This window comes from Solenopsis invicta, chromosome 5 (genome assembly GCF_016802725.1).
Source record: "Solenopsis invicta isolate M01_SB chromosome 5, UNIL_Sinv_3.0, whole genome shotgun sequence".
Classification (NCBI taxonomy): domain Eukaryota; kingdom Metazoa; phylum Arthropoda; class Insecta; order Hymenoptera; family Formicidae; genus Solenopsis; species Solenopsis invicta.
The window spans coordinates 9622903-9766618 of NC_052668.1; the positions used below are offsets into that span (position 1 = coordinate 9622903).

Sequence of the window (143716 nt, forward strand, 5' to 3'; positions counted from 1 at the left end):
TCAGACAAGGCAATGATAGCCTTGTGCCTCAGGCCCGTCGGCTGGAGAATCAGCAAGATCTGGATCTTCCTCGACTTGCGCGTCACGTGCTGATCTTGGCGCTGTTCCTAGGAACCCTGGACTTATCCCATCACATAATAAGTGACGCCTTATGCGCGTATTGCACGGTTACGCTAACCTAAAACTATGTCACGTTAACTGTCAGTCCCTCCTCCCCCACTTCAGCAAATTCTCCGATTATTTCCTCGAAGAGTCTTTCGATATCTTTACACAATTAAAAATTAAAACAGCGCGCGACCAAATACCGTAGTATTCCGTATACCGCTTGCATAACGCAGAGCAAAGAACACCGCATTTTTCCATAACATTACGTAGTATCAGTCTTTCTTTTTTTCTCTCAAATGTCAAGCAAGGAAGATGCACAATAAATCGCGCCCCATCACCTTCGGTCTGCTTTTCGATCTCCTCCACGCTACCTCGTGCGTGCGCGTCTTCGAGTTTGTGGCAGTCGAGCGCCAGTAGGCTGGCCGGTAGCCATTGCTGCTTCTTTCTCCTTACCGCGCCACTCGCAACTGATCCTAGTCTGGCGACAGATGGGCGGAGCCCGCGTGCGGTGGGCAGGGAAAATATACGCTTATTCGCCAAACTTTACTAATTTTTAAATCGTAAACTATTGCAAATAATGAAACTTGGTAAAGGACTTTCTTCTTAGTTTAACTTACTCTATCAAACCACGAGAGCAAAAAAACATTGCATGGCCGGATTTTGGGGGCGGTATCTCTGTTTGATTGGCGCGTAGTTGTCTTTCACGTGGATTTCGTGCTGCACACGATCGGTCGGTCTTCGTATGCTCTCGAAGAACGGCAGTTCCTCCGCGAAGAACGCCTGTAAGCGGGCAGCTTCGTCCGCGTCGCTGCTTGCGGCCTAGTCGGTAGTGGCAATGGTCGTGCCGGCGCATGACGCCGCGTATGCGATCTTCAGCAGTTTCTTCCAAATAAGCGGAGGCGGTAAGATCAATAAACGCGCGCGTGCCATGACGTCGACACCGAAAATCATGATGTCAAGTCCTGGCATAATTTAGAACCCGTGCTCAAACTCGTGCTCGGGCAAGCGTACCAACAGCACAAGGTATCCGTTAATAGGTTTGCTTGACTGTTGGCCAGGTATACGCGTCCCGTCGCCGGTTGTCATTTGTACCTTAGCCTCTGGAGACGGTCGGCGGTGGCGGGGTTGATAAACGATGCCTCTGGAGCCGGAGTCCAGTAGGATGGTCAATTTGGTGTCCCCGACGGCGAGGCGTATGTGCGGCCGCGGCGTAAATGTTATACGGAAGACCGCGGCGCGGCGGTCTTGTCCCCGGTCCCAGACGCGTTTCCCGGCGGCAGGTAGCAATCCCGCCTGAAGACGCCGTCCTTGCTGCATTGCGAGCAAAACTTTTTTTGGGTTGGCAGCAGTCGAAGCGAGTGTGCCCGCGCTGTTTGCAGCACCAGAAACACTCGCTTTTGTCGTACGCGGCGGCGGCGTTACTCGCAGACGGCTTAGGGCCAGGCTGACGTTCGCAGATCTGCGTCTGAATCGACTCGAACTCTTCGGCGTTGCGTAGAAGTTTGGCGGTGCAACGTACTTGCTCACGTCGGACGTACAGTTTGTACCGCGGATGCATATTCTCGTAGAGGAGGTCGAGCTGTTCCTCCTCTGCGTACCCCCCCCCCCGCGACGCATCATGATGAGCATATCGCTCGCGCATTTCCAATATGGCTTTTCGGCACCCTGTTTGCGCGACTGAATGTCTTGCCGTAGCTTAGCGGCGTATCGTCGCAACAGATAATAGGCGCGGAAGTTCTCCGCGAACGCGTGCCAGTCTCCCCATGCGGACCCATTGTTACGGTACCATAATAGCGCGTCGCCGCGTAACATCTTGGGCAGGCCGCGGAGTAGTTGAGGACCCGTGAAGCCATATGCGCTCTGGAGTTCCTCGACGTGCTAGAGAAAAACTATTGGGTCTCTCCTGTCAAAATGGCATCCCCACTTCCTTTGATTGATCGTCTTAGCGCGATTTTCTTCGGTTGGTTCGACGGTCAGGTCAACGCGTAATTCGGGTGGGTTTGGCATATCTAATTCGTGGCTGAACTCTGGATGCAGGACACAGTATTCGCTTACGCGGCGGCGAAGTTGCTTGACGGTACCGGTGGTATCGAGTTCAAGCTGCGTTAGCTGGCGGATCAATGCTTCGCGGCCTAAGCGATATAACCAGCTTCTCGGCATTCCTGGCGCGGTTTAATTTCTTCCAGACAAGATTGGTCCCTGTTCGGGCCCCATGTAACGACCACACTTTGCCCACGGACGGTGTTCGGACGGGAACAAAAGCGCGAAGGGTCGTTGAAGAAATTAGACTCAATTTTTATGCTTACAAGTTAATGGTGTTTATTAAATGCCAACAAATCTCGATAAATGAACATATATGCGGCAGTACAACAAGAAATCCGCCGGACAGTAATCGGTTCGGGTAGGCATAATTGTAACATGAGCAGTGTCGTGTTACAATTAATTCAGGCGCGCGGACGGACGTAAAAATGGATATTTATTTACAGTATATTTACAAAAGCACCTGTGTCGCGAGACGCGTGGAACGGCGTCAAGCTCGGTTCTTGGAATCTCGGCGGCCTTGTTATCGTGGCCGTGAAAATCGCGTTGTGTGACGTGGCGCGGCGCGTGGTGCAGTAGGGCGGGGCGCTTCGCGTACACAGATCCGTGTGTTTTGTGAAACTCGGTTTCGCGCGGGTCGTCGCGAGGCGATTAATACCGCTGTATGCAATCGCCGGGTAGCACTACCCTACGCCAAGTACATTTGGTGGAGGCACGGAGCACCGTACCTCCTTACGCGTGGTAGCACCGGACTCGAGATGCCCTTAGGATCGTCCTGTGTCAAGTGGCTGGGCCCAAGTTCTCTTGAGTCCGTTGCGGCGTGTAAAGATGTTGATTTGAAGCGGTGTCGGGAGAGAGGGACTCGATCTCGTTCTCGACCTAGGTCTCTTCTAGATCGGCCAGAAGCGGACAAAGTGGTTTTCGGCCGGCGATTGCCGCCTTTATATACTCAAGGATCGAAATGAGGGGATGTGCGGCGTGTTACGGCGGGACGGTCCGGAGGCAGCATCCCCGCCACTCGATTCCAAGTATCTTGGTTCGGGCCACGCGTGCATGGCGTGGCTGCGGACGGCGATGGAACGAGAGCGCGTGCGTGCGGAGATGCAAAGCGCGCGGATGCTCGCTCGCTCAATCCTGGTAAGTTTTACTAGGCACTATGCGCAAATATTTGCCGTCCGGCAGGTGTTCGGCCGGACGGCTCGGACGGTAGGCGGTCCGGGGGGAGGGGGGGGGGCGTCAAAAAGTGGTTCGTTACACTGTATTTTTATTTGTAAACTCTGTCTAAGGAAATAGTAAAGGTACCACACTTTTCTTAAGATAAAGTCTTTTTAACCTTTAGACGGCCGGAAAGTCTAAATATAGACGCTACGGAGGACTCCCTATTTTATACCTATAGGTTGTATCGAAGATATAATTACAATATTTCGGGAATTTTCTAAGGGAATTATAATAGGTCCAATGCCGGTTGTTTAAAGGTTAATGGAATCTATAAAATCAATATATCAATTAATTACACAATTACTCCAGTATTATTTAATTATAATATTTGCAATAATGCTGTACATATTCATAATCAAACATCATTTAACATTTAATAAAATATATAAAATTATGTTGCAATATAATAAATAATTGCAATAGAATACACTCGACAACAAAAAATAGAGAACACTTTTCAGGCACCAAAAATTAAGTTATTTTCAAATGGCTGTAGCCCGGCGAAAAATCATCCCAAATAAAAAAATGAAAAAAAATTTTTGAAGCTTGAAGTTTTAAGACTGAATCTTGTAACTCGGTAAAAAAAATTGTAGGAACTTTTAAAAAAAAGCATTTTGTAAAGAAAATGTTATACCTTATGGCACTTGCATTGCATTTGTCAAGAAAAAATTATTTATTGAGCTACAGGCTGTCAAAAATACATAATTTTAAGGAAAAAAACAGTGTACTTTTTTGGAGCATAGCACTGAGAATTAAAAAAAATTTCTGAATACCATCGACAGCATGTTAAAGCTGACACTTTGAGCTTCCAAATGCTTTTTTTATTTTTTGTCTACGATGATTTTTCACGGAGTACGGATATCATTTGTAAAAAATGCAGGTTTAGCTTCAAAGTTGCGTAACTCGGTCAAAAAAAATCGTAGAAAAATTAAAAAAAAGGATTCTGTAGGCAAAATGTTGTAGTTTATAAAACTTTGTTTTTATTGGTCGAAAAAAATTTTTTTGTCAAGCTACAAAATGTCAAAAATACGAAATTTTAAGAAACAAAACAAGATGTGTTTTCTTTACTGCATAAAACAAAGAAATTAAAAGAACTTTGAAAATCTGATTTAGCGTTAAAGTTAAAACTTCGAACTTCAAAATGCTTTTTTCATTTTTTATCTGCGATAATTTTTCATCGAGCTAGAGTTATTTAAAAATAGCCCAATGTGTTTGGAAAGTGTTCCCTATTTTTTGTTGATAAGTGTATGTAAAAATTCCTAAACATAGTACCTAGGTAGCAAGTTAATGTTATTTGTCATTTTGACGTTAAATTTCATCAAAGTCGTTAAAGTAATAAGAAATAGCATTAGTTTGTAACTTGCAAGTATTCAATATTTTTTTATTACCTACCTCTTAAATAATTTCACCATCTTTGTTGTAAAACAATTTCTTCGACACAATATTATGTTCCGCAAAATGTTTTTCACAAAAACGATATGAAGAATTGAAAATTATATTGCTCCTTTGCAACGCTTTCTGCCATTCTTTAACTCTATTATTAGGTACGCGAAAAAAGTATACTTTTCGGGATTACTCTTTTATCCCGATGTGCAACCGACAACAATATATTTTATTTTTTTTTGTTTTGGCTTATGCAAAATCAATTTTCTTTACTATTAATTTAATCCTCATGAACCTCATCAACCCATGGATTAAGGTTAGCCGGTTTGAGACCCACCGGCCAACTAGATAGTATTGCCGTCTACAACTATTCGGTCATTAATGGAACGTGCCATAGCATATAAAGATAAACATTAGTTATATATATGTGTAGTTGACAGAACGGTGCAAGAGGCAAAATGCAGGGAAGTTTTTTTTGACTGATTCTCTAGTTAGTTGTCTTTTATCTCTAAGAGTTTCTATTAATGTTGTGCGCGCATCATTGACAGAAAAGGATAGAAAAGGACAGTATTCCTCGCCTCTCACTCCGTTCTGTCAACCTCATTTTTAGATGTATCGGAATGGGTCTATCTTATATATCTATGGTGGTAGCACATGGGAAATATACAAGAGTTGGAGGGGGCTGACCGTGACTCCTATAGCTACAAAACATTTAAAATGGCGTTCTTTAAAGAAATGTAGACAAATCACTCTAAGGATAGTAAGTATTGAAAGTAACACGATAAAAATGTCAAAAATGCAAAAAATGAAAAATTATTTGCAATATTGTGTAGTTCCACAATACAAATTAAAAAATAGAAGTGTCTTATTATTTCATAAAGTACCAAATGCTAAAAAATTGTTAAAGTAATGGCCAGTAACATTGAAAATGCCAAAACTAATGCCTGACGTGACTGTTTGTAGTCAGCATTTTAATGATAAAAATTATTTTTATAAAGGTAATTATTATTTATTACTTAAGTAAGGAAATATAATAACAATAAAGATGATAATTATAAATCAATTTACTGTAAAAAAACAAATTGAAAAAAAGAGCAGTACCATCCTAGAATCTTCCTGAACGTTCGTTAAACTTACAAATGCAAAATCCAAACATAATTATTGGAAGAGCAAAGAGAGCTGCTAAAAAAACTAGCATTGTAACGATAGCCTCGTTACAAAGGTATAATTTTATCTCTGTCTCGCTCGCACGCTCAGTCGCGATAGTCCGTCTCTTTCACTCGCACGTCAAGTCACATAACACCGGTACAGTTCTCCGTCTCGCTCGCTCTTACGCTCGGTCGCGGGACGTCACGCGTAGCATCGCGCGAGCACGTAAGCGTGGGTGCGCGCCGAAAAGTGGGGAAGCCACGTGGGTCCGACTGAGTGGGCGGCCCAAGGATATAAAATACGGAGCAACACCAGATCGGGACAACCAGTCAGTTCCAAATAATCGGACACTCCGAGAGTACTCGGTTTTCTGACCACTCCTGACACCGGGCGTTCTCGGTTCTCCGCACTTCTGTGCCGGGCGTTCTCGGCTTCCTGACACAGGCCGTTCACGGCCTCCTGATACCGGGCGTTCTCGGTTATTTCGTACTTTTGTGACAGGTGTTCTCGGCTTCCTGAAACCAGCCGTCTTCGGCTTTTTATGCCGGGCATTCTCGGCTTCCTGATACCGGGCGTACTCGGTTACCCGTTCCTTTACCTGTTACCTGTCTTGTATCTTGAATCTTAACTTTTAATTTATTTTTCAGAGCGAAGTAATAATACAACCAGGCCAACGACGACGCTTTTCCCAAGAGTCCCAATTTTCTTGCCCAAATTTCCTTCCTCAGGAAATTTTCTCGGATATCCTCTGTCCCGAGCGTTCGGGTTCCTCGGATATCCCTGTCCGACCGAGCGCTTTCTTCACGTAGCGAGCATATCTTTACCCCTTCTTTAGGCGAGCGTTGTAGACATTAAGTCGCGTTAATGTTAAGGTCCGCGTTACTCTAATAATTCGCCATTTTCAAGCCTTAGTTTATAAGAACTGCGTTAGCTTTAAAATTTACGTTAAAAGTTACGTTATTTCTTTATTTGTATCCGAGCGTTATTTTGTAAGATCCGCGTTACTGTGATAATATTTGTGTTTAAACGTAATTACTTATCTAGAACTTAACAACACCGCGTTCGATATTATTTAGTTTTAAGTTCTCGCGAGTAAAAATACGTACCGTGGGACACGAGTTCTAAAGGTGTTGACTTCTGTCTTTTATAATAAATTTTATTTTATATGTAACACGGAGTGTAGAGAGACTATTAAAATAAATATTTTCTTTATTTTTTTATACAATTCGGAGTTCTTTCTTTTCTCGATTCGGGTACCGGCGAGCTAATCCGCGATCGCGAGAAAAGTCGTACCGTTACAGTATGAAAAAGACAATGTAAGTGTATTATTATTTCAATATTTTTTAAGAATTCTGAAGAAAATATACTACAGAATGCTAAATTAATTTCAAGCTGCAGACTTACACAAAGTACAAAAAATCTAAACATGATACTTTAACACCTAAAAAAACCAGAATTTTTCCAATGACGAAGCAGATGATCTAATACTTGATGAACAATCGCAAATTAATTCTCATGATCGTATTAATAATTATCAGCAGATAGATAATAAAGAAAATTCTATGGAAAATGGAGAACAGAATCCATGTACATATGACATCAAAAATATTCATTCAAAAAATACAATAATGTTAGAGTAAAATCAATAAGAATACATTATTATATAACAACTTAATCGAGAAGTTAAAAATTTCAGATAAGGATATTTAAATCAAAAAGAATAAATTTAGGAGCCAGAAATTTCTCAATATGATAAAAACTGAAAAAGAGTTAAATGCATTCACAGGTATAAAGTCATTTTCATTGTTAAAAAAAGTAAAACGGTGTATGCATTCGTTACAAGCTAAGTCTTTAAGAAAAAGACGATAGTTAAATACATTCTATTGACATTGACAAAATTAAAGCGCAATTTATCTTACATTTGTTTGGCTGCGTTTGAAATCTCTACAAAAATTAGCAAAACCGTTTTTTTTTACCTATTTTGCGTGAATTAAGTATTGTTTTATATTATCTTATACGGTGCCCGGATAAAAAAAAAGTATTAGATAAAAGACCTAAATGTTTCGAAAAATGTAAAAATACTAGAATTATTGATTGTTTTAAAACTTATTCATAAATCTAAACGTTTGAAGTGTCAATAACTACTTACTTTACTTATAAGGGTGTACATACAATAAGGGAGGGTCCCAGTTGCGTACAGACCCAATTGGATACCACCAATTATAGCCGCTGATGCCTAGAGTATTTTCGTTGGTTGGGTTAGATTAGATTACGTGATTGATGGTGTCTGATTGGGTCTGTGCGCATCTGGGACCTTCCCTACGGTAACGTATGATAGATGTAACTCCATCCGGACTAATATCCTTTATTAGTAAAACATATGATAGACCTGCCTCAAATAAACAAATACACTAGGCAACAAAATTATTGCAATACTCATTTATACCAAAATTTTGCACAACTTTAAATAATCACAACTTTGTTAAAAATTATCGTAATTGAAAAGTTTCTTTTTATTTTAAAGCTTAATGTCTCTACTTTAAAATGCATTTGGTCAATTTTAAATTTCTGCTTTTCTCCTTCCGTTATTTCTTTAAAAATAAGAACGTGTTTTGTTTTCAAACATTTACATAGTTTAACGCACTTCACGAGGTAGGATGAATTTTTTTCGCAAATATCACGACAGCCAACGTAAAATTTGAAGTTTTCTCTGCAAATTAAAAAAGATCAGGTTCGTACAATTTTTTTTGAGGAGTTAAGATGTATCAAAGTTATATATGTATTTTTGTCAGTTACCTCCAGCATTACCCGGATTTTGATTTGTCTCATTGATAATGAGGCGATCTTCTCTAGCTGACGTTATTCGCCTTGTTCTCTTCTTCGACGAAATCCATCTGTTCCTTGATAACGAACACAAATTCGAAAGATAGAGGATCGATGAACACTTATTCTCCTTGCAACATAATTGTGATTCAATCCTTTTAAAAGGTCAATGATTTGCGCACCTTGAATTTTGTTCAAACTAGACATTGTTACGACTTTATCGTTGGCTTCTTGAGTGATACAATAAAAAATAAGTTTATATAAAGTTTTGATGTTTACAGTTTTAGCATAATTCAAAGAAACGCTATAAAATGTAGCGATGTATATTGATTCCCATAAAAACTATAAACCAAAACTCTTTATAAGCGTAAACTTATTCTTTATTGTATCACTCAAGAAGCAAACGATAAAGTCGCCTAGTGTGGCAGCTTATACACGTCACAAAACGCGGGCGTCTGCCAAACACTAAGAGCGCCTACCGAACGACAGCCCGCCAGACACCACGAGCACCTGCCGGACGGCAGCCCGAGGGCCACTGCGCGCGAACGAGCCCACCCGCGAAGCACGCGGTCCAACACGCGCACCGCACATGATATAGATTCCGGAGCAAGAAAAGGTGGCTAAAACAATAAGATGTTACCCGTTCTTAAAATTTAACAAAACAATAATATAAGGCACTCAGTAACCTGGAAAAATCACTTTTCCAAGCGCTCACGAGGCGATATATATACTCATGTAAAAAACGCATTTTTGGACACCTCTTTCGCTGATAAGAAGGAAACGCCGATTTGAAGTTGCCGCTGCTACCAACGCTACTAACCTGAAGCTGCCGCTTTGGAGATTAATACCGCTGACGCTCTCGCCGCGTTCCTTCACGAGGCCACCCAAACGAAGGGGGGCGCCCGAGTACACAAAGGCACCCAGATCGAGATCCTAGAGGCCGATTCATTGAGAAGCGAGTAAGAGCCTAGAGGCACCTCCAGAGCTCAAGTGCAGTCCCAGGATTAGCAGACTCAGTGCGAGCTAGCACCAGTGATCAACGCAGCAACGCAAACAATGATTGACGGAAGCAAGAAGGATCATCCCACGCAGCAGAAAGCCACCTCCGAACGCAGGTCGCAACACGCCGTGTCTGCAGCCTCTCGACTCACCCGGCACAGCAGTCATGAGCGTAGGATCCGTTTGAGAGAACGCCGCCACTTGGATCAACACCGAAGGGATTTCTGCTATAACACTGCGCCAGGCAGCGCCCGCCGGAAATCTTGCCGCTCGTCGGGGCTAAAACCGGGGCCACCGCAAGAAGAGCGCAGAGTCATCTACGCGCTCCGCACCGTCACCAAAGCCGCAGAAAGGCGAACGGGCTAAGCCGCGTCCATACTGGCTGCAAGAGCGCTAAGATCAGCACACTCAAACGGCTCTTATCAGAGCCACCACAAAAACAAAACAAAAAAGAAAGCCCACTTGTATATACGTATACATAGTGTAAATTAACAGAGAATAAACACAAATTTTACTGCCGTTTTTTTATTCACAGACCGATCTCTCTCCTACTCCCGTGCGTTTCATAACGAGCAAATATTAGATGAAACCGGACATAGCGAGTCCGCGCCGCACATTAACCAGCTTATAACTAGTTTGAACAAAACTAAATGTGCGCAAATCATTGATCTTTTAAAAAGATTAAATGACAGTTATGTTGCAAGGAAAATAGGTGTTCATCAATCATTTATCTTTCGAATTTGTGCTCATTATCAAAAAACAGGCGGATTTCGTTGAAGAGGAGGACAAAGTCGAAGACGAATAACGTCAGCTAGAGAAGATTCCCTCATCATCAATGAGAGAAATTGAAATTCTGGCGGTAACTGACAAAAATGCATACATAACTTTGATTCATCCTAACTTTTCAAAAAAAATTGTACAAACCTGATTTTTTTTAATTTGCAAGGAAAACTTCAAATTTTACGATGGTTGTTGTAACATTTGTGAAAAAAATTCATCCTACCCTATGAAATGTGTCAAACTATGCAAATGTTTGGAAACAAAATTTCTTTTATTTCCAAACATTTGCATAGTTGTTTTTGTCTCCTGTCTTTTAAAGGAAAGCATCCATTTGGACACAGTACAATTGGACACAGTCAATCACAACGGCTGATGCCTAGTAATTTTCTTTTGTTCAAGCGCTGTGAGTGGTTTGTATCCAATTGTACTGTGTCCAAATGGATGCTTCCTACTTTTGAAGAAACAACGGAAGGAGGAAAGCAGAAATTCAAAATTGTCCAAGTGTACCTTAAAGTAAAGACTTTAAGCTTTAAAATAAAAAAAAACTTTTGAAGTACGATAATTTTTAACGAAATTATGATTATTTGAAAATGTGCAAAATTTTGGTATAAATAAGTGTTGCGATAATTTTGTTGCTTAGTTTATTTATGAAATCAAAATTGATAAAAAAATTATTTCCTAATGTCAATTATATTATGGCTGATCAAAGATTTAGAATGGATACATAGGGTCACTGCACCAGTCAATGAATAAAAAATTGGACCAATCAATGAACAAACATAAAATAACTTAATACAATTACATTTTTAAATAAAAAATTACATTTTAATAAAATCTTCATAAAAATTAGATTTCAACAATATTAATTAATTTTGCAGTTTATTATTTTTAAGTCTTATTATTTTAACAGTTTTTTTAAACAGTCATTTATTGGCGATTGTTCAGTGACTGGTGCAACGACCTTGTGTGCCAATTATAGAATAAGATCAATAATTTCTTCCTTTAAAAAAAAAAAAAAAAAAAAACAATTGCGTTTAGTTAAAACTTAAATGACAATACTCATAGCTAGATCTCGTGTTCATGTTGAGAGACAAATGCAAAAACTACGTACTTTTACTATAATAAAAGAATCATTGAGTGTAGATCTCGTACCCTACACAAATATAATAAAAATAATTTGCGCTTTAAGCAGTTTGAGTTCACCAATTTTATCTGAAGATAAATTTGTATAACAAAAAACAAAGTATTTATAAAAATTGATAACATATATTTATTTTATTTATTACATAATTATACATTTTTATAAATAATAAATATTTCTATATGTAATGAAAATATATACTCATACGAAAATGTATAAAACCTTGAATATTTTTTATGCTAAACTGAAATCAAACTGAAATGAACTGGAACAATTTTTTTAATTATTAGAATCTAAGTTACTAATTGTTGAGTATATCTTTTTCATTATTATTATCACGACTTTTGTGGCTAATATCAGATTGCAGTATTTCCATATTATATATGATAAAAATATGTATTTTCTAATATTTTATACATTTTTGGCCCAGGGCGCCCACCGCCTCCTCAGTAAAAAAAAGTCTCTTCTCTTAATCCGAGCGAGGGCATAGATCCCCCTAATTAGAGGCCCACTTGCTCAAGGCGAATCCCCCTGCGCGCAAGAGCGCACTTAGTTACTCTTGGACATCCCTGGCTTCATCGGGAGAATCACCTCTTGCAAGAATGTTATCCACATAAGAATGGCGACCGAGAGCTTCCGATCCCCTCGAAAACCGGGATGATTTGTCCTGAACCAGCTGCTGTAGTGTCCGCAAGGTCAAGAACGGCGCCGAAGCCGTCCCATAAGTGATGATGGTAAAACGGTAATCGCGAACTTCCTCAGACGGGTCCGCTCGCCATAAGATACGCTGGAGGTCAGCGTCATCTGGATGGATTTAGATCTGCCAAAACATCTTAACAATATCGGCTATGAATCCGATGCGGAAAAGTTGCCATCTCGTCAAGACGGTCCACAGACCCGACTGAAGACGTGGTCCTGGCAGGAGTGTGTTGTTTAACGAATAGCCCGACGTAGTGGAAAACAACCAGCTAAAAATGACTTGAATTTTATTAGAAGAGTCTCCCGCCTTGAATACCGCGTGGTGCGGCAAATAATACGACTCTCGTGCGGTGAGAGCTTCAGGACTTACTAAGTCCATGTGGCTAAACGCTAAATACTCGACCATAAAGTCGACGTAGCGTTTACGGAGCTCCGTTTTCGTGCCTAGTCTGCGCTCAAAATTCAAGAGCATGGTTATCTCAGCTTGACGTGAATCGTCGAGTTTGACTTCTCCTTCTCTTCTCCTTGGTAGACGGACAATGTAGCGTCCAATTAGATCCCTAGAATGCGTCTAGCAAAATTACTGCTCCGCCCAAATCTCGTTAGGAGTCGGAGGCGACTGAGAACTGACCTCCTCTAACTCCCACAGGCGCTGAACCACGCGAGACAGATCTTTGTTAGTTTGCGCAAAGTTAACCGAAATGCGATGTGAGGCCGTTGTCCTACGGTCTACCGGAGCCAGTCCGGACAGTACCTAACCAAACGCAGTGAGCTGCGCAAAGGAAGAGCCCGATGGTCCGTGACGCAGGACCAGTTTTATCATCAGATCATAGACATCCGAGCCGAGCACGGCATCGACCGGGGCCGGGATGTCGTAGGCTGGATCCGCCAGCTCCAGCCCGCTGAGATGCGGCCAAGATATCGTCCTCACGCGCTCCGGCGGCAATAAGCTTGTCAAGCTTCGAAGCACCAGAGCTTTGGTTGGGAGGCGTAAGCTTGGCTTATTAGGAAAGCTTACAATGAGCCTGTAGGAAGAAAAAACCACGCCCATTCAAGCCTTCTGGAGACCCAGAACCGTCACGTTTACTCGCTGTCACCTAGTGTGCAACTGTTGCGCGACCCACTCCGTTACGAAGATTGACTGTGCACCCGAGTCCAGGAGTGCTCCGACTTTGATTGCGTGCCCCGAGTCACAGAGCAAGGTGACCATAGCCGTCTTCAGAAGAACCGTGGGCGCAGTCGACGCCGCCAGGGCAGCCACGCTTGTAGTCGCAGTGCTACTGTCGTCACCGTGCCGATTTCACCTCCCTCCGACGACTCGAGGTTTGCAGCGTACTGAAAGGTAAAGCGATATGTGATACTTACCAGAACAAACCAGGCATTGACCCGCCGCCGCGTTTACTCGATGCCCCGTGCGTAGGCAGCTGAGGCACAAGTTAAGTTTTTTAGCCAACTCGCCTCGGTTAGCCACGGTCATGCCCTTGTATTTGGCGCAGTATGAGAGAAGGTGATTCTCTCTGCAAAGCGGAAACTTTCCGTTCGGCTTTGGCTTGAAAGTGGAAGCCACATTCGCAGAGACACGCGCAGGTTTGACAGTCCTGGAGCCCGACGCGAGCGCGGCTCGGGTAGGATAGACATCTGGGTTTGCTACCTCCAGAGCTCGGATGCAATTTTCCATCCAGTCTCTTAATTGCTGGAAGGAAGAAAAATTGCGCGAATTTCTCAGCGAGGTCTCCCACTGAAGACGTGTTTGGGAATCCATCTTGGTGACGAGCAAGTGCACGAACCAATCATCCCACTTGTCGACGGGACGCTTTAACGACGCGAAAGCTCGAATCGATTGCGTCACAACTCTGAGCAAACGTTTAAGCTCCGCCGGTGACGCCTTAGACAGACCTGGGCACGACAGCAAGTTACGCATGTGACTGAAAAGCAAGATGCGCCGATTGTCATACCGAGCGACCAGAGCGCTCCACGCTCCCTCATAGGCGGCATCGGTTACTGGAGCCTTTGCCACCACCGCCGCTGCCTCCCCAGAGAGACAGCTTCTCAGAAGTTGCAATTTCTGCGCCGCGGAAATGTCCGGCACATTATGCACGAGCAAGCTGAAGAGGTTGCAGAAATCCTCCTACGCGAGTTGATCACCCGAGAACTTTGGAAGGTCGAGTTTTGAAAGATGCAGTTGTTTTAGAAGTGGCTGCGTACCAGCTTCCGATTCATTGGTCTTCCGCTCCGGCGGTTGTTTCTTAGATAAGGCTGTCAAAAACTGAGCTTGCACGGAGAAGTAACTTTCTTTAGTGATGATGAAGACATTGTTCTTATTATACGCGTTTGCCTTAAAACCCTCGAGAACGATCAGCTCAAAGTGTCGCTCTTAAAACTGCTCCCAATAATTGTCAAGCCGCGTCAAGCGCGATTTAATTTCGTGCTGATCAATCTTTGCCTGGCCGAGTTTCTGCATATTCGTCCACATACGAGAGATATAGCCGGCCTGCGTAGTTTGCTGTTTAACAAGTGTCTCCAAAATAGCTATGCCGAACTCCGATTAAATACGCGGTTGCACTTAGCAACATGAATGCAAAGAAACGGAGCAGTATATCGCGCACTTTCGAGACGCCCAATATAGTTTCAAGGCGTCTCCGGGTACGGTTGCGGTGCAAGGCGACTCCGGGATATGCATTTCCAGCAGCAGCCTACAAGAGCGAGGGAAAGAGCGCGTGATCAGATGCGTGTAACCAACGGGAGCATCCTATAGACGGCGAGCAAGAGAAGTATAGCGAGCGCGTAAGAGGCGCGAGTATGCTATTAGCGGCAAGCACGAGAGAGCGAGAGAGAGAGAGAGAGAGAGAGAGAAAGTGAGAGAGTGAGAGAAAGAGACAGAACGCGTGATCAACGCAAGACGCGTGAGTGTGCCACTGTCGGCGAGCACGAGAGCGAGAAAAAGAGAGAGAAAAAGTGAGTGAGAGAGAGAGAGAGAGAGAGAGAGAGAAAGAGAGAGAGACAGAGCACGTGATCAACGCAAGTAAGGCGCGTTGATAATCATTGATCACTGGTACGACAAGATCGCACTTATCGTTTGATGTTCACTGCAGTAAGCCTCGAGCAGGCAATCTGTGTTGACTGCACTCACAAGTGTATTAAAAAAGTCACGCCGCAAAGCGCGATGTGACAAAGATCGCCACAACTCCGACGAGAGCGCCCACGCGGTTCGTACAATGAGCGCAAATCACTCGCAAACTCGCGTTGCTCCGTAATTTTAAAGATCGGAATGATCCGGCTCGAAGGACCAATGTTCGTATCGTAAGCTCGGTTGCCTTAATTTTAAGGAACTTAGAGCCTTTCCACGGTGTCAGCGGTCGGAGTAGGCAAAATAAAAACTCTCGGTTTAAAAGTCACTTTTTTCTTTAATGAGTATTCGATTCTCTTGCTACAGAAGCGGAAAAGCGTGCGCTCCCCAAGTCGGCAAGCCTCGCGTTTCCCTTACCCGCCGGCCGAATCCCTGCTCCAGCTGCTCGATCCACCGGGGCAACGGGAATTCGGCCGGCAGGTACAGCCATTTAGTCTAGATTTTAAAGTATAGGCAATATGAATGCAAACAAAGGGATTGATTACCGACTAGTTGAAAGAAATTTTAGAAACTTTCTTGAATGAAAACTCGTCTTCGAAATTTGAAAAAATCTGTAAAAGCCCTTGGAGGTAAAAGTAAATTAACAGGTAAACTTATTGATAAGTTATCTGTATATTATGGACTTGCTATAAGTCAAAATACAAATTCCATAGAAAAAATGAAGAATGTATCTGGGTGACGCTTTATTATAAGATGTCGACAAATAAAAATCGGCAGCACACTAAATGTCAGTTAGGTGAAAATTCTTAGTGTACATGGCAAAAAGCAAAGACAACTAATACCTTGGAAGATTACCAGCACAAGCTACCTCTTCCTCAAATAGTTTTTGATTCAATGAAGCCAATTTATGAAGAACTAAGCAATGATGAAGTGTTAAATCGGTGTATAGGCGGCTATACACAGAATAGTAACAAAAATTTCAACGCAACTGTTTCTGGTGTAATTATGAGGTGTGAAAGAGGCAGAAGGAGATACTCAATCGGGAACGATATTTTTATACAAACACTTCAGTTTATTAATTGTAAGCGGGAACGCAACGTGGATCGTACAACGTGTTCACACGCAGAGAGCGAGCGCGGGAAGTGAACGAACAAACGACGATCACTTAGACGCACGCATTAAACGCACGCGTTCATTGCTTTCCACTCGTTTTTGAAGCGCCAAAAACAATTTATCTCAACAGTTCCGAAATCTGTGTCCAGCGGCAAACATGTCCTCGACATGGCCAGTAATACTGCTGTGTGTGTCTACAACGATGGCTTAACAAATATTATAAGCAGTGCCGTTTTTAAGCATGGGCCCGATGGGCCTGGGCCCAGGGCCCCGTGTTAAAGAGGGCCCCACTGTTAAGCCAAAAGTAAAAGCAAAACAAAAAAATTTCTCAATAATATAATGAAATAAAAAGTAATTGCTAATATGAATTTTAAGTTTTCGCGCGGCGCGCCATGCTGCGCTGCATGTCTTTGCTTGAGAATCACACAAAGTTTTTATGCTTTGTTTATTTCAACCAATAAGATTGTCTTAGCTGAAATCTATTTCTCCGAAATAGCATTCTCATTGGTTAAAAGGATTTTAGAATTAAAGCGCCATTCACAATGTGACGTTTATTCGCATGGATGATCGCCAAAATCTAGTAATTTCCTATATCGCATTTACGCATTCATGTAAATGCAGCCTAATCGCTATGGACTTCGGAGTTTTTCCTGACTATGTTCTACTTAGCCATAACAATTAATAATTCCGAAGTTGGTTGAAAGGTATGGTGTAAGATGCAAATGTGCAAATGTACTGAATAGCTGAATAATCACAAAATATATGCATAATAACATAGCTTTTTCCAAACTAAGCCGAATAAAAAATGAAATTAGGAGTTCTATGACCCACGAAAAGTTAAATTATTTATTATTTATGAGTATCGAAAGTGATATATTAATGAAGTTGGACTTTGAGGAAGTAATTGAAGATTTTACTCGTCAAAAATCCAAAAAGAAGCCTCTAATAAATATTTGATGCAAAAGGCTGCCAAATATGTGTGCATTCTCTTTCAGTTTTAATGCAACGTTTATATTAGAAATAACAAAAATTAATAATTAATATACTTATTTTATTAAAATGTTAATTCTTGTTTTAAAAAATGTTTTAAAAAAGGGCCTTTTAATTTGTGTAGGCCCTAAGGCCCCTATTATATGAAAGACGGCCCTGATTATGAGGATTGTGGAAGTGTTGGACATCACAATTGGAATCAGTTTCTGCATGGAGGCCGACGAACGACGAATAGCAGCTGCGGAACGATCGCTGACTTTTGCTGCAAAAGAAGCTTGGTTGTCTCTGAAATTGTTCAAAAAGGAAGAAGAGGAGAAAAATTTAACTTTAGAAGGTCAACTGTATGTTCCAGGCATTGCAAACTGAAAGTAAATAAAAAATTCCTATATTTAAACACTAATTGAAACTTTAAACGCGTTTTTCTTGAAACCATGTTTTTCAAATAGGACGGAAAGATAACTCGGTCAAATTTTTACTGTTTTTTCTTCAAATTTTAACTGCAGCTTTAAAATAATATTTTACAGAAAAGTATATACGGAATTTTAATTTCACTGTAAACTTTTTTGTTATAAATAATTTTTTCGTCATTTTTTTGGCAAAAACTAAAATATTTTTTCATTTGTGTATCATTTTTGCAAAAAACGAGAAAAAGAGATTTCCGTATGTACTTCCACAGAAAAACATATCTAGATTTAAAATATCTTAAGATTTTTATTCTAGGTCAAAAATTATGGAAGAAATTTCGTGACGATATCAAAATAAAAAGCCTCTACGGATACGTATTGCCATTTTTTATAAAAAAAGATAATATCAATATTTCAACAATAAAAGATAAGCAATAAAGTGATTTATTTGAATTTTCTCTCTTGAATTTTATATGTCCATAAATTCTTGTAAAAGATAGGCTGTTTTCTTTGTGCGTTACAGTGGCCTAACCCCTTAATATGAGATACAAACTATAACTGCGACACTCGCGGTGCGAGTGCAGATTACATCTCATACAATAGAGTCTTTTTAATTTTGGCCGATGGGGCGATAAGAGCAAAATGCCAAAATTGTAGAATACCCTCACCACAGCACGAGTCCACCAATCACCGTGTACTTGAGCGAGCAAAAAAAAGGGTACGATATTAGTGTTTGTGAAAGTGCGTGTGAAGAAATGCAAAGTACGTGTAAAGAAATGCAAAGATTAGGACTGTATTAAGAATACCATAAATATCTCATATTACGAGTACATATTATAACGTCCTATTCGGGGCCGACGATCTGCGACTCTTATGGCAAACTGGCGAATAAGTTTGCTCGCTGCTAGCTCGACGTTACTTCGCTCTCCGCAAATGGTCGAGCAACTCTGCTGAGCTACTCGACGATATCGCCGTTGAAAACCACGGGCTTGCATGCGACAAGAAGCTGCAAGTTGACAAAAATCTAAAAATTCTTGGCATTACCTGGCGTCCCTCCTTTGACGTTTTCCAGTTTAATGTCACATTTTTGTCGTCCACTCCGAATACTAAGCGGTCAATTCTGTCGTGCGTTGCCAAACTCTTTGATCCTCTAGGCTAGAGTACTCCAGTCACAATTAAAGCAAAAATCTTTCTTTAACAATTGTGGCTTTTAAAGTTTAATTGGAACAAGGTTCTTCTTAACGAGTATCTCAAATGCTGGAGCAACATTCAGTCTTTGCTATCGGAACTTGACGGTCTGCAGCTCGACCGATGGATTCGGAAAGGGTCCGAGACGGTTCAAACCGAGCTGCACGGCTTCACTGACGCATCCACACATGCCTACGCGGCGTCCATATACATTCGTACTCTGTCTCGCTCTGGCGAAGTTGCCACGAGTCTTCTCATTGTAAAATCTAAGGTTGCTCCGATCAAGTCGCTGAGCATTCCAAGATTGGAATTAGCCGCCGCTATGTTGTCTCAGCTGCTCAGCTTTGTGAGAGACACTCTTCTCACTGCGAGTTTCTACTTCTGTTGGGCTGACTCCACGGTCGTTCTCGCGTTGGTGACCCTTCCAAATGGAAGACCTTTGTGTCTAATCGTGTGTCTAAAATACAATTGCGTCTCTTAACCGCTACGTGGAAGTACGTGCCGGCAACAATCCGGCAGATTGCGCGTCTCGCAGAATCACCGGACTACAACTCGCGACACATCCTCTGTGGTGGAACGGCCCTCACTAACTGCGGAGTCCTATATTTGAGTAGCCATATCCACCCGAGCTTGCTCAAACAAATGAGTTGATGGAGCAAAAGAAACCAGCCGTCGTGAATCTCGCATTGCCCTGCGAACCGTGGGATCTCGCGATACGATATTCTTTGAGGCCGTAGCTCACTCGCATCACCGGTTACATCATTCGATTTGCCATAAACGCGCGCCACGCACCAGCAAAATGCGCGTGACATGCACTCAATCGCCTTCTCAGCTCGCGAGATTCAAATTGCACGGGATTTTTGATCTTCTCACAAATACAAACGGACTTGTTTTCTTGGGAGAAACTAGTGCTTCTCAATCCACTCCCGCTTTCCAAAAAGAGCTCGCTTCTCTCGTTCGCTCCATTTATCGGCGACGATAAATTAATTCGCGTTGGCGGGCGGTTGTCGCAAGCGTCGATTCCGTATCAAACAAAACATCCAATTGTCCTAGCGGTTCATCTTCTCGTCAAATTGTTAATTCAACAGTTTCATTTAAAGTTATTGCACGCCGGAGCTCACCCTCGCAGCGTTGCGCTGTGAGTATTGGGTGCTACGAGGCCGAGATATCGTTTGATCAGTCATTAACAAATGCGTCGTGTACGCGCGCGAGCGAGCCGCCGTTCCTACTCAACAAATGGGAAATTTACCGCAAGTCCGAATATCTTCCGCCCCGCGCACATTCCTCCATTGTGGGATTGATTATGCCGGACCTCTATCAATAAGAGCGCTTTCAAGGGACACGCCGCGCATAAAGCGTATATCGCAATATTCGTCTGCATGACCACCCGCGCTATCCATTTGGAGATCGTAGACGGCTATTCGATGCCGACCTTTCTCGGGGCATTCTTGCAATTTTGCGCTCGACGCGGCCTTCCTAATTCCGTATATTCCGACAACGGCGATTATATTAACTCGACCCACAACGAGTCAAGTGGAAATGAGTCGAAACACGGGGATTCGAGTCCGGTCAACCGTGTTATTGCTCAACCTTCTTCTTCCCCCATGCAAGTAGAAATTAGCGCGCGTTACTCGATGTCACCCGCGTCCTTACGGTCTAACACGCGTCGTAACCGTGAAAACAACGAAAGCGGAATACAAGCGCCATACTGTTAAAATATGTCTCTTGCCTGTAGACATCGAGACGCTGGTCCGGGAACATTCCTCTGTCCAGACTTCCAATACCGCGTGAACAATCTATGTTCACTCTAACATATCGACCACCTCTCCATCCGTCTCATCTTTCCTTCTCTCTTAAACTCATTATTTTGAAACGATGGTTTCAAGGCGAGCTGTATGCTAGGGAACGTTCATGTCGTCTCATTATTTGAGTCAGCATTCATTACATATTCTAAGTTAAGTAAATACGTAAGTCAACTTCTCGAAGCTTCTCAGTCGGAGCACTCTATTTTTGTGTTCTCGCTATTGGTTTTTCTCTATAGATTTGCTCTCGATCACCGTGTTATCGCGTTCTCGAACACGGATTATTCGACTGCTCTCTGATCCTGGGTTTCCCTTCTTTGACGGGAAACTAGGATCACCGGCTGTTCGCGACAAATCGAACCAGAAACCTCCGAGAGTTTCGAGCAAAAAACTGAGTTATAGCAATTCTTATATCCGTTTAAGTTGTATTGCCGTAATAGCGCCGTATTCGGGCAATTTGAAATATGAGTGTTCTCGGGAAATATAAACGTTTTGTCTAAACGCATAATCTCCGTCAACCTTATTCGTCCGTTGCATCCGACGATAAACTATTTGCGCGTACAGTGATTTCCGCCGCGCCATCGGCGACGTTGATACGCGTAATTAAGGCGACCCGAGTAAAAGTGTAACGCCCAAGTTCGAAGTGAATATTGCTCCTTTGTGACGTTAATTAAATAAATTTTGTGACTGGTTAAACAGTGCATTTCATTGCAAAATTGACGCGCAGTGCTTCATTCCACATACTATCCTCTCTTCCGTTATCTCTCGCTCCCTCTCGCTTCCGCTTTCTTCTTCTCTTTCCCGCACTCACTTTATCGCGTCTTTACGGGCAAACTGTAGCTCGCCCGACGTTCAAATTTGCGCTATCGCCTCACACTCTCGCGGAGTAGTTCCAGCATTTTGTTCACACATAAAAAAAAGGAGAAGGACAGTGCATCGTGAACATAAAGTTGGACCTTATCATTTTAACAACTTTGATGAAATTCAACGTCAAAATGAGAAATAACATCAACATGCTATCTGAGTATTGAGTACCATGTCTAGGAATTTTTACATACACTCGTCGACAAAAAATAGGGAACCAAACACCAAAAATTAGCTATTTTCAAATGGCTATATCTTAGCAAAAAAGCATTACAGATAAAAAATGATAAAAGCATTTTGAAGCTTGAAGTTTTAACTTTAACGCTGAATCGACAGATTTTCAAAATTTTTTTAACTTCCTTGTTTTACGCACACCTTGTTTTGTTCCTTAAAATTTTGTATTTTTGACACTTTGCAAATCGACAAAAGAATGTTTTTCGAACAATTCAAGCAAAGCTTTGTAAACTACAATATTTTGCTTACAGAATGCTTTTTTTAAAATTTCTCTACGATTTTTTTTTACCGAGTTACGTAACTTTGAAGCTAAACCTGCACTTTTTACAAATAATATTCGTACTTTGTGAAAAATCATCGTAGACAAAAAATGAAAAAAGCATTTTAAAGCTCAAAGTTCCAGCTTTAACATGTAATTAATGGTTTTCAAAAATTTTCTCAATTTCTCAGTTTTGTGCCTCAAAAAAGATACACTGATTTGTCCTTAAAATTACGTATCTTTGAAAGCTTGTAGCTCAATAAAAAATTTCTTTTTTGACAAATGCAATGCAAGTGCCATAAAGTATGACAGTTTTTCTACAAAATGCTTTTCTTTAAATTTTCTTACGATTTTTTTGATCAAGTTATAAGACTTCGGAGAAACACATTTTTTACAGTACATTTTTCCGAAAACTGATCGTCGACTTAGCATTACCCAATGTGCACCGCGTAGAGGATGCCGGTAGGATTTTTGCACATCGTATGTGTGCGTGCGTGCGTGCGTGCGTGCGTGCGTGCGTGCGTGCGTGCGTGCGTGCGTGCGTGCGTGCGTGCGTGCGTGCGTGTGTGTGTGTGTGTGTGTGTGTGTGTGTGTGTGTGTGTGTGTGTGCTGTGTGCTGTGTGCGTGCGTATGCGTCGTGCGTGCGTGTGCGTGTCACAGCAGAGATAAGGATCCCGCAGTTTGTTACGCAGAAGTGACAAATGCGGTGTCCTTATCTCAGCTGTGACATGTACACACACGCACGCATGCACACACGCACGCACACGCACGCACACGCACGCACACGCACGCACACGCACGCATACACAAGCGCGCGCGCGCGCGCGCACACACATACACACACACACACACACACACACGATGTGCAAAAATCCAGCCGGCAACCTCTACGTGATGCACATTGGGTAATGTTAATATCGCGGTCAGTTTTCGGAAAAATGTACTGTAAAAAATGTATTTCTTTAAAGTCTTGTAACTCGGTCAAAAAAAATCGTAGAAAAATTTTAAGAAAAACATGTTCTAGAGAAAATGTCATACTTTATGGCACTTGCATTGCATTTATCGAGAATAAATTTTTTTATTGAGCTACAGGCTCTCAAAAATACGTAATTTTAAAGACAAAGCAGTGTATACTTTTTGGGGCACAGAACTGAGAAATTGAGAAAATTTTTGAAAACTATTAATGGCATGTTAAAGCTGGAACTTCAAGCTTTAAAATGCTTTTTTCATTTTTTATCTACGATAATTTTTCACGAAGTACAGATATCATTTGTAAAAAATGCAGATTTAGCTTCAAAGTTACGTAACTCGGTCAAAAGAAATCGTAGATTTAAAAAAAAAGCATTCTGGAACCAAAATGTTGTAGTTTACAAAGTTTCGCTTGAATTGTTAAAAAAAAATTCTTTCGTCGAGCTGCAAAGTGTCAAATATACGAAATTTTAGGGAATAAAATAAAGTATGCTTTTTTACTGCATAAAACAAGGAAATTAAAAGAACTTTAAAAATCTGTCTATTTAGCATTAAAATTGAAACTTCAAGCTTCAAAATGGTTTTTTCATTTTTTATCTGGTACGCTTTTTCGCCAAGCTACAGCCATTTGAAAATAGTCTAATTCTTAGTGTCTGAAAAGTGTACCCTATTTTTTGTTAACGAGTGTATAATAAACAATTAAGGTTTAAAGACTCATCTCGAAAAAACTTGGACTGCGCACATGACCTAATAATGAATTTTCTACTAATTTTCTATTAGATTTCACTCTAAGAATAATACATTCATAATAGAATCAATCACATACGCTTATTAGTTTAACAGAAACCTTGCTCTATCTCATATTAGGAGCCTATCCCATAATAGGCGACTTGACCTTATTAAATTCGAATTCAATTTATAAATCTCCCTGATAAAAGTTTTGGATAGGATTTTAATGCGAACTTTTCCGAACTTTTACGAACAGTTCCGAAATCTGTGTCCGTTCTAAACCGAATCAAAGAGTGATGCCAAAAAGACTTGTTTTTTGGTCCATTTCTTGGATCTCAAATTTCAAACTTTTTTTTATGCCAAATAATACTATATAATGGAACATTAATCCCAGAGAAATTTTAAAATGAGCATAAGCACGGTTTCGGAGATATAAAAGTTTGAATGTAACGGTTTCTCATAACACAAAGCGTTGTTTATAGACTTTTTTTTGTTGTTTGAATAAAAGTTACCATTTGCCATGTATTTCTGCGCACTGAACACGAATCTGTTAAACAAATTGCTCTATCACATCAGATTTTTTAGAAAAGTGTCAAAAATGATCATTTTTACCTCGATCACCATGGCGTTAAAAAAATTATTTCTATCTATCTAAAAATCTATCTAATATGTATACATGGTGCGTTCCATAAGTAATGCGACCAAATTCATAAAAAACTATTTATTGAATATATTTATATATATATATATATATACAGGGTGATCATTAATGGTTGTCCCCACGTTTTACCATAGGAGCACGCATTTCTAATATAATAATATGTTAGTAATACATATTCATCGGTAAATCAGGCTTCTATGGTAAAAAGTGGGTACAACCATTAACGAACACCCTGTATAACAAAGTGAAACATTGTTTCTTATGAATTTTTAATCCGGATTAAAATATGACTTTAGTTTTTGTTTAGCATGAAAACTCCCCGAGATAGATGGAGTTGAAATGACACGTGACACTGCGTTTCACAGATCGAGATACTTTTCTACTGATAGTCCCCTTACCTCTCACAGATTGGAGTGCTTTTTAAATGTGAGTCTTCTTGTCTCTCACAGATTGGGGTGCTTTTTTAATATGAATGATAAATTTTTAGATAGATAGAAATAGATTTTTTTAACGCCGTAATAAGGTAAAAATGATCATTTTTTACATTTTTTTAAGAAATCTAACGTGATAGAGCAATTTGCTTACCAAATTCGTGTTTAGCGCGCAAAAATACATAGAAAATGGTAACTTTTATTCAAACAAGAGAAAAGAAGTGTAAAAACAACGTCCTGTGTTATGAGAAACCATAATGATTTTCAACCCTTTATATCTCCGGAATTGCGCTTATACTCATCTTAAAATTTCTCTGGGATTAATGTTCCATTATATAGTATAACACTTGGCATAAAAAAAAGTTTGAAATTCGAGGTCCAAGAAATGAGCCAAATTTGGTGTTACTCTTTGTAATCCTTTTGGGTTACAAGGATTGAAAAAAATATCAGGCTAAGTTTTAGGTTCATTCGCATGGACTCCTAGATTAAAAAAGATTGAATAACTGTCTCAAATTCATTCCTTGCAAGGATTGCATCAATTTCAAATTCTATCTGAATGAATCCGAAACAGTCATTCAATCTTTTTTAATCTAGGAGTCCAATGCGAATGAACCTAAAACTTAGCCTGATAATTTTTTTAATCCTTTTCAATCCGTGACTCCAAACGTATCCAAGGCTCGTCTGGACAAGGTTTTCAATCCTCAATCTCGAATTTTAATCGAAATGAACAATCCGGTAAAAATCCGAAAAAATTTTTTAACTATATTTTTTTTCATCTTTTTTTTCTTTTTCTCTATCCGCCTAAATCTATTTTTGTCCGAAATCTGTATCCAAATCTTTCTAACACTTTTATCAGGGTTCTCAAGAGATATGATAGATCCAATCTCCGAGTATAAATTGTTTGTAACGATTAATTTACAATCTTTTTTGATATAACAGGATTAATAATTATGAAAATTTTATTAATCTTAATTTTGACAACATATTTCTTTTCAGAGTTATAGATTCAAACAAGATATTTAGTTTTTTGAATAAAATAAACTTTTTAAAGATATATGTACCATAGTTATGGCCTGCATGGGCATAAATAATATTAAAATTGGTAATTAAAAAACTCATCGTGGAAAATCGGAAGATTTCAGGAGCGATCCCTGGTTGAGGTATTATTTTTTGTAACAAATTCTTTACAGTTTTTAAGAGAATGTGTTCTTATTGACATCATTGCCATATTAGATACTTGTTAGCATCGTTTGTTATTATTGATTTTAGTAACATGATATTATTATTTTATGTTCAACGTAGAACTTTGTTTTAAAGTTGTACTGACAGAATATAATTTTTTTCAACACAGTATTTTTCTAATTGCTTTTACAGATTTAAATGTCCTTTTCTACAATTAATATATGTGCACTATATAATTATTCTTTGGCTCTTTTTTTGAATTATGTTATTTATTACGTATAGGATTTATTTTTACGTTGTACATTGATGTGCTTGTTCACGGAGTATGCAGAGATATTGCTTCCTGATATTTTCCTATCAGGATAATTTTAATATGATTTTTTGTTACACCTTTTTACAGGAGTATTGCTCCCATCTCGCTTTTCTGTCTATTTTAATCTTAATCACCGGAAACATGTATACGGATGAAAGTAGAAGGATTCGTGAGCGTGCGATCATGAAGTACTATCACGCGATGGTATGCTGGATACGCATAAATCCAGCCGAGCGTATAGAGTAGTTGATAATTACCGCGCGTATTTCTACGAAGGCGCAGAGAGAATAGAAAATCTTTAGACGATCATCAATAACACAGATGAAATGTTTCATTATTATTTTTCCATTCACTCTCCGATCAATAAATCGCAGGAATCCAGTTTGCGGTAAGGACTTCCTGTGCGTTATGCAGCTGCCGCCGATACGGCAATTGCAGTCGCAAAGAATTTCTCTGCATGGCCGCAGATCATTCTGGAGGAAAGAGAGAAGGGCGACGATCACGTGAGTAAGAGTGAAAGTTTGGCGAGGCATGTCCCGCAAATTATCAGTATGATTCGTCTCCTTCATGTAATAAAGAATAATCACTTTTCAATTAACTAAGATGCACCCAAGGAAAGAGACTACATATTTATTCGTTTTGCTAATCGACCGTGTTTGTCTCTATGAGATTCTGTAAAACAATTAAAACTTCACAAAAACATTTTCTGTATTCTGTTTTGCGTTAGTAACTATGTCTATTAATATTTCAATATTGGAAGGCACCTCGGTATTAGAATCACTATAATGGTCACGTGGGACATGAATTAGGATTGCTTAGATAATCCCACACTGCGCAACTTCATCCTTCTAATGACGTTTGACCGTAAGGTTAATAACTGAAGAACACGTAAATCTTTCCCTAAGATCGGTCTAACTGTACGTGAAACAGTAATCAAAAGGAGGGAAGAAGGGTTCACAACTGATGTTTTATTCATGAGTTTTAAAATCTTGAATTATAAGAGATCTTTATAAGAGAGAGAAAACATTGTTAATTTTAAATAATTTTGTGTTTGGCCCAATCGCCATTTGTTAATTTAACCTTCACTGCTCGCAAATCTGTAATTTGACCGTTTCAAGGATAGTTTTGCAAATGAAACATCTGCTCAAAACTAACAGTATACATAACCGTATTGAGATTATACAAGGCTAGCCGATAGTCGGTGGATGGCAGATGCTTTACGCCAGTAAACGTAATATTAGTCGACGTTGCCGCGGTTGATGGTGCATGGCGAAGTCTAACGGTGGAACCACCATACCGCGTAATAGAGATTCGCTTCTTCTCGACATCCTTAGAACTTGGTGCCATTTTGAGCACTGGTGCGCCAAGATATTCGATAATTGACAGAGTTCGGCAAAAAATGCACATTTCAACTAATTTTCAAATCGGCTCTGCCTACCGCTACTTATTCCTCTTACCTCACCGCCTCGCGAGCGTCCAATCGACATTCAGGATCGTACAACACTCGTATAATATATATTTCCAATAGATTTACACGTTACCTATGAAATATTATTAGGATGAGGTTCCGAAAAGGTGAACCCTCCGATTTGACTTCAAATTGGTATACTACTGTATTTTGGTGCGCTGATAACGAATATGATAATAAACATCACCGACAAAGTCATCTTTAAAGTAAAAAATTAAAAAAACTAGAAAAATATCGTTTTTTTAATATTATTTTGATAAATGATAATTTAAAAAAATGTTTCAAATAGAAGTTATAGCTGTTAAAATAATACATCATTTATGTATTATACATTTTTTTGCATAGAACTAATAGTTTTTGAAAAAAAAAACGAGATAATATGAAAAATACTCGCTTCACGTGGAACTTCAATACTCTAGTCGTTATAATAGAAAAACTGTTTTAAAATGAGCTTTCTTTCACGTTCACTACTGTTTTGCGTAAAAAGTAAACGCATAGATGGTGGAGAGGCTTTGCCTCTCTCCCACACTCCCTCCCCGACTTATCTAACCTAACCTAACCTAACTCAACTCAACCTTGCTTCGCGTGGAAACAATAATTTGTTACTTTTATTTTATTTTTTTACAAAATGTGTATAATTAATATACAGAATATATGTCAATTTTGCAGTATTTTTCTTTTTTATGCTTTTATTTTATTTTTTGATGATTACGCGTATACCATTGCAATTACGAACATTATGTGTAGAAGCTTTTTTGTAGACAATTTCAAGAGCTTTATTTTTTATTTGATACTTTTTTCTAGGAAATCAATATTTTCCGAGATATATGAAAAAGAATAAAAAAAACTTGATTTTCACCTTGATTTTTTACTTTGAAGATGACCTCGTCGGTGATTTTTATATATCAAATTCGTAATGAGCGCCCCAAAATACAGTAGTATATCAATTTGTAGTCAAATCGGAGGATTCACCTTTTCGGAACTACACCAAATATTACTGTTAACGCAGTTTTTTTTTTAATGGTATACACAGCAAGCCTAGTTTATTGATAACTTATACGATTGTTTACGTAATTCAACATAAGCAAAATGTTGTGTCCAATGGGGATGGGTTAGTATCTACACTGGTAGTTTTGCATTATATAATACTGTTTATTGTTCACTCTCAAATTGTACAGAAATAATTGTTTTCATATTTAAGACTGTTATTGCATATGAAATTTAATTATTATTGTGTGTGATTTTCGTCTCAGACGGCACTAACACTCACAATCAGTACGGCGTTTGACATTGCCTTGAGGCATATTACTGTGAGTTGACGCGGATGTGTTGGCTTCGAACTTGCCTAAGGGTGTGTTCACGCTGAATCGAGCTCATTATATTTTTGCGTATAGCGCAACTTTGCTTAGGAACAGCCGTCTATGAAAATGTATAGAATGACTGCCCTCAGTCACGACTTAAAAAATGACAATTATGTAAGGTTCAGACTCTGCTATGGTTTTTAGCGGACTGAAGGAGCAGGAAGGTTTTTCGCCTCATTTATAATTTTCGGCTTTCAAGTTTGTGTCCTGATTGGACTTGATTTCCAAGATCTTTGTCTCTATTGGACAATATGGATCTTTGGATTCCAAGCGCGGCAAATAAATGCCTGGCGATTGGGACCGACGACTGCCACGAGCTCAGGATTAGAGACGCCAATGTTTCTTTAGTGATAGCTGTTTATGATTTTGGTATTTGGATAATTGCGGCATCGACGCCGCAATTACGACATCGAAATGACGTATTTGAATAAGTCCTGTGTCAACAGAAAATGAGTGTCCGAAACCCTTGCATTGTTTAAGATTTTCCCTTTGTGTTGCACTTTAACCGTACCGTGCTGTCCAATTGCATTCTATTTTTTGTGGGAATGTATACGTCTGTGTGTCCGCATGTATATATGTGTATATGTATGTGTCGTGCACGACTTAACGTATGTGCGAACTATATGTATAACACAGAATGAGAAAAGCATTTAGTTTCATTTTGAGAATTTTTTATAAACGAGAATACGCAAAAACATCGCAAACAACATATTGCACGTCGAGGTGTCTAAGACGAGATCGGGAATTACTTAAGAATTTCTCGTCTTTTATAAACCTTTTGTAAAAACCTTTGTAAAAAAAGGTTTTTAACCGTTTTAAATAAAATATATATTTACTCGTGGGACACGTAGAAAAAATAAATAGAAACATTTTTATTAAATAATTAAATTTTAAGCTATTGCGTTTGTTTTTTTTTAGTTATCCAAGCTATTTCATTTTTATATATTACAATTGGCAGCAACAATACAGGTACGTTGTTATTTGAACATGGATTAGATTTACTGAAGATACCAGTTAAGAAAAAAAACGCCTTAATAATATCTTATAAGTGATATAGAAATTTATCATACATATCATACGATGAATATCGATCGGCACTTTGACGCTTGCGGGATGGTAAGATAGGGAGAATAGCGGAGCCGATCTGAAAATCAGTTGAAATGTTTATTCTCTGCCGAGTTCTGATTAGTTATTGAACAAAATAAAATCTCACATGCATGACATCTTCTGATGTAGCCACTTCTTCTGAATTGCAGATGTTTCGAGCAATTTTCAAATTAATTTTTTTTTTTTCAAAATCAGGAGAAATCATAATTTACCAAATTGGTAAACAATTTATCATTGTTAAATTACGATTTTTTAAATTAACATTTTAAATTGCTAAACATAATTTCATAATTTTACATATTAATTATTTTATAAGCCTTTAATTAGAATTCTCTCAAAAGCTACTTAAAATTAACTAAAAAATGTATTTTTTTTAAGTATTCAGTTAAAAAAAAAATCTTTTACTTACGTTTTGAATTTTTAAGCACTTCAGTAAAGAAAAAAATCGAAACAAAATTATTCCAAAGAATCTGCAGCAAGTGCGCTTGTAGTGAAAAATATATTTATTTGTGTAAAGTGTAAGTGTAAAATGTTTATTAGACTGCTGATGCATATAATTGAGATTTACAAAATGGCATAGCTAAATAACTTTTAACTGACAGTAATTATTAAGAGACCGATAACTTTCTCGATATTCATGGAAATTCCTGACGGTTTTTACGAGTCAGGTAATATTATTTCTTGCGATTTACGAACCGTGTACACCTTGACAAAACTTGTAATTCGATTTTCAAACAGAAGCAATGGAAGCGATTTCATTTCCGACGTTTGATCTGTATGTTTAAAGAATAGCTGTGTTCTTTCTCCATATCATGAAGGAACTATTCTTCGTTGATTCTTCGATCATGCGTAATTGCCCGATTAGATTGTTCCGCGTTGTTCGACGAGGACACGGTGCATGACTTTATTAGCGCTATATTCTGCCGCGCAAAGGCGAACAGTGCAATAAAAGCTTCTCTTTTCCCGATGAGAAAACGGGAAGAGAAAAAACAACCTGCGTGCCGCATGAAATCGACGAATTGATTATTAATGACTTTAGTGGCGCACGTGATTCTTTATAGGAAATGTCACGGTAAGCTTGTATACGGCCGCACTATCTCATACAACTCACAGCAAAGAAATCACTCTGTTGCCTGCAAAATTACGTATAACAAATTATGAAATTACTTTATTTACGTTTTCACACTAATGAAAGAATTCAGCAGGATTGTTTTGCTCATTAAATCGCTTATTACTGATATTTTTTCGTAATTTACAGTGATAATTTAATAATTTATAATTTCTCTCTATAATAGACAAAGATTTTTAATTATAAATCGAACGCGGTTTTTCTATCAGGAGAGAAATCGTATTTACCTAATTAAAACAAAAATTTAATGTTTTTATAGCAACAACAGCAAGATTAAACACGATAAAAATATTGATAATTTCATTTTCTGCATTGTAAAACATTTGTGACATTTGCATAAACAAGAAGTAGAAAAGAGAGAGGAAGGGACAAATAAAAGAAAAAAATTCTAGAAGAAATTATTTTCCGCTCATTTCCTTTCTTATCGTCCTTCCAACTTTTTTTCTGCAGCTCTGATTACGTATAAAGATACCGGACAGCATTAATTATATTCAATTCCTCGAGTCATGTAAGGGAAAGGGGGGGGGTCAAATGACGAAGTGGATAAGATGACGAATGGTTAATTTTTTCAATTTAATAACGAATCGGTGTTTAATTTATTAGAGACTTTAGATTATAATAAATAATCTGTGGTAATTTGATTGAAATGTCCATAAAAAGAGATAATATAATAAGAAAGGTGTTTTGGAAGTATTTATATGTAATTTTTTAGTGTTTATTATAATTGTAATAAATATTTTCATTTCCTCTATAAAATCACAATATAGTATAGCTCAAAACATATACAATAATGTATTCATATTTTTCAATTTTTGTATTGCAATATTTTGTATTTCATAAACAAATAAACACGGCGACTGTGGGTAAAATGATGAAAGTTGTGCACATTATAGGCAAGGTAAGGCATTTGTGCATTAGTTTTTTCGGTCTTAACAGCATTCTGACTATATGCAATTTTAATCGCAATATCTATGTATTGTAATGTATATCACAATTTTAATAATTTTATTTTTGTAGATTACATAAATATTCTTTGTTTTTTTTTTAACTACGTTTATATTATAATAATTTTTTTTTTTATTCACAAGAGTACATTTTTAACTTTATTTGACTATTTTTTACCTTATTTGGTATTAAAAGTTATTTTACTCGTATATATGAGCAAAATGACAAAATTGACATGTCACTAAAACTTGTTTATCATGAATAAAAATTAGAAGTTGTTAAATGAACTAGAATTTCTTTAATTAAAATTTTTTTATTGTTAAAAAAAATTTTAATTAAAAAAGTTCTAGGTTATTTAAAGGAAATATTTTTCAGAAACGCAAATGTGCAAGGAGAGAAGATAAATACGCGAACAATAATTTCTCCAGTAAAATTTCGACGATATAAAATTCGAAAATCACTTGTTAAGTCAGTCGGCCAGTGTCGACACAAATACTTTAAGAGACGGAGCCTTCTCGACCCGAAGAGAGAAGACGGGAGAGAGAAGAGTATACGTCCTCCACGATCGCGGCTTCCCTCACCGTGCTGGTGAATGTAGGTCCTCAGGTCGGCACCTATAATGTGTACCTCCTACCTCGTTGCTGCCTGCCTGCCTCATGCAGCCACTCTTCAGAAACTTCTCTCTCTCCTTTTAACCCCACCAATCTTTGGAGTTCATTGAGAGCAAGATAACAGGTGTCCCGCATACCGCATAATAAGCGCGGTTATAAGTACAAGTGTTCTAGTGTCACGTTTCTTTTCCCAATAGGACGTTAGTTGTGAACATGGAAATTTAATTTGAGAATGGATCATTATATCGATTTGCCTTCAATAAATCGTGACTCAGAAAAAAATGTTGAAATGTTTTGTATTATTTTGATAATATTAATATTCAAACTTTCTATTTCTGAATGCGACGAACAAAATGCAATTTTAATCGAATTCGCTAAACAAGAAAAAATTTATAACATGTCTTACTCTTGTTATATTTTTGTTTATTTAATCGCTGTCAAGAGGGGCACTATTGCTGTTAAACTGTTTGACTCATTCAATACTATCTTGTATGACTCGTCTGCCGATCTAAGGCAGTGTTTTCCATAACAGTGCGCTCTACATCTGCTCAATGTAGCTACAACAGTTAACGGGTTTACCAGATATACCGGGTATATTGATCGGTAGCACGAGCCATAGAAGGTGAGAAAGGCGAAGAAGTAAGATATACCGAGTTTATCTTGATCTGTCAGCTTTACTCCTTTTTTTTTCGTAATTTAAAAATCACATACGTTAGAAATTTTTTGTTTAATTGCCTTCAACTTCGTCACTCTTATGACATATTCTGTGCTTAGCACAGCGTAATGCAGGTTACAAAGATTACAGAACAGGTCCGCGAAAGTTAGCCAAGTATGATGATACAAGCCGGATCCGGGCTGGCTGAAGAGTCGGTCGCGAGGAAGTTCTTTGATGCCGAAGCGTGTGTCCCGAAGCGCCTCGCCGACCAAAAGCGTCACGAGACGACGATGAAGAAGAAGAAGAAGAAGAAGAAGGAGCGGGAAAAGGAGTCGTCAGGGTAGGGAGAGAACGGCGAAGAGGGGTTCTACCACGCTTCGCCTCTGGCCTCTCTCTCTCTTGATACACCTTTCTCCAGTTCCCCAATACCCGGCGGCGGGCCTTGGTTCCCCTTCAGTCCTCACCGGGACACAGACAAAGTTACGCACCCGGAGAAAGGTCAATCGGTCGGCCGCTCCGTAGCACGGAGTTCTCGTAATTCTTGTCCGGTGTAACGAGGTGTAATTTTTATTTTATCGCACGACGATACCGTTTCAAATTATCAGTCGATCGATCCCTTCATTTATTTCCTCGTCTATCTATTTCTATACTCATTACACGTTTTTCCGTAATACTATCGAAAGTCGCGAAAGTTGATAGCAAAGTGTTCATCGAAATCGTAGCTCCGAAATCGCTTTGATGCCCACGTAACGGACAAATCAGTACCGATACAATAGCGCGGGATTGGTTACGTGAGAGAGTGCGCATCTTTCTCGTGACTTTGGGCTAATTCAAAGTGCTTCGAAGAACTTCAAACAGATGGGCGACGATATGTGGAGGCTTTGGTTTACGAAATTACTTCTGTCAATAGCGCTTCTGCTGATAATTACGACCCAGACACGATCCGAGGGTGAGTTTGACATTAGAATTTTGGACGCTACTAGAGGATCACCGATACAAAAACTATATTATAAGTAGTAGAAAATAATAAAATAACAAGTGCGAGATGAAGCGAAGTAGACCGTTGATTAACACGTAGAGTGATCGACTGTTTTGCAAATTATAAACGCACAGTTCAAACGTGGATAATTATTGTACATGTAATGTCGCGTCGCGTATTTTAAAAAACTCGCTTAACTTTCATTTCTTCGGCCTTAATTTATTCGTTACAGTAGTTGACGCGTTTGACTAACGATCAAAACGGCCAGACGGGTAAATCTACTCTCGTCGTAACACGGAAACGGCGCATGCACGTGATAATTTCTTTTGTAACACCTGTTCTTCCGCGTTCACCTCGAGATAATGCGGCGTTTTCCATTAACAGGACATCTACCCGTACACACGACTTGTGTAACGCTAGGCTCGGCAGAAACGAGCCGACGCGTGACTAGTTCTTTTTTTCTCGCAATTAAAAATGTGAGCAATGTAATGAACGAAAAATTAAGAAGCGGAGATCTTTAGTGCCGGCTTTATGAATGAAACGCATGAAGTATAAAGTCTTTACATGTCAAAATGCTTATAGACAAAAGTTCACAAGAGTTATTACAGTCTTTCTATAATATTTTTTTAAATAAAATCTTCCTAAAAAACGTCTTTCGTTATGTAAAAATACAAAATTGAAAGATTCGAACGGTTTTCATACATCGGAAATACTATCAATGATCATTTTAATTAACTTAATATCACTGGTAATTGCGCAAATTTACGGAAACACATTGAAGGCATCACTTACGCTTTATGTGTTATAAACCGTGTAACGGTTTGCGCGCTTATGATGCTCAGTAGCGTGTACTTTATACAAGCATCCGCTCGCTCAATACCGCGATCTAGTATTGGTGATCCAGACAAACCTACGTTTCTCTGGTTGTGCCCCCGAAAAGCCGTTATTGCATGGCATTTCGCGAAGCCTGATTTTCCGGTTATCGTCTATCGGCGTATTTAAGTTCCGTCCTTTTTTTTTATTCTCATCATATAACGTTATTAAGCTGTTAATAAACAAATCTTCTCACTAACAACATGTTATCGTACATTTGTATAGCTAGAAATGTGAGATGCGAAATAATATATCAAACATATACTTACCTTCTTTATATTTACCTATGTTTCTATGAATTGCATACACTGCCTATCTCTAAATTGCAATAAAATTTAATTAAAAAAATACGAATAAGTTTATTTTTTTTATTCCACCGTGGTTCTAGAATTGACCAGACAAGTACAATTTCAACCATCAAATATGTCTGAATAAAATCAGCTTTGTAAATTATTTTTGTCGATAATGCATTGTTCATGAATTTTCGTTCACCTGGTTGACTAGTGACAAGCATGTAGGAGCCAGGGACGATCAAGATCGAGATCGAGCGAACAGGGCGCGTTATCCTATGTATTTTTATTGACGGCAGTTAGCCTTGCGGACATTGGTTCTGCAAGCGACTCTCACATTCACTCCTGCGAAATAGAAGAGATCGAGGAATCTCTTCTAACGAGTCTTTCGATTCCGATAGCAATGTTGCGAGAGTCATTTGCGATATTCTTAATATGAAATACGGTCCTACGTAATAAATCTGGGTGGAGAACATTATAAGTTAAATTGTATTACAGAGAGAGAGAGAGAGAGAGAGAGAGAGAGAGAGAGAGAGAGAGAGAGAGAGAGAAAGAGAGAAAGATTGCAAAATTTTTTGCTGAAGCCATAAAAAGGAGTGAATTATGCATATTGTCTTTAACAATAAATTCTCTAATATGGGCGACCAAAATCTCAAATTTTGAAGTACTACTCAGGTAGCCAGATGAGTTTGTTGTCATGTTACCAACACTATTGCAGTAACTAATTTCGGTAAAATCGGAACAAGGTGAGACAGCATTATGTCTGCCGGGTTGCACTCAGATGATTTTCAATTCTATCAACGGCAGGTAAATAGCAACATTTCACCAGCAAATTTGCTATCAGGTTGCTGTCATGTTACTAACAATATAATATATTTGGTATCGCAGATCGTTTGCTCTTAAAATTACGCCAATTGATTGTATGCATAAGCAGTCATATTGATGCATTCGTAATGTTCTTTCGATATCAACAAATGTACAGCAAATATTTAACAACACATGCAATGCATTAGTTTGTTCAATATGCTATATCACTTTTGGTTATCTGGGTATTAAGGTACTTGTTATTAGTTTATTGTTTACAATATTGAAGAAATTCAAATTTTTTCGACAAATCTGCGTGCATTTTGCACGTCAGATAACTTCCTTGGTATAGCAAATCGTTTTTTCTTTTTAAACGACGAGATTTCTCTCAGGACAACGCGACAAGAGTCCTAGAAGATAGTAATGAGATTTATGGCGCAATTCGGGTGGCGAATGGAACGACCGCTCGTTTGCGAATGATTTTCCAATGGTTAAATCATTCACAAGGCGTTCAATGAAACGTACGGTAAAATTTACGACTAGGCGCAAATCGCCGGTTATCTTCGAATGGCGAATGAATAGGTATTCTATTTGATACTTCCGGTACTTTGCTCTCACAATTTAAGAAATTTTGTATTTGCCATAATTCTATTTCTACGTAATATTTAAGAATAAATAATAATGATCATGCAAATATTTCCCCTCAATTATGAGGACTCTCGATAATTAAAAATTAAAAGAAATATCTGACAAATTAAAAATTCTATGTATTTTCAATATTAAAAAAGATTAAAATTTGCCCTTCGTTAAACTGCATCTGATTTTTGTTTGCTACATTTCATATTTTTTCAATTTTTTCTTAATTATTTATATCGATCTCACATTCATGATAAAATGCAAATTGGCAAGCAAGACTAGATAACGACAACTGTTTTTACGCAATTCTTTTCAGTCCAAGAAAAATATAACGCATAGGTTCTCTTACAATTGAAGATGTTAGAGACAGTATAGATTTCCTTAAAGCAAAATCGCCTACGTGCAGCATCAAGTTTCACGCAAAGGGAAAGTGTGCAAAGTAACAATGAACGTATCTCATTGGAAAGCTCAATCACGAGTACCAGTACGAGCGGTTTTAAATTTCGCTGCCTTTTTTGTTAGCCTTGAGAGAATGTTCAGATATTGGGAACACGATTAAAAGAGAGACTGTAACAGAATTTCATTTCTTGGACGTTCCCTATGTTTTATATGTTTCATCTTTTTAGAATCTTTATCTATTAAAATTTTTCTATATTTTCCTCCGAATTAAATATTTTCTATCTTTCACAAGGAATTTGACTTGGTCGTGCATAACCATCGTATCTTAACAAATTCCCGAGCGAAAACAAGATCTTAGTGGAATGTTTTCTTGGACCTCTTTATTTTCCTAGCATTTATTACTATACACTATCGTATGTCGGACTTTCTCCGTTCGGCAGAAAAAAACAGGCGGCGTCCGTATCATGACGTTGATGCGTGCAGAAACCTTCTAGCATACGGAATTGTTTTGCGCAATCGTCGACGCCGCCGTGTAAGGGATGAATTCCTTCGACATAGTTTCCATTTTATTTACGAGCGCGTGCCGTAATAACGGCAGGTGTGTACACATATAAAGTCTCTCTTACTAGGTACCACTTTCTTTAAATCATGGATTCTTTAGTCAGTTTTTAAATCAATTCTATTTTAAAATGTCAAGGCAGATTTGTCGCAACTTTCTAATTTCACAACATTTTCTACATTACTAAATTATCAATATTATGTATCTTTGTAACTAAGCTTTAAATTAAAATTAAACGAAAAGAATGTGATTTTATTATCTGTTCCTTTCCTCTGAAGTCTAGTTCAGAATACACCTTCGATCGCTTATAACTTGCAAACTATGTGATGTCTCGATATTCTTACAAAACAAAAATTGACTTAAAGAAAATGAAGAAAATATGTTTAATAAGGAACACACCTTGTGTGACGTTTCTATATGCTTTCAACATTGCAACGTCAATGGAGGACGTTCTTGCTTTTTTACCTGATACCGGTTTAGTCAGTCGTAAAGCTATGTTTGTTCTATTCAACGCGCAATGCTGAGAGCCAGAACCACATTTTTTTGCAAAACTAATTGAAGAAAAGTTTTATTATAAGAAATTGTACAAAATAATTTTCTTTGGACAATACCGCGGTATTCATCTTCAATTGTTGTTTTAACAAGAATCAACGAAAAGGGACCACTCATATTTCAGAAGTCTATTGCATTACATATTTGTCACGCTTAAAGTAACAGTAAAACTAATTGTATTTTCTTCAAGGACAAAATAAATTCGAAAGGGATGTTGGATCACGATCACCGTCTGCGAATGTCCTTACGGCGTTCAGTGCTCCGCGTCGATAACGTTCAGCAATGATAATCAGTAGCTACATGCGCCAGTTATTAATGCATGTTATAGCTGTGCCACAGCTATTTTTGTCGCAGTCGTATTTGTTGCGGCAAAGGAAAATTGATGTAGTACGAGCGCTTTATGCGCACCTGTCCGCGCGATGTTAAAGATAATCGCTTATTAGATCTTGTTTTTACAATTCCAAATCGCGCGAGCCCCGGCAGCGGTAACAAGAGGCACGGAAGTACTTGTAACTGCACGCACGTCGAGTTGCAAGCACCGCCAGCTTAACGTAACGATCGCGCATTCATTTTTTGTGGCTTGAGCACGTGCGCTGTTTTATCAGGAAGTACAAATCTCGGCGCGGCAGGAAATCGCGATGGATACTTGCGGTTCTTCATCGCGGTTCATATCGCTCCGCGTATTACATCCGAGGAAGAAGAAAGAGGCGCTGAGGTGTGGGTCTCGATCCACGAAAGTGGACACGTGGACATCGTCTATCCGAGAGCTCCGGGCGATGAAAGTCTGCCTTCCCCTGAGAGTATCGAGACTTCGGCTCGAGGCTTAATTTCACGAGCTCATCCGTACGCAAGCCGTGAGAAAAACCAATGCCGCATTCCTTTTTCCTCGAGAAGACTCCATTTTCACTTCGGACGACTCGATGAAACTCTTCCTTTCCACTGGTGAAAAGATCTTACATGTCTACGATTTAATTAACTTAATGCGTATTAGAAGATACTCTCTCACTATCTGAGCCAATAATCACAAATTTATTGATTATAATCCGAATATACAGAAAAAATAGATTATTTTATTATACATTTGTATCATTTATACGCGTGGATTGCATCACAAAAGAATGTTTGCGTTAGAGAATAGAATGTCCTATTGCTATGGAATGCATTAATGATAGATTGATTGCGATTAGTTTTAACGGATCGTGAATACGTGACTTGCGCACAAATTAAAAACTTAAGGCAGACGTGGGCGAATCGAAGGTACTTATGTACGATCAGCGCGTGTCAACACTGACTTTGTTTACTCCAATCGGCGACCCAAATTTTTGCATAATTTTAACCGTGTTAACAAAGAAACTTCCTAACGGACTCCACAGATTAGGAGCTAGTTTTACAACCTCTGGTTAACCTAACCTAACTAATCGGTTAAGTGTCAACTGTAATTGATTCTTTCTGGTCAATTCTACTTACGACAAATACAATTGGTCAATCTCAATAGAAAAGTTGGCCGATTAAGTTAACCGGAGATTGTGAAACCAGATAGATGTTTGATATCACTAATTTTATTTTCTCAACCCACAATGTACTACCCAACTATATTCTTCTGTATCTAATTTATCAATACACAAAATGATATTATTTTATATTCCAAACTTATTCATTTAAATGATTACATATCTTCAAGAATCCCGGATAGAATAAAGTAACACACTGACGCAAAACTAGTTTACGAAAAAGGTATGGTATGCTGAAAACCTTTTTACGCGATTTGCATGAAAATATGTGCCGTGACCCTGAAACGAATTTATTCGCCTTTTGTCATGAATTTTAATTAATCGCAACGTTCGAAGTATTACGACTCTAGAATCACCTGCTCTGGAATTTTTGCATAATTTAGATCGATCAATTATTTTTTGTTTTCTAGAACTTTGCATGAAAATTCGTAATGCAAAGTTTGACTCTACCACAATTTTATCACTTGGATTCTCTCGTATGTGGACGTCGAAATTAATATCCTTGCGGCCATAAGCGCAATGGCTTTTCTCAATTCAAGCGTGACATAACGCATTACGAATCGCACGTGCAAACATCACATGCGGCGCAAAACAAAAAAGAAAAGAAAATGTAAGCACAACGAGAAAGAGATTTTCCGTTAGTCGAGAGACAGCAGGTTTGCGAAGTGCGTTTGAATCGACAGCAATTTCTATATTTATGCTTCAGCAGGCAAGGTCTTCTGGTCTCGAGAAGAGTTCTCGTCATACAATAACGCGCCGCTCGCGTGAATTCAAAATGAGTCGCGCCGTATTATCGAGCGAGGGCTAAAGCCAACTTTCTGAAATTCCAGCCTCGTCCTCAACAAAATACGACGCTTTTACTGTCCATGAAATCCTCGAAGGGGCTTAATAATTTTTTATTCATCTGTATAATTCGCCGTCCGGCGAATAAAAAGAAACGAAGTTGCAAACGTTGCCGATAAACTTGCCGTCGAACGACCGAGATGCAAAGACTTTTTTTGGCAAAAAGACTCGAACTTTCTTTCTAAATTGCTGCTTATCATCTAAAAAAGTTAAAAAAAAAAGATTTATATTAAACGTTTATCTTACAATTTTACATTTATTTGTATCACGAAATCATTTATCGATATGTAACGAGTGAAAATGTATTATTTATATCGTTTATGTGTTATTTAAGGATTATTTCTAAAGAGACGCGGAAAGTTTATCTATATATTCATCTACTTTTTATATTTATATATTTATTTCCATTGTTATCAATACTTCCATCATATGATGAGACGGTGACAGTTCCGTTGAAATGTTCACTCTCCGAAAAATATTGTATATTCTACGAGATCCACAGTCGATTGTGGACCGGCATCTGTTATTGATGCGTATCCGCGTGCGCGTAATACCGTTGGTTGTTTAGTATTGTGGCAATCGTCTCTCGAAGAAGTGCGCTTCTTCTCTCATGCGTCGCAGCAATCGAAGCAACAACTCGGTGTCCTTCACTGTCGCGGAACAACACCGTCGTCGTTTACCGTTGCAACGCGATTTTCGCTTTACCGCACGCTATCGCCTCCTCAATCGCCCTCTTCCATTAACATATGCGTCCGATCTCATGCGTTAATTGCCTGCTATTTTTTATTTCTTTTTTTTTTTTGGTGTGTCGTAATCACGCGTCCAAAGCCGACGGCGATTATCTTCCTCGACGATCATCGGTCATCAGGATTATTTTCTAATGTGATGTCGAATATGGAATCTTTTTCTTCTTCCGGGAGTGTATCAACACGACGTGGTTAGGACGCAAGGACGATATCAATTATCTTGCGGCGAGGAAAACTTGTTTCGCGAGACGATATCCGTGAACTCTAATGCCCTGACAGATCTGTAGTCAATTTTTCCACTCTACGATGCCCGTCGATTAAAAACGTATGATCATTAACATTGCTCGTTGGAGAAACTCCTGTAGCCAATGACATATTTACATAATGAGAAAGTAAGGCAGTAATAAATATCTTTGCCGCTTCAGTATCTCGTAAAGTAAATTTGTAATTGTAATTCACGTCCTTCCATTCCGCGATTGCCGGCCGCGGCCGGTGAGAGACGCGGATGGAAATGATTTCACTCTTTTGCATTACTCGGACGCTCTTACGGAACATTCTTCAGAGTAATTTTAACGGTAACGGAGTCTGTCGTGCTCGCTCCCTTGTACATTCTGTATATTTTCGAAAATCCTCGTTGCAATTTATTCTTCCGCTTGTAACGATGTAACGGCTAAATATATCAGCCTTCGCAACGATTATAATTATAAAGCAAGACAGAGAGAGAGAGAAAGAGAGTAAGACGAGATCTCTCCTACGACTGCAGAGAGGTAAAAGCGAGCAATCTACGGCGGAATGCGGAATAGCAAAACAAAGTCGAAATCTCCGCGAGATAGACTTATACTAGGAGATCAGTAACACGCGCGAGTATGTACACTTGCATCCGGTTGCGTACCGCACCGCCGCCAGGATTAGTTACAAATTATTTACCATATTCTGCTTTTATCGAGTTCTTGTAGCTCTCGGTCAAATTAAATTGCGCGAATTACGCAATGAAACACGTTGTTAGACATTAAGATTCCACGTAAAGGAAAAATCAAAGAACTCTTGTTTTCAGTCCGTTGCTTTACGAGAGAGACAGACAGAGAGAGAGAGAGAGAGAGGCAGAGAAGTAGAAAAAGAATTTTTTTGATGCGTATTTTTTATATTTTCATAAGATTTCTCAATATATCTTCTACACCTGATTCGTTTTCTCGTCATATTAGAAACGAACTGTGTACTACGATTAGCGTCCCGGCACGTGCCACCGCGAGCGAATAACTGTAATATCACTGCACCCGTTCACGTGCATACAGTTAATTAAAACATACGTGCACACGCGTTGGAGTGCACAGCACGGAAGACCACCAATTAATTCCGGTCTTTCTCGACTTGCGTTTTGATGACATAACTGTTCGCCCATCGCGGCACGCCAAAGAAAATTATCATGATGGGGAATGAATTAGGACGTTAAACGATGCGAATAATTACGAACATTTCAAGAAAAATTTGTTTAAATATAATTAATCCCTTCGCTCGTGTCATAATAAGTTTCAACGTAGTCCTCCTGCATTTGTTAATTTACTCAATTTGTAGGAAAGTTGCAATTGCACGTATGCAATATTCTATTACTTATTTTATGATATAGAAAATCCACACCAAGAAAAATATAATATTTTATCTTCCAAACCAATTTGCTGTGACAACAAAATGATAACAAAATAAAATGGACCGAATTAAACTATTTAGTTGGTAGAAACAAGCTTATTTTTTTTAATTGCATTTTGTTTTGTTTGTTACAATTAACAAAATACTTTCGTTGCAACAATTAAAAGAAGTTAACGAAATAAATTTTGTTATAAAAAATAAAAATCTTTGATTACGTATATTGTTTTATTTCAATCAAATATTTTGTTTATTACAACAAAATATTGATTGAAAAAGAATTAATTCTTTTTGTGATTTATACATTAATGTTTTTATCTATTACTGTTAGCAGCACGTAATAAGTGGTAAAGAAAGAATAAAGCTATCAACATACCAAAAGGATCCAAAACAAAGTAGCAGAAATGTTTACGAAGCGTCATGAAAACAATGAATATACATTATACGACATTGCGTTACATATTGTCTATGTAATGCGAACGAAGTATAGCATGTGGGAAATCCATGAAAATTGAGATATAAATCCGAAAACCAAACAAATTTTACATTTCTTTTAGCTAAAAATGGTAATGGACTCGACGTCGATTCGATGCCGATTTAATGATTTCGACATTGAATTGATGTCGATTTTATTATCATTTCTAGGTAGTTTAGAGCGAGAACTTTGATTATTATATTTACAAATACTTACGGAGATAATAACTTCACCACACTCGAAATGGTTATCTTACGAAGTAATAACATGTTTTAGGTTGCATAAAACTTGTCATATCACGTTGAAAAAATAAAGCCTATGTTGTTTGTTTTTCAAATGTCATTCATACGTAATGTTGAGGTAGACGCTCTTGTGCGTAAAATGTTACCAAATTATTCGGTTGACGGAATAAAACAATTTTATGTAAATTATTACATCCTTTTTCTGTTATATAAAATTATATATATTTTTTTTTTCACATAAAAATAAAATTGCACTTATTAAGCATTATTTTAATTGATGTAAAACAAAAATTTATTATTACGTAAATGTCATAGATAATTTCATAGATAAATACAAAATACTCAAGTTTTGTATATAAAGCCTAATAACAAAATTAATTGATCCACGAAACAGAATAGAAAAATGTATTTTGAGGAGCAACTAAATTTTTTATTATACATATAACAGCAGACATTGTTTAACAACAACATTCGGTTGTTATTAGAAAAATATCTCAAACAATTTTGTTGAAGGCACTAAATTATTGTTCTAGTGCATGTACAGAGAAATAATTTACTCTCAAGGAGGGTAAATAGTAGGGTAGGCGTGAGACCTGGTGTTTCATAGAATTTTATGTGATTTTCCTTGATTTATGAAACGTTACGATAGCGACTCAACATCAAGTACATAAAAAAAAAAATCGACGGCCCGTGAATGAGGCTATGTGGTTTAAATATAATTGCATAAACGCAATGTCATAGCGCTATCAATGAAGCTTATTCAGAATTTACATGTCAAATAAACTTTTAATCAAAATATCTCAAAAATTAAAATTATTGTAATATAATTCTAATGACAAATTTATTATGTAATATTAATATGTGTTTTTAATTGCGACTAGTCCGATTAAAATCGGTATACTTAATCCTAAGATTTCGAAATCTCTTACGCAAAAAAGAACTTTTGATTTATTTTCCAATTTTCAGACTCACATATATACACACACAAAGTCAGTTGGTCATTCAAGGCTTTCACAATGCTTACAATGCTACTAAAATGACGTAATATGAATGAATATTAATACGCACACGTAACTAATGATTTCTGATGATATAAATAAACGAAACAGATAGTGACAAAAAGAGGGAAATCAGAATAGAAGAAAAAAAAGTAAAGACATGTATGTACATGAAATGCAAATTTTATTTTTTTAATTAAAAAAAATATCGTTCTTTACCTTAACAATTGTTGATACATTAATTCATAATTATGATAATAAATATATGAAATAAACGATTGAAATATAATACATTAATAAACTATTTAAATATTAAAAAATGCAATTGACTTCGAAATACTAAAAATGTATTCAGTTTCTTTGCAAAGCAAATAAAATAAAATTTATTGTGAAAAATAATATTATAATACATATATCCAAGGAGCACAAGACTAGAAAAAAGTTTTTATAACTTCATGAAATATTTATTCATTTTACAGGAAAATTATACAACTAAAAGGTTAATGTTTATTATACAACTATTTGTAGTTTCTATAACGTCTATACTACCCCGTACAAATTAGTCGTTATGTGGTATTCATTTTAAGATTTTGTAACATTTATACAACTCATTATGTGTTAGTCTTTTTGCGATATAAATGTCACTGCATCTAAAACATTTATACGACTTCGTATACTGTAACCCAACTTTAGTCGATAACGTTAATATCTTTATTAATATCCTATGTATACTCGCTAATTTCCTTTGCTCTATAATTCAGATACACTGAGTAGTGATAAATAAGTCTTTATCGTTTCTCGTAAGTGTTCAGTTGTTAACGCCTTGTTTATTAAATAAATAACTATACATAATAGTACTTCGATAGGTGTGTATGAAACGTGTGCGTGAAAGTTTTTAAGCCCAACCGAGTAAATCATATAATAGAAGGAATTAATTATTAATCATAAATAACTTATTCTATAGTAGTAATTTCCATTTTCTTTCAACAGAGTTGTACAAGAATATGATTAACTTTTGCATATATTTATTTTTTTACGTGTTTTATAATACAGAAGTTGTGTTAACGTTTGTACATCTTTAAAACGGTCATTAACGACGTTATTCTGTGACTATTAACGGTTGTATTACAAATTTTAATATTCATGCAACTAGAATTAGAAATTAGTTGTATAGATTTTTTACTTAGTTGACGTAAATATTTCAATGACGTTATTAACTGTACTTTTAGTTGTAGTATGACTGTAAGAAAAGTTACAATGTTTCAAAATAATTTGTATTAACATTTCTATAACTATTATGCTACTAGATTGTGCTTGTTGGGTGCGTATATACAAGGGTCAATCAATAAGTAAAAAGACAAATGCTCTCATTTTAAAACTATTGAATGAAGATTTACCATTTTTTCAGTGGTATTAGTTGGCAACCTTAAGATGAGCTCTGACCAGTAGTTTGATTATTTTATGTCAACATAACCTAAAAATCTTCAGTTCAACATGGTCCACTAGAAGATTGCACCTTAAAAGAGCAGCGCTCTGTCATTAGATTTTTAGTCGCAGAAGGTGTACGACCAAGTGAAATACTTTCTAGAATGTTGATACAATACGAGAAAAGTACAACTTGTAAGTACAACTACACAACATAAATTTATATGAAGCTATTTTTCACACACACGCTTTGGTGTGAAAAGTTTAGTCCTAAAGTTTGTTACCTTATTTTAGTTACACTCTATATATATATATATATATATATATAGAGTGTAACTAAAATAAGGTAACAAACTTTAGGACTGAACTTTTTACACCAAAGTGTGTGTGTGTGTGTGTGTGTGTGTGTGTGTGTGAAAAATAGCTTCATATAAATTTATGTCCGCAAGCTCACTGTTTCTGACAATGAGATACAGCTCAAAATGTATATTAGAGAAGACATGTGTTTATTAATAGGAGGATATAAGGAGGATAAAGAGGAGGAAATAAAAAAACGTTTGCCGCATTTGGGGTGAAATCTAATTAGCAGAAAATTCATTATTAGATCATGCGTGAAGTTATTATAAAAAAGAAAATTTTTGAAATTGGATGTCAAGATTTATTGAGATGCGTCGTTTATTATAAAATAAACAAATATTTAGTAATAATTCTGCATGCAGTGATAGAGTAAAGTCGTATTAATAATAAAAAAATACGGGATGTAATAATTTACTTAATTATAAATATTAAATTTGGTGAAATCGCAAAGCGTGGAACTCCTCATAATATGAGACGCTCAAATATCCATATTTGTTATTGCATATTCCGACTTCGAGAGCTTTCTAAAATGTTATAATAAAATTTTTCATTGAGTACTTTTAAGGCTTGAAAGTTGGTCCTCAGCATTAGCACTGAAACTTTAAATATCTCGAAGAGAATAGATTTTAGAGAAAAATGTTACGTACAATTAATGTTTTTGAGTACCGAAAGAGCTATTTGATTGGTCAACTAGATCTGGAACCTAATTTGAACATACCTCGTAGTAAGGTCCAAGTCGATAAGACCTATCTCATATAGAAAAACCTTTGTGTTTCATATTAAAAACCCTTTTCTTTTAATTAACCAAATCGGCGATTTGAATAAATAATTTCATATACAATAAAGTATAACTATAATCCATTGTTAACATTTGGCGATGTAACTTAAATATATTTACTATAATTTGGATACAAAAATAGGAGTTAATGGTATAGATTAAATAAATTATAGATCTTTAAAAAAAGTATCTCATAATCAGCGATTTCACTTTATTTTTGAAGGCATTTGTGCACTTAGAGTATACTTTTTTCTTTGTAAGATTTTTTCATAGAATTACAATATCTACGATAAAATATATTTGATTATATCTTATTAAAATTGTTATAAAATTACGAGTATAGTAAAATTCTTCGAAATATAATGTTGTTCTACGATTACCATGATTTTGAAGGTAAATTCTAAGAGAAAGAATCTCTGTGTACTATTTCAGAAAGAAGTAATTTAAATCCTAAAACACCAATATTAAAAGTCCTACTCTGTATCAATAATGAAGCTTGATTTTTATATCGTATTGTTTCACACACCCTCACATACACCCGCAGGCGGTTAACAATTATCACGCTGTTCGAACAAGTTGTTTACATCGATTCACAGGGGCGTGATTCACGGAAAAGCGAAGTGAGCGAGTGACAGCCTGGTAGACAGTTCCATAAACGCAACCTTGCGTAACGTTCAGCTAACGGCCCGATAATTCTCGATACTTTAACTGCGAATAACTTAAACGCTACACGCGCTCAAGAAAATCGGTCGTTCGCTCCATTATGCCAGAATGAAAATACTGGCCGGACGTCTGCAATAAGCAAAACGCGCATGCAAGGCGTGTCCCGATATGTTATTAGGCATATCACCTGCCTACACGCATGCATTCTGCTTTGGCCTCTCTGCTTGGGCGACGCGCGGCGCATCGCGCGACAATGCGCGGCGAACGATTGCAATCATCCTCCATTGTCCATTATATACCGGCTCTTTCCAAGCGAGTAAGTGACACTGAACAGTTTTTACTAACGACAGAGTTAACAACATCGTGCGCATCGCCAGCGTTTACCCCGTTTCCTTCCGTATACGACCAATAAAGAGAGACCACAATATCCATGGCAATTATCAAATGAAGACAGAATTTTCTGAGGTGAACTTGAACGGAGCGAACGAACGCGGAGATGAAAGAGATCTATACTTGCTCGTCTAGCATGATCCGATGGTTGATGGTGCAATCGCTACCAAGTCGCGGATGTAAGTCGCGGAATCACGAACCGCGTCGTTTCCGTCGTTTGTCCGTTTCTCTCTCAGGAATTTTTGCGGCGACTGCAAAGTACTGTGGTCGACACTGTTTCTCAAAATTGTCTCACAGCGTTACAATGATCATGGAACGCATTTAGTGGAAAGCATCGTATTTCGCGTAAGTAGATTCTAAACTTTGCTCGCTCGTACTTTCGAAACGATGCGCCTCATATCGCGAATTCATCATCGCCAAAGCGAAACGTCATCTCACGTAACCACAGAAAATGAACCGAGACTCCGCCGTAGGCTTTTGACAGAGATTTTCTCGTCCTGTGATTCGCATTATCGCGATTAGTGGCAAAAGCATTGCGTTCTTGCGTTTAAGTGAGCGTCTTATGTAATTGCGTTTAATTACTGTTATTTCATGAGTTTCTCGCGTTACTGCACTAAGCACCCCGTTAAAAGGGAATTAAAGAGTAACATTACGCGAGATTGGCGCGACAAATGTCGCAGATATCGTTGGATTTCCATCATACGGAATTGGAATTTCTGGTATTTGTGGTTGCTTATCGCGCTCGAAATTGGCGAATCGATTCCTGATCATTTGCATGTTGCATGACTTGTACTCTCGTAACTTTCCTAATTTGGAAAAGCTGAAAAATAATTCGGCCACCCATATCGAGATCCGATTAAAGCGGGTTTAATTTTTTCTAACCTTTTCTATGAGTTACGTTTGTTGAAAGTTATATTATAATTGCTACCTTCAAACGCAAATGCGAATATAAATTTACATGATCAATCTTTCGAAGCGAATTTTCTGGCTTCTTCGAGTAAACTGGTAATAAAACTACACTCTGATTTATTACGAACATTATTGTACTTGTCCGCTGCTTTCAGGCACTCGAGAAAAAACTCAGTGAAAAGACTTTGTATTCGTAATGTTAAGGGGATGCTGAAGTCGTGAAATTAATTTACTGATTAAACAACGACTTACATACTACATATTAGAGACCCTCTAATAAGAGTCGCGACACAAGGGGACCACTTTGATTGGTCCGAAATATTTGATTGAGAGATGTGAATATAGACAGAGATGTGTATATTAAACAGAGAAATACAATATATTTTCCTCTTTTTTAGTTTAATATATTTTCTTCTCTGTCTTGGAGATCGACCATACTACTATCCAGTCTACAAAAGTCGGCTCGTATCGCGACTCTTATTAGAGGGTCTCTATTACATACAATTTACAATGCATACGTTACGATTTACGAAATATCAGTACGTCGTTACATACTATTACATCAATATCACACGCACACATACGGATAAATTTTTGTGGGTGTAAGCTTTTCGTTTTGAATTAGATGTCCAAGTCCAATTTTAAAAGCTCAACGTTATTTCTTTGTGTAATCTACATGTCTGGAGATTCTAATTTCGTAAGTACGAACTGTAGAGCTTTTATATCGAGCAAATATTATCACGATTTGACAGCTTTGAATGCCATATTCGTTTAAGAAGTAATAAAGAAGATTTGAAAAACACTTTTTACTTTTCTGCACAAAGTTCATATTAGTCATCTATTAATACAGGTACTTTGATTTTGGAATAGGATTTTGAAATCTGTGAAAGTAATACATATGAAAAAAGTTGTTACAAAATTATTGCGTTTTATCGGTAAAACAGGACTGACTTCAGAATCCCCTGTTTAATAAATGAAATCATTATTTTACGAGAAGTTAAACATAAAATGTATTAGACGTCTTTTGAACTTCCAATCTACAAGAAATTCTAATTGAATGTGTCAGTATATACTGACACATTCTAACTGAATTGGTACGTTGAATATAATTTATATTCTGCACATCGACTGTGCACGCGTAACGTTTGCCGCACGTGAAAACATGCATCCGTTATAGTAACATACTGAATCGATCCAGAATCTGGTCGTTGTGCCAGACATCGATTCGGTACTGTCAATTCACGCGATAAATTCATGTTAATGATTCGCGCACAAAAGTAGGACAACGCAGCGCTTTCGCACTCCGTTTGACCAGTTTCTATTTATTGCTTGTGTGACAAGACTCGGCAATTATTTGTCAAGAATTAATTCTACAAGAGCCGATATTATGATTCATATTTGTTTGAAAAGCCATTATTATCCAAAGTTAACTGCAATTTTGATTTAATTGGAATGGGGTTAAATTTTAAAGATTCAAAATGAGTGTGAGATGAAAGCCAATAATTAATAAGATTTATTTTTTTAAGTCTACCTTATAAATCATCTATAATTCATGTTATGTTAAGAACATAAATCTTATTCATAAATTCTATTTATTATTTTATTGTGTAATACGATATATTTGGTATTTTTATAAACGTAATGAATAATTTATATAATACATGCCTATGATTTATGTACGAGTATATCTTTAGAGTTTTCAAATATTTTTCGTGTTGTAAATAAAATTAAAATAAATAAAATTGTTAAAGAATCTAATGCAAATTTTATTTAATCATACTTTTAATGAACTAAATAATAGGCTTATAATCTAAACAACATTAATTTATCAATGTTGCATTGGTCACCGCATCCGCTTCTTCTGCGGAAAATTGAGCCTTTTTCGTGCTACCGTCCATGGTTTCATGAGGCTGCAATTCCGCGCGAAACATTACCGTTACAGACATACGCACATAGGTACGTACAGTAATCGCGGTGTAACACAAGTTGACATTCCATCTCGTGCCGTTATGTAAACGTTCACAGGAGTCAAAATCTCTCTTTAGCTGGCACTGGTCTTTTCCAATTACGCAAGTCACCGGAGTCGCGCGCCGGTGACTTTTAGAATGGCTACGAAATCCGACTGCGGATTTAACCAGAAACTCGGAAATCGATACGAATTTGAATGGATATATATATATTGTTCTATTTTTGTTACTGCTTTGTAAGGTGATTTGAGCGTACAATTTTATAATACTTTTACGCGCGTGCAATGTCGCGGTGACAATACTTGATACGTTTGATTATTACAATAAAACTTGCATAATCCAGCCTTATAAGAAAAATCATTGCGATTATTACGTGATGTAGAATTACATACATTGATTGATCGAAACATCGAGCGGTTATTCAATATCCGCGGATTGCGAAGGAGGGTAATTAATTGTAATGAAAACAGAAGAGATTATTGTCCGTTTCGTTCTCGTTTCAGTCCCCTGTCTTAGAAAAACTTCCAAAGGAACAGAGATGTAAAATTAACCGAGATACGGAGAGTATACTGAGAATAGCGCAAGTAGACGGCCGTGTGTGTGGGAAAGACACACATGCCCCGTGCGCATACAGACCAATACATAAGCTTGACAGGTTTGTTGTCTATACTGGCATAGTTCACGGCAGTAAAAACGGGGCCAAAATGTTAACCACTTTCTAGACCGTCGACGTATTATCGAGTCATACAGCATGTCGTATCGTTTCCCACAGATCGTAATGATATAGGAAACTCCACAAACTTGTACGCTCAACATCTGATCGTGATTTGTTTTTCACGGCGGGGATTAATCAGTTGCCGTTTTGTGCAACGCACTTACAAATTTCTCTCTTATAATATCTGTTGATTCATAACGACTGCCTGAAATCATTGCTCGATATCAACATCTATCAGTGCAATGTGGAATCTATACATAACATAATTTTATTACTAATACGATCTCTTCATTCAAATGAAGGATTGCTTGCGTCAAAATGGGCGTCCCGACGCTCGGAGATATTACCGGGTGTTAGAAATCGGCTGTGAGCATCTGCGCGATAATGGAACCAGTAGTTACCCGTGAGTATCCACCTCGTATCCCACATTCAGCTAACAGTACATAGTTGGCGATACACACTGGCACCTGCATGTGCGTGCGCGCACGCTCACTTATGCGTGTACGTAAAAGAGGAAAAATAAACCCGGCCACCTAAGGCACCTTCGCGACATGCTTCGCTGAGAATTCCGGAGACGAGGAGCGAATAAATAATCAGACAGTTCCAATTCGATAAGCACGGATCGTTGCATCTATTAAATTAAATGGCATCTCTCTCTCTCTCTCTCTCTCTCTCTCTCTCTCTCTCATGATACATTATAAATCAAAATTTTTGAAAGATACATTTTGTTCTTACTCAAATCGATCATTTGAGAAACCCTACAAGTAAAAATCTAACTTTTACAGAAATGATAAGAAACTTTCAAATTTTTATAATTGTAATACTAAGAATAATTAAAATGTCTCACTGCATCAAATAAGACATTTTTTTGCGTATTTGTTTATTATCTTTAAATACTACAGTAAAAACTAGAAAGCTTTTTAATTCTTGTCTTCTAGAAAGATCAATTTTTTAACTTATACAGTTTCAATCACCCAGTCAATTGTCTTTACATAATACAAGGGCATTGACTAGAAAATCTTATGTAAGAATTTGTACAAAAAACAATACTTATTTATCATTTTGTAAAGGAGTACTGTTCTTTTATACGATTGCGGTGAATTAAATGAATAATTCAATGGAAAAGACCCAATTGTTTTTTAAACAAACTAAATATTTTGATGTACGTAAATGCGTGCGTCACGGCGAACGAACATAAAATTGCAATGTATTAGCGCGGAAATTTACTCATGCAGATAAAAATGATAACCAAAGAATCAAATGATGGATATGTATTCGTTATTAGTCGTTTATTAAAAAATCTAATTGGAAACTGGTGAAAGCATAGAGAAATGTGGCGCCTCTGTTCTTTTTGGGTGTGTTTTACGATTTATGATGACTAACAAACACGACAAACCTGTCTTAACGGGCATGTAGATATTACTTCGAAGTAGATACGTACGTACGTGCGCGAACAAATCGGCAACGGACCGATTAACGATAGGCAAAAATCACGCGACAAATCGCTCGCTATGCCGAATTAGATACCGGATTCGAGTCTACGTTCTATATTTGACATTAGGACAAAAATTGCATTATTTCACCGAAGCCAGTGGGTCGTGTCGTTCAACATAAGCGTAAAGTCACGACGGAAAACAAGGATGTACAAAAAATATTGGCTTGCGGTGAATTGAATGAATTCAATGGAAAAGGCCCAATTGTTTCTCAAGCAAACTGAATATTTTGATGTACATAAATGCGTGCGTCACGGTAAGCGAGCATAAAAAGAATGGTTAATGCAAGGTTAAATATCTTTAATGAAAACGCATATTCGAAATAAAAATTGAGACGCGTTTCTTAGACTTTGTAAAGAGTTATTTTCGTTTTGTAAAGACACGACTGTTACGCTTGGAGCTAAGTTGAGCAACCTGTTTTTGTCAATTTTGGAATAACGATTGCGTTATGTGATCGCATATAATCAAATTAAAAAATGATATTACCATGATTCCGCGAAGCAATTTGCGCAGATATGCAAGATTGCCTCGTCACTCGATCGAGTTATGTACAACTGGAAATTAGATTGAAAATAGAAGACGAAGCGTTCGCGGACAGTTCCCAAGAGCGGGTCGACGATTTCGCAAAGCGGGCGCAAGCGATGGAAGCGGAGGAAAGCAGATAGCATCTAGACCCGTTGCATAAGGATGAAAGTACCTTGTAGCGACTGACTGAGTAAATAATAACGGTTACGTGGCGCGCGGAGAGACGCTCTTCTTCGCTGGAAAGACCGTAATGAGTGGAGCCATCTCGGCTGGTACCGTGGGATCCGCCGCAAAACCGGCACAATTGATCATTATACAATGTGGACTGATTATTGCTGCTCGTGTGGAACAATTATTTCACAACGCATGTTACTTCGTCGCACGCACACGAAATATAGTAAATTGTTACAGTCATTGATGCTTCACTCGGTTCAGATATACCGAGAATTCTCAGTGAACCTGTAAAATAGGAATAGGGTAAACGTCCTCTAAAAGAGGACGATTTTTGAAAATTTTACTGGTTTAATAAATTTGTTAGGTAATTATAAAATTTAATTATGAATTTTGAGAAAGTTTGTCTCGTGAATTTTGTCACTTGTCTTCGCGATTTTATTATAAAAACTACAGATATAATAATATTGATTATGATGATCCATTAAAATATTTTTAATTACAAAGATTTACATTAATATTATTATAGTTATATTTGTAATGTATTTATGTTTAAGCTGGTAACTAAAATATCAAAACAACAAGCGATAAAGAAAAAAACTAGCGAGAGACAGCGCGGGTATGGATGCGCAATCAAAATATTAATATTCTTATAATTATAGAAGATGATTCCAAAGCGAGTCGAAACGTTCGTTAGATTGATTATGTTATTTGCTTAAGATGAATAAATAATTATAAGATTAATATTTTGATTGCGCACTAGCCTTTTTCTATCTTGTTTGTTGTTTTAATTTTCGAGAGTCTTGAGTTACAGTACCGGCCAAAATTATATCACCTTTCGATTTTTGGAGCATATCTTTTATCGAAGTGTATCGAATGCCCTCAAAATTTTACAGTAAACACTTGATGTAAGATATATCTTGTATATAAAGTGTAATGAAATTTGACAACATATACTATAATCTTCGAATTTTTTATTAATTTTTTTTATAGTTGCACTTTTGTGCTTTTTTGTTTTTCGTATCACAATCATTGATTTTACCATCATAACCTAGTTTTAGCAGTTAAATTTAATATTCCACATTATTTATACTTGTTATAACTGAAAATTAATTATGATTAAAATTTTACATATTTCGGAAATTTCAAATAAAAATAATTTTTCACACGTTGCTGTTTTCAATATTTAATAAAAAGTTATTATTTACCTAAGTTATACTTATCATCAAAATATATTATGATTTAATAAAGATTCGTTTCCTTTTCAAATAAGTTATACTCAAAAATAATCAAAAAGTGATATAATTTTGGCCGGTACTGTATATTATTAGTTAGAATATCAAAACTGTTTCATCATACTTAAGCATCTTACATAATTATTTTGATTGTCCAACATAAAACTATTTTCTGATGTAACTCGAGTTTCAGATACCGGAGAAACAAAAATTGTAACAGTAAAGACAAAGTATTCCAAATACTTTGAAAAATAAATTTGATGTAGCAATCCATCTTTCACATACGCATTCTCGTATGTTCAAGAAATTTCACGCGTTAATACGAATTACAAAACACGCTGCTTTCTCTCGAAGATCAGCACGTCCTCGTAACGTTCTTAAAATCTGACTGTCAATCTGTTCGATTAGTTCGATTAGCCGTCGATCGAGACGGACAGTTTCCGCGATGAAGAAAAGGAAAAAAAAGGTGATTCTGTGAAGACCGTATGACTCTCCTCTTTTTTTTCTCTCGGGCCTATCACTGCAGAAACCCACGATACGCAACGATCGCGAGCGGCACGAAATATGATGAATTCGATAAGATCGCGGCGATGTTCCCGCGTGTGCTCCGCGAGCCGTGTAAATGCAGTTTTACACGCAAACGATATCGTATGCTACGCGTGCACCTCGCAATTCGCAGCTTCTCCCTTTTATTTTCATCACAGCTGCTTCCTTTCGTTTTTCTCATCAACTACCATGATACGTCACCTATCTTTTCAGTACCGCGAAATTCTTCCTTTTTAGATGAAAACTGACTTGTTGTTGTATACTGCATTGTTATTGAATAACTCGTTTTAATTAAAGGTGCGTCCATCTCCCCCTCCCCTCTCCCGCTCTTCTTCCGTCTCTCTCGTTCTCGTTCTGTTTCTGTTTCAAGTGAGTACCACACCTTAATTGCGGAGCCGCATTGTTTTAAATTCCATCCAGTGAATACCTGCGAAAGCGTGCAAATGTCCAATATCACGTACCGCAACAAAGTTATTTAATCCAATCAATTTTTATCTGACGTAATAAATATAATTTGGAAACTTCGAAAGTGTACGGCGTCGATGACGCAAATTTTAACAGTTTCAAATTTTGCGCGCGAATTGTGTTTCGCAAACGGTATTGCCACTACATCACGTAATGTTGCGGGGATTCTTGTAATCTCCACTCAGACGCGCGCGAGGAGCACAATTCCTATTACCATTTTCGTAACTTTTCCTACTCCAGTTTATCGAAATAAAATAAATTTTGGAAATTGTTTACTTGCTTTAGAAATTTATTTCTTGCTCTATTTTCTTGCTTTACTGTGCATTCCTTCGTATTTCGTAGCTACATTTTAGAAACTTACACCAATAATTATTTTTAATGTAACTGGAAAATGATAATGAATTAAACTTCTTGAGAAGCGAATCTCGCGGCGTAAATTAACGTCCTTATTATTTAAATATTTGTTTCATAGATGACATACTCGAACGTAACAAGGAAAAGCGACCTGTGTATCCGCGAGAAATACAGTCTGATTGGGGGGCGAAACGACCCAATCACGTCGCCGTGGGCAATCTCATTTTATTCTATGTCACGCAAGCCGAGTTGGTTACCACCAGAGCGAAAGCGTTTTATGTGTAATACATAGTCAATAATACTAATCTAAAATTCAGTATTCTGGTTATACGTTACGCTGTTACCTCGAGCGATGTAACACTCTCGAATATTTATACCTTTTCAGAGAACAGTAATTTTATTTCTTTTCGTAATCTATTACTGTTAAAAAGCGGATACACTTAGCACGTGTGAAATGTTCATAAAAGCACAATGGTAACACTCGCTCGAACCTTTCTCTTCCTCGTTGTTTCGGCCTATCATTTTACGTTGTAAAAAAAAAATGAAGATTAGACTAATTTAGAGAGAGATAATCTAATGTTCCCCCTCCCGAGCAGAATTCTTTCGCGCCTTCATGCGTGTGTTATATGAGCCCTTTATGCGAAGTGATATTTCAGAACGACACATCGCGTAGAAAGTGTCTGGGAAACTGACAGAATCCGCAGCTACGAGATGATGCAATTTCCGTGGCTTTCCCCCAGGGCATCATCCTTCTCTGAAAGCATCGCTACAAAGGTTCGGAAATTGTGAACATAGAGTTGAATGCCCGTTCAATCTCTCTTTGCATCAGAAAATTCTATGGTGAAAAGTACACGATGACAAAGTCGCGAGAAACAGTCGACGATGCACCCCGATTCTCGTTGCCGCGCGCTCGAGGCGTCTAAATTAGAAACCGAGCAAGGATAATATGCGCGATATACAATACAATGGAAGACTACTATAATAATTGACGACGATTGTAGTGCAGTTATGCGAGGCATTCGACTAGTGCGTGGCTTGGAGAGATAGGTTTACGTGTTCTCGCAAATATGCATTTCGAAAGTGCAAGTGCACGGTCTTCAGGGATGCGTCTCAGGTTGTTACGCCCTGCCACTGACATTTTCCATCGCCTATATCTCTCAGGATAGTGAAATGTGAATGTGATAGTCTCTGATTCATGGTGCATAAATGCGAATCGACCGGATGGCATGATTTTGCACTCGATCAACGATCCGCTACGAACAGAGGCTGTGTTGAACAGCATGATTAAGTGACAATTTAATTTAATCGTCTTTTTAGAGACACTCATCTTTATTCAGTTTTCTCTTTAGGAGCAAGCTATTGTTTAATTTCGAAGCAAATACACTTTATTAAGCAACTCATTAACGCACGTGTTGCTGCTTTGCGAAACTGTATCGTATTAAATTAATGATGCACGCGTGATGTTGTTAAATACAAAAGAATCGAAGATAAAAGTATGACGGGTTTTTGGGTCATAAAAGACACGGGGGTTTACAAATCGCCAACGCATTGATATTTCGCCAACATCGAGCCACTCACCGCTGAATCGCCAATGGGAATTTCTCACTTGGATGTTCGTCACGAATTCCAAGCAAATGTTATTGCAATCTTGATTTCGTAGGCGAGGCAGGCTTGAGAACGCAGAATCCTTTGGCTTCTATACAGTCATCCACCCAATCGATCTTACTACTACCAGGTCATAAACGTTTGTCCGGGAGCGAGCAAAATAAATATAAAATACGTTGCCTGATCTCCGTGAAATTTGTAATTTTTCTCATCTTGTGTTTACGCCGGTTCTTGCATGTGCATAATCATTGTATGTACATGTAATTTCAATAAACTCTGCATACCGTGATTCATGCGGTGCATGTCGTCGGCCATGCTCTCGTATTCCTGGGAGTCGCAGCGCGCGGTTTGACTTATAATTAGTTGCATTAAATTACGTGGAAAACAAAAATGATAATGCAAAGAATATAAGGAGATTATAATCGTCATTGGAAAGCTCATGTTTTGTATAAAGTAAAAGTCGCTACTTTTCTAAATTAGTCTAATTAATAGTTGTTGCGTATACTTTCTTCTTTTATAAATTACTGCGACTTATACCTGCGTTCCCCGGAAGGATATTCTATTATGCTATTTAATAATCAACAAAAATCTCAATATTCGATACGAAAATTACGGAATCGATCGTACAATGCAATTAAATAAATAAACATTTGTGAATAATAGTTCACGATTTATTAAATTAATAAATTAGGTTCCAAGTAGAGTTCTCGGTAATTGTGCACTATGGAGGATCCAAGTCCAATCATGTTGAACTTGACATATGAGGTAAGGATATTGAACAACTTATTTTTATAAATTCAATGACGCTCTCGTCTAGTTTTCGAGATATACTTAGAGCAAGAAAAAACAGTTTTTCTTAATTATTTTAGAAAATATTCATTTTACAAAAAAATATATCAAACAAAAAATGAAGCTTGTAATAAGTTCTATAAAAAAGGTTATATGCATATTTTATCTAATTCAATACTGTAGTTATTATAGTAGAAAAACTGTTTTAAAATAATTTTTCTTTTATTTTAAATAGTTTTGCCTGAAATGTAGATGCTTGGGCGGGGGAGGGGTTCCTCCGCGTTCTCTGTACGACATGTAAAAATTTGAATTTGTCAAAGCTTTTTAAAATAGTTTTTTAATTATAACTTCTAAAGTATTGGAATTAGGTAAAATATGTATAGAACTTTATTTGTAGAGCTTATCATAAGCTTCATTTTTTGTTTAACACTTTTTTTGTAAGATGAATATTTTCTGAAATAATAAAAAAAAACTGTTTTTTTTCTCCAATAAGTATATCTCAAAATCTGTAGGAGAACGCCAATTAATTTATAAGAAAAAGTTGGTCAGTATCCTTGCCTCTATAACATATGTCAAGGTCAACATGATTGGAGCTGGGTTCCCTATAGTGCACAATTACCGAGTTTTCTGTCTTTTTTTTTTTTTAAAGCTTCTTATGCAATATTATAATATTAAAATGATTCTTGTTTACCATGGAGAAGATTCGCGTTTTCATACTACATCTTGTCGACAGACATTGCTCATCTACTCATCTACTCAATTATTGCATTTCTGTGTGTCTTGATATTCCAGTGCATCAATGAAACATCCATTGTACAATCGAAATGAGCAACTGTAACCTTTTCTGTCATATCGACAGGAATCTTACACCCGGACGTATGCAAATGTGCATACGCGCCATCGACGTCGCATGGAGACAAAGTTCAACCAGCGAGAAAGTTCCGGGACGCAAGCGTGAAAGCAACGAGTCGAAATTTTTGCTGATGAATAACAGACGCGACATCTCCACGATTGGAATTTTTCGGGAATTGAGAATTATATTTGCCTCAAATAACGAGTCATTTGGGAGAGTGGACATGGGCGAAATTTTTTGTAGGTGGACGCATAAACATCTTTGCTCGATAGACATTTCGAAGTCTTTGTGGTACAAACATCGTTGTACGGATATTCGCCATAAATCAGTTTCAATGCATATAAATAGTTTAGCTAATATTGATTCGTAATGCGTGATCAGTGAAACGAACATTATTCAGAAATGGTCGCGAGATAAAACCGTCGCGATCGCTCACGTCTGACATTTTATTCCGTTAATGATTGTGCGGTTTGTGCCTTAGCACGTGCATCGGCACGAGGATCGATCTCCTCTCTTGTGAGAAATGACGACCTTTGGCAGTATATACAAGAGAGAAAACATAGAGCATGAATGCATCCCGTACTACTTTATGGTTTGCTTCTTATAGCATACAAAAATTCACAAAGCTGAAATGCCCCACAAATTATACCCGTGCATAATGCATTTCTGCGAAACTGCAAAAATATCACAGTTTTTTCAAGTAATTGGTAAAAATCTGATACAATAACAATATTCAGCAAACGATGAATATTGATTTTATCAACATGCAGGAATCATATATTTAATTTATAATAAACGACTATAATACGGTATATAATATATGTATCTTACAATTTACATATTAACATTGCATTAAGTTTACAACGAGCAAATCATCGGCTCGTACACAGAAAAAAATTTAGTATTAAATCAACAATTCATTGTTTCATATATGCATAAGCAAGAAAATAAAACTTCTTTGAAGAATTTATAATCTTAAGCAGACATAATTTGCTTACATGAAGAGAAAAATTTTCTCCATGCAAGCAAATTATGTCTGTTTGAGATTATAAATTCTTACAAGCAGATTTTATATTCTTGCTTATATATGAAACAATAAATTGTTGATTCGATATTATTTTTTTTTTTTTTGTGTACATTGACAAATGATACGCAAAGTCATAAAAAATATTTTTGCTTTTTATAACAAGTAACGTATGTATTGTATACTATGAATTTCTTTAACAATCGAAAACGACTACGAAGGTGACATGGCTGTTTGTGAAAACTTTGTAGTCGAGATCGTGGCTCGAGAGGATGGACCAAAGGATCTCGAGACTCGTGGAATTTAAATCATTCCCGATAGAAAGCGTTTTCACCTCGGGTAATACTTGGCTCACGGTACTCGACTAATATGCACCATCGCGGTATGCTATGATAATGAAATCGAATACACTATGCATCGGCCATCGGCATTGATTTTTAACTAAGGAATTGAAGAAGCTCAAGCCGATGATTATTATGCTTGTGGATATCTTAAAATTTTGCGGAAATTGGCTTTTTTAAATAGAAGAAACGTCTGTAGGTCTCTCTACTAAAACAAACCTCCATTTCAATGGAAACATGTTCCTTAGATCAAAATGTCAAAATGCAGTTGAACTTCCTATTTGCGCGCATTGCTTGTGCGGACATGCCATACCATATGTGAAAGTGGCAATTTACTCGGACAAAAGTAACGATGTAACGGAAAATCATCATTGGCGATCATCTATTTCCGGGATTATGCCGGCTCTTCACTTTTCCACTTTGCATTAAAATCACTCTCGAATTGTATATGCAAAGAAATGCGCGGGCGGAAGTTTCGATGAAGCAACGTTCTCGCAACATCATCCTTTATTGATGCCACTCCGCTGAAGCAAAGTACCTTACCCATCATTGCATGGAATAGCTGCGTAAACATCGCTCTTTGAATTAGCGAAATGTCAAACGACGTTTAATTGGATACTACCGACGATTGCGGCTATCTTACGATTAAAGGAAAAAAATGCCGAAAGGTATTCCGCTACTCACGTTCCGCGTATTCGCTTACTAGTTCCTTTCGTTGTCTGTAATCACCTAATCACCGCTCCAGAAAAGCAAAGCACCTCCGGTTGAGATTACGACCGGCCAAACGGGCGAGAAATTTCCATCGGCGGAAATCTCGGGATGCTGATCGGTCAGCGTCGCCGCGAGATCCTGCTATTAGAAGCCGGGGAACTTCTATGGGCTTGGTCCATGGACGACCCACTGACACAGATACCGCGCCTTTCTACGTTTTGACCGATCGTCACGTTACACGTTACACCAATGTATTACTCGCACGAGTAACGAACTTACCTGTCGGGGGCCGTTTCAATGGCACAGGTTCAGCGCGCCGAGAAGAGTACGAGTACACTTGTATCGCTCGCCTCTCTTGCGTGCGCGACGCCTGTTCGAATGCGAGGATGAACAAGAGGACGGAGAGGGAAAGATACAATGTTTAGTTTTTCATCGACACACTGGATCACACTCGAGAAAATACATCTTGATTTCGTTGCCATCGTCCGCACCCGTAAAGAAGGCAAGAATTTCTTCTTGGGAACGTACGAATGAAAGTCACACACCGACTTCTCCGTTCCTTTCCCATAGATATAACGCAGGGGATCGTGGAAAAAGTCTTCGATAAATACATCGTGGCCGTGCCTTCGAACGAGAAAAAGATGTATCAATACAAACGTAGAAAATTATATACGCAACGCTTGCTTTTCCGTGGGGGGTTTCAGCGAGCGCGATTGAGAACGGATTGAATGAAAAAATATAATAATGAAACACAGAGGTCTGATGAAATTTGCTTATAAATTCTTTGCAATTATTAATTTCCTCTCTATAAATGCAGAAATATATGGACAATATTTTAACTAAAACTGATTTTCAAGCTAAGCTTTTAGAAGACTCACGGATAATGCTATTACATTATGTGCTATTAGATTGATTGTTCACTCAGAAATCATTTGCGAAAATTATAGGTTAAGTTAAACATTCTTCTGACAGCATTCAACAACACAAGCGCGAACGTTTGCGCAATTTAAAAATAATGTCGATCGAGGAAAATTGTGAATTAACAATTATCTTACAAAACTTTCTCATTTCAGAAATTATCAGATAATTATACAAGAAGCAAGAATATTTCCTTTCCCTCTATTTTTTTCCACGGTGGGTGATTTATTTAATTCTCTCCAATTTTTTTTTTTAACATTTTTTTCAGTGCGCGGTCTAATTAGGATGTTAATAAGTCATTGTCGCGCAAATTTTTCGAACGAAATTACATGTGAAATTCGAGAGCTCAGTGAACTTGATTATTGTTATTTTTTCCACGAGTCTAACCCGCTCACTGACCCAATTCGCAAGCCCATCGACCATTCCGCGGTATCGGCAGTTCACCTGCAAGCAGGATCGGATCCGGGAATGAGAGAGAGGGAGTGGAGGAAAATGAGAGACGCGCTACGTATGCAAGCGATCTCTTCCTCTCCCATCGGCGAAAGGTGCTGCGATTTATCCGGCCTTGGCTCTGCGTCGAAAACAACACCTACACGGAAAGAACGATTTTGCCGAAGTATCTACAAAATTTTGCTGGATACAGATTTAAAAATAATTTTATCAGACTATCAAGACATAATTACGCAGGACACTGCTTACTAAAATGTCAAAACTTTTTGCAATATTGTGTAGCTGATTGAATATTCTCCACAATTATTCTAATGGTTTAATAAAAAATAATTTTCAGATCTATATCTAATTAAACGTTTAATTCTTCTGCAAAATCGTTCTTTTCGTATACTTTTAAAATTTCAAGATGTCATTATCTTGACCCCTCTAAAACCTCCTTATAAAGTGAAACTTGACTCTGAAAAAGTGAAAATATTGAGTCTGTAATTTTTCAAGCAATTTGTCACTCAAATAAGAGTAAAAACTCACCTCTGTAAAGCGAAAATTCACCCCTGCAGAATGAAAATTGAGTCTGTGCAATTTTTTGAGTGATTTTTTCACTGCACGAGCTTTCGAAAGTTCTTTACGTGTCTCTCGAATTTATGAAATACTGTAGTTCGGCCCTGTATAAGATCCGTGTGCGCTCATGCAGCGCTTCCAACAACGGGGCCCGGATGTGGGCCGAATGTTCCACCAAATTCCCAATAGCCTCGGGCTCATAACGGATCGGCACACTAACTCCCTCTTCGGCTATGCTTCCTTCTCGTACGGTAATTGCCTTATGCAAATATTTACACTTTGCCTACTCATATCGCAGTTCGTATGCTAATCGCGGCTTCTCGTATTTCTTTTTTCTTTTTTTTTTGCATGCATAAGCATTTGTCATTCGCATGGAATTCGATACAACACTCTTTTCCTAAGCTCTATCATAATATTTTAGCAAAAATGTTAGATTGCGGTCAGAGATCATTTCAAACCTTAAGATCGGCGTCCAGCGTAGTAATCCGTGGCACGTGGACGGAACCCCGCTTTCTGCAATAGCTTTCTCCAGGCGCGATACGATGCGGAATTGAAAGCAAAATCGTTTGATTGAGGTGGAGACGATTTCTCGAGCCGTGGAACGACAGATAATTAGCACCTGTACAAGATCACGCGTGACTGATTCTGTGACGATATAGAAACTCAAACTACCCTATAATAAAAATCGACGCGTGAATTGAATATTTGGTGTATTGTATATCTATTGAATAATTTAATTAAAATTCTAAGATATGATTTCACTCGGAAAGTGAAGTGAAAAAATGATATTCTATTATCTATCGCCATCTAATGTGTGTAATAGAATTGAGTTCAGAAACACAAAACAGTCTGACGTTATATCTCTCTGCAGTTGCAACGATGTTCTACTTCATTATATGCATGTTTCCGTTGATTAAGTGTCATATCTAACATCTCGTGATTGTGTATGAGCAAAAGTATTGCGAATGTCACTTTTTTACGATCACTATCACGCTAGTACACGACACTTATACACATGAGGTGCGACCAATAAGTCGCTTTGTGCTCTCCGTTTCCGTTCTGCGTTCCAATTCTACTCTTGTCACTCCGTTACTTTCGATAGACCGTGTGCGAGTTTCGTTTTTACAATCGTTTGTCTTATTAACGAACAAGTCTAGGCACTATTCCTTTCCAAATTTCCGCTGAAAAGCGAGACGGACACGACGATTTGGAAAATTACTAAAAACTGATAACGGTGAAAAAGCCAAAAGGCTAAAATCATCGAACATGATCGCAAGGATTGCCGTAGACCAATCGCATGGTGATCTGAATATGCGAAACTTTCGAGATAAACTGGTTTCCTGCATATCGGAATTTGTCCTCGATACATCTCATTAGCTATATACATCTTACTCGAGATATGCCTCTTCATTACACGCGAAACGGAATTTTCTTGCGCTAATACTTAGTCTTTTCAGACCGCTAAACTTATTAATCTACATTTTCCGCATCTCCAAAAGCATAGATATAATTGTTCCAGTTACGGTTCTACTACGGACTACGAATAGTTCAAAGCTAAGTTTTCTACGAAGTAGTCTAAATTGCTTAAAATAAAAAAATCCATCTATGATTGTATCGGCGACCGTGACTCTTGCCATTTCGGACGAGATGCGCATATGTATATGTTTAAAATTCCGCATTCTTTCACGTTTCGTCGCCCGTGCCTATCGGTCTTGATCTCAACGTGCGAAATGAGCGAGAGTAGGCTAGGAAGCGGAAGAAATTGTCGAGTTAAGTAAACGTTCCATTAAGCATTGTGTTTACATACTCGTCGACACTCGACACGTTGATCACTGATTGTTCTGACAATGAGTAAAGAAAATGCGCTTTAACGCGAATATATTTGTATATGCTGCTCAACTACTCACGAAATTATCTACTTGTTGTTTTAATGAAAAAATGCGCTGAAGCTTTCGGGAGACATCAGTTCTCAGTTTGTGTCATTATTTTTATAAAAAAATAATATAAAATTAAGAATAAATACTATTACTAATACGCAAAAGAGAACTAGTTCTTTTATATACATATACAGGGTGTTGCAGATACATTTAGGACATACAACTGATTAGGCGTAATGAAATTTGTCATGTAAAATAGTCAATGTATTTCAGTAGATAGAACATATGAATATAAAATCGACGCTCTTAAGCAGGTAAAAAGTTATAGAGCGTTAAAGATTGACACTTGTGAGGTTAGAAAATCTGTCACACCGATGGCATAAAAAGACATGCGAACATGTATGTTTGCATTTGTTTTTTGTATACCTACATCTTTTTTTAAATAAAAGAAGGTCTTAACAAGAGCTTACAGTTTTTCAACTTGAAACACAAATTTCGAGATATTCCCGGACTAGTTACGAATTACCCCGGGCTTGGAGCTATTCGTATTTTTTGGCATTGGTCGACATTTTTATATGTACTTCAAAGCAAGTATATTTCCATGTTCTATCTATATCGGCATTGTGAAGGGGAAGATTCAACCTTTCAAACCGTCCCATGTTTCTTTTTTTTTAATGAATATAGAACTCAGGAAACACAAAAGAAAAAAAGGTCTAACAAATAGCCCCGGTCTTCCCTATATATACACACACACACACACACACACACGCACGCACGCACGCACGCACGCACGCACGCACGCACGCACGCACGCACGCACGCACGCACGCACGCACACACACACACACACATACATACATATATGTATATAAAAGAGAATCAGACCATGTAACTTGTGAAAATACGTCAAATAAAACAGTTCACATAAAATTGGCTTTTGTATATTATTAATAGCAGAAGGACTTTTATATATGTAATGTACAGTTATTATATTAAAATTCAGGTCATTTTTGAAGTATAAGAACAATGGACTCTTATTCTTGATGAAGAGAAAATTAAGACTCTATATTTTAAGAATTATCGTGGTAGTTCTTTTTTTAATGAATATACAGCATAATTGCAATAATCTGAAAAATAATGACATCTTGGATCTGCTTAACTGAATTTGCAATAGCGACGGTGCATTCGAGTTTTTGAGCACGATACTTCGTTAAAACAGCAAATTATTATATTAATGAATTACTTAATGGCGAGTTATTTCAAAGTTGGCCGGCGGTGCGATAGAGCATGAATATCATCCAAGCATATCTCACTCGTATCTTATTCACGCACGCGCATTTCTTTGACTCCTCTTTCGTTTTCTGCCTGGTATCGTTGCCCGACCTCTCTTCGTCTTTTTTTCTATTATTTGTCGCCACATGAAAAATTAGTTCACGGTACGTTACATATTCAGCGCAAGAACAAGTGTCGAGGCAACGAATGTCGAGCAACGAGGAAGCGGGATTTCGTTTATGTGTATCCACTTAAAATAGGAATCTCTTAGCAAGGAACAACAATGAAACAATGAAACAGTTATGCGTATTGAAAGAGGAACAGGTAATTATTTTATAACCCAAATTATTTTGAATATCACAATTGAAAAATTGACGTACAAAGACTAAAATATTAATTGTTTCGTTAGATAAATTTATAAGAGTAAGATAAATCTTATTTATAGTCTTATTTATATATAAAACTGTTAAAATCGGCAGCAAAATTTAATGAAATGTAACGGAAGCAAATTTCAACCAGGTACATTAAAAAATATTTAATGTATATTTAATGTAAATTTAATGTTGTCAAAAGTGCAACTGTTTTATTGTTTCTTGCTCAGAAATTCCTATTTTTAGTAGATACACATAAACGTAATCTCGTTTCCTCATTGTTCGAAATTCGTTGCCTCGACTCTAAAAGTGCATTAACTTCATGCACAAAATTTTCACTTATCGATACATTAAATTTAATGTACATTAAATTTAATATGTAATTTAAAAGTACATTAAATTTTATGACATTTTTAACAGTATAAGTCATTGTACACACATTCAGTGTACGTTCATATTGGCATTATTTTATTGTATATTTCTTACTTATAATTCATTTAGTTTGAATTTCTTATGTTCGAGGATTTAATGTTACGAATTTTATTTGGAATGCAGTATCGGTGTCCACATTTTAATCTGAGATATGTAATATCCAACGTAACGTTAGAAGATTATTATAAGCCGGTTATGAGCGTACTATAAAACTTCGGCCTACTTATACGCTACCTCTTAATTTTCCTATAATGCGTACACGTAATACTGTTTTAGAAGCTAAAACACGAGGAGTCGGGGTTGAAGATTACAGTGTACCCAGTTTAGTGAGTACACCGGCACCTCTTGCTCTCCTTTTCTATTCTCCTGTACTCAGCTCGTAATTCCCCGTAAAGAATTATTATGAGAAAATAGCTAAATGGGAACATTATTAAAGAGAAAATGACTCGACATTATCATTATTCGACTGGAGTTATTATTGATTGTTTCCGGATCGTTGATAGTGCAATTATTTGCTTATATCATATCCGAATTATGAAACCGTCACAGTTAAAGTATGTAGTTGTACGAAATTACGAGGAAGTATCAATAACTAAGATTTATTAACAATATTGATAAAACTTACTATTCATAATCTTATTTTTAAGAGAAAGAGGAAGAAGAAGAAAGAGAGAGAGAAGAAAAAGAGAGTGAGAGAGAGAAAGCACACTTGCTTATTGTATAAATAAGTTTCGAAATATAAAAATATTCTCTTTCGCTCTACGGCTGGATTAGGTCCGTCCCTAACCAGTACTGCGGATCTCTATTGCACATTCGTAATTTTCACTACTACAGAAATATCGAGTACGCCTATTGTCTCTAGAAAACAATGGTCGATATCGAGAGCGATCTACGCGGCGAAGTTCGAGACCGCCGGACGAGACGGCTCATTAATAATCCTTTACCATCCACACGGTTTTTTTTCTTTCTCGCGGCGACTCGCCAACAGCGAGGTGGATCCTCTTAGGGAATTAGAAAGTGAATTTCCGACATTTAGGTCGCGGAGAGACTGACTCTACCAGCATAATGATTAATTTATAACGGCGATAAGAAACCCGTGATATTAATAATACTGCGTGAGAGCGGTATAATGTTGCGGTATTAATTATCATTGCAACCAATTGCAATACCCAGTGCACGTTTTGATTACTTCATCAATGTTAGCGTAAGCTAACACCATTAATAATGAACATTGCAATGAATATTAGTGCTAATACATTATATGTTATATTTTATCTCACACATTATTAATTACATCTGCAATGAAAGAATTATGTATTAAATTAAAAAAAAATTTACTTCATTGAAAAAACAAGATTTATTTTAGCGAATTTAATTAGATTGCACTAGTACGCATTGCTGCACATAAAGTCGCTACGCTAATTTAACCTAAAATACATATCACATGTTATACATCTTTATGTCGATTTGTGTACAATGGCTTTAATGTGCATCAATGCGCACTAGTGCGTCCAATCGAATTCGTTATAAATTAAAAGAATGTTATTTTTTAAATACAAATTTTTTTACACAATGTTTAAAATATTTAAATGAGAACATTTAGGACAATTATAAATTGTTAGGTACAGGTATTTGCATTAGTATAATATTTAATATATTGTACTGTTAAAGCACTTTATTTATTTTTATTTTAGCCTAATTTGGAGTTTATATTGAATACATTACTTCATCATCACTTTATAAAGTCATGGTTGAGAAAACTGATAAAGCTCGTGCTCTTTAATTCAATTGTGTGTAATTCTCTAATTGCGAGAAATAATACTTCGCCACGTCTATCTGTCAATAATAGGGAAGAGTGGGGCAAGTCGGACCTATTAGCAGTTTTTGCTTTCCATAAGACGCAAATAAAGTCCGATCGTAAAACCGAAAGTGCTGTTGGAAAGATAATTTAATTCCCTTCATTTTTGCTTCAAACCATTTGGACGTATCTCTCACTTATGTTGAACTATAATGGAAAATGTAAAAACGCTTCTTCTAATCCGATTTGGAATTACTGGTTCCAAATCAGAGACTTCTACGTTTATTGACTTTTAAATAGAATTTTCAAAGATTTTAATGTATTTTTTTTTAGTATTGAATAATCGAAAAAACGAGCAATTTGAAAGCAAAAAAATGAAAATTTTATTAAAAAAAAACAAATTAGTGATAATTTATATAATCAAACGTTTCCCGGTCATGTTATAATATTGTTATTATATAATTAGAGTTAAAATTAATAAAATTCAATTATTTTGATAACTTATAATATTTTAACATCTCTAGGACCAGATTTAGTCGGCCCGGTCGGCCGATCATCAGTGCTATGATTAGATGCAATTCCGATGTAAAAGTCTAATTTGGACACGAGTTTTTTCGAACTTTGGAACAAATTTTATAATAAACCGCAAAAGTGATCCTAAAACGCTTGATATTTTCTTTATGCTCTTTAATTATTTTAAATTAATTATTTTTCAATTATTTTAGTATCTTTTAAATAATGATTTACAAGGATTTCCTTTTCTTTAAAAAATTTTGGCACGATGGCTGAAAATACATTTTCGCGTCTATTCTATGAATATTATGACAGAGAACTGTAAAACTGCTATCATATGTTCAGTGTCTTATAAGGACTTTGCATTATAAATGGTACACAAATCTACTTAACTATATACATTTAAATACAAAAAGTTCTGCTTAGAATACGGTCCAATTTAGCCCACTCTCTCCTATTGTGTACTGCTAACACAATCTTATATATTATAAAAATTTAGTTGGTTGAATGAAAACTTGTTATTTAAAACAAAAATGTAATCTTTTTCTTCAAGTAAATCATTTACATTTGCGAAACAATTGATTTAGATATTCCTTATTTATGAAACAAATAAATTTTGAACTATAAAGATTATTTATTTACATTACAACATTTCAAATCAAAAAGATCCTTGTTTAAATTAAAAAACTCGAAAAAAAATGAAAAAGATTACTTTATATATTTAAAGAAATATTTTGTACGTATAAGTGTCTTCTTAAATCTAATAAATATTTCTTTTACTTAAGAAAAACGCATTCAAAAAAATATTGTGCATTTTTTTATTTTTAACAAATAGTTATTTTTATATTTAACAAATATTTATTTTTTAATGTGAATAAAGATATCCATCAATATCTGTGATGTATGCAAATGCAGTTAAATACTTATTTTCTAATTAGTCTCTAATATCAAATTTTTTATAAAATTTATATAAAATCAAGATCTTTTAGATATTCACAGCAAAGTTATATGATATAATAAAATTATTTACATAATTATACGCTTACAGCTATGCCAGATGAAATATTAATTAATAAGCAAACAACGAAGTAAAACGTTTTCTCCTTATCTTTGTGAGGTGAGAAGGTGGCGGGGACGAAACTTTTTGCTGCTCTCGCACTTTCACTCTCACTCTCGAATGGACTTCACAGTACACATAAAGTCGAGTGTTAAGGCGAGTTGCTGTACTTGTCGAAAAACAAGCTAATGGTAACATCTAATGTTGTCATTTGAGGCATAATTTCAATCGCGTCAATTCTTCCCAATTGCAATTGACTTCTATTGCAGTTTGAAAACAAGTCCGTTTAAAATTTAAAAATTTGCACATGTTACATGTCACATATGGAAAAATGGGAATTTTATAAATTATTTGTAACTTGAAAAGTTACTCTAACTTGAAAATTACTCTAAGAATTTTTTAAATGTAATATTAATAAATATTATTAAATAAATATTAAATTCAATGAAATTCTGATATAATTTAAAAACTTACGTTTATAAAATTGTTACTGTAACTCTATATATAAAATTGTGTAACACGATATGTAGTTACTTACTGGTATTTATTTAATAGAAATTTTTTATTAGTGCGAAATTCTTTCAGAAGTACAAAATAATATTCTGACTGATTGTGAGTTAATCGTTAATTTAAAAGACAAGTGCCATTATTGCAATAGGAATAATAATTAGGAATGATTTTATTTTAAACTAATGATATAGAATAGACAAACACTCAATAAAGAAATTAGGAATAAAGTGACGAGATAGTATAAATAAAATATGAGTGAATAGAATAAAGAAGGTGACAAATTATTAATTGATTTAATAAGATCGTATTTATTTTTATGTAATAAAAAAGATAAAGATACAAATAAATGTGATAATTCTTGGCAAGAAAGAAAGTAAGATTTTATTAGATAATAACATGTTAACAAATTTTTGAAATATATGAACATTTCCTTATAAGTTAGATTATTGTTCTGTGAGATTTATGCCCCTGAACAGATAAATAATTGGTTATATTATGACTGTATAACAAATGTCTTACATCTTATTTATATATATTTTACGTCTTGTTTAATCTCTGTTCCTAATTTTTTAATTTAACTTTTATAGAAAAGATATTTGGCTACTTAATTTATCTGTAAAACAATTTGTTTCTTTTTTTTCATTTTTTAGTGTCCTAACGTTCTGAAATTTTAGTAGAAGTAAATTACATTTTTTATATAGTTTAATTTTTGCCCAAAAATTTTGGGATGAATGTGGCTCAAGCAATCAGATCTTATTCTTTTTTATACTTATTTCTACCAAAAAGGCATCTGGATACCCATGTGCATTTTGTATAGAAATGAATCACTGAATTTCTGTGCAAAGTACATACGTACCTACATATTTGTATAGTTGATTTATAAACAACTAACTCATTGCCATTACCGTTTATTGAAAAATTAATGAATTGTTACTATTTTTGTTACTTTTTTAATAAAATGTCATACATGTATGAACTTCTAAATGTAAATACAGTGTATCATGGAATATTCTATCTTCTATTAAAGAAATAAAGTTTAAAATTTTATATATATTAACATTTCACATATGTATACATGAAATGCATATGTAAATATGTACTAGATATAAATATAAATATATGTGTATATATATATATATATAAATATAAATATATGTGTATATATATATATATACACATATGTATGTCTCGCGCATTTATTGAAAACATATTTTGAGCATTATTGAGATTGATTGTATACTTTGGGAACAAAAAAGTCTCCAAAGTAAACAATCAACATCGAATTTTTTTTAGACCTGTCCCTAAAGTATCGAAATATCCTCAAAGTATGAGTTGGCTCTATAGACTGAATTCGATGAATGCGCGGGACGTGTATATATATATATATATATATATATATATATATATATATATATATATATATATATATATATATATATATACATAAACATGCTCACAGATATTCAATCAGCAAACAATATTAAATTTTTTTTAATATATAAGATACGTTATAATAAAGAATAAATATTTTAAAAACTATAATTAATGAAAAACACACTGCATACAAAAATTGTATGTCGTGATCGTAGCGTAGAAAATTGCGCGTGTGCTCTTCATATTAAAGATCCGGAATATTCGAATTCAAATTCGACTCCTCTCTCTCCCCTCCCCTCCCCTCTCCGTCTTTTATCATATTATTTAAAACACATTATTTTATTTAATCACTATCTCTCTGAAGGTAATAGCAAATTACCGAGAGTACCTTGCTATAAGAACCCCTAAATTAATCGTTCGGAACCGACATTTAAACTATAGGTACATCTGTGTAAAACTGTAAAAAAACGCACTACATAAGTATGCTGAGAGATCACGTTCTGATAAGAGATAAAGATTGGAAAGAGTATATATAAAACACTTGACTTAACGGTGCATTGATAACGAAAATAAAATAAACAATGTCATATATTTCAATTAAAGTTTTCATATAGTCACAAGATAACATGAAAATTATAATTTGTTTTTGATGTTTTGTTGCATTTTATAAATGAAGCAAATATTAATAATAGAGAAAGGAATAAAAACAGGCTAATGAGTCAAATCTTATCCAATGAAAAATAAGAAGTCAAAACATCAAAATGATATCGAAATTTAATCATTGAAAAAAGATTGAAATCTAATATCGATTTGAAATTCGGGCTTTGTTTTGAAAAATTTTTGGTATCAAAAACAATTCGGTTTTGAACAATTTTCGACATTAAAAACTAAATTTTGAACAATTTTGTTCAGAACCACTATGAATTGGATAAGGACTGTAAAACTTTGAATAATCTGCAGCATCTCCAGAAATTTATTAATTTTTTAGTTTTTCTCCCAAGGAAACGGACAAAAGTGTTCGATTTTGACGAACCTTTAATATGTTGTAGTACAAATCAAAATAAGGAACACAATTATTTTTTTATACGTGCCCGTTTTCATTTTTAGGAAGTAAAATACCCCTTTGAAGAAAAAATTTTTTTTTTTCTTTAGAAGCGTATTTCGTCAAAGCTATCAGAGATATAAAATAATGTTCCGAATGAAAGTTGAATGGCTTGAAGAGTGCTTTATAACAATAATAGACAATTTTTAAAATTTTAAATTAAAAAACTTTTTAAATTAAAAAATTTTTTTTAATTATTTTGTTATTTAAAAAAAATTTTAAATAAAACTTAAAACTTTTTTTAAATTTTTTATTTTTTATTTCTAATAAACATACAATATCTATAATAAGATTGTAAAGTAACAAGAATGACGCGACGTTATAGGATGATTGGTAGAACTCTATGGTTAATAAACTGGCGTTGATTCGAATTGTATGGCGTTAATATATACTGTGTTATTGTCAAAAAACGTAATGTTATTCTAGCTCCTCTTTTATTCTTGTTTCTAGTATTTCTTCTATTGTAAACAGGTTTTTAAACAATTTTTAGGATTAAAAATTATTTAATATTCTAATAATAACAATAGAGAACTATGTTCTGTGATAAATTAAATTACTACAATGAAGTAACAAATACCGTTTCCTTCAAATGTAGTTATCATAAAAAAAAATGTAGAAAGAAACACAGAATAATAAGTTTTATATTGCACGTTATTATGTTTTTTAAAAACTGTCGAAAAACGTATGTTCTTGCGATTTGAATTTTGTGTTGTATAAAATTATAATTCTACAGAAAATTATTTTCTAATGCTGTTATAAATATGTAGTTACAATAATTTATAGGTTTCTCTCTCTCTCTCTCTCTCTCTCTCTCTCTCTTTCTTAAACAAATTTCACCTTTCAAACAGAGATGTATATACAAACAGAGAAATTAAAATAAGAGTTACTTGTTATAAAGCAAATAAGAGAGGCAGCTTCTCCAGCTTTTCCCGTATTTACTTTTATTAAACAGGTTTTAGAAATTTGTTCAGATTGATTTTCTCAACAAAGTTTGAGATAGATGCTTCATGTACTCGGTGCCCGTTTTCCTACTTCATCGCCGATATTTCGCACGCAGGTATGAGGCAACCTATCAAACAGAATGTACAATGATGTAAAAGGTGGTCCTTGTAACAGCAAGAACCGTATATCCGTTTGTCCAGCCATTCTCTCGGCTGTCGGACACGCTGTCGGTCACGTGCGTCCGACTGCCACTCTGTGGCAGCAGGCGTGTGCTAGAAGATATAGCGCTTGCACACTGTATCTAACAACCATGCCACACAATATTTTAACAGCGATTTTCTGGAGATTAATTAAAGCCAAAATTTCAATGCAAAAAATAATAAAAAGAATAATTTGTGTTTATCCATATTTTTTTTTTTTAATCCAAGTGCGCTCAGTAAATAGATCATAAGTAGTGATTGATTAATTTATTTAAAAAAAAATTGAGCTTGTCTTTAGAGCTGGTACTATTAATGTTCCTTATATTTTTTGATGAAGGTTTTTAATCAAAGTCTTTTAGTACATGCTTGCTGGCACGTGAGTTGGTATATGACTGACATGAATAATACATAATGAATATACACATCTCATGTACAGGTATGAATTCATCTTCTGTAATTCGTACGGGAAAATAAATTTATGTATAAAAAATTTATGTATAAAAACATTTATTTGCAATATTGTAGACAAATTTTTTACCTAGATTAAAAGATAACTCACCAACACAAAGCACAACTAAAAAGTTTTAACACGTTGATCTGTAAAATACAAAAATAAAATCCACTTATAATGACATAAGAAATAAATAATGTTTCAGAAAATAATTATTGCATCGAATTTTCTATTTGTCTTGTTCAAATGAACATTTTATAAAATAAGTATGTAATATTTGACCAAAAAAAGTTTTTTTCTCAAGTACAAAATTTTATGAAATTTTAAATAAACTAGATACGTTATACAAGTAATTAAATAGTTATTAAATAGTAAATATCTCTCATTTTTATAGTATGCGTCATAAAAATATTCGACTCTCATATATAACGTTTTAATTGTCGGTTTAATTAAATAAAATGAATAGTTAGTGTTAAATTCAAATAAAACATTCGAATAAATATTCAGTCTTATAAAATATTTATTCATTATGGTTTCCATAATGCAAATAACAGATAACGTTCAACAACAAACATAATAGTGATTAAAAAAATTGCGTTTTTTTGGCTAATAATAAATTATAAAAAAGGCCTTTAAAAAAAGGTATCTTATAATAGGTGACTTTACCCTATATATATAAATCAAGCAAATAATCCGAGTAAATTCGGGAAAATATAAATTAAAATACATTAATTCTATAAGTGTAACAAATATATAAACCATAATTTATTTACTCTGTCGTTGTTTCACCGTCGCCCGAAACCATTCAGGTCTCCTCTTCCTCTTAGATTTCTTTGTTACACTTATATAACACGCACTTGCGAAAACAGTTAATTAGGTTTGCACGTTAGCCACGTTACGTTCGCGGAATCTAGAATACGATGATTGCATGGCACTCCCGACGTTAATCGCATGTGACATGCGTTTTACCGTATTGTGGCGGAAGGAAGAGTATAAAAAAGAAGTATGATCGCAGGAAGCTACGATCCACTCCACATCTTGCAGTTTAACACAACAAAGGAATGTTAACTCGAAGTTTTAATAAATCACCGATGTTTTAAATGTCAATTTATTGCTATGCACTTGACAAATATTGAGATACAAAATTAATCACAATTGTGCTTACTAATTAATGTATCGATTCGTTCGATCGAAAAAATCGATACATTAATTAGTCCGAAAACACGTGATTGAAATTCAATACGCGCAATTTATTTTGAACGTATATTTCATGAAATATACATAGAGAAGTTCAGAAACACTCATTAGTGTGTTAATATATACCAGTATGTGTATGTACTCGGTACACATTCGAGTGAAATCGTTTGGAAACGTGAGCTAAATCACTCAGAGTATCACTAAACCACCTGTCGAAAAAGCAGCAGGGCTGATGTGTTATTGTTTGGTTATAGTGTCGTAAATCTTTGCGTTCGGAAGCACTCAATACTCACGTTTTCTTCAATCGCAAAAGCATAATAAAATTCAACTACTGTATTAACGGATAATAAAAATTACACGCAGAAAACATAAAGCAAACAAACAGAAACAAATTGGATTGACATAAATATTAATATCCATGAAATTTACGCTCGATAATAGTAACGAGTAGACGTTCTAATAGTTCCTTTGCATTGGAGATCTCTTTTTTTTCTTTTTATTGACGTAAACGGTCGTTAATTACCTCAATTTGAGACCAAAGAAGTTTCTAGAATCTAAAATTCTAAAAATTTTTAGATATTAAAAATATTTCATAAAAAGGGCACAAATTGTACAAATGGTTAAATACATATGTTTCTCGAACTGGTGACAGAAAAAGTATTCGAGCAGAACATAGGACTTCATCGGGACTTTATCTAGACTATTCTAGACTAACCACCTAATTTAATTTGTTTGTAATAAATCAGTTTAAACTTACGAATTTCATCATAATAAATTATAATACAATATAAATGTTGATTAAAAAACAATATTTTTGATATAATTAAAACAGTGAATATGCTGATATCGAACAATAAATTAATTACATAAATTTATATTTAAAATATAGTTATTTATTTTATTTTTTAGCAAATAAATCTATCAGCGATGTTGAGCTTACCGACGCCGCCGGGAAAGATCGTTTCCATGCAATTTGTTATAACGATTCAATAGATTGTTATTCATACACGCACCACTATAATCGATTACTTTCACATATCGCTTCAAAATTAGTTCCACCTTTTAATACAAAACGTGATGTATCACACCGTACACCGCTATCAATGCGGGCAGCATATCCGTTTCTTAAGTAACAATACTACGCCTTTTCCCGATTAACTCTTTGTTGCACAAATTTTTCTATTTAACGTATTTTGCTGAATTTTAGTATATATAGGTTTCGGGGATAATCAAATTTAATTAATTCAACATGTCTTGATAATCGTTTTGGTCGTCATTTTAATTCTGTTTTTTAAAACTGGCCAATTATGGATGCAGATTTGAAATCAGCGATTTTGAAAACATTAATGTAGAAATTTTGAAGGAATGTTTATTATCATTTTTATCCCAGTATAAATTTTTTGTAAAAATGTGTTAATTTTGACTGATCTTTTATTTCTAACTTATGATTAAAGCAAAATACTTAAGTATTTTTGTTATTCATGTAGACATACGTCTTAGAAACGATATTAAATATTGTAATATAAATCAATTACCAACCTCAAAATTTTAAGGCCTTTTTTAATACTAAAATGCTCAGATCGATTTCTTTACTTAATCTACAGCTCTTTTTTAGAACCGTAAAATTCAATATAAGAATTCAAACATTTTCTCCTACTTTTGACCGCTATTAAGAGTTTTTACGTCTCTTTTATGATACCACTTAATCCACAGCTTTTATTAAAAATCGTCAAATTCTATTAAAGGTAAAGTTTGATTCTATTTCACTATTTCCTAAATTTTTCTCCAAATTTTATAAAATATAGAGAAAAAGGAGATATAGCTACTAAGAATTATGGCTACATTGCAAATATCTCTATTATGTCCGTTATTGAATGATTAATTCTAACAATTGCTTATGGAATTATTCATAGTAATCCGTTATTCTTTAATATAATTTTAATATGCCAATTCTTCTTCTTGCTGTGCCATATATACACGTGATCGTGCGTGGGCTATCATGTTGGCTATTATTACTTTGTTCGTTGCGACTCTGAAAAGAACGGCGGAGGAGAAGACGAATCACTGCTTCAAATTCCTCAGCTAGAATATCCTTCTTCTGCTCATCCCACGTCTGCCATAGATTTTGCCTTGCATGAAGTGGAGAAGACTGTACTTCTCTGGGTGTCGCATCACATGTTCCAAATATTCTAATTGGCTTTAATTATGTTAATAATCTCTTTCTCTTTCTCTTTCTTCATTCTTGCCATAACCTCGATATTGCGAACATAGTCCGTCTAGCTAATGTTCAGTATGAGGCAGTAGCATCACATCTTAAAGGCCTCAATTTTCTTCAACGCGACCTCCTTAAGTGTCCATGTTTCTGCATCGTACAGCAATACTGAGAAGACGTAGCAACGGCATATTCGTACTCTCAAATCCAAGTTGAGACCCCGATTCCAGAGTACCTTCTGCAGCCTAACAATCGCGGTTCTCGCCTTTTCGATGCGATATCAGACTTCCAATGTATGGTCCCAGTCTGCCAATACACGATAGCTGACAATTATTATAAAGCATTTTTACTTTTGTGCACTTCAAATCTTTTTCTAGGTTTTAGCACTTAATTACACACACGTTCTCATTATTTTTAAACTCGAGCGCATTATAACACAAATATATAAACACACTGTTTTTACTTTGTTATTTAATATTTTATTCGTACACATTCTGAGTTATGCAAAGTTAATAATAACATGGGATTTTGTTAATATGACTTTTTAAACAAAATTTTCTTATCGAAATATCTCTTATAAATCAATTATCTAGAGGGTTGTGTTTATATCATTTTATGCTTGTTATTTAATGTTAAACAAGGATTAAATGAGATCTCTAATGATATTTCTAATGTTTTTGTAAATGCAGGAAAATTCTAAATCAAGAAGACTCTCAACGATAGAAAATTAAATATATATAATTTTGTAACAAAATACTGTTTTTTACACTAAACTAACTTTTTAAATTTTTTGGGGGGGGCTAGCCATATTATCACTACTTTTCTTCTTCTTCTTCTATTGATTAAATAGACGTCACATTCTTATAAATCACGTCCTAAGTAATAAATATTTCATTATTTTGAATCTAGAATCTGTCAAACAGAACTATTTTACGAATATAATCGTTCGAGTTTTAATATAAAGTATTGATTACTAATGAAGTTATTTAAAAAAAATGAAAATGGCCATATTTTATAATACACTCTTTTTGTTTATATATTTATAAATTTTATGATTATTTTAATTAAAATTACTATTTTTGATTGTTATTATATGAAAAAGTCCAGAATTACGCGGTGCAATTAGTTTTCCATGAATATGATGGAAAAATATGTAAAAATGTAAAAGAAGTGAATAAGCACAAGTATGTTATAAAAATAAAATATTATACAGCAATGATCTTTTTATGATCGGATTTCACACACCGTTTATATGTGTGTGTGCGCGCGCGCTTACGTAGTAATGAAAACTGACTTTAAGAACTTGTTTCTTTCTCTATTTCAACTCTATTATAACAAAATGTCATCCATTTAATGGTTTTCAAGAAGTGAAATTTTTCGTAATAAAGATTATTATGTATATTTATGGCTTACTTTATAAGCACACGTGCTTACTCACTTCTTTCGCATTTTTATGTATACTTCTATCATGTTTATGGAAAGCTAATTGCACATGATTCTGCAGCTTAAAAACTACAAATTTTATTATCCGGTTGGGGGTAAAAATTGGGTAAAAATTACTTTTACACATCCTCTTTTCAAGTATAGAAATAAAAATTATTTTAGTAATAATGTAAAGAATTTATATATGACAAGTATATGTGTTAATTCATATGTTTCTCCATATGCCTTTCTTGATATTATAATATTGATACTACTGAATTATAAACGTCTAAAATAAAGCTGTGACGAAATAATTTCCGATAACAATTTTGAATGTCTTATGTTTTTGAAACATAATGAATAAATATATAATAAATTATTTGTTTAAAATTATTTAATAGTTTTATAAGTGTTATTTCATTACACAAGTACCTAGATATTGAATATAAAGTATTTAAGAGTACCTTGCACAACACTGCTCGTCACAAAAACCATCATTTCTCTCTCTCTCTCTCTCTCTTTCTCTCGCCTTCATTTCTGACTTTTTTGTGATATTGATATCAATATACTTTTTTTTACTCAGGAGAAAATTTCATAAAATATATGTATAAGTTTAGAAATATAGGAATGAGACAGAAAGAGATATATGTGTGTATACATATATATATTTTGCTCTTCGAATAAAGATAAATAAAGAAATACTTAAATTTTTTCGAATAAATTGATAAAGTATTTTTTAATACAATTAATTTTTAAATTACTATTAGAAAAAGAAAGATATATATTTTTTTTTAAATCTACAAGGCCACATCTTTTCCTGCCTTATTTCAAACAAAGCACTTTCACTAAAATAATATCGATTATATAAATATATGGATTAGCATTTTTTTTCTTGATCATGGATTTACTTTCTTTTATGCTCGCACGAATGCGACTCATGTTAGTTATGTCAAGAAAAATTGATACGACTTGAAGGAGTGAGAAAAACGTCGGATATTGCGGAAGCAACTTGTCATTTTCCGCTTGGTTGGTTGGACAAAGTTGCCTGATGGATATTGAACTCACGAATTTCACCGTGGACTTGTCACTTAAATTGTGAGTAAACGCAATGTCACGCATGACGGGGATTGCAACGAATAGTAGCGAATATCTAAACAATATTTGTACTACGCAAATTCTTCTATTTCTTTGGAGATCTCCGACTTTCCGAGGTATTCCGATTATTAAAGCACGAATATCAAAAGCATTACAAATATAAAATCATCTTATAAAAATATAGCAGGAATAATTTTAGTGTGTTTAATGTAACGTTTCAAACGTATGTATGCATCGCAAAATTGGCTGTTAGTCAACGTGACAATTCAAGGAATTCATATCTACGCGAGACCGTATCCGTTAGTGCTACTGTTACCGGTTCCCACGATTCAAACGCTTTCTCTCTCGAATCCGTTCCGCGGCGCCGAAACGCGAGATCTTGTGTTGCAAGATTTAGTGTAAAAGATTAATACATTCTCAGTTAACGAAAAATAATATTACTAATAATTTGCACGCAAAATTTGCAGGCTGATTGAAATATATTGTCTGCAAAAATTTCACGAAAATATTGTACACACTTCAACTGAGTTTCTAATTGCATGTTTTCATCATCTCTTTGTGAATTTCTCGACACTTTCTGCGAATGCAATTAAATTACAGAAGATGAACGAAGATATCTACACTGAAGTATTACCGGTCGGTTACAAGGAATCATTGAGCAAGCGAAAGTAATCATCATTATTCTTGGTTTACCACATGTACCTACGGGCAGTCTCGACTCAAAACAAATACACATTCCCAAATGACCGCATGAAATATTATTCAGCCAGATAACTCATTTCAACGTGAGAAATTAATTCATAACCGATTCAATAAATTGTGGAGCGTTTGCTTCCTCAGCACACATCTCTTTTTGGAGACTTTCACCGGAAAACGTAGCGACGACATTAATATGATTCGTCACTGTCTCACGCAAGCATTACAAAATTAAACACGGAAATCAAAAGACTTTAATTAAAAGAGACATAAAAGACTTTTATTTAATTTTATGGAGAGGATTTTCTTATAAAATTTAACCTGACAATAGATCATGATAGTCGTAGGAAAACATTATATTTTAAAAATCTTTATATGATTGTTTCTGTTTTATTAATATCTATTATACATATTTTACATTTTAATACAATAAAATATAAAATGTTTATAAAGTATGTTAATAAATATAACCGTTTCGACCTATTCTTAGTTAATTTGTTGTTTATAAAATATGTTGTTTAAATAATATAATTAAATTTTGGTAATCTTATTGTAAAAAAGATTAAAAACAATTTATTATTCTTTATTATTTTAAATTGAATAAATGCCAAGTAGTGATAAACGTATACAATATATTATATATAACTTTTATAACACAGTATGATATTTTCAACTGACTTATAATTAGTAATGATAATTTTTTCTGGGTAACATTGATCATTGTAATTTTTATCATAAATAAACAATACGTAACATAAACATTTACTATTAGTAAAAGTGACGTAGCACGTAAGACAGGAGACTTATGATTTTAAGGGGGAGGTGGGAAAATGGGACAAGATAAGATAGCGGGGGGGTAAGACAGGGTATCCCCGGTATCGCACGATTTAAATACAGAAATCATAATTGAACATATACGTTAGATACGGCCTTTCCATCGTTTAAAATTATCCACGAACCAGCGAAGTAGGCATCTGCATTATGGAGTTAGACGTTAGACAATAATTTATATTTTTTACGATTTTCTTACAATTTTACTTTTACTTGTGACATTAGTATTGATATTAAATCACAGTAGTTTCTTTGTGTATGCATGTGTTTTTCAGACAAAATTTAATAGACTATAAGGTAAGAATGTTATTTTCTACTTTTGTAAATAGTGTTTTGAAAATTATTGATATCATTTTGATTAAACGAGAAGAGACAAGATGAGAAAAGTATCCATACAGTGCAGAGAGAATGCAAAATAATTTCAATAAAACATTGCAATATTGCGTATTAGTTGCGAAACATTGTTGCAACATTACGATATCCGCTTTTTGAAAAATTGCAATAAAACATCTCAGCAACATTGCAATGTATTTAAAATAATGGAATGCTAACGATACATCACAACATTTTAGCAATGTTGCAACATTTCAGCAATAACATTTGCAGAAACGTTGCTACAACTTTGCTGGATTGTACTGTGTATTAATTCTGTATTACATTTCTATACAATAAATTTGGGCAATTTCAAATAATTACTTGTTTATTTAGTTTATTAGGAAAAATTATGTTTTTGTGATACCATTCTTAAATATAAATTTATGTAGATATTAACATATAAATATTGTTTAGAGTTACCAATATTTATTTAAAAAATTTGCGTCACTTTAAGATAACATAGATTAAATGAGAATGCATTTCATTTATGCTCGTAACTCTCTTAGAATTATTTCATCTTTGTTGTTTACCAAATATTAAACAAGGACAAATATTAAGGGTAGATATCGAGTTTTTTTTTTCTCCCATTATAAAGAGATACAGATAACTAATGAGTGCATTCAGTAGAACCAGCTGTTTTGTAGCAATCAAACGTAATTGACTCGTACTTTTTAAAACCCATAAATCAACATAAAGATTCAGCGGAAAATCTAGTAACGTTGCCCAATTGTCGAGTTTGCGGCCGATAATTATGAGTTTATGTGAAACAGAATGAAAACGTAGTTTATGTAGTTCTTTTATAAATAATATATATTATTATACACGCGAATACTCTGTGTTGGCTTTTTATTGTTATTACTTCATACTTAAAAGAATTATAATAAAACAATTTGTGCAATGTTTCTGAAATATTTATGTCACATTGCTAAAACCTTGCAAACATATTGATTTATTTATGTTTCTATATATACAACGTCTTCGTAACATTGCATTGCAATTTGCATAACATTGTTGCAATGTTCTATGCTATATGGATAGAGTAACTGCGCAGTGAGATTATATTATATGTACATCCTCTCTGGCAATTGACCATAGTCACTCGCAGAATTTAAAACAGGATTAGGATTAAGAATGGTTTCTTATTGATTAGTAATTTATTATCAATTTTTCTTTTTGGACAGCCAATTAGCGACGTGGACAATCGAGTGCCACTTGAATAGACCTATATCTGATAACCTTACCTATGATACTTTAATATCACTCCGTATTCTGGTTGACAAATGAGTTAAAAAGAAAGCTTGTCTCCTAAAGGAAAAAAATCATTATAGACTGCAGAATAGCACAATCAAAATAAGGTATATAAATCGACAAAGAAAAAACATTAATTTGTATACAAATACATACATGGATCTGAGAAATTCGACACAATCCGTTCCGAAATGAGCATCAAACGCATAGAACATAAATTGTCATTGTGTTCATCAAACATTAAACAAGGTCAAATGCTCTATGCGTTAGAATATTAGATTCACAAATTCGAAATGTACTCAGCGTAACATCTTTTGGGTTATATTGTAAAAAATATTAATTATTACAAAATACGAAGCAATTATTATAAAAGCTGCTATATCTTGATAAAAGACACTTTTTAATTTGTATTTGTTTTTAAAGTGTACTTCATCTTATTGCTTATCGGGATACCTTCTCTTACCCCACCAAGAGGCAAGATGGGAAGAAATACCTTTTTTTTTAAAATAGAACAAAAAATAAAGAAAAGGTATTAAAAAAATTTTTTAAAGAGAAATATCAAGGAGACTATACTTTCACCTGGTCCTAGATAACGCCAAAATAATCTGAAAATAAGTTATTTCTAAAATATTAAGGAATTAGGCTTTGAGAGTCAAACACAGTTTCTGCCAACTTTCTTAGACGAAATAATAAATAAAATATTAAGAAATATTAGGTTTTAAAGGTCAAACACAGTTATTTTTGCGTGAATAATTAAAACATGTACTTATTGCATTCTTCTTAAAGTCCTGCTATTACATCGCCAACATTTTGGCTCAAAAATGGCTTTAGTTTAAGCCATTTTCGAGGTTTAGTACAAAATCTTGCTCGAATTGCAATGTTTCTTACGTGGGGTAAATGGGAAAAAAATTAGAAATCAGGATTAAAGAACATCGTAACAATGTAAAGAAGAATACGATAATTAATTCAATGATCACGAACTACAGAATTGAATGCATTCACGAATTTGATTGGAATAATACAAAGGTTTTTGGTAGAAAGAGATTTTTTCATAAATAATTAACGTCTGAAAATGCGTTACATACAATTATAAGAGACTAGACTTTAGTGAGTCTGCTTTTCTCCTAAAAATTATTTTCAATAAGTCTATACCAAAGACGCAACGGTTTCAACACACTCGTGTGTCTCATTTAATTGTTGATATCTGAAAATGGGATTTTGGAAACTGGGAGGGAGAGAGTGAAGACTCGTTTAAACTTTTATAAAACGTGTGACAACAGATTTGGATAAGAAAATTTTTTTGTACTAAGCCTTAAAAATGGCTCAAATTAGAACTAAAACGTTGCAATGTAATCGCAAGACTTCAAAAAAGCTATAAAATGCATGTTGTAATTATTAGCGCAAAAATAATTGCACTGACTCTGACAGCCCAATATTTTTTAATATAATATTTTATTTATTATTATTTTGTGTAAGAGAATTGGCAAAAACATTAAAATTTTGTGAAGTTATTTCTGTTAAAAAACTGTGAAATAAATTATAATTATTTGACCTTAATTATAAAAAATAAATTACGATTTTTTAAACATAAAAACGACTATAATTTGGGAACAACTTATTTCTGGACCTATATAGCTTTTTTCCTTTTTTTTTATCCATTTCAAGAAATAGTGCGGACGAGTTTTCGGACACCCTGTATATTATGTCGTCTACTATTGAAAGTGAGATTAAAATCGTTTATCTTGCATTGGTCGACGACTAGGTTACCTTGATATTCACATCGCTCTCACAAGACATGTAAAACTTACTACATGTATCGTCATAGTTAACGTGAACACTCACTAAATACACACTTTGCTGTATACCTGCAGTAGTTTCCATTATTATTATGGTTAGTAAAACAACATCAAAATCAACATAAACAATGCCAAAATTGTTAATTCAAAATACACTTGAATTATGTAAGTAAAGATGCAATTTTTAGGCGTAAAGTTCTAATTTCTAAAACGCGACGAGATCAAACGCATTTATCTCAGGCAGAAATGATAATAAAATCGAAGTTGATTTTATGTCGATTTGATGATTTCGACGTTGAATCAACGTCATTTCTAGCTAGGATGGATTCGTAATGTTCTTTTTATTGCGGAATGTCGATGACCCTATCCATCATTGTGGAATCTTGGTGGCGCAACACACCACTTGTCGTCGCTGTTAAACAAGATTGCCCAGCAGTAATCGTCGTTCTTACGGCGAGAAAAATCTTTCGGGCATTAGCCGCAAGTGTAAATAGCGACATGAATGGACGAATTGTTCTTACGAAACGAGAGTAATCTTCGGAGGATTTCTCCTCGCTCGTGTATCGCGCAACAAAACGAGCTCAAGGTAGCCTTCGCCTATGCAACCGCAATTATGCAGCTGCGTACGTGGAAGTCGATCGTCAGGTGGGCCCAAGTATTTCTTTACTGCCTCATAAATGCGAGTAAACGCGCCTTCGAATATCAGAAGTTGGTACTTGCGATATCGTACGATCGCGGGAAACTATGCGGGACAATTATGCATGAAACCATGCAATTCGAAAGTATTTAGCAGAAATGATTCGTCGACACGTCACACTGTCATTCAAAACGCAACCATATTCAACGTTTACTTACAATCCTACATTACATAACGTAACAGAGTTTTGGTAAGGAATGTGTACAAGCAAATAAATTTATTATATTTGTTCAAAACTTATCTTAAACTTAATATGCTTGATGAATTGACGTGGCAGATTGGCGTAATCATGTCGCGGTGCATGTCATAAAGCGATTCAAGTTGCATTAAAATAACGTATGCACGCGGTGCATGATGTCGAACATGAATCCTCTCTCCCACGTATGTCAGCGCGACCGCAATCGTTACCGATTGTTGAGTAACGTGACGCGACCGGTTTGTCGGGGGCCGTGAAATGGCCCGATTGGCCGGAGGCCAGACGTCAGGGAAAGAAGGGCGACACGAAGTCGACCAGCTGACCCAATGTGTCGGGTGTCCGGGGACGAGAATGACCTCAGTACGACAGTCCCGATTGCCGTGAATATACCGAGAAATGCCCATCGTCAAATAAACCGGATGTCACTTGCTCTCATCACTTCGCGAATTCAATCACGATCTACAGTTCAATATTTTAAAACTTAGAAATGTTTCCGTGACAAAATTGTTATCATACAATTGTTCATGGTAAAAGAATGTCCAAAAATAATATACGACAATTTGTTCTTTTTTTAAGTGGATCAACTGTCATTACAATCAAGTCATACATGCGGTAACATACGAGAGAGAATCAAAACTAAAGCCAATTTTTTTACATGTTCAATTGCTTACAGTTAATCCTATTAAAGCTGTTAAATGTATTTTGTCTTTACTTTTTGATTTTCCTTCGTAGAAACCTGAGTCGAATTTTACTCCTATTTTTAACCTCAGTAAGTTGTTTAGAATATAAATGAAATTCTATAATATGAGAAGCATCAACATATTCAAATAATAAAGACTACACCGATAGAAAGCAGATTTTAGAGCTCAATAATAATTTTCTAAGTTGAATACAAGATTCTTCAAACTCCGCATCGTATACTTGCCGAAATTAAAACACAGCTTTCAAGAAGAATCCAGAAATTTTCCACGAAAATCGCTAATTAATTTAATACTTTTGACACTTACAAACATCTCTATGATCTCCATTTTATCCTGAAAACTAAAAAATTTATTGCAAAAAATATAAATTTTTAGGTTTATTTTGATACTTAAACTATTCAGATAAACCTCTTTTAATATTATTTAACCTACAACTTCTCTTTAAAACCGCACTTAAAATTCTACTTAAATTAAACCTTTTCTACTGCTTTTAACCTCTATTAGAAGTTATGCGTCTCTTTTGATACTACTTAATTTACAGCTCCTATTTAAAATTACCAATTTTTATTCAAGATAAAATTTTGCTTCTATTTTTAAAATTTCCTCAAACTTTTATAATATTATTTCAGCTAAAATTTTCATTTTTTTAATTCCTATTTTAAATTTTATTTATTGTTTATAATAAATATTTATTTTGCAACACTTTACAACTGCATAATTTTACACACACATAATGTACACAACACACACATATAACATATAAAATCAAATGTAAACTATATAATAGTATTCATTTCAGATTAGGCCAAAACTTACCTGATATTGTTTTACGACAATAATTATGATATATATATATATATATATATATATATATATATATATATATATATATATATAATTTATATTTTATGTTATATTATTACAATTATGAATTGCGCACGCTGGTTATACTTACATTGACAGAAAAGTTTTGAATATTTGTGATTAAAATTGCATGGTAAAGTAATTATGATTATGTTGATAATAACAATTAAGTTTATATAGTTCTCTGTATAAAAGAGGAATACATTATACATGTCCCAAAAACTATTACAATTTGTGGGAGCATGTGTTCCATTTAATTACATGTAATAATAACTATTATTAACGTAAATTATAGAAGTAATAATTATAAAAATAAAACTCTTACTCGTAATTTTATTATTTTATCGGGCATTATAGTTACGAATACTTTTTTTCTGAGCGTATAGTGTAAACAACACGCAAAATTAAATAATATTGTAAAATATAATTTAATATTATTAAAAGAAAGAACAATTTGCATCACTGTTAATGCCATAAGATGACATCGAATAAGACTAAATCAGTTATTTAGGAAATTTTAATTAAAGGAATCTAGCTATGGATTTGTAAAAGATCTGTGAAGGGTTTTAAAAGGTTTCATTGAAAATCTCTTTTAAATCTCAAAATAGAAAATTTTCCGGTAACTACTGTTTAGAGGTACAGCGTAAGAGCTTTATTCCTATTTAAATTACACTACTATAGTCCTCTAGAGTTTACGTATCTCTTAAAATTAAGATTCCAAATAAGAGGAAAATTTTGACTCAGGAAGGTACTCATAGCTACTGAGATGTAGTATGTACAGTCACGTGCACACACAAGTGCATAGACACTCACGTGCATGCGAGAAGAAATCGACGTAGAGATATTCTTCGCGAGAAAGGAGTCGGTCAGATAACTGTACGTCGCGGCCTCTGGACGACATATTCGGTGTTGGCGTTTGAAGTCCTCTTTACGCTCATTTCTATAGACACGCACCTTCCTAGATACGAAGACACTTGCCTTCGCTTTTTCTCGCTTGTCTTCTTTTTCTTGTTTTTTCCTTGAATTGCGAGTAAACCGCACAATTAAGTCCTTGAGATCCCCGGAAAAATCTTATAAATGTACTTGAAACTTCCATATTTCTATCGTTTTCTCTCTCTTAAATATTAAAAGAAAAATTAATGTCGCGACACAAAAAAAAATTTTTGCGTATATGAACAAGTTAATATGATGACATCCGTATGACGCATAGCAATTATTTCTTGAGGAGCTATGACGATGACCAAATGAAGCTCCTACTATCATCATATCCTTCAATAATTTCCTTTCACCACCCACACTTTCTCTGTCGTAGTATCGAAGCGACCTTCGCTCACATTTACAAATTAGACATATTAAATAAATTGATTATAATACATATGCAAAAAATATTTCTTTTCTTACAGATGGAGTTTTATCAAATAATGTTAGAGCTTCCAGAATAGAAAGGAATCTAGAGGGTAAGTCTCTCCTAAATGTTTACATAACGTGTCTAACAACTATATACTAGTCATGACACATTTGCAACATATGAATCACATTGATACACGCTGACAAGGATTGCACTCAAAATCAAGCTCTCCGAATTCCAATTGTACTTGATAAAAATATTTACCTTTATACTTTAGCTTTAATTTATGCTATGAAATTTGAGTGTAAGCCTATAATATTGAACAAGTTTTCGCTTTGTTCTTTATTTCTGCTCTCTAACTTATTTCTTCTCACGATACATCATTTTGCGTATCTCAATTATTCGTGTGCGTGTTGACGCGAGGTGCGGCCGTGTAAATAATTTCTCAAGCAGGTAATATATACACTTTCCTGTCGCTGAATTGACTACAATATGTATTATCTTGTTTTGGTGGTATTTGGCTTTAAGATCATGTAATTACGAGATGTTTCTCCCCAAGACATGAAAATTCATTATATGCGCGAAAATTTTTAGACATTTTAAATTCTACATATTTTATTCTTTGTCTCAAAACCTTTTGTTTTAAAAATAATAAAATAATTATGAAATAAAAATATACTGTTTTATATTTCGAGAAATATATCATTTTATATATTTTAATTTCTTTTTATAGAAAAAACCAATCATAATGTACTTTTGCCAACAGAAAGATTATGACACTTTATTTTCGATCGAGGTTCGAAACCCAGCCTTGCTTATAAAACGGTTGAAGGTAAATGATTAGATCCAGATAAGTAAGATCCAATCGTTTGGTGAGCAGGCTGCATTTATGGTACTTATCAAAATCAAAAGTGTTACAACCTTTCTGCTAGAGAGTTTATATCTTGGAATTTTCAGGACTTAGGGATTGTACATAAGCAACTTAACTAAATGGCTAAATATCTTTCTTTCTTTTCCTTGTACGCATGCTAGTTTTTCTTACTTTCTATACAAGAAACAGCATTTTTTTGAGAAGTAGCGAGGGTAACGACGCAAATTAAGCAGGGTACCGCGGATAGTGTTGCAACAGGTGTCCTAGACTACGAAAGAAGAAGGCTCGTCTACTAAGATCGTCTGTCTCTTTTTTTCTGTTTCTGTTACTGCTCCCGTCTGCTCCCCGCCTTCAACTCTTCTCAACAACGGATGCCGTCTGCCTCCAACGTCCGTCCGCCACTCCGTCTCTCCGACGACCTACATTACAATAAAAAAAATGTCAACATTATTACGCAAATTGTTATCAACTGACGCAAATAAACAACATTGACATTATACTCGGTACGATGATTGACTTGGACGGGCTCATAAACATGAAATGTGACTGAACAAATCTAATTCGTTGGACACCTTTGCGCTTAATTTGAAATTAATCCCATTTTAATTACTTTGTGTCCCGTTTTACTTATATAATCACTTTTTCCCTCGTCTTTGTTTGTTCATTGCCGACAATTCTATTGACAAATCATCGACGCAACATGCATGTTTCTGCATTGTTACTCCATGTATATTCTTTTCGGACTTGGCTACTTAGGAGTGACTACGGTCCTTTTGGTATCGGCACGTCCTGGAAAGTCCGTACCACCGGTTGGATTATTGACAAAAACGGCACGGACATTCGTGCAAGATGGTGCAAGTACCGAATTTGCTACTCAGGTTTTGGGCACAACCTTGGATAACGGTCGCCTCTATGCAAGAATTCTATCAACATCAAGTAGAGTGTTTTACGATCGAGAATTGAGCCGACCGGATCCATCGAGCACCGGTCCCTACATCGTTTATCCCTCAAAAGCATCGGACAATGATTGGCGGCTTCGAGTGGCTCTTGATAACGCGCCGATCAGTGCTATCAAAGAGATTGAAGTGTTGAGTGGTAATATTGATTCGGACTTGAGTGAAAAGAAAAAGGAAACCGGGAATTCTTCGAAACTAGACGAATTATCCAAAGAAAACGACATATTCAATAAAAGAGAACTAAACGTAGATACACAAAAATTCAAACCTACGAAGGTTCGACCTGCCGATAATTTACCCACTTATACCGTTAAACATGAGTACGTATCAAATAATTTTGATTTGCTCGATGATACGCAATCGCAGACTTTCAGGCCGCGAGTGCCAAAAATCTTCAAACCGCAAGTGAAAACTTCTTCGTCTAGGAAGCTGGATATAAAGCCTCTAGCTACAGTAACCTATCATGGCTTCGCGGATTTCACGACTACGGTCGGCGATACTGTCATTGTTTTTTCACCGAGTACTTCGCCGGTACCCATAGGTCGTCCCGCCACCACAATCAAAGGCGATGCCACTCTTCGTCCGGATGATGGCGTAGCAGTATTAAAGATCCGGCCCACGGCCGTGATGAAACACGCGAAAACTGAACAACCTTATGAGGGAGATCAGAATCACGGCTCGGACGATCAACTTCTGAGCGCCATTAATCGCGGCAACATTCAGCCAAGTATCACTGAGGAAGTTGATGCTGAATCGTCCAAAAAGTTTACGGAACCATTACTGCTAATACCCGATGTTGAAACTGAATCGTTAAAACCGACAGGTCTTCTGAAAGTTGTTGATTCTACTACTTCACTAGACGGTACCACAACTCATTACAAAAGTTCCATTTATGGCACATATATTGGCACGAATTATGCGCAAATCATTCACACATCTTCGAACGTATACTTCTTTCCGGATGATGCCACCGTAACGTATGATGACACAACCGTAGACTATGGTACAACTGAAATGGAATCCGAGGAACAAGATACCACTATCGAAACATTACCTTCTACCACGCCAATGACCAGTGAAGAAGAAATGAATGAATTAAGTACACCATTAAGAGGTACAACCGATAGTGTCTTAACAACATTGAAGGACATCTTAGAAAGTGCAAGAAGAGTATTAGGAACGACTGAATCGATCCTACCAACTTTAGACGATGAAATTCCTAATGATATTGTGCCAGGAGATCCCCAGGGTCGTAGCATCAAAGGTGGTTCTTCTCAAAATAATCTTCGATCCAACAAACGTAAGTTACATGGATCTGATTCAAGTAACGTGGAAGAAAAAATAACGTTAGCTACTAGATTATTACCATCTACCGTCTACAAAACATTTACGTATTTTACAACTTTCTTCATTCCGGGAGACAATGATCAGACGTCGACTTCAATACGTTCTCGGGAGGTAGTTTCTTCCGAAGTAACTTTCTTGACTGAGTTAATTCAACCTACCTCAACTAACAATTTGATTCGTCCTACTATCTCTTTGTCGAGGGCACAAGGGCAGAGAACATCAAGCTTGTCTGAAATTGAGGAAGAGCAAACTACTAAACAAGATGAGGAGATAGAGCTCATTTTCAAGACTCTATACACAACGTATACATATCTAACGACGTTTTTCCAAGAAAATACATCTAGTGTATCTAGTCGACAAGTTGTTGAGACTAACGTTATTACGCAGACCATTGGACCAAATAGTGTTTCTGCTGTTGTCGCTAGTCTTTTCGAAAAAGACGAATCCGTTCTGATATCGCCAACGGTAATATCGCAAAATGTCTTGCCGTCCGTAATAACAAACGCTCGTACTCCCGAAGAATTCAATAGAGGTATTGATCCTGACGAAACAACAGAAAGTTTAACCACTTTGGAGCAGGATACCACAATACACGAAAACATTCCAACGGAATCCATTACGACTGTTGATGATTTCGAGACGTCCGATGAATGGACCACTGATTTAGAACCGAGTCCTACTCCAGCTATGGCGAACGTAATGATAAAGGAACAAGTAAAGACATATTATACGACATATACGTACTTTACTACTATTTTTGTGGACGATGAAACAGAAATTGAGACGCGAACTGAGGTCTTCACTAATGTCATTACGGAGACTATTACGCCTACCAAGGTTCAATCGGTTTCGCAAGAAACGGTACAATTAAAAACGTTGAAATCTAAATCTGCCGAAAATAAATCTGCAGTTCCTCCAGAAATTTTAGCTTATTTAGAAGCTCTTCAACGTCAAAAGACAAAAGAAGAAGCATTTTTAGTAGCAAAAAAAGTTCAGCAAGCTAACAATCAAGAAAAACGTGATGAAATCACTGAAAACTACACTGAGATTACGACGGAAGTACCTACCACTTTGGAAGATCAAGCCACTACTGAACGTCTATTCCGTAACTTCCAAGTAGGCGCGCAAGTAACGCCCAATCCTCCGACTGACGTAGAAGTTTTGGGCTCTATGATCACGGATGTTGTGTCCTCCTCCAGCTCTGGCGGTGGTACAGTTCTAGATGTGGATAAGAGAAATATCGTTCCTGAAGATCAAGAATTGTCGGAGTCCAACAATCATGAGGTAGAGCCTGCACCGACATTGCTTCTGCAAACCAGTTACACGACTTTTACGTACTTTACGACGATGTATAAGGGCGATGAAACAAATGTCGCCAGTCGCTTAGAGACAGTTACGAATGTCGTCACGGAGACTTTGAGACCGACCATTGTAGTGCCGGTTCCAACCAGCACATTACCAATAACGTATTTCACGACTTTTACCTATTGGACGACGTTTTACAAGGGTGGTGACACCATCACCACTAGTCGCGAGGAAACAATCAGCAACGTTGTCACATCAGGCGTCTCGCCTACACCTACAGTGGAACTCGGTGTAATAATGACTTACACTCCAACTGTAAATCCACTATCAGAGGAGGAATCAACTAACCAAGATGAATTTAAGATTACGGCAGATAATGAGGTAACACCTTTTGGAAGCGTTGCGCGTGAAAAATCCATTAATGAGAATACTAACGAACTTTCATCGATTATAACTAGACCTGATAATCTGGGTACCGTGAACACTTCGTCGATTTCGCCCGAGCCTACGACCTTCTATACTACATTCACTTACTTTACCACATCCTACATCGGAAATAAAACAATCTTAAATAGCAGACTTGAAACGGTAACTAGCGTATCGGTACCAGACATTGCGACGCAACAGGCGACCGGTCGCGCAATTGGAGGACCTGTATATCCATCAATTCAGATGATAAATGTTGATGAAAAATCTGTAATACCGTCTAAGGTATCTGAAACTTCCAAAACAGGTTTGATTTCAACGATACGTTCAAGCGAAATACACGAAGATACCACGACTTACTACCTAACAGATGTATACGGTACTTACATAGATGGATATTACGCACGAGTGGTAAAGAGTTCGACAAAGATAGAAACACCGGTTTTATCTTCTTCATCGATAGCTACGCCGGTTCTGCCTACTGGAATTTTATCCTTGAATAAAGGAAGCGTGATAGATGCTGACGAAGTTACTACTGTTTATTTTACGACTAAGCAAATTGGCACGCTTTTCGAAGGTACCTACGCTAAAGTGATCGAAAGTACATCAAGCACAAAAATAGATGAGGAAAGAAAAGCGAGCATTCCGCCAATTCAAGGTCACCGAACTGGCTTGGTACGTCTGATTCAAGGTCAAATGGAAAATAACGGTACCACCACGTTCTATCAATCAAAAGTGATTGGCACAAGCATCGAAGGAAGATACGCTCAAATTATCGAAAGTACTTCTAGTTATTTTGTGCCGAGTTCCACAAAAAATATAGCGCCAACTTCTACTCTACCTCCAAGCCATTCGACAGGTATTCTGGAAATATCGCCTTCTCCTGCCGTTATTCAATCTTCCGAAGACCATACAGAATCTTCCGACCAAGACGAGGATTCGAGCCAGAATGAAGAAGATAACGAAGAAGACGAAGAAGATGATGATGGACAAAGTTCTAAAAAGAAATCACGTTTGACATTCTCGACGAGAAAGAGAACTTTCACGCCTGTAATTAGACCATTTGCTTCCAGAAATAGACCGACCTTCAATCCAAAACGCAAAGGTGCGCAAGCTGCAACGACTATTACCAGAACGGACATAACCCCGACAATAACTGCCACTTTAGCTGGTAAGGGCAATAGATTTGCATCATCGCGGGGTCGCGTTACTTCGCCGATTGGACCGTATTCCTCGACGTTATCTCCATCGAGCTCCAGAAGATTTTCAGGCAGACGCGGCACCGCTACGACTTCAAGTTCAGCATTTCCAACGGGAAGTACCCGAGGTAGAGCACAGCCCAGAGTAACACCGTCGTCCGTGTTTCAAGGTAACAGACGTAGTTCTACATCGTTAAAAGGATCCTCCGCCAGGATTGCAACTCGCGCTTCAAGTTCCGCATTTCCCGGTGTTTCGTCAAGATATCGTGCAGGTATTCGACCGTCATCAACGTTATTAAGAGGACAATCTACCGCCAAACACGATGATCAAGAAAACGATGCCAATGAGTTTACTACAACTACGCTTATAACAGATGAAACTCCGTTTACAGAATACTTCGATGGTGAAACCGTTACCACTCCTCTGCAGACTACTACCGAATCATCTAGGAGATCTACGAATCCGCTCCTGAGATTCCGTAGACCCACTAATTTAAGCAGCAATGGCAGATCGGTAACTACTTCAAGAACACCAACAACTACAACTCCGAGACGATCAGGAAATTTAAGTAGACCAAGCGTGCCAACGGTTCCTAGAGTAACCAATGGACGAACAAATACCAGAGCAACTCCTCCAGCATCTACAAGAACACGACCAAGCAATACAGGTCTGTTTCCACCACGTGGATTTCTCAGCAGAAAGCAAGAAGCAGCTACTGAAGAACCGACCGAGTCAAATGAGGGACAAAACGAAGGCAACGAAGGTTTCGAAGATGAACCCGTTGAAGAAATATCGGACAATGATTACGAAGGATCGGAACACGAAGTCAGAAAATCTAACACAAATGTAAATCGTCGTTCTGGAAAAGCTGTTGGATCCGCCGTACAAATTAGACCTTTTGGAGCCAGAACAAGAAGAGTTCGTCGTCAGGCTAGCCAATTGAGGGCATACAGTAGCCGTTTCCGTAGACCTGCTCAATCCTCTTCTTTAAAAGCAGAAGAGAAATCTGATTCATTAGAGGCCACAGCAAATAAAGAAGATATTATAAAAACAGCACCAAAACCTCTTGCTCGTTATAATAATCGCGCACGAAGTTTAACGTCTTCACAAACGCAAAAGACATTTAACAATCCCGATCAAACGGCGGAAACAACGGAGTTATTGAATCAGCAAAGTCAGTCTAGAACCAGATCGAAACAATCTAATGGAAACAGAAATGGATCTGTTAGAATAAAACCATCACCAGCATCAAATAATGGAAGACAATTTACATTAAGGGAAAAAGATGCTTCTTTAAATAGATTGGGATACAAAAGGCCAACTTCCAGTCCTAGAACAAACGGTAGATCTACTAATAATAAATCTGAGAACGGAAGAGTAAGGCCATCCAGAATACGAAATGGATCTTCTAAATTGTCGGAATCTTCTCGAAGAGTCTCATCATCTCGCTCAAGATCGACGAACGGAAGAAATGGAAACAGAAGGATTCCTACAAGAGGCAGAGGCTCCTATGAAGACATTCGAGAAGCGCCTACGGTATATCCAAACTCTGATGGTACCATAACTGTAACGCATTATGTACCGACGGAAGTGACAATTCCTGTAGTGAATAACGGCGTCACGGAACATCGAAATATTATAACAGCGCAACCCAGCACTGAAGTTCTCGGGCCTTCTCAGTATAGCACTGTAACAGTTGGAGATGGAAAACCACTTGTAGTAATCGTTAGCGAAGTGACAGGTACTAATGTTCAAGGTCAGGCTGAAGTTACACGATTCTTGCTGCATGAGACTCCCACCACTCGTATTTCGCATACCCTTACAAGCCTCGGTGGCCGTCGCGTCTCTCAATCGGTTATTATACCCACGACGGTATATTCCGTAGAGAACATAGTATCTACGGTACAACCTTCTTTGCCCGGCAACGCCCCTCTCGCAAATATTCTTCTCTCGCAATTACTTCTGGGTCAATTAGGTCAGCCGAATCCTTTGTTACAACCCCAAGCTACACCTACCACGCAATATAATACACGGACCACCTCCTACGTCACTACAATAACGAAGCATCAGAGCACTGTTATTCCCCTCACTTTCCGCGGGAAAGAGATTCTAACGACTTTGGTCGACTCCTCGACTGACGTCGTTACTGCTACGGAATTCATAACGGACACTGTTGTGGTGACTCCAACGGCCGCAATACCGGCGGCGAACATAAATTCCCTCTTGATGTTACTCCAATCGCAGACGCAACCGCAGAACCTCAATCCATTGCTGGATCCTTTATTCGCGGTTGCTCCGTTCACGCAGAGTAATACCTTACCGGGAGAAGTTGAGAGAAGGCATCAGCCGGCCGATTCCGACTACAGACATGATAGCTATGAATATTTTGAGGAGGACGATGCAGAAGAATACCAAAAGTCATCCAGATCACGTGGTCGTGGTAAATCAAATGACAAGAAAAAGGAGCCCAAGATCTCTAATGCCACCAAGACTGAATCCAGTGTAGTAACGCTTTATGTTTCCGGCCGCAGACCCGGAGAATTCAGCACTGTTTTGAGTACTGTGAAAATCGACGATTCTGCTACTGTGTCCAGAAGACGAAGAGACGCTTCGGAAGGAGCCGTTGAAGTGCGACCTTCCGTACCGCCGCCATTGCACGCTGGGCCGGTGGCTGTTGCTATTCTGGCGGGAAGTGAAGATCCTATCAATGCACATGCACCAACACAAAGTCTCGAGAGCGTAGTGGGCGACGTCGGACGGCACATTTCCACATCCATTTATACCTAATTTTATTCCTATTTGTTATAAAACCTCCTATTTCCCCTTTTCTTCATCCCCTTCTCTGACTTTTAACATTCTATCATAAGTCCATAATTTTATTGAAACCTACATAGAATTGCCCTAAAGACCAATTGTCTTTCCTAAATTTTTTCCATCTGGAAAGCGTCGATCCAGTTTCTTCGAACACGTCGCAATAAGAAGAAAATGAGCAACATCAATCGAAGAAATAAAAAGTCGAAGTTGTTGCATATGTAATGTAGGCAATCTTGACTGCCGAGTCTTTTTCCTTGAAATTGCGTAAAGAATCACTAGTAGTTTCAGTAAAACAAGAGCAAAGATGATTGTCTCGTTATTCATTTTGTACAGCTCTCTCCCAACCTCTCTCGAATCTCTTTTTTATTTCCTTCTTAAAATTATCCTTTTTGAGTGTCCTTTATTTCCTTTACTAACACAGCCTCGAATCTGCCGCCGCACGCGCGCCCACACGACAAAACCAGACATGATACTCTTCCGTCTCGCCAACAACATTATAACAAATAGACAAATCATGCAAATGCCCGGAACCATTATTAAAACGCAAAGTGTATTGTGAAAAAACTCAATCAGACAAACACACAAAAAAAAAACACGAGACAACAGTATTATTTAACTCCAATTGATTAATTGCGTTACAAAAGCAACATCCGAGAATGTTTTTTCGTTCCACTCTGCTTGATCGTATAGATTTTCATTAGATTGTGGAGTTAAATTAAACAAGGCGAGATGTGATTTGAACAGACGAATGGAACGGTTACCTTTGCAGGTAATTTCTATGCTGAATCCGCGCAATACGGAAGTAGAAATATTGAACACAACAGAGAAAGAAGCATCATTGACACAAGTGAGGATTATATAAATAATGGAAAGATTGATGATGAATCTTTTGAAGAGACACCACGAAAGCGTGTTAGAATTCGAGTACCCGTAGTTCGTAGCAGAACCGCTAGACAACACAAATTTACAGTTGTCAGGCGCAGACCTTTGACACTTCGCACCAAAGAACTTGCATACGTCACGTCTACCACGCATGCACCACGAAGAATTGTGGTGACGCGTGTCAAAACTCTCAAACCAGGTAACACGATTTATCCTACCGACATTCCAGATTATGGAAATTATCAGCCTACTGGTTTTGGCAAGCACAAAGTAACTGTAACCAGACGCAGAAAGCTTCAATCTACACCAACATCGATCAAAAATAAAGTTAGAGTGACCAGGAAGAAATTAGTTGCGGTGCGTCCAATACTACCAACGTCAACTCTTGCCATTATTACTACTGGATTCTTCACCGTGCCTTCTTCCGAATACGATGAATATACGGACGAAGAAGACGAAGAAGACGAAGAAGACGAAGAAGACGAAGAAGACAAAGAAGAGCAAGAGATTAGAGGAAAAGATCACTCTATCATTACGCCTAGTCTCGAAGAAACACCGAATATTATTGACAACAAACCAAATGAGGAGGCTAGTCTTGTGTCATTGGATGCCAGCTCCAGTGTATCTGATACATCAAACACGCCAGTGATTATCACAGACAATTTCTTTTTTCCCGCAACTGATAGCGAGGAAAATGAAGAATACGAAGATGACTATCATGACATGACTAGTACAACTGAAAATGCAGATAAAATCATGATTTTAATGCAGGATGAGCATCCCACAATTTCTTCCAAGGACGAAGATAATATTGTATCTATTATAAGTAATGTTCAGATACAAACAGAAGGTGATAATTTTACTATAAGCCAAACTACATCAACAAAATCATTCGCAGAGCAAACAGCAAAGACGCCTGAAGAATCCGATAATGCATCGATAAATATAACGAAATTGATCGCTTTAGAAGATGTTCGTTTTAATAAAACAAAGATATCAACGAATACAACATTAAATGATGATGTATCAACTACTGAACTTACTCTTATTAATGAAGATAGTGACCATAACTTTACATCGAAAGAAGAAATCACCACCATTGCCACTGTTGAAGAACACACTACTTTCGTAGAAGACATCACTACATTAAAAGAGCCCGATGAATTTGTAAATCTTCCTGGTAAAGAAATCACCACCATTGCCACTGTTGAAGAACACACTACTTTCGTAGAGGACATCACTACATTAAAAGAGCCCGATGAATTTGTAAATCTTCCTCGTAAAGAAAACATTACAGAAAAGCATATTGCATCAGTTACGCTTGATACAGAAAGTAAAGAACAAGAGTCAACCAAAGCTCCTAAAGATTCTACAGAACACAGCATAATGCCAGAAACAATAAGCGAAAATCTAGAAGAGATGCTAACAGTGCAACCTATCCTACCGAATAGCATAATTGATTCTAATTCGATCCAGATTTCTTCAATCGGAACAGTTTTACCTGATTCTTCAGTCGCAATCGCGCCGAGCTTTGAAAGTGTTATACCGCTCGAGACTACAAAGTCACTGACACGCGACACCGATACGTCGAATTATCTTGATGATTCGTACGTACCCAGTGTAATACCTCTCGGCTCAAATTACACCCACAAGACGAAGTTCCCGTCCGCAGTATTCGAGACGGTTTCTGCAACAAAAGTAACGAGCGAGATCGCTTCGCCTACACCGGAGGAGATCGAGGCAGGGCTAGCGGATGATCTTTACCTGTCATTGTCTCGCCTCGATTTCCCCGAGATCTTGCCGTCAAAATCAGCCACGATCGATCTACAGACTAAATCTACGCTCGAACCGAGCACGAGCGTTTATTACACGGAGACGGTAGTGACGTCGACGCGACTAAGGACATATACGTACGTGGTGACGCAACTTAACGGACTGGAGACTAAAGTAACGTCGTCGACGACCATACGACCGAGAGTGACGACACTTACATTGACGGTACCCGTCACGGTGACTGTCACTCCTACCATGGAGTCGTCAGCCGGCTTCGTATCATCTGTGTATAATCCAGTACCCGGTGAGTAGTATCTTTTACTCATCTGAGACTTTTCTTTTTCACGACGATCGCACAGTGCACAAAAACAGAAATCTTTAAAATTCGTGTATAAAATATATGTGATTTTATCGAGATAATATTATTTGAAACGCACAAACTTTAGGAAAAAAATAGGAGATAATAAAACTAGCTTCTTTCATCAACACTGAGTGCACAAGGTGATCGCCGTATGTAATATAATTCTTAGACTAATAAACTTTATATTACTATAATACAAACTTTCCAATTACGCGAATTTGGTTAGACTTGTACGAAACGGACTGTTGGATTGTATAAATGTTCTATTAAATACTATGTCAATTGGCTTGCTTCTTGGCAATTTAAAATTTTTTCCTGTACATTACAACTGTATGAAATGTAAATATTGTATATGACAAAACGACGCTGTACATACCTAAATTTGCGTTTCTTATGTACTATATGTACATGTATGTATATGTGTATATATATATATATATATATATATATATATATATATATATTATATATACATACATATGTATGTACATGTATATATATGTACATAATACGTACATATGTATATACATGCAGGCTATATTGTCTGAAACATTTATCTTTAAAATATCGCATTTACGAAAAAATCGGGTGGGACGGGTGGTCTGGGACACCCGGTATATATTATATACATATATGTATGTATATTAATCCTTTAATTATATAATTTTAACTGTATTTTTTCTGTAAAAATTTATCGATTGTAATCCGAATATACGATAATTTTTAATTTTATGTATATTAATATAGATCTTATTTGATTTAATTTCAACAACATCAAAAATAGGTAAGCATAGGAATATACTGTTCCAAGATTTCCCGACAGTATCTGTCACATTACTACGAAAAATTTCTTTAACATCTTTAAAACGTAAAATCGTTATTATAAATTAATTTCTCTTATTTATATATACAATACATTGTGAACTGTTGTTTATGGATTCTTAACAACAGGAGAGTACGAGGCGAAGGATGAGGAAGAAGGTCGCAGATTCAATTTAGCGACCCGCGTAATGTCGAACGGCGTAGAAGTTATTGTTGCTGGGCCAACTCCGGCTCTACGATGGGAAAACTCGAATCCTCAACCTACTCTTACCTTGTCAGAAGCAGTGGTCATGCTCCTGCCGCAGGATAAGCCAAATGAGTTTGTCACGAAAACTTGTACAACAACTTTCACGTACCTCAACACGATTACCAAGGATGGAACGACTACCATTTCTACGGAGCAACAGGTGCTTACGCAAACTCTATAGATATATTTTTTTAAATAAAACTTTCACTATATCCTTTCTTCAAATTTATTAAGAATTTTAAACAATATAGAATATTTTGTCTACAATTTAATCGCTAAAAGAGTAACTATATAAGGAAGAAGTTATTGTAAGAAATTATTATGTAAGATATTACGCACGAAGAAAATATATTAAAAAGTATTAGGTAAAATTTTTTGTCAATTGTAAAAATTATTAATAAAATTTACAGTTTTATATCATTTTTCAAAAAGATTTGATATCACTAGTTTGCATCAAAAAATTATTTCAAATCAGACAAGGTTTTTCTTATAAATTTTTGTGTATTAAAAACGATGCTGCAAATTAAATTTTATCAGCATTTATTTCCAAAATAATTGAGAATTAACGTGTAAAAAACTTTTGACATTTTTGCATATTAATACAATGATATTTAAGATTTTTTTATGAAAAAAGATTAACATTATTTAGAAATTCTGATTAAATGTCATGAATGTATTGTTCATTCCCTATAAAATGCATTTTTTTATTTTAATGTCTTATTTTTTAGCCATGAAGTCATCATATGACTTCATCATCATAAGCAGAATATTTGCTATCTCAAAACAACCTACATTAAATTAAAAAGTAAGATATTGAAATAAAAAATACATTTTATAGTGGGTAAACAATACATGATTTTTTATAAGAATTTCAACATAATATTGACCTTTTTTATAAAAAATTTCAAATATCGCAAAAATCCATTTTTTGCATATTAAATTTCAATTATCTCTAAAACCAGTGCTGGTAAAAATTGACTTGCAGCATCATTTTTAGCATCAGAAAATCTGTTAACACCTTATCTGATTCAAAATAATTGAAAATTTTTGTTGTGAACTACTGTAGTCTTTATATCACGAAAATTTATTACAAAAGTGTAATTATGATATGTAGCTACTGTTTTTAAACCTTAATCTTTTCTTACACTTTTTTTCATACTATCAACACCAACGGAGATATTTCAAATAATTAATTTTTTAAACATACTACAAAAATTTGGCAATTATTTAGTTTAGTGGACACTACGCTGATGATCTTGACATATGTTAGAGGCAAGGATACTGATCAACTTCTTCTTATAAATTAATCGGCGGTTTCATACAGTTTTCAAGATATACTTAAATAAAATTTATTTTTGAAATTTTATTATTTTCATTATATAATACCATATGTATGATAAATAATGAATAAATAGGCATTTTACATCATATTTTACTAACTCTATTCTTGTGATTATGTGATTTTATTTACATTTTATAAACTAAATAATTGTCAAAATTTGTATTAGTCTATTAATTTTATTATTTCTTTCATAAGGTGATTGCAAATACAGCAACAGAGGAAAGGCATAGAAAATCTGGCTCAGAGACCGCAGCCGTCACTCTGGAAGCGTCCCCAACTTTGCGTACTGAAGTATTTAAAACGACTTACACATATTTAACTTTAAACACAGATCATCCGGATGTTAATGATGCCTTAGAAAGTAGTACGAAAGTCATAACAAACACGGTTACCGCGCCGCAACATTACCTAGATATGATTCTTGAGCCATCAGAAGCTCCGCGACCGGAAACTAATACATATCTCAGTACCAGAGTATTGGAAAAGACATTTATGGAAGATGGTCGAACGAAAATAGAGACTGTCAGCAACACGATTACTCAGGTAAGTTTTTCTTTTCACAAACTTTTATGTCAATAATTTTTCTCAATAGTGTGTTATTTTTTTTATCTTTATTTTTAGCTGATAGTGACAGAATCAGCACCTCCGCCACGACCAACCAGTGTTACAACTACCTTGACTGCCTTGGATAACACTGACGGTAGCGTAACGGATACGACTAAGACATATTATATCACGTACACGTATTTCAATACATTTTTGGAGAAAGGTAGTACGGTAGTTCGTACAAACGTAGCCACGTCGACTGATGTAGTATTGGAGAAAGTGCCAGTTCGAAAAACAACTATGAAAACCGCTCCAGTTAATCCTACACAAGAGCCTATACAGATTTTTGCTACTAAAACATATCTTACCACGTTTACTTACTTTACGACGTTACTGCAGGTATTTACAATACTTTTAATACAAGATATTTACGCCCTACATATATTTAAAATCTCTCTCTTATCAGGCTGGGCCAGATGGCGAAACGTCAACAACTGTAACGTCTCGTTCACATATCGTTGAAAATATCGTGACGGAGTCAATAGCCCCGAGTTTATTAGACGCTGGATATATGAACGCCCTGTTGACAACTGCGCATTATTCCGATTCAGTGAAAAATGTCGTCACGGGTTCGACGATTATCTTCTTCGACGAAGAGGATCCAATCGACTCAACCGCGACCTCAAATCTACCACAATCAACCTCTATTACGGAAATAAAGAAACACGAGAAAAGTCCCACAACTATAACGTCAACAAAGACAGAGGACGTTAATTTCGATATAAAACCAGCAGATTCAATTGATAAACAGGTATATTTTATTCATAACGTTTTTTCCGGTAACTAAAGAGAAGAAATTTTTTAACAATTGTCATAACAGAATATATCAAATTATGAAAACATTTTAAATAAAAATTGCATCTTTTACACAGGATAATAACAGTATTACGTTATCACAAAGTGATGGATCACAAAATAAACAACCAAATTCTCAATCTGGAGACGATGTTTCAGTTAGTAAACCTCTACTTAGTCTGGGTTCCTTAGGAATAAACAGTTTATCAGCTTTGGGACCAGTAATTACAGCGATGGCCGGATTATTGCAAGGAAAAACCGCTACTCGTAGAAACGACAGCGTACCTCTCGCAGATATGCAAGAAGTTACAACGCCACGATCACCGATCTACATACCTGTCGCAGAATTTGTTGACGGCGATATAGAAACTGCTGAAAGCCAACACATTGGTAAAGATTCTTTTTTACAATAATTATCAACATTTTATTTAACGCGTTTTGAATAATATATGACTTTTCTAGCTACTCATCTGGCAAATCTCAATCATAATTACATCGCTGATACGCGCCACAAGGTGACCAGCAGTCTTGCCGATGGTATACCGATATCCCCAGGTGAAATAATAACCGCAAACAGCGATGTTATTATAGGAAAACCGGGTAAAATGGCACCGAGACCGCCGCAGACATTTCTAAAAAATGAAGGGCACATTGGCATGAAACCACCACCGATACCGGTACCGAATATTCCGGTACATCCTGTATTAGAAGTTCTAGAGAACGATGATGATGTACAAACTCAACAAACTGCGCAAGATGAACAGGTGCAGATTCTACCGGCTCATCAAGTTTATGAAGAACATTTAAAAGTGCCGGTTTCCATTCCTCTCGATAAAAATCATCCGACAGCTTCCAAACAACCTCAAAAACTGCTTCCCGTTCAGGCATCACCGCCTAAGAGAATTGTATCAAAACAGGATATTCTGGAAAACGATCCCTTACTAAAGCCACCAAATAGACCAAACGTAGAACAGTACGCGAATCCTAATGTAAATCATAAAATTTTGGAGTGGAATTCGGATAAATATAGAAGACCTTGGAGCTCTAAAGATCCTTTAACACCACCTGCAACACTTGATGAAGTACATTCTACTTATATTAATTATATACATTTATTTGCAGAATATAATATCTACACTATAACATAAAAAATATTATGATTTATTTCAAGATTCATCCGGACAAACCGATTGAAAAACCACATTCGACTTCAGTTACATTATCTTTAGAAAAACAAAAACGACCACCATGGGCACAGAAAGATCCTTTATTTCCTGATGGTTCTATCATCATACAAAACTCAGAATCAAAACCAATTCCTACTGAGCCAATAGTTCACCAGGTTCCACATGTCATTGATAGATCAACGGGGCAACCTTTATTAGTCAATATTCAACCCAGTCAAGTAGCTAATGTCGTAATTCCTCAAGGTGGCACGCAAGCTCTAATTTTTGGAGATACTAACGAACCACATATAAGTGGTCAATATTTTGACGACCCATCACCTTATCCAGAACCTGAAGTTGGACCAGATTTTGTTGGTATTCAAAAGGTATGTATAATTTTAATATTAAAATTATTGCAGGTTTTTAATTGTTGTATATGTTTAGGCCGAAAATTTACCTCAATATTCAAACGAGAAGAATCCAGCTCATTACATGGTTCCTCCATCACCATCTACCAATTTTAAATCTTCATCGAAACCAAATTTCTCCAGTCGTCCGCACGCTATTTTATTGTCACCTGTACGTGGAAGACCGCAGGAAATTCCAGAGACTCCTATACTAAGACCTGATAAGAGACCATCAGAGATTCACTTGATTAAAAGACCCGACGGATTTGGAGGTTCTAGTCAAGTTCATACTGAAATTCTTGTACATCACAAGCCGGAAACAATAAACATTCGACCTCAGTCCGCGCCTCATTCGTCTGTCCATTCTCATGTACATTCCACTCATCAACCGCCAGTAAATGGTCATTTTTCGAATGGTCAAACTGCAGTAGAACAAGCTCCACCGAGGCGTGTAGAAGTTACTCCGACCGAAGTACCACATCGTTATATATTTCAAGGAAAACCAGATTCTGGAAATGAGATAACATTAAGCAATAACTGGAAATCCGATAAGAAGCCAATCAGATTCGCTTTAAATAATCGACCAAGACCGCGACCAAGGCCGACAACTAATCGTCCTTTAGATAGACACGTCTTCGTAGAACGACCTACTGGATATCCGTCAATTAGAAAACCAACGTATTCTGGACCACAGAGACCTCCGATGAAAACACACAATACTTTCATACCGCATCGCCCATCGATGAGTCCTCAAATCCATCATGAACCTACTCAGATATCGTCTAATCAATTCCCTGTTCAGATTGACAATCAGAACAAACCGTTGCACATTTATTCAGATAAGACTAATACAGGTAATACAGGTGCGCTGCCAAATTTTCAAACTGAACAGAATGATCATGTGCCCACTGGAGCAATAGAATATCACAATCCGTTATATCCAAATCCAATAGCAGAAGAAAACAAGCATTCTCAAGTATCCGCTACTAAAACACAACATGTATCGGCAGATCATCTTGAAAAATGGCAGATTAATACGCATACAGATCAGACGTTATTAGATTCTGATATCGGTGCTTCGGAATATATCAATTATTCGAATCATTATCATGGAAAAGGAAATAAAAATGAAACTAAGAGTCAAAATAAGAAAGACATGATAAATTCTCAAAGCATCAATCAAACTTTGAAATCACCAATTTTATATGGATCAGTTGTTTCAATTAATACAGTCGTGGGCAAGCCGCTAGAAGTTGAACAAGAACATGCTGTAAATTATGGAACAGCAAATGGAAAACCGTTATTACAAGGACCTTACAGTACCGAGCCATACAATATAAGACCTTACGAATTCCCCTTAGTACAAGGTAAGCCTTTTGGTGTTTACAATGGCTACGTGGATACAGTTATTCCTTATGGATACAAACAAAAAGAAAATAATAAACCTAATTATGAAATAGTTCACGGTATACCTGCTCCTCACAATGAAGATGCAAAACTAGTTACCAAGAAGACGCAAGGCGTACAAGTCACGACATTGAATTCACTCGAACACGATGATACTATTGATTTAAAGCCACCAGCAATTATATCTCAATTTGACGTTGAAATAAATAGGCCCGGCAGGCCGTTCTCTACACCGATTAGGCCTGACTTGAGGCCCAGTCTAACCAGAATCAAACCAGAGATATTAACGAAACCGCCAATTAAATTGGAAGTTAAACCAAATTATACTGTGAAACGTCCAGAGAACGTTAAACCAAATAATGCAGAAATTTTTGTCAATCAAACATTAAATCATGAGATAAATCACAATCTACAAAATTGGACTATAGACGTAGCGGTCCCAAATATTATAAAGTCTCAACAGAAGACATCAACTGAATATGATTTCCGGACTTCAGAAATTAGAATAACTGAGAATAAAAATAATACATCTCGTCTAAGTACGATAAGCAATAAACGTCCAAGTGTCGTTCGACCAGATCATGGAACATTCACAAGAATTCATCCGGAATATCCTCACATTCTGACAAAGCCGAAACCTCAAGTGCCAGAGCCAGTAATCGTTTCGAGCGGTACTGCAGGACTAGAAACGCATAGTAATTCAAACATTAAATTTTCCATGTCAGTCGATGCTATGGGCGAAACGTTGAATAGTAAAACACAAACTGAGCGGCCACCCAGCATGTTAGTCACAAAAAATAATCAATCTCAAAATAAAAAGAATGATGAAATCTTGGATATGGCATATCAGACAAACTTTGCTTCTTCAGAATCTCAAGGCAAACAAGACAATATCAAAGACCCGAACGTTCCCTCCAGAAACATGATGCCACCGCCTTTGAACGTAAGAGTCGGATTAAATCAATCAAAGAGAAAAGAACAAGAGGGACTTAAATCCTCGCCATCTCCTTCAAGTGATGTACTCGGATTGTCACCACCACCAATAGATATTACTACTACTCATAAGCCGGTAGAAAATAGATTTGCCTTAATAACAACCAATGAATCAGGTCTAAAGCCGCCAAAATATGTGCCTTTGAAAGAATCGACGACCGTCGCACCACCTAGCACGAACATGGTTCCACCAAGCCCAAAGCCATCATTCACAAGACCTTTTCTCGTAGAATTATTGTCACAGGTAAAATTAAAAAATTTTTTAATTTAAAAACTTTTTACTTTAATCGAGATAATATTTTTCGCAATAATTTCTTTACAGTTTTTGATATTGGCGGGGGGCGGGGAGATAGTAGAAATACGTACAAGCATCAAGTAAATAATTAAGTTGATTAGCAATTTAATTTTATGATATTATATTTGGATTCTTCTTTAGAGCTGTGTTTTAAGTTTGGCAAGTGCGGCGCGGAGTTTGGAGATAATCTTGTAAATGTTTATAAAATTCACTTTAAAAAAATTATTGAGCATTAAAAACTGCTTTTGACCGGTAATGCCGTATTCATTATCAATTTGTTCTTAAAAATTTTTAATTTGCAGTTCAATAGAAATTTTTAAAATTCACAACATATCTATCTTTAAAACCAAACACGCATAATTTAATATTTTATTTTAGGACATGGTACCACCACCACCGGTATTAACAACTACAAGGCCACTCGAGATCGCTACTGTGAGACCAGCTGTCGCGGTTTCTGGTTCTATACAGATAGCAACTGCTGTTGCGACTTCTCATATCCCAGTAATCCAGGATATTGAATCAAAAATCCCAATTATTCACGGCACCGTTGATTTACCAGTTGTAGTCGACGTCCCTGAAATTCTCAGACCTACGGAAACACGAATGACTGAACATGTTAGCATTTACACCGTGCGACCATTTGAAACAAGAACCGTATCTAGGTACAATTTTCTAAATTATTTAATAATCTTTGTTATCTACAAACATTTAACATTTATTAATATTTATTAATTGATTGTTGCATTTTAGAATCGCCGTTCAGTCAACATCGACGTTGTCCACAAATGTAATACCGACAAAGCTGCGATCACCTCAAGTGGATATTCAACCGAGCAGATCGTCGACAATTCATCGCGATCTGATGAAGACGTACGTTTTAGACATTCCACCAAATCCTGTTAAGCGACCTGAGCATCCGGTATTCTTAGAATCCAGCTACGAGAGCATCTTACCGTCGACAAGAGTGGAACTTACTGAGTCCTTAACATCCAATGTAGGAACAGAAAAAAAACAGTATTTGACGGTATCTAACGTCAAGACACAAAAACCACAAGTAATTGAATATAGTATCATGAATAAAACGGCGAATGAAGAGTCATCCGTGATTGTCACTAGAATCGATAGTTCGATCAGTAAAGTAACTAATACATTGATACCAACGTCGGGCAATAAAACGCGTTCCGAGACAAGCAAGTCGACTACACAGTTTACGAAGAACAATCTAAAAACAATCAGTCCTGTCGTCAAGAACCAATCCAACGCTACTATACATACAAAGCCAAAAGAGGTACAAGCGATTTGACATGAGTTTAGATAATTATCAGATATTTCTTAAGTATAGTTACAGTTACTGATTACATATATTAATGTTCATAGGTGACACGTTTCAAAACCTCAACAATAACGACAACTAAGACATCGGTGTTGGGTTCGCCGCCAACGACAAGGACACTTTTACTCACGCATACAATGACCACGACGACGGTCGAGACTGTAACGGAAACACTTCTGCGTCCGACAAGCGTAGTGTCCACAATAACTTCGACAATCTTGCAGCCGATTGTTACAAGGATGCCTTCAACATATGACAACGTAGCGGACAATGACTCCATATTTGTCGTGATGAGCGATCAGAAACCACCCGCACCCGGAGCAGAAGAGGTATTGCTTCATAAAATATAATACTATATTATGTATTAGGATGATGTGGGGTAAAGTGGGACACCATCAAAATTTCTATGTAATAGTGAGTTTAGAGCAAAACGAAAAACTGTCATCTGTTGCTTGTTATGACAGCTCATGTTTCAAGTAGCCATTGGAGTTTGTGTACAAACATTTTGTTGCTGTACGAGACCGATCTTAAAAGTTATTTTCATAAAGTTTTTTTTGTGTTCATAATACTCCTGATTTAAGCAAGTTTTTTAAGTATTCAACAAAGGAAAGTTATGTGCAGTTATCATTTTCGTATTATTTTTCTAAATAATAAAAAAATGTTGTAGAAACTTAATTTAGTTTCGGTAATGAATGATTGCGTGCAAATTAACGCTGTGGGATAAAGTGGTTTTTTCTCTTCTTTTTTTTTAAAGAATTAGTACAAATGAAGTGATTTTATTAATTGTTTCGAATGTTATTACTTATACACAGAGAAAATTTAATATTAAATATTACTATAATGTGACAGTAGCTGCGAACCATCAAAGAATTATAAGTTTAAATGCTATAGCCATTATAAAGAAAGGGAAGAATTTTATTGCTCTATTTTCAATTATTCATTATTTAGAAGTGTTGATTAAACTTAGAAGTTGATTTAAATTGGTTTTTATGGCTGTTTTGACTGAATTTCTTTGATGTCCCACTTTACCCCACCATTTTTATAAAATTTTTTTGTTTTTAAAAAATAGCTAAAAGTACAACTTAAAATCAAAACTTTGAAAATCCGCAATTATAGAAAATTAGTTGTTTTCGTCTTCTAGTGAAAGCAACCATTGATTGTTCAAAAATTCAATTTTTTGACACTTCTATGGAAACAAAAACCCGTCTCACTTTACCCAACATCGCCCTACAAATATTATTAATGTAATAAACAGAATGTCTCCCGTTAAGCGTGTTTCATTGGTAGATTTCTCATTTTTCTTTTGAGTTAATATTATCATTTTGATAATTATAAAGAACAATTTACACAGACGAACATATTTCGTTTGAATTTTAGGTGGAGGCCGAATATGGAGAGGAAGTATCTCGCGATGAGCAGGATCCCACGGGCAACGAAATCCACAGAGTATTATCCGGCGGAGTACTTGGTGCGCCGATAGCACCTCTTACACCAACTGCAAACCAATGCACACCAGAATGCAAATCATCAAAGTCTGAGATATGCGCCGAAATAGGATCCGAAATGAGATGTGTTTGTCGACCAGGATTCGCGAGAATGTTTCTAGATCGCCCTTGCAAACGTAAGTTCACAGATACATCTTGTCGAAATATTTTCATTTTGCGGATATGCTCGATTTAACATACTCGAGTTAATAAGTAATAATTTTTAGCGACCTACACATACACTCTACGCGTTGGTCTGGATCGTGTTGGTCATGAATTTGTGGCGTATGACACTGCCTTAAACGATTCTACATCGGCAACTTACAAACGTTTAATAGTTCCGACGAAGGATGCTTTGGATAGAACCTTAATGCAGAGTGACTTGAGAGATGTGTACAGAGGCCTCAAGATTGCAGGATTTATTCCGGATCCTACGAAAGTCGAATTTCACGTGCAACTAAGTGATAATGCTAACGAAACTAGATTAAAGGAAGTTCTTCGGAAATATTTAGTTGGAAACAACTATAGCTTAGGTGGCACAGAAGTGTTTGCTTCAAAGAACCTTGATTCGGTAAATTAAATTGTGATATAAATATACTGAAAAACTTCAAGGACGTTTTATCATTATTTATTTTTGGTATTTTGCGTTTTAATCTAATTTAGATCGAGGCGGTCGATTTTGACGAATGTGCTTCCAAGGAAGGCGGCCCACATCATGACTGTTCGCCTTACGCAGCATGCTTCAATTTACGAGGATCCTATCAATGTTCTTGTAAAGAAGGCTGGGCTGATTTATCAGAAAATCCAACGTATCCTGGAAGAGTATGCTCGCAAGCTCCACTAGGATGCGCTGGCTGCAATAATAAGGGTCATTGCATCACCAATTCTCTTGGACAAGAAGTATGCGAATGCTTCCCTTGGCACAGCGGTCAACGATGTCAAGTTAATCTTAAAGGTAAAGGAAGCATCTTTTGTGAAACATAATGCTTTTATAATTAAATCAAAACTAATATTACATAGGAAAAAAACGAAACTTTTAAATAATCGCATATCCGTATGTTTGCAGTTTTGTTGATAGCTCTAGTGACGACTGGCGCAATCCTGTTGGGACTTTTAGCCATCTGTATGGGAATGACATGCTTCCGACATCCAGGACGGAACCGAAAGACCGGCGATAGACGGGCCATGATTCCCGGAACAGGTTGTGATACCAGCAGCGAGGGTAGCGTCACTGACTTGGCGATACCTCATCACGTACCACACGTTTTGCCACCACCGCCGCAAATGATTGCTCCCTTGCCACCGAACAAACGACCAATTCGTAAGATCAGCGCAAAACCTCGTCATCCACCCAGAAAAGCAACTATGGTGCCTGTAGCTGGTACATTTCATTATATTATATCCATTTTTTATATCCATTTCTCACTTATTATATTTCAAACAATCTTTTCTATTTATATCGGCGTGCAGCTTTATGAATTTGAAAAGGTATAAAATCATACAATAAATATGCACTAAATTATGATCAATTATTAGGCATTTCTATTGTTTCTATTAAATCTTTTCCTTATTCAAGATTTTTGTAATATTTATATAAATACTAAATTTAATAAATTTATCCAGTAAATTTAATTAATATTTTTTCAGCGATACCAGTCAATGATGATCAGCGTGATCGTTCCTTGACAGTAATGATTCCACGCGCAAAATATCGATCGGCGCCGCAATCACCACAAAATTACAATAAAACCGTCATGAGTACGTTTGCCGCCGAGGAACACAAACTCATAAATTACCTTGACAATGGCGTAAACTCTCCTGCTAATAGAAAACAAAGTATATCTAGCACAAAGGACTGTAAGGAAGCTGATTTGCAAGGCGCAAGAAATCCGATAACACCTACGGGTGCTCTAGTGAGTGCCGGTTTTCAGGTACGGCTTGTTTTTTGTCACAAAGAAAAATCTAGGATATAATGTAGATTTAAGACCCTGATTTGTATATGTCATAGGCAAATAGCAATTTTAGGAAAATAGTATCTGACTAGGCAAATAGCATTTGCCTGGTCAAATAGCTTAGAATTAAAACACAAAATGCCTGCTTTAAAAACACAAAAATTATGTAATTTATTCTAACCTAACCTAACCTGGCAAATGCTATTTGCCTAGTCAGATACTATTTTCCTAAAATTGCTATTTGCCTGCGACATATACAACAAATTAAATGAAAAATGGGCCAAGATGATCATAGAAGGAGTGCTGAAATAATATTTCATATGCGATTTTCGCAAAAAGTTTCCAATTCATTCACATCGTACTATCACATAATTAAATTAAAAATCAATTTTAATAATACCGATGTTAGTATCTCTAAAATCACTCGTACCTCGAAGGAAGTGAAAAATCTGTTGCAAAAATTGTGGGATCTTTCGTACATTTTTACAGATGCTAGTTAGCATCGATACTATTAAAATTGATTTAATTATATGATAGTACAGTTCTCATTTCAAGATCTGTGTTTAAAACCGAAAGTACCAGCGCGCAGTTCGAATAAATTGAAAACTGTATGTAAAAATGTAAAATATTATGTGAAATATTATTTCAGCATCAAAATTTTGCTATGAAATAATAATTATGTTAAATGAATGTTAATTTCAAACGACGCTTATATTTAGTATCAAAATTATTAAATTGACCAGAAATTTAATTTTCGTGATATTACATTTCTGGGTTCTTCTTAAAAGCTGAATATTAAATCCGGCAAGTATACGGCGCGCATTTTGGGAAATCTTACATACATACACTTTACGTTTGTATGTAAACTCACTTAGAAAATTATTAAGCATTAAGATCTGCTTTCGACTGTTACTCAATCTCATTATTTAAATGTGTTAATAGTGTTGATACATTTTCTTGTCGTATAAAGATATCGTTTATATCTAGAAAATACATAAACAATATAATGAAATTTTAATTATCGACAGGTATCAGCAACGGTAATTCGTACCGTGGATGCTGAATCCACCTTGGCACGTTCATGCGGCGAGACCACTGTAGAACCAGCGACGAAGGTACTGAGGAGCGGTGATCTTCAAGTTGATTTCGACGCGACTCTGGCCCGTTCGTGCGGTGAAACAACCATACAAGCTCCGACGAAGCTTCTTAGATTGGATTTAGGCGAGGCTGGTTCTACTTTGGCGAGATCGTGCGGCGAAACGACGATCCAACCACCAACAAAAGTCGCCTCTGCCCGAAGAAACAGTGTTAAGGATACCAGGGATAGCGCCAGCGAGGGTCACACCATGGCTGAGCGTGATTTAGGCAGCACTTTGAGACTTCCGGCACAACATCCGCCATTATATAGTCCGGATAGGGTAAGCTAGTCGTACAAATTTATGTTCAAACATTTAACCCAACATTTCCTACTTTAAAACGTGCTATTTGAGTATTATTAATTAATACTTTTGATACAGACTAGTGATCGGGAATCCAACTTTGATTCGCTGTAGACGCTCAAACGAGAACGAGTCACGATGAGGAGATTGATTGCGGATGAAGCCGCTGGACGGTATTCACTGTAGATTTATGAATTATTGTATGACAAAATCTGTCGCTATCTAATCACGTGAAATAACATATTTCACTTCACAATAACTTGTTATTTATTTATCGCGATTGTCATGTTGTTTCTTTTCTATTTTTGTTATGTTATTTGCTAATGGTATTGAAAGTAAGTGTCCCAATTAGTGACAAAATTACCTCGTGAAAATAATGTAATAAATTGTCGATACATATATCATAATAAGTGCATAAAATTGATTTGACTAGATAATTTAGATATTTAAGATTCTGATAAAATTAAATTTTTTTTTATTTTATTAAAAATTCTTAATTTATTTATTATATTTTTATAAACAGAGTTTCTATACCATTTAGTAACACTTGATATTGAAATTGTTCTAATTTGTGATACATGCTGATCTATATCACTGATAAGTGATAGGCATTCAAACATTTTTGTTACTGACATGTAGTAAAAACAGGAACGTCTCTTTACTAATAAATAATGAATATTAATGGATACAAATTTTGAATTGTTATCCGTTTTGACACATTAAGTAGTTTTATTAAATATGAAAATAAAAGAAAGTAATCGTATCTTACTTAATACTCACTTAATACTTATGTGACAATTAATATATTTATATATATAGAAACTCTACCGACTATCACAAATTGGTAAAGAACTACGAGTATCCCTTACTGACTCTAATATGATAATTTATAGATTAGGAATTTCTATTAATTTTCAAAATTCTGAAAGGAAATATTGCTTTTTTTGAGGCTATTGCTATTAATGCTATTCCTTAATTTAATAATAAATGTTAAATTACATGTTTTTTTTTAAATAGAAACTTTTTTATTGTTTTTTAACATATTTGTTTTGATTGCTAGTAATATAGAAAAACACATTTTTGTATCAATTAATGACACGTACATGCACTAACTAAAAAAGGTATTTTGGGACATTTTCAGTTTATTTACAATGTTCATTCCTATTTACTTGAGGATGTTTACTTATTATTTACTTTTAGCTTAATAATAGCTAGAATCAACGAAGAAACTGTCGATTCAAATAATCATTTTCTCATAAGATATCAGTGAGCAATTGCTCGATTTGCCAACGTTGGCAGCATATTTGTAGCCATAATATTTTAGTATTTACAAAAGAGTTTAATTTCATTTAAAATTCGTTGTAATAAATAATATGTACAATTTTGAATATCAACGTATTATTTAAAATGAATATTGATCTATATTAATAGATTTATTAAGAAAAAAAGACACAATTTTTACTAATGGGACATTTACTTTACTTGTGTCGTGTATTTACTTATGACTTTATTACACCTAATTTCATAAAAATTAATGATGTTATTTTAAAAGAACTTTTCTAAATTCAATACTTGATTGGTATGTATAAATACTTCTCATATTAACAATCTGCGCGTAATTTCGTCTCAAGATAGAAGATAAGCTCGCGTGACTCAACCCCGTGCCAAAATACAACCAATGAAATAGGGAAGATGCGCGTGCGCGAAGAAGCTCGTGCTTTCCCTAACGTTTTCACGAAATCGAGCGACTCGTCGCTGCAGCTGATCGAAATATTAGATTATTTTATTGATTAAAGAATTTAAGTATAACAAATTCGAATTAATATCAAATCGAAAGATTATCAAGTTTAACACTAAAATATATCTTTTTATAGATAAACTTTTATAGAGTTAGATAAACATTGTAGATGTTTATGCAGATTTAAATTTGAAAAAAAATATTTCGATCGCCGCATCTTACCGTGCATGTGCAAGCATGGTGCAACAGTGTCATAAATAATGGATAGCGCCAAATCGTCGCGCTGACAGTATGACGAGATAGCTCGATGCTTATACCTATATTGATCACAAATGGAGAATATATTTTATTTTTATTGTTACTGTTTGTTTGTTTAGTTTATTCTCCGACAAGTCGTGTCATGTTGCCCGGCTTCGTTTCGAGGCTTATTTCGGAGCGATTTAATTTGCACTTGAGATCGATAATGAAGGTTGTTCTAGTATTTGCTCGAATGTAAATTGTATTATACTACAGAATATTTTTACGCTATATATGTCTACATTCTTTATAATATACTTGTATCAAATAAATGTTATTTTTTTTACGTATATTTAATCCCAATGATAACCTTGACGAAAATCAATTTAGCACTAAATTTATAAATTCATGATAAAAGATTGTTAAAAATATTGCATTTTAATATTTTACATTCGAGAGACATACTGTCTTCCAACTCATCTTGGATGAAGCCGCGGCAACGTCGCTACATATCAGATTCGAGAAAGAGCAAACGAGACGCGTTAAGCCTTATTATTGCACAATAAAGAGTACAGGCAACGGAAATAAGAAAAAACAACAGGCAATAGATTTCGCAACTTTTGATTTGATCACAGATATTTTTTGCAGCTTCTGATTGGTTGAAATCTCCTGTCTATTGTTATTCTCTGTTCTTATTGCCTTTGCTTTTCATTGCGCAGTAGGCTTTAAGTTCGCGATGTACGTACTGTTAACTAAATAAATAGCATAAGCGGAGGTGTACGAAGGACAGGTGTGTCACATGTTGAGATTCTTTCGAGTAAGTTCAGACTTAGTTGAAAGATAATTATTCTTAGATGGATTATATTCTGCCGGTTTAAAAAACGAAGATGCTCATATATCTTAAGTTTCGTTACTAACTTTTGTCCTCTTTACATCCAAAAATAAGCCTTTCCTTATACATATACAAAGTGTCCCAGATTTCGCGTCACATCCGTTAATAGTAGACTCCTGAGATCATTTTGAGACAAAAATCCTATAAATGTCAAAATTTCAGGTTTACAATAGTTTTTAAATGAGAAGAGTTTAAAATTGTTCAAATTAATTATCCGAAATTCGAGTGCTCAGATATAGCATATCGTATCATAAAAATGTATGTCAAATAATGAAAAATAAGTACCATATTTAGAAACACATTTATAATGTGCCACACCTAAACGCGCGAATTTCGACTGTTTGATTTGAGAACTTCAAATTCTCTTCATTTGAAAACGTTTATAGCTTCGACATTTCGATATTAGAATTTTCATCTCGAATTGATCTTTAAAATTTGCTATTAATGAGTGTCATGCAAAGTCTGGGACACCCTATACATATACATATACTCATAGATATACGTATAAATATAGATATATTACCCTATTGTACATATTGTCCACCGGAACCTTTTCTACGTAATGCTATTGTAATTTTGTACACTTAGCGCATGTATACTTATACGTACTTTTAATAAAAGTCAATAATATAACGGCATGTCTTAAACGTACCTGTTTGTTATACTCAAGAAATTATAATCAACTTAAATATGTAAACTGATCTAATTAACAATATTTTAACATACGAGATATACCTATTATTCGCGTTTTACATACTTCGCGTTGCACGTTCACTTGCGCGAGATACTACCGTGTCTCTTGATCATTATTGTAATCATGAGGTCCGTTATTAAGATTTCACTTACTACGTAAATTATCTGTTTTAATCAATTTTTGTCAAACTTTCATCTATTTGCATGAAGTTTAAAATTTTGTAACATATGTATAGAATAATTTAAAGAGATCTACCAAGTCCTCTGAATGTTATTAGAACGAAAATGGTCATAGATTAAAAGCATTAATGACAAATTTAAAAAAGAGAAAGTTATTTTAAGATAATGATATAAAAAGGCAGAGAATAAAAAGAGAAATAATGGCGTCATAAAAATTAGCTGAATGCTACATTATAAATTAATCTATAACCGTTGTGCGTAAAGAACTACCATTTATTATATATAAATAATATAAGCATTCATCGACATAAGTTACTAAAACGTTTCATATATTAAAACATTATGTAAATCCCGTAATATACTATTTATTCTTATAATAAAAATTTTTAACGTTGTACATATAAGTTTTGATGTCTCAACCTACTTACAGCCTACATACTCGTTGACGACGAGAGCATTTCCACGGCTCACCGTAAAATCGTAAACGGTGACTTGATTAATTTCCAATCAGCGGGTTTATTGTTTCGCAAATTCGATTATGGGCGCTGAACATTTATGGAAGTAATTTCGGACGTCCTTCGTAGCTCGCCCGTTGTGGCATTGAAACGGCCCGACAACCCTCGCTGGAAGAAAAAGCGGCGACGTGCGCCGGTTCGCGTTTCGTGATTCGTTGCGGGCCGCGACTAAAACATGAGCCTAATCCGCAAAACAAACCGATCCTCCGAATCCCATTCGAGATCCAATTCTTAGCTGCAAACTTTGCTTTCCATACGCGATGAAAGGCCCGATTCGTTAAAGAGTAGGATGGCAATTATTGCAAATGACTTTATTAATACCCTCGACACTTATTAAGACTCCTTATCAGAATACTAACAGTAGCAATGGTGAATTCATCGGGAAAATAATTCAGCCTACGTTATACCTAGTTCCGGGCATCATGCTTTGGCGTGCGACGAAATATAATAGTCAAACTACTATATTTGTGTGACCGACGAGGTTGTCACGTGATTGTCATTAACAAGCGTCACTCTAATTCAGAAAAGTTGCAGAAATATGTAGGAAAACTGTGTCTCATTGTTTGATTGCAATATTGTAGAAGTGTCACCCGATTTTGCACCATTATTAAAAAAATTAAACGAAAAATTGTATGTCTTGTTAAATCTATCGCGAACGATTAATTTCCAGTTAAATACTAAAAGAATTAACTCATTAAAAATCTATGAGCATGACACCTACCATAAATAACTTTATTTACACTACCTTATTAGGATTCTTCCAAGCGTGACAACCATGACAGCAATTCGTGTTGATCGATTCATCGATTAACTACCTGTTTTTGCAGCTGGATGTAGGATGTGTCAACACATTTTATTGTATACAAAGTTGTATGTCTGAAATTGTATGTACTTATGTGTTAATTTAAAAAAAAGAAAAAAGGAATTAAAGAAATTACAAGAGTTTCGAGACAAAAATTTAAAACATTTGAATACAATTTATGCCAATAAATAATTTTTTTAAATGTTTTTCAATGTTCATTTTTTATTAGTTATTGTACAGCTTTATTGTAAAAGTCATATTTATTTCATATTAGTTAATTTGATTTTAGATAATTTAAAGAAAATATGCCTTTAATATTTATTTAATACTAACTTTACATTAATTGCTCATTTGAGATAATGATTTAAAAAAATATTTATTTTTAACATTTACTTAATATTAATTTAAAAGACCTTCTGTAATACGAATATTCTCCTTCACTGTGATTGGTCAATTCCTATAGCTTACGGCTCATGACACCGACGTATAGAAAGCCTCTAAGATTTACTTCATATTAATTATTTATTGTAAATAACAATGAGTTCTCATTTTTTTTCACCAAATGTTTTAGGATAAAAGCTTTGACAAGATTAACATTTTACTAATAAATAAATATTTATTTTAACACCATAAATAAAAGATTGCACAAAAAATTTAAACAGTTGAATTCTTGTGGTGACACTTCCCATGAACTGATAATAATAAAAAAAAAAACAAATTTCTTATCATCCCCAATTATCAATAATATAACCGACAAACTAAAAAAAATTTTTAATATTTCTGTAATACTCTTGGCTTATACAGACCTAAATAAGCTCAACAAATACATCAGAGTTCGAAAAGGTAAGCTTCCAAATAATTTACAAACGAACGTAGTATACAAAATTAACTGCAAGAATTATAAAGCATCATATGTTGGGGCAGATTATTATTAAAAACCAGGTTTAGTAAGCATGAGAATCGTACATAAATAGAAATACAAATCAGTAATAAGTGATCACTGTGTAATAAGTGATTCTACAATCAATATACGACATGAATTTTACTGAGTTTAGGTAGAAATATTAAATAAAGAAAAATATTTAAATAATAGTTTACTCTCAAAAATGATACACGTATATAAACAGAAACGAATTGGAAAAACATTCAGTTAACATTATTCTATAATACATATATTTAAAACTTATTTAATATTAATTTAATATTCACTTTACATTAACTTTTTATTCGAAATAATATAATTTGAAAGATTTAATTGACATTTATTATTTTAATATTTATTTAACATTAATTCAGACTTATAATAATTTTTTTGCGATTAACATACAATCCTAATAAGCAATCTTCCTTAAATGTTTTCTTTTTAATATTTATTTTTTATTAATTATACATTATACAGCTTAATTGTAAAAATAATAATTGTTTTATGTTAATTACATATTTATTTTACATTAATTCTTCATTTAAGATAATAATTTTGAAAAAATATGCATTTTGTCAAATGGATAATTTAGACATGCAAAGAAAAGTTAAGATTATACTTTAAAAGTCCTGTATGTATTACAGAGTTCTTTTATAAACAGCTGTCACCTTTTTGAATAAATCGTTACTTCGTCTTTATCGGTCTCAAGAGTTAGACGTGTTCTCAGACGCTTAGATGAATGTTACTTTTGCCCTTTAAATAAAAGTTTCTCCTGCCCATTTAAATTGTATACCGATTATTTCTCACATTTAATATACGTTTATTTAATATTTAGTTTACATTGCTCATTTAAAATAATGTTTTAAAGAAATATTTATTTTTAATTCAACATTAATTTAATTTTATATTACTTATTTTTTAAATAAGAATTTAAAATAATGTTTATTTAACATTTATTTAATATTAATTTAATATTTACTTTATTAATTATTTATTTAAAATAATAATGTAAAGAAATATTTATCTAATATTTGTTTAATATATAATATTTACTTTACAATAATTATTTGGAATAACAATTTTAAATAAATCATAAAAATTTTATCATACTTAATTTAATTGTATTATATTGATTTTTTCTTTTTGAACTTATTTTACTTATTGAAACAAATAAAAGTTATTTCAGATGATATTTTGCATTTATAATATAAAAATTAGTAAAAAGCTATAACTTTATACATGTTTATATAAAAAAATATGCTTTAATTACATATGTTTTTATCTTTTCGACAACATGAAATCGTACAAATATATTTTTTTCACTGCAAAAAATGTTTCTCAAAATGTTAAAAAAATACTGCTTTGCTTATTGGAGCGTTGAACTAGAATGGAGTGTTACACTTTTTCAGCGTATGAATGATAAAACAATTAAATGTGCTTGGAAAAGTACAAATGGTTGTTTTAAATGTGAGGTAGCAAGAAAATAATGATAAAAAGCATTCTTTAATGCGCAACAACTTTAAATGATTTAATTATTAGCGAAAATTCTTATTATTAATCATCCTTACAAAGTTTGTCAACCGTGAAGCCTTTACGAAGCCTATGCTATCACAAGATCGTTCCGCATTTGTATTTGTTTAAAAATCCTTTAATAGACGTTTGAGTGATTATGTTTTTATTGACGGAAATGATACAGAGATGAGTGCTTTTATCCTATATAATTTTTCACAGGTAGAAAAATTATATAAAGATATAAAATTTCTGCTAACAATTAAGAAATGAATATTAATTTGCATTTATTAACTATGTAAAGCCTTGGATACGCGATATTCCAATAAATTTTGCAGTAATTCCAAATAAAGGAAAAGTAAAAGAAATTTTTTAATTTTAAATTGAATATTACCGGAAGTAACGCCATAAAATTTGTCTGAAAGTTATATAGAAAAAGAAAAGCATTTTATAAACAACATTAAAAAATAAATCATATAAAGACAATATTGCAAAATCTCCTTTGTAACAATTCTTTTTATGTTGCAAATATTAAAAATTGTATGAATAAGAATAATTAAATAAAAAATTAGAAAAAAAAATTTTGGAAATTAATACAAATAAAGGAAGAACGGCGGTCGTGGAACATATATGGGGTGGTAAAATACTGTATCTCATATATAATTCACGTTGAATTTTATGAGCAACCATCAAAATTATTTCGTTGTAGTCTATTTAAACACTGTAGAATGGTAACTGGTCATTCATATTTTCTATGCTTTTATAAAAACTGAATTTTACTTTGGAAGGAAGCAGAAAATTTTACAGGTGTATATTTTACGTTATTGTGTAAGAAGCATGTTGCATATTAATTTTTTAATTGTGGTCTAACTTGAAAGCCTTGAATGTGAATTTTAAATAATATAATTTAATGTGTGTATGACTTGCAAATAAAGTTATATGCAATATGTGCTGTGGTTATGGAACATGGACGTCCACCATATGTATCTCTTTTGCAACTTTAAAATCTCAGTGTAAACGTTGTATATTAGTTATATTAGAAACGAATAAATTATTTTAAAGTTTCAAGTTTTATTTAAAAAAATTTTTAAGTCAAAAAAATTATTTAAAAAAATTTTTTAATAGAATACATTTTATGAAATGTTCGTAAAACCTTACTTTGTGAAACTTATTTCTATGATAGATCATTTATTTATGTTTTTTAAATGAATCTTATACAATGTTTATATATAAAAGTACTTTTTATGACATTGTTAGTATTCCACGATTTCCCTATTATTCCACAAACTCATCTTTTTTTCATTTTTCAATAAATTTTAAATTACGTTCGTTTTATATGTCTGATAAAACTTCTACTTATAGGGTGATTAGTACAACTTTATGGCTAAGAAACTGATGTTAGTTAGAATTGTCTCGCATTAATATACTGATTGTGAGTTATTGTCGAAAAATAAAATAATATTCCACAATCCTTTCAAATTTTTCGATACTATATTTCGTCATTTAAAATTAGTCTGACGCGTTAACATAAGAAACCGTTATTAAAATGAGCTGTCACGATTTACGCGCCAGTTTTAAGATTTATGGAAAATTATATCTCTTTCTTTTGGTTCTTTAAATTTTGATTGTCAGAGCGAAATTTTTACGCCATTTTATTACAGCCTTTCGGCAGCCTAAAAGAAAATGTAAGCGAGTATATGCAACGCAATAGGAGCACGTTGAAGGCGACATAGTGGGGGGCAAAGTTTTCGCGGCGTGCGTGAACCAGCCACTGCTACCATTCGGATTGCGTTGGTCCCCCTCTTCAAGACACTTTATCCCGTCTCTCGGTATCCCGCCGCTTCCGCCGAGTCATCGACGTTTGGATAAAGGGAGTTCCTCTGTCGGTAAGGAAGGGAGATCGGAGTGACGCCCCCCTGGATGCAAGTCCTCCGCCGGTTGGGCTAAATATCCTATCTTCCTTGCGCCCATTTCTCCTTACATTCTGTCTTCGTTACCAACGAGAGTTTGTCTTCCATCTTTTTCCCACTCCCTCTCTCTCGCCCTTGCTTTCCATCCTTCCTTCTATCTGGTACCGCCGGCTGCTGGCAGCGCGGAAGGGATCCAGAGCGAGGGGAAAGCTGGCCGTGAAATTAAAACATGATGAGGGGCTAGATTGAGACGCGAGGGAGAGAGAGATGGCGAAGGAGTAAAAAAAAGAATGGCGAAGAGGACAGAGATAATGACGAAAACAAAGACGGCGCTAACGCCAGGGACGCATCCGCGAAGAGTACATAAATGAACGTCGATTTCGCGGATGGCATAACGCTTCGACTTCTATGTACTTCTTTGCGTATATTATACTTTACAAAATAATTTTTTAAATTACTTAAAATTTTTTTGTTAAATTATGTCTATCAAAAGAAAAAATACGTCCATTAAATGAATGAGCTCAATCTTCTTCAAACGTTTGAAGCATTATACCTTTGAAAATTGTTTTTCTTAGATTAATATTTACCACAAAAATATCTAAATAATTGTTAGTTTTTACACATTTGCTTTGGTCAACAGAATACATTTAATTCTATTCACATTCATGTTTCATGCTTAGTCTAGATTCCGCGAATAGATAGATACAATGTCGCCACACGATATTGGCCGCACAAATGATGTCCTTTTTACACATCGCATGCCACGGAATAAATTGTCCTGAAATTTCTAAAGTCGGCTCGCTTTATGGGATTAACCGGGCTTGGCGGGCTACCAGTTACAAATCATCAGGTTATCCAGTCACCACCAGTTACCACCTATCACGTCACCCAGGTGACTTCACCCAGGTGACTTCACTATCGACATATTTACCACCTGGATTTATTACGATCCAATATTTCGGAAGCTAAAACGAATCGAGGCGGTCGCAGCCGCTCCATTATATCTTTTACCATGATAGTCATATAGTTTGTAAACCAGGCGTGATCATGCCCATCAACTACTCATAATGATCGTCTTGGCTTGCCGTCTGATACTAATGCTTATTCATCCGTCAAAGCATCGCATTGAATTTTATTATAGAATATTAGAATTGAAAAGAATTTTATTAGGAATGTGCATTTAACTAAAGCGTTAATTTAGTATTTAATTAATTTAGCATATAAATATTCTAACCCATCAAATATTGCATATTTGATGAAACTATTAATTTATAAAAGTGACTGCATATCTCTTCCTCTTTTTTCTCTTGTTCCAATATGTATGTGTAAATAAATTGAGACAAAATATCGACCTATCAGCGACAAAATCATCAAAAATAATGAAAAATAATAAACGAAGAACTTTAAACTAAAACTTTCCATTCAATTCGAAGAAGACAAAGTGATGTAAATAAGATATATTTATTATGTTTTACGTACGATCAAATAAACAATAATTGTATATTGAAATACATCCGTAAGAAATTCATTTACGCGTAACTTATACTTTTTAGAAGAGTAAGAGACGAAAATTCGAAAGAGCCAAAATACTGTTCATCGCGATATCTTCGCGGATTAAACAGTTCGAATAGCTATAAACCGACAACTTTTGTCGTGTTTGAATTTTCTGTGAAATCCTTTTCACGCGATTGGTTCCGCGGACGATCGATATTGACGACCGGACAGGTAGTTTCAGCGAGGGTGAAGACGATGACGGCCGACAGTCTCTTCCTTGTATCGGGGTCTTTAGACATCGCTCGATAGCCTAGAGATCCTGTGATCCCATAGATCACGGCGGGTTCTTTCTATCCTCTTTTCAGGAAGCGGTACAATACTGGGTACTGATGCTGCCTGCTATTATAGGCGGAGCGGCCCTGTCCCGACAATGAATGCGAAGTCGGCCATTGTGCGGGTGATTTGGGACCTTGGGATAGACTGGAGAAGCCTTCCCTCTTTCTGCCGAGTTACCGAGATGTCTTCATTAGGCCCATTTCGCTGCTCCGAGATATACAGAGAATGCGGCTTGTTACAACCCAGTCAAGAGAAGCTGAACATTTGAGAATCAGCAGCTTTGCAAGAATTGAAGATAGTATCGACTGAAAGAAGTTGCGTGTTTAGAATATTTTTCGAAAAGGGGACTTTGTAAATGTTGAACACAATAAAGATAGTGTTGCTCTTCGGTCTCAAAATTTTGAAAATTTTCTAGAGAAATGTAACTTTGACAAATTCAACATTCAAATCTCCATACGAAACGTTTATATGCTTTAATAAATAATTAATGATAATAATGATGATAATAATAATAATTTATTAATAATTTTTAAATTTATCAATTTTCTAAAAAATAAAACAAGCGCAAATTATAGCGCAGCTTCCAAGGAAAAGGTGAACAATTTGCGAATGTTCACAGTGGAGTTCGAGCGATGAATGACACAAAGACGGGACATTAGCCGGATGGATTCTGTTATTTGCCGGGATTTACCTGCCTTTCAGTCTTTTTTTCCTACGACGTTTAGTCCTCCCCCGTTGTGAAACGTCGCAAGTCAGGCTCAAAATGACAGCTTCTCTTCCAACGGCAAAGCCGACAGATCCGCCCCGGCACGCAATTCATCGCTTCCACCGTGGACATTACATCTAATCGATGTCCCCTATGGTTTGTCAACTTTGACCGATTTTTTCACCCAAAATGTTAATACTGAAACATTTGGAGCAGTATAAAATAATATCACTTTTATTTATTACAGTGGTTAATTCTCAAAATTAAAAAATTATTTTAACATAACTAAAAATGCAAGTATACATTATTTAAAAACAATTTTATTTTTGCGCAAATTAAATATTTTATTATTTAACTTTCGTAGAAATAAAACAATATATAACAAAGGTAGAATAATAATGCGATAGCAAAATAGGTCGTTATTTCAGATTAATTACATGTTTAATTTGCTAAGAAGCTTATAAAAAACGTTGTTGAAAAAACTTAAGGCAATATGGCACATAAAAAAATTAAAGTAAAATGTAACGCAATAAAAAAATCAATATGTTGGATTTACTACGGCTTACATTATGATCTTACATTCTTAACTTTGATTTGCTTACTCCCAAATCGAGTTTTATATGCTGTAGTTTTTTTGTATGCCACACTTTTATCGTCTGCATTCGGATTTTCTATAGTGCATGTGCAACATACGAGTACACATACGTTATTTTGACTTTTGTTTATGTCGTGCGGCAGGATTTCCGACTCAGTTGAATCCTAACTATCGCTCGAGAAAGATGCCTGACATATTATACTATACTATGTGTATTTCAAATATATTATTCCTAATAAGCAATTTTTTTTAATGATTTTTAATATTTATTTTTTATTAGTTATATACAGCTTTATCGTAAAATTAATATTTATTTTATATTAACCAAGAGTGACGATGTGGCATAAGGAGTTGCGAGTTTGCTCTCCGTGCTAACCATTTAAATCCACCCAAAACAGTATAACTCTAAATCAGTTTTTAATCAATTTAAAAGCGATTGCCACCTCTCGAAAGGCAAAGGCAAACCACCGAGAGTAACTCTGCCCAGGAAAGTCTCTTCTAATGGACCGTACGGAAGCGACATTAAAACTGTTGATCCCATATATTGACGAATATATGCAGAAAAGATAAGCCTACAAACTGACAAGCATGTGGCACGCGAAGAAGAACAAATATTTATTTCACAATAATAATGTTTCATATTTTATTTTAGATAAAGCTTAAAGAAAATATGCATTTAATATTTATTTATCATTAACTTTACCTTATTACTCGTTTGAGGTAATAATTGAAAAAAATATTTACTTTTAACATTTATTTAAAATAGCAAATTAGAGAAACATTCATTTAACGTTTGTTTAGTATTAATTTAATATTTATTTACAACAAATTAAATACAAAACGATCATAGCAAGATCTTCATTCATATCGAATTCCGCGCTATTACTTTTTATTTCAAACACAGCTCTTGAAAATAAAACATAATTAAATTGAAATTTAATTGAATAATATTAATGCTAACTAGCATCTCTAAAATTCCACCACCCCAAAGAAAATTTGTTGCGAACATTACTGATTTTATATTTATTTTATATTAATTATTTCTTAAAGAGAACGATTTGGGAAAACATTTAATTAATTTAACTTGTATTTAATATTAATTTAACATTTATTTAACATTAATGTAGACTTAATTTTTCCATTATTCGCACATAGTTCCAATGAGCAATCTTCTTAAAATGTTCTTTTAATATTTTTTTCAATAATTATACATTGTAAAAATAATACTTGTTTTATATTAATTTTATATTAATTTTATATTAATTCTTTATTTAAGGTAATAATTCAGAAAAAATAAGCATTTAACATTTATTTAATATTTAATTTACATTAAATGCTTATTTAAAATAATTTCTTAAAGGACTATTTGTTTTACATTAATCACTTCTTTGAAATAACAATTTGAAAAAAAAATGTTTATTTAATATTAATCTAATATTACCTTTAGATTAATTACTCATAAAATAATGGTTTAAACAATTATTTATCTAACGTTTATTTAACAATAACTTAACATTTATTTTACATTAATTATTTGGAATGTCGATTTAAAATAAACCAATAAAATTTTTTTCTTATTTAATTTAATTATTATATTATAATAATTTTTTCTTCCTGGTTGTGGTTTCTTATTTCAACAAGGAACAGAACAATTATTCCAGATGCCATCAGTAAAACAACCATAATTTTATATGTTTACATAAAAAAATATGCTTTAATTATGTATGCCTTATCTTTTCGACAATTGAACTCTCATCTATCAGTAGTACATACGTATGTACTTACACAACAGATCATCATTCCAGTATTAGTTCCTATACGCAAAAGTCAAGCAAAGCTAGTTGTGGTTCTGACTTGAATGGGTGACTTGAAAATTTCCAAAAAAAAAATTCTGTGGAAAACTTGTGAAACTAACACCTCCATCATTAAAAACAGAATTAGGAACATGATATAATTTCAGCATTGTGTTAGTCTTCACAGAGGTGAGAAGAAAGATTCCCGATTACTTTTTTTGCTTTAGAAAACATTTTTATTTTACTTTATTTTTAATGTTAAAAAAACATTTTTCACAATATTGAAATAAATATTCTTTTAGAGTGTTAAAACAATGTACTTATGTTTTAACAATATTGAAATTAATATTTCTTAAATAAAAAAGAGGATTTATTCCATTAATTTTAACGTTTAAAAGTTTGTCTTTTATTACAAATAATGTTTTCAAAAATATTAATAAAATATTAATTTTCTCATTTTTCATTTTAGTTATTTCTTAATATTTCTTGCAAAGTACCATTTATTACCCTGAAGTCTTACAAATAGAAGTAAAACTGTTGCTATTATTGCTATTAAAATTCGAGAAACGCACTCTGTGTACAAAACACAAAGACACCTAATGAAGCATAAAATGGGGCTTTTCACATCGTAACGTTTGAAAAGTCGCAACTCACTTTTAAAGATTCGAACGATTAGCGTGTCAATATATTTCAACGCTTCAGCCGTAAAGTCGTATAGGAGAAACTTTGTCCCACACCTAATTAAATTCGTGGCAAGATTCCGTAGTCGACGATAGCCTAACCGATTGGACGTTTTTTGGCGGCGATTTCCAAGAAACCTGTACGGTCCTTCGGTTGTTCGACCGATTGAAAGAGGAAATACTTGAGACCTCATCGAAAGACCGAACACGACAAATCTATCGCGTGATCGCAAATGTCATAAATTTCATCGAGATAAAGATCGGTAGAATACAATCGCGATAAATTACAAGTAATGAAAACGAATTTACAATTCATAATCTTAAAATCTAATAATACACTGGTTAATAATAAAAAATAATTGTATTGTCCGAAACAAGTTTTATTATAAATCAATTTCATAAAATAGTTCATAATTTGATAAGGTAGTATAATATAACATGGTATATAAGATAGTCCATATAAAATGACGAATTATGAAAAATCATATTTAGAAACACGAGTCATGTAATCCTTAACTGCTATAAATATTTTAATAGTATAAACTTTACTTTGATTTGGAAAAATTAATTTTTCTTGCTATGTGACAAGTGTCCTTTGTCAAAAGCGTCATCGATAAAATCATTAAAGATCGACCTACTTTAACTTCAATTTTCCACGGTCACGTAACGCCTAACACTTTAGGCGTTATCTTGTGTAAGCTGGATTTCCTGGTCTACCTACTATTTTTTTCTATCCTCTTTTTTTTCTTGTTTTTTCTTTCAACTTGTGAAATATATCACAAGCAGAGATGTACGCAGAGCGAAGCGTATCTAGCGAGGCTGATTAGCCGGGAAATCGTAGGGCTCGTAGGCGTGACAGAATCCGTACAATACATTCATTTCCCTCAATTTTCACGCCCAGATCGTTACGACAACGACCCAAAAGCCACTTCGTATTCTCGGACGGTGATAATTTCCCCGCAACATTGACTCGTACATCTTACAGCTCGGTCCATTCGTTACAGCATCGAAACGCTTCTCTTCACATACCCTAGCACAATATCCACAGCACAATATCATGTATAAGCGAATAGCGATCTAATTAGTGCTATTTTGGTTGTTTTATATTATTCGCAAGGTATCAGAAATAAAATGATTTTCGGCTTTCGGCTTTCGGCGAGATTCTGGCATCTTCCGTTTAAAAATGAATAATCGCGTTTCTTCCCTAGCTTCCCCTCTCTTCAATATATAAGATATAATATTGTTTCTATTACATACATGAAGAAACCGAATTTGTATTTTCCGGCTTATTACAAGCTCTATTCTAAATCTTCAGGTATTGCACATATGCGAACACGACGATTTCTGAAAAGCAAGAGACTCAAACTTTACTGTTAATTAGAATTTATTGATTTGTTTTTATTTGATTCTATTGTAGTAAAGTTTTTTTTTGCTACTGCATATTTGTAGTGACAACGACAAAATTTGGACGCAATTAATTTTAGAAATTGTTCATTAGTAGAGCAGAAAATGTTTTATTAAAAATAGAAAAAATTTGCTAATTGTATTTGTCTTTATTATTTAATTCGTTATTAAATCAAACTAATATAGTCTTAGCAAATAATAATTAAACAAAAATGAATTTGTTCTTACAGCAGAATAATTTGTAGTTTTAACAAACTTATATAGCAATTATCAACTAGTACTCTTAACTAATTCTCTCTTTGCTGTCCACACAATAACTAATAAATTTTACTAGTATAAAATCTGCTATGTTAGAAAAGTTTGTTCTTTACGGATACTAGACAGACGCACGATTCTTTCCGATGATCGAAAAGCGTTTGTTGTGTTCGCATGCTACGGATAATGAGATGAGTCGACCATAAAGCGCGACGGCAAGTAGCGTGAAGATTCTTTTGCTACTACAACGTGCGGCTAATAATTACGATATCGAGTTTGCAAGGAGGACAAGGAAGGACGAGAGAGCGTGGAGAAGTCGGCAAAATGAGGGATGAGAACGCCGCCAATAGAGAATCAACCGTGGACCCCCAACGTCATAATTCATCTTCATCGGCGAGGTTGTCCCCGGATTGCCCAACTTTCCGGTAGATTAGCGGTCCACCTCGCGCACGTAATAATCGTGTCGACGACGGTAGGTAGAACGAAGGCAACAGGTAGCGGCGAAGGCGAGAAGCAAAGAAGAATCAATTTTGGTTTTTCTCGTCTTCTCGAACGTCGTCGTCTTCGTTGTCATCGTCATCATATTCGTCTTCGTCGTCATCGTCATCGTCGTCGTCGTCGTCGTCGTCGTCGTCGTCGTTGTCGTCATACTCATCCTTGTAACTCTTACAAGAAACAACGGCAGATAGAGCAAACAAGGAACAAAGGCTTCCTTGGGGTGACTTGCGAAAGTCCCCTACGGCGGCTTCTTACGCTTCTGAGCGTCATGGGACCGTTCAGCACTCAAGCCCGCTAGGGGCCTCACCATGGAAAAACAATGAGGCAGCCCGATCAGGCTCGGGCTCTCTCCGCGGCCTCTCTGATTCACCATGAAGCCAGCAAGAAATTGACTACGATGGCTGCTCTCGCTTTTACCGTCGATGCGCCAACGGGTTCTCCATCTCATCGAGAAACTTATAGAGATTCTACGTTTCGTCTTGGAGCTCCCTTCGCTATTATCGTTGTGCGACTAATAAAAAGATAAATTTCCGGTTTTTTAAAAATTAGGCAAAATTGTTTAGATTTAGCCATTTAGAAAGCGAAAATAAACGCATCTTTTTGCGAATTTATTATTAAAAATTTTGTGATGCGTATGGATCAAATAAAGTATGAATTTTATGAACCTTTTCCGAGACTTTGGTTTCTCGCTAATTCGTAAGCGATCTTATCTGAGAATTCTACTTAGAACCAAACTACTAAAGCTCGACACTTTGATAGTAAGTTCTCGCTCTCCATTATTTCTCGTCCATTTCGGGCACCCTTTGCCGACACCCCATTACTCTTTTTGTTCTCTTATAGAGTCGCAGCATATCATAAGACACAAGAAGAAGATAGAGAATTCTCTCTCTTTCTTTCTTTTCTCATATAAGCGTGCGTGAACATATCTGAATGTCTACTGTGCAGATCGGCCAAACAGATAAACCAAACCACCAACGTTTCTTCTTGAGACTTAAATCTCAGTGAAGTTCAGTGTTCTGAAAAGCGTATGATATTACAGTAAATTGTAATTCATCGCTATCTGTAAAGCCATGCGTGGGATATAAAAATAAAGCGAGCAAGTTGATGTGCGTGTGTGTGTGCGTGTGTATGCGTGCATGTGTACGTACGTGCGTGCGTGCGTGCGTGCGTGCGTGCGTGCGTGCGTGCGTGCGTGCGTGCGTGTGTGTGTGTGTGTGTGTGTGCGTGCGTGCGTGCTTTTCTCCCTCTCTCCTTTTTCTCTGTGTCGACTTTAGATGCGATTCTTTTTGACATTGCTTCTTTCTTTCTCTTGATATTGCCGACATTTCTGTATTGCGTTAAAAAAGGGGAACAAACATGGAACAAGAGTCAAGAACGCGGGCCGAGAAAGGCGAGAGAAACCTGGTAAATGGGACTGTAAATCTAGAGGGCAGACCCATTATAAGTTTATTACTGACTTTCCTCGGCGCGCGACACTTCTTCGGATACGAGCCAAGAATCCAACTCAAAACCTGTTAGTACACACGTGTAATACCTGCCAGCAGAGAGAAAGAGAAAAAGAGATAGGAGGGAAAGATGTGTGGTGCTATATATTTAGAGATCATTAGTTATCTTAGTTTATTGGAAAAAATTATTATCGCTTTTGAGAACTGTTTAGCATCCGTTGCGGACAGTAAAGAATTCGATCCCGTAGTTACATATGTCATAGCTTTTTAATTATGCAATGTAAAATATTAAAAAGATTTAAAATAATAAAAGATAAGTAAAAATCAGATGTCCATACCGCGCGTGATGTGTAATGAAAAAATCGGGCTCAAGGAGTCAATGTGCGAATACTTGTACGCTAATAAATTAATTAAATATCTTTGTTAAAGAAACAATATTGTCTACTACGAATATTGTCTACTACGAATATCCATTACAAATTATATATTTTGCCTCTATTTTGAGCCATCTTCAGATTCACATGATAAAATTTGACACACAGTCTTACAAATCACATAATAAAAATCGTTAAAGCATCTTACATAATGGTCCACAATACGTTAGGGGTATCACATGTCACTTCCATTGGTTGAAAAGCTGTATGAAACCATACTCAAAAATTTTTTGTGTCCTACGATTGAGTACAGCATTTTTTAGAAATTTTTTTAAGGTGTATAATAACGTTAGTCGACACAAACTAACATTATTCACCTTATGGAGCTTGATTTCATATCGTGAAAAATAATAAGCGTAGAGTTTCATCATAACGTAAATAACCAATTCTCAGTTAATAAATAATATAATAAAAAAGAAATAAAACAAATGAATAAATAACAATATAATCATATCGATGTATTTATGTAGTTCTTGTTTTGAAATCATTAAAAATTTAAGTGACATGTTTAAGAAACATTTAGGATTATATTATGAGAAATTGCAGAGCTGCCGACGTTTTGAATAGGGAAGTAAGTTTGCCTTACAATCGCTCGATTTTGTAAATCACGATGCAGTAATTATTTAGTGTTAACTCAAGCGAAGTTCTGTGCTCGCGCGGCTACTTCGAATTACGGCGCGTTGAGTTTTTCGAGCATGCCGGATATTCGGGTCCACTGATGGCCCCACCGAACGTATCCCCGTGACGGAGGTGGAGCGAGGGGCCCCGAGGGTTTAATAACACCGTGAGTCCCGGCATAACCGACCGAGACCGACCGGGCCCTCCCCCCCAACCCCTTTTGGTATATATATAGCAATTAGACCGTGGAACATCTCTATCTCAAGCCGCGGCGGCCTTCCCAGCCATGATTAGAGGACATACGCACGCGGTGGGGGCCCGGCCTGAGAGGGACCCTACGCCGTCCACCATGAGATTAAGGTCTCTTCCACGCTGCCTCCCCCTTCTAGCTTTCCCTTCCCGTCCGCGAGGAACAGCTTGCACCGGCAAAACGCGTCGGTTCGAATTTCGACGCGTGACAACCTCGTAATACCCGATATTTATGCGACGCTAGCGATCAGCCAAGGACAAGTCACGCTTGCGAGAAGTGGATAATTGTGTAATCTGTCGTTTCTCTTCCCTTGGCACACTGGATAATTCATAGTATAATCTCTTTAATTTCGTCTCCACAAAGTAATAAAAGCAAAAAAATCTATATTTTGGAACATTTACCTTCGCAACAGAACGAGTCTACCTGATGCTGTATACTTACGCGAATACAGTTGCGTAAAATAAGTTGGCAAATATTACAACAAAAGTGACTATGTATGCATATGTACGTATGTCCTTTAACAAACTGCTCATTATAATATAAAAGAAACGCGACATTAATGTCTTTGAAGATGTATATTAGGAGAAGAGCATATCAAAATTAAAAAAATCAAATTTAAAATGATCGTATTACACTTTTTAGGATCTTTGGATCTAAGCGGGAAGATTAAAGACAGACGAGTGACAAATAAAGATATCTATCGAACGATGTATTAATAATTTTTGCTTGTAGAACGTAATTCATGGTAATTTTAAGACCACACGAGAAACGTCGAAATTAGCTGTGTCGCGAGCGTCGCCTTGGGAGCGAATTAACATAAGAAAAAGACATCAGCGAGTAAAGGTAAAATAAAGATGAGATTAGGCTTGTGGTTAGAGGCCTGAAAGAAGACGTAAATAGGACCTCGATGACGCCAGAGGCATCGGTATCTCCACAAAGATGCCGATACGAGCGACTAGAAAAGATACAAAAATAAAAGACAGGTGCATTTTTTAATTCTTAAGAAAAGATAATCCATATTAACATATCGTCCAGTAATTTTTCGTATATCGGATTTGTAGATTTGTTTCTCTATTTGAGTTATAACTGAGGACTCTTTCAATTTTTGTTTATCCCTATGCTACATTATTCTCGGCCTTTAATCCATAAATCTCGAAATGAAATAAGATTAAGAAAAACTGTTATTATTTAAAGTTAAAATTTATAAAGAAAGATCAAATTTAATGTAATTATTGTAGATAGTAAACACAAATTAATATTTTCTATTCCAATAAAAATCGCACTTCTGCTCGACAAATTTTTGAGTAGCAACGTGCGGGAGAATTTTATTGAAAATTGACAGTCTTGTCGAGAAAAATAAGCGCGGTTCTCGATTCCGTCTTCGGGAGGTCTTCGCGTGAGGCGAGGCCACCATGTTTCTCTCAGACTCTGTGGTTCTCTTCATCTCTTCGTCCCTCTAACATTAGTCCATTTGTTTCATCTTCTTCTTGGACTCGGCATGCGAGCATCGGCCACCTTTAGGCGCCCTCGGGTGGCGAACAGACCAATCCACCTTACTCCTTTGCTCTAATCCTCCCGGGATTCGCCTCTCGCTTTCTTTGTCGCCTTTTCTTCTTTCTCTATTTTACTCGTACTTGTTAAAAAATATTTGGTGATTTATCGATATTTGAACCAGGCTCTTTTTCAAAAACATTTTTCAAAATATTCAGATTTTGTGTAATGTCCAAAAAAACCTCATCATGAATGCCATTGCAATGAAACTGAGGGACTTCAATCATTGTTGAATGTTCTCGTAGCACGTGCAAGACGTCATGTTCAGCACATAGTTACTTCGTTCGACAACTGAATATCTCGATTCAAACCGTTCTCGACAGTGGTTGAAACTGCAAGAGAACGCGCCTGTCGTTTTCCCACGCCCAAGTGTCGGCGAGGCCCTGTAATAATAAAGAAGCGCCGCCGCGTTGCGACCGACCGCGAACGTACATCGACGGCTCGTTTCATGGGGACCCTTTTGAGGCCCCACCGCCGCGTCGTGCCGCCACCGTGCTCTGTCTTCGTTGTGTATCGAGTCCTCCAGCTCATGGAATCCCAGGAAACGAGGAACAAATTATCTCGTCAGACGGACGTACACCGGTTTGAAGCGACGAGAGGATCGCTCGTTGGCTCGGGGCATCGAGGGAACGAGAAAGGACTCCCCGGAACCCTCCCCTTTCCTCTCTACCGCACCTATGAATCGGCCTCTCCGGCCGTCTTTCTTCCACTCGAAAGATCTCACCATAAGTTCGCTATGGAATTTTGTGTTGTCTTCTTCTATCTATAACCACGTCCCTCGTCTTCGATAACTAACTGACCCAACGCCTAGCGCCCCGCGTGTCGGCACAGGCGGCTTCTTTCTTACCTGATGAGTGCGTACGGACACACATGCACACGCCGCACGCACGTCGTTCGTGAGATCAGCCGTCACGCCAACGATGTGCAGAAGAGGATGATGAGGTAGGAGGGGATAGAGGGTGGGTGCTGGTTAATGAGCTAGAACCACGGGGGGTTTGGAAACGGGCCTGCGAGGCAACGGGCTCCATCGGCTTTCTGGGAAGTCTTCGCAGCCTCCTGGCCGCTCGTGTTACGTTTCCCGCGTAAAAGCCGCCACTTCTTTACCTCGCCATCGCATTCTATCGTTAAGTCAGGCCGAAGGCACGCGTAGTTTATGGAGAACGCATTCCATTTTCTTTATCTGTGATTCCAATAAATTGGAACTTCCGGATTTTTGTTCAACGAATCTAATATTCTTTTCGTTTAACAATTAATTTATTGTTCTTTAGTTTATTGTACTTCGATAATAATTACGAGAGATCAATTTTTACATTGCACGAACGAATGTCGGTCAGATTAAATTCGTGAAAATAGAAACAAAAAGAGACAATCGGATGTTTAACAAAAGATAAAAATAATATAAATTATTCTATCGAAAGCTGTAAATATGTCAAATGTCGTCTGATACACAAAAAAAAATTTTTTTCAAAAGATAGCGTGTCGGAAGATCAATAACGATCAAGGAGAATAATCTTTACAAAGTTACAGTTGGAATAAGCGAGATGGAATGATAGATCAGCAAGAGAAAGAAAAGTCGAAATATCAACGAAAGAGAGAGAGAAAGAGAGAGAGAGAGAGAGAGAGAGAGAGAGAGAGAGAGAGAGAGAGAGAGTAAGAAAGAACGAGAGAAAAGATGCTGCGAGAGTGGGGTACACCTGACCAACAGGTATCTGGTGAGGTCCCCCATAAGCAGTCCCATCATTGGCTCGGCCCACTCTCCCACTACCACACGTGGGGGCTTTCTCTCTAAAGGGTTTCAGTCTTCCCTTTTTACAGTCGTCCAACATCTTACTGCTAACACTCCTTCCAAGCGAATAGAGATGCGAATAATGAGACTGAGATGCCATGAGGTATCATTACTTCATTTAGTTATTTCATACGTTCGTAACATTTATCATAATCCGAAAATTTTTAATTTAAAAGCATTGTAATAGTCGTTAATTATTCTGCTTTCGCTCGTAGAATTTCTTGCAATTAATTTAACTACACGAGTATTAAAATATCTGCATAGATTAATAATAGTCGGTAGTGTTGTTGATAATATTCAAGATATGGAAAAGATGAAAAGTTGAAAGTTTCTTCCACAGTAAAAGGAAAAATTCGTGGTAGGAAGAAACGGAAGGAAATGCTCCTCTTATGCTCTGGTCATAACGAGCGTAGCGTTGTTGCTGGTTCGACTGTGCTCGCATAGTGCATGTAACACGCGTTCCTTTTTGTTTACACTGGATAACACGACTACCATGAAGCGAGGTAACTGCTTTTTGCCGTGTTCTCTCAAGAGCAGTCCTGTAAGACGGATCGATTGGACGTAGCCGCACTCGCATATCGGCACTCTGTCGATTTTAACGACCGCACGGTCCATTCACTGCGGTCCAGCCATACAAAGCCTTCTCGCTTGACAATTCTATTTCTTGTCCGTTCACTTCGCTACCATCTAAATAGCCAGCGACGTCGGCCACGGCGATTCAAAAGTCGACAAAACGTATTGATCGGATACGGCCGAGAAGGAGACAGGAAGTCACGCTTGTCGCGTGATATCCTACGATGTACGTTTGGCGGCTAAACGTTTTAACGGCTCATTCATGTAATCATTAATGTTTCCTAATTTTATATTTTTGTTGGGATTAAATAAAAAGGCACTTTAGACAACACACACTTATTCGCTTCTACGAATTGTTTCTTTAGATAAGATTTTTGAAAGAAGATTTTCAAAAATTTTTATAAGTGAATACCGTTTTATTGATTTACGAAGCCCACAGGGAAAATGATGAACATTGTACGCATGTCAACGACCTGTTAGTGAGGGAACAGTGAACCATCAACAATGTCGAAGAGCAGGTATGATTAAGGTGGTGCTGATTTGCAAGAACAAGCAAGCCCGAACCGATACCTAAAAGCCTACCGTAGATTGGTCAGTCATTTGACGATAATTAGGTCCTGTGGAACGGAATCTCGCCTCCTTTTCGCTGCCAAGAGTAACAGCGAACCAGCAAAGTCAACAAAATAATGAGTAGTTACTGGTGTTTGTCGGCAAACGTGAACATAACGCTGTTTAAGGCTGATGAGGAGCATTCATACCAGTGAATTACATGGACGTGTCGAAGGCGGGGGGAGGGAAAAAGGGGGCAGAAGACAAACGATACGTAAGTTGAAGAAAACAACTATGAATCGATGACTAGTTAATAATTCTCTAGGCATTTCCTCCCTTTCGTACCTGTGATTATTGGAATATTTATCATAATGAATTCAAGCTTGATACGAGGATGCCATCTACACTTTCACAATTCACAAATAATCACGATTTACAACGATTATTAAGTGCCATTATTTCATTCATCAATTGTATAGTCAATTTTTTTATTTGCACGTGGTTATTTTCCATAACTTATAGATATTAAGTGACACGAAAATCAGATATTGGAGAATTAATTAATATTATTAATAAATTCTCGGTAAATGGTATTCGAAAAATACTCGCTATCTAAAGCTTTACATACTTTTGATACAGGTATAAAACAAAATTAAATGTTTCACGGGAAACAACATATATATATATATATATATATATATTCCGCAGGACTAATTATTGTCAAATTGATGTAATAAAGACAGATAGAATACTAAACGGATTTTGGAAACGCTCATTAATCTTATAGAAAAAATGGGTTTAGTGATGCGAGTATAAGAGTTTCTGAAATGCAAGTCGTTCCCTCACATAAGATTTTCGGTTATTTCACACGTGCTGTGTGAATACAAAACCGAAGGGTCGAAAACATAAAGAGAAAGACAAAATAGGCGGACCAAAGTCCATAGAATTTTCGTCGACTAGTGACCAAAGTTTTCTCCAACCAGTTTATAACTTTGAGAAATCCGCGCGGTAGTTCTAAAACAAGGTCGGCTAAAAAGAAAACACTCGATACCAGGCATATGGTGAAAATTCAGGCGGAGTCACCGGAAACTGAGCACTTTCGTAAGTTGTGTCAGACGCATGTGTTTCGCATGCGTATCACCGATGCTGTTTAGACAAATTCTTTAAGTTGATAAAAAAAAACAATCTCAATAAAAAATTAAATTTTAGTACATATGGTACAAATTATATATATAATAATAATTATTAAATACATATACATAAACATATATATATATATTCATGAAATAACCGTGCGCGTGTGTGTGCGCGCGCACACATGTGCGTGTATCAAAGCTAGGCATTCAAAAAAACAAAAAATATTTATTCTGCTGTTATTGAATCAAATTAAAAATTTTTACAGAAACTTAAGACAAATGTAATATAACAATACAAATATATGTTTATTGTCTTAAATAGCTTTCGGAATAAACGATGAAAGATATTAAATAAAAACCGCATATAGTCACTTGAAAACAACTTAAATTATAATAAGAAAAGAAATTTTAAAAATGATTAAAATTAATTCAGGACTCTTGAAATTTAAAACAATTAGTAATCAAGAATTAGGCTAATGACAGTCAGCGCGGGTAAAAGTGCGCAATCGTACTAATGTACAAATTATTTATTCATCTTCGAATTGCAAATAAACGAACGTTTTGATTCGCTTTGGAGTCATCTTCAGCGTATCAATGTTCTAGCCATCATCAGTCAGTAAAAACGGGAGGCAGCCAACGGTTTGCCAAATTCGTAGTGGCATTTTTACTCGTGGCAGTGTCGCAGGAAATGACGCTTCTCTATGCAACCATCGTATATTTTGTTATAGATGGCGAATAATTATCTTAATTAACTGTATTTGCGTGACATACCTATTTTAACTGATGAAGAGTAATAAAGCCTA

The 143716-nt window shown here is 35.6% G+C and overlaps 2 protein-coding genes across 4 annotated transcripts; one reads left to right on the forward strand and one right to left on the reverse strand.

Annotated features, from left to right (window-relative positions):
• Positions 1-12191: 12191 nt before the first annotated feature.
• On the reverse strand, positions 12192-13547 carry LOC105199548. The gene is made up of 5 exons (XM_011166694.1): positions 13435-13547; positions 13097-13362; positions 12922-13009; positions 12536-12861; positions 12192-12442 (listed from the first exon to the last, which is right to left on the reverse strand). Exons 1-5 carry the CDS (start codon positions 13545-13547, stop codon positions 12192-12194), a joined length of 1044 nt encoding a protein of 347 aa, XP_011164996.1.
• A 20684-nt stretch (positions 13548-34231) lies between these two features.
• LOC105199551 lies at positions 34232-121549 on the forward strand. 3 transcript variants are annotated; one of them, XM_039449198.1, is made up of 22 exons: positions 34232-34768; positions 91242-91295; positions 100875-102175; positions 102275-103064; positions 104073-104350; positions 105728-106075; positions 106154-106477; positions 106545-106889; positions 107011-107323; positions 107396-108015; positions 108105-108485; positions 108544-111150; positions 111580-111866; positions 111955-112492; positions 112582-112866; positions 113915-114158; positions 114249-114592; positions 114685-114976; positions 115088-115402; positions 115669-115952; positions 117002-117391; positions 117491-121549. In XM_039449198.1, the coding sequence occupies exons 1-22, from the start codon at positions 34678-34680 to the stop codon at positions 117524-117526; spliced, it is 10467 nt and encodes a 3488-aa protein (XP_039305132.1). In that variant the 5' UTR covers positions 34232-34677; the 3' UTR covers positions 117527-121549. The 3 variants fall into 3 exon arrangements, with proteins under 3 accessions (XP_039305132.1, XP_039305131.1, XP_039305133.1); XM_039449197.1 differs by having other exon boundaries at positions 100875-103064; XM_039449199.1 differs by lacking the exons at positions 100875-102175; positions 102275-103064 and having other exon boundaries at positions 34233-34768.
• Positions 121550-143716: the final 22167 nt, after the last annotated feature.

Coding starts and splice junctions, on each gene's coding strand:
- LOC105199548 (XM_011166694.1), bottom strand. CDS start 13,547: ATGGTCACCTTGCTCTGTGACTCGGGGCACGCAATCAAAGTCGGAGCA. Junction 13,010..13,096: donor TGCGCAGCTCACTGCGTTTG/GTTAGGTACTGT, acceptor AAACTAACAAAG/ATCTGTCTCGCGTGGTTCAG. Junction 12,862..12,921: donor AACGAGATTTGGGCGGAGCA/GTAATTTTGCTA, acceptor CCGTCTACCAAG/GAGAAGAGAAGGAGAAGTCA.
- LOC105199551 (XM_039449197.1), top strand. CDS start 34,678: ATGGGCGACGATATGTGGAGGCTTTGGTTTACGAAATTACTTCTGTCA. Junction 107,324..107,395: donor TGCTGAAAGCCAACACATTG/GTAAAGATTCTT, acceptor TGACTTTTCTAG/CTACTCATCTGGCAAATCTC. Junction 108,016..108,104: donor CACCTGCAACACTTGATGAA/GTACATTCTACT, acceptor ATTTATTTCAAG/ATTCATCCGGACAAACCGAT.